Source organism: Aulonocara stuartgranti (assembly GCF_965226115.1).
Source record: "Aulonocara stuartgranti genome assembly, chromosome: 1".
NCBI lineage: Eukaryota > Metazoa > Chordata > Actinopteri > Cichliformes > Cichlidae > Aulonocara > Aulonocara stuartgranti.
In genome coordinates, this window is record NC_138939.1 from 3,524,598 (window position 1) to 3,649,915 (window position 125,318).

The window sequence follows — 125,318 nt, forward strand, 5'->3', positions numbered from 1 at the left end:
AGTCAGAGTCAGGGTTAAAGATACCTCGGTCTGATTAGCACGGAAACAGCTAAAAAAACAGAGATATGATGATGGGATTCTGTCATGATAGTCACGTGAACTTTGGCCTATAATTTTGCATTTTAGTGTCATCTTATCTTGCTCATCAAAGATTCACTACTTTGAAAAGAAAATAAAGGAATGAGAGGACTGTGCAGTGGAAACTTGTCAGCCTGTCTGAAATTTTGGCTGCAGGAATGTTTTTTTTTTTTCTAGAAGTACTTTGTAAACCTCGATGAACCATTTAGACACAGCAATGAATGAACCTGTGTTAATAAAGAACGCATGATGATTTCTAACAAAACTCGTCACTGGTATAGAACAGCTTGTCTAACTGCAGCAGGGAATAATGTTTTCATCGGGGGCTGTTGTTACCTCAGGGTCAAAGGCCGTTTCATAAACAAAAGAAGACCAAGCTTGCCCTGAAAACCAAAACAACAGCAGAGATAAGAAGACAGGTTTCTATTTTCAGCTGCACTCCAGATAATTCACCAAGATTCCCGGCAGCACATCAGATCAATCCACGGCTCACAGGGAAGATGAGTGGCAGGAGTACAGGCGGATCTCTCTGCTCATGAGGGTAAAAGAAAAACATTTAAATTGGGTTGATTGAAATCTTCAGAGTGCATTCAGAGTTACTCACTCTACTGAGATGCTTGAGTAAATAGATGAGATTTCAAACATGTCAGGAAATTCCAGGAAGGTAATGGGTAGTAGACTTCAAGGCTAGGAACCTCACTGTCACTTCGAATCTTGGTCAGCCTGGGTAGGTAGTAGCTGGAAATTTCTACATTAGAGCCGTTATGGAGGCAGCATATTTACGAATCCTAGGTTGGGTACCTGACTGGGTGCAGATTAAAAAATCCCTGAGAGATAATTGGAAACAACCTTCCCTTGTGAGCACTCCTGTGTTGGAGTACAATAATTTCTGTTTATCGGTTGTCATGGTACATCTTAACTGACTGCAAAACAAGCTGTACAAGTTTTTATCACGGACTGAGGCTAAATGTGGATAAGAGACTGTTTCATAACCAAAAAGAAGCCAAAACTTGTCCTGAAAATGCACGAGGCATATAAGATGTGAAGATAAGTTTCTATTTTCATCTGCACTGCAGATAAAAGTCCCAGGTGCATATCTGTGGACAGGTGATTGACAGGAGAACAGACAGATTTTTCTGTTACGGAAGATAAAGAAAAAACATCTGTACTTCGGTTGGTTCAGAGATTTTTCAAATCGGCTGTGACTTTTGATGCTTACATAAATAAATAAATAAATAAATAAATAAATAAATAGAGACTGAGGTTGGGAACTTCCAGTTATGTAGGAATTATTGTGTCTGTCTCTGATTACGTAAGATCTTGACCTTACTCTGCATGTGTCCTAAAATGACCTGGTGCCTTTTACTTTAAAAGTTGTTCAAAATAATTTAAACAGCTGCAGTTACCTGGTGACTCTTGGTTTGGAACCAGGTAAAGGTACTATGTTGATGATTTGGAAGACACCACTACTGGAAGTCCCAAATAAGCAGCATGTGTCAGATTTCTATAGTGGAACACCTTTGTTGTGTAAGAAATTGGGAATCCTCAGGTAGATAGTAGGTGGAGGACTTGTAGGTTAATAACTTCTAGGTTGGGTACCAGGCCGGGGACCACATGTAGGTAGTAGATTTGACATTTTTAGGTTGGGTAACAGTGGGGAACCTCTCATAGGTAGTATGTTTGAGACTTATAGATTGAGTACCAGGTTAGGGACCGGGAGATACCTAAGTTAAGCTGGAAGTTTCTTAATTGGTGTCTTGCAGGACAGAGACCACCAGGTATATTGTAAATTGAGCACATGTAGGTACCAGATTTGATTTTGATTTTACCAGTCAAGTGGAAGCCTGTTGTTTTCTGTTTATGGTTTTAGACAAATGTTATGCCAACGCTGATTATACGAATTAACGTTTTGGTCATCTGTACGCAGTATGTTATCATAAATTCTGCTACAGTGACGTCAAGCGGGGATCACTGAACCACAAGTGGGAACCAGTTAGACAGTCCTTGTAAAACCATGCATCTTTGTTAAGGCAACATTGTGAATCTGGTGCTTGCAACATTGTTTTCTAACCTCCCACCCAGCATGTGTTTTTGGAAAGGACTGCAGTTCATTGTTGTTCAGTTCACTTTTAACACAGTGGACTGTTTTATGCATGTTATGTGATTCTATGTCAGAACTGACCAAATATCAACCTAAACTTGCTGTTTTTATCTGTTGCAAGAAAGATTTCTATCAGCAGTTGGGTCAGCAAGGTCCCTGGAGACAAGCCTATTCCTGTAAAGAAACTCAAAGAGCAATGGGTTTAAAACACATCTGAACAACCTGATTATGTATCACTCAGGAATTGTGAAAACAGCTTCATGTAATTTGTTCTCCAACCACATCTGAAGGATACATTTTAAAGATTTTCAGAGCAGCCACACAAAAAAACAGCAATTGAGAGAGAGGTGGAGAATCATATTAATGTGGTTTACAGCACACATTTTCAGACTGTGTCTCAGTTCATCTTAGTTCTTCACAAGAAAAATGACTGGAATAGTTGTGGTAAGTATGAAAAAAGAGAAGTTAACTCACTGTGTGAGGTGACTGTGATTGATGTGTATATCTTTGGGAACAGTGTCAGATGCATTATGATCTGATCCACTTTTAAAAGTTCAGCAATATGATCATTTTTTAATACACAACAGAGAAAAGAGCTCTTTTTGATGACATCAGGCTTCATATAGATGTGTGTGAGACATGAGATATACAGCATATTGTCTACTAATCAGCATGTTGCCGGTTCAAACCCCAGCTGCTCCAATCTTCATGTAACCTTGGGCATAATACTGAACCCCAAGTTACCCTTGCAATCGTTGGAGTGTGAGTGTGTGCATGAATTTGTAATGCTAAAAAAGTGCTGGTATGAATGTGCTTGTAATTAGACGAATGAGGTGTAAAATAAAAAGGTTCAGTTAGAGTACAAAAGCACTACATAAGCACCAGAGCATGAAATCCTGGCAGCTGCACAACCTGGAGCAACTTAGGCCACAGAGACCTAGACCCCCCAAAGAAAAATGTGCATTCCCCAACCAGTTGGCTAAAGGTTGCTGGTTGTTGCTGGGTGTGGATGCAAATGCAGCAAAAACATCATTGTAACTGCTTTGGTTACTCACAGATTGCAGCAGTCAACTATAGTTTGCGTGGAAGATGCTATTTTAACACTTATTAACAAGCTACCAAGCGCTAGTAAAACACAAAACTTGAAGTGCAGCTAATAATAGAACAAAGGAATGTTCACCTTCAGAGTAAAAGCTGTGCTTTGCTGCTAACACATTTCAAAAAATGCCATTTTTACTTTGAAGGTTGAAACCCTTTGGTAAGTCGGTAAGCTTGCACGAAACCTGGTGTAGTTGATGAGTGTTTGCAAGTCGGCATCTTCCATACAAACTACAGGCGAGCAGAGCAAGCAGCCAAAGTTGTCACGAGGAGGTTTTTGTTGAAGCACTGTTTGTCTATTTGTGACCAGCTTCACCAAGCAACAGCCAGAAACCTCCTGCAACCATTTCCCAACCAGCTGGGGAGAGCTGATATTTTCCAGGTGGCCACCAACGACACCGCAGAGTTGTATTTCTTTGATATTAATGCATGTTTTGTTGAGGTGGATGACATGGCTTTACAGTTATGAAGTGGATGAAGGAGTTGCTGTACCTTAAAAGAAGACAGACCTACTATTTCATATGTCATAACACCACTTGTCTGAGTAACTGTACAAAATCTAATTATTTTAAACTGTCTTATAGAGATGGAGAAAGTACTCAGATTTAGTAAATGTACTTATAAATTAATCTAAAATGCTCAATTACAAGGAGTCTACTTAGGTATAACTTGCAATAAGCTGCAAAATGTTGTAGTCATTAAATTTGACTGTTTTGATCTTAAATGATTGATTCTGTATGACACAGGATTAATAGTAAAGCCTCAGTGTGTGAGTGGACACTGGGTTTGGCTTATCTGTGCACGCTCTAATTGTGTGAATGTTGCATTGTTATATTTTGTTATGAACTAGTTTCACACAAACAATAAAAGCTACTTTCCGCTGTTCCCTCGTCGCCACGCTGGGTGGCCAAACATATTTGATTTGGTAGATTTTATCTAGGATGCTTTCCCTGATGAAAACCCAAGGGACTTCCATCTCCTCGGAGGAGTGACTCAAGGATCTTTGGTTTGTTAGGCAGATGCATAAGCCATTACACTTTGGAGCCACACCAACAATAACAAGTCAATAACTAATCTGCAGCATTGTTCAGCATCAGAGATCAAAATGCTTCAGCATAAGAACATGAAACTACGTGCTGCTACAGGTGTCTAAGCAAGGCTTTGTGAATGTGATCATATCTGGACACAAACTAGGACATGCGTTGTAGCACTGAGCAGCGCATGTGAACTAATCAGGGCTCAGACTTTGGAGTGAAACTGCAGACAAAGGTGACCAGAAGTTAGCCTAATCTGCTTTCACATCAGACCAACAGAGACATCGCAGTGAAACAGAAGTGCTCTGTCAGAGACCCTCTGTCCCTGCCTCAGCCGATGCCTGATGAATTTCTAAGTGAAAAAAAGAAGACAACAGCTCCACTGAGGAATGGAGGTTTCTGTTTTCTCATGCCTGGGGGATCTTCCCCTGAAGTGCAGCATTTGGTTTTGCTTAGTGTTCCTCTTCACGTTACACATCGAACAAAAGAAAACAAACTGCTTGTTTTCACCCTTCAGTTGTTGTCAGGCAGGAGACGTGGGTTTTTTGTCACGCTGAATAAAGAGGAATGTTGTACAGTTTTTTACATGACTCGCCCAGCACTGTTTGCTACGGTTTATTCTTACATTTACTTACACTTGAAATGTGTCATAGTACTTGATACACAGCCAGTGATGATGGGTACATAGAAACAAAATATAAACACACAAAACCTGATTCTTAGGCTGGTCACACCTTCAGTCACCTGTCTGGACAAGTGGCGGATGTGTTGCTGCAGCTTTCACCTGTGCTGTGGTCATTGGTTGTGACTGATGTAGACCCAGCATGTCTCAGGCATGTTCAACAAGACGCATATTGGTAATAAATGCTGGCCAGGGAATGCTGAAGGCCTGCGCTACTCTGGCACTGTGTGCGTGGGCATTGCCCTGCTTAAACAGCTGCAGGGTGGGGTGTTTTTGCAAGAATAGCATAATTACAGGTCAGATCACCTCATTTTAGCACCTCTGTCTGAGAGGTTACATCCTGAGGCATGAGAACAATGTAAACTGAACCAGTTCTGAGCTATACAAATGAGTTCATTTATGTTCAGTGAAGAAATTACAAATCCAGTCAGAACCGAAAACCACCTGAGTATGTTTGGGTTTTCTAAGAGTTAAATGATGGACTGAGATTAAAGATTAAAAATTTATTTTATGACTTACAACCTGCATATCTGTTTTAATAAACGACACTTAATACTGAGCAATCATTTCTATTATTTTTTACATTTTAATAAAAAATGTTGTTATCCTTCTGACATACACTTCTGCCATCTGAGGTGATCTGTCCAGTACGAGGTTTTGCTTTAACCGCATTTTTCAGAACTAGAAGATGTTGCATTTAAAATGAAGTCCAATTCCAGCTTTTTTGGATTACAGTTTTATGTCAAGGACCTGGGTCTGGGGGACCCAGGGTTCATGAGCACTCTGTGGACTTGTTTATTTTGGATGGCCGTATGTGTGTATTGTGCTGCTGTCCCTTGTTTCCCTTTGTTCTGGAATGTGTGTGTCACGGCTTGCGAGGCAGGCCGTGTGGAGGTAAAGCGAGGACCCAAGTGCAGGCAGGTCGGTATAAGGAGTGAGTTTATTTAAGGTGGAGATGGCGAGGACAGGAACTAAGAAATAACTAAACTGGGAAAACCTAAATACATGAAAGTGAAACCAAAACTCACAGAGTGACATGCAAAGGAACACAGGAAGGACCACGGAGGAAACACAGGGCGAGTTGGGGAAGACATCACAGAAGAACCAGCAACCAGCAAGAGAAAACACAGGGCTTATATATTCACAGGGGCAATAAGGGAACGGGAGACAGGGGGGAAACACAGCTGGGAGAAATCAGAACTGACGAGAAAGGAAGCAAAGCAGAATACACTTACATGAGACACAGACCTTCAAAGTAAAAGAGGAAGTACACAGAGACGGCTTGGAGGGAGAACGAGAACATTTAGGAGCACATGACGGGATGAGGAAACACAGAACAGAAGAAACCGCGAAGTAACGCAGAGGAAATTAATGTATAAAGGAAAAGAAAATGGAGGATTAGGAGCGCCAGATCTTAGCGTTATTTTGATGATTCCTTTTCTAAAAAATGTATATAGCGCATTTGAGCGAAGCACCCACTGGATCCAAGGGAAGAAATCTTTGTGGAAAAAAATGAAAGGGAGAGCCCGAACGGGAGTGCCATACTTTAAACTTGTGTTTGGGGATCTTGTGGATCAGTGGAAATTGGATGGCTTAAATCTTTTACAATTAAACTCAAAACAAATATATAATAAAATCAATCTAAAAAAAATGAAGGTATGATACAATATAAGGCTGTGGAAAAAGAAGAAAATCAGAAAATAGTTAAAAACATATATGATAAAGTAATATCCGAGAACATGAGAGATACAGTGTGGCTTATCTCTGTCGGACGTCTCCCAGTAAGAGCTGTAGTTCTGTGGAGTTGCTTCGTTACTACAAAGAAATGCCCCATGGAGAATTGTGATGAAGACGAAACTCTTGATCATCTATTGATATCATGTTACAGGACGGTTGAAATAAGGAGGATAGATAAAGTAGGTTTTAATATTGAAAATAATACAAAATCAGTAAGATATGGTTTGTTTAAAGAAAAGATGAGTGAAAATAAAAGGAGATTGTTTTGGTTGGTGATGTGCATTATAAATGTACACATATGGAAAACAAGGGCTAAAGGGGTTATAGAACAAAAAATGATAAGTAGTTTCGTAGTACGTAAAAACATTGTAACTGAGCTGAGAAGAAGGAAAACGAGAGATATGAAACTAGGTAACAACTTGCCGTGGGAGCTTTTATTATTGTAAAATGTAAAACAAGATGTGAATAATTTGTGCATGGTGCTTGTATTATGTGTATTTGTAATTGTGTATTTTGATATTTAAATAAAGTAATTTTTTCAAAAAAAAAAGAAAAAGAAACACAGAACACAAGGAGTGGGAACAAAAACAATACTCACATCACAATGTCCACTTTGACACACAGAGGGAGACACAGGGGCTACACTGTAAATAAAGGCAATGCTTTTCCCCACATACCTTGACAGTTAAAAGCTGTTTTAAGCAAGCAAAGATTCAATAAAGAGGTTAACATTAACCAAGCCATACCCCTAACCCTGAATGGATTAGGGGTATGGTCAGTCTGAGCCACAGTGTAAGAGAGGACTTTAAGCATAAACATGAGAACCACAAACTGAGTGCTGAAGTGGAAAAAACTGAGTGAATCCCATTGGCCAGTAACATACTTGTCCTCAGATCCAAAGTTCAGCCACACTACTGCTGCGAACACTCAGTTAAACTGTAGGGGTCCAGTGTTTTTGCAGCAAAATTCAGTCAGTTTAATATTTCACAACAGCTTCATGGAAAGGAGAACAGCTGAAGCTCTGGAGAACAGTTTAATAGACATTAAGTAGACTTAACAGCTTCCAGCTGCTGGTCTCTGATCAGACACTTTGACGACAGCCACTGCATTTTTGAGAATCATCTCCAGTACACATATTAAAGGGACATAATTTGTGCCATAGACAACAGGATGTCCTAAGCCTGGACCTGCAGCATGTGATTAGATTCAAACAGTTGAGAGGATTTGTTTTCCATATGGGTGCAGCATGGAAAACTGTTGCAAATGAGGCTTCGTTAGACTTGAGCAAATCTCCGTTTTGTATACAGTTAGGTCCCTAAATATTTGGACAGAGAGTGACAACATTTTTCTAATTTAATTCTGTACATTACCACAATGGATTTTAAAAGTGGGCTGAGCAAAAAGATTGCATACAAATGTGGGAAACTAAACAGTTTTTTTGTTTTGTCTTGTTTTTTGGCTCATTGTCCATCTGTATTACAAAATGCCGTCCAGTCAATTTGACTGCATTTAGCTGGATTTGAGCAGACAGTGAGTCTCTGAACACCTCAGCTGACTCTGTCCTGTGCCAATAAACACTAGTGTCCTGGTGCCACTGGCAGCTATGCACGCCCAAGCCATCACACTGTCTCCGCCGTGTTTTAGAGATGATGCGGCGTGCTTGGATCATGAGCTGTTCCACGCCTTCTCCATACTTTTTTTTTGCTGTGGTTCTGGTAGAGGTTGATCTTGGTTTCATCTGTCCAAAGAATCGATATCCCTACCTCCAGGAGAGTGTTCTTCACTTGGTTGGCTGTTGTCAAGGGGTTTCTCTTCACCATGCAAATGTCATCATCATCCACCACCAGTGTTGGGGATGTTGCTGTCATTCGGTATTGCTGCGTCTATCACGCAGTGTTGGGGAATAATGGAATACATGTACCGCCGTTACGTATTTAAAATACAAAACATGAGTAACTGTATTCTGTTACAGTTACTGTTTAAAAATGTGGTATTCAGAATACAGTTACTTTGTTGAAATAAAGGGATTACATGGTGGTGTTCTCCTGTTTCATAAGGCTATGCCCTCTCCACGCCGGTGGAAACCCAAACAAAACACGCATTAAAAGCCTCTAATGCCTGTGTATCAATCTCGCGGCACATCACCTCTACTTGCATCGAGCATAATGACGTGAAGAAATATTTTTTAAAATTATTCACAAAATGATTTAATATGAAGGCAACAGGCTGAGTGTTACAGACATAGCCCTAAAGAATGTAGCCTCATGGGCAGTGTAGCCCAGCTGTAAGTAAGCTGTTAAGACTCGACTGTACACCGTGTTCATGTTTTCTTCCGAAACAATACGTTTGGTTGGAGCAGCCTTTCAACGCCTCTCTCTGTCTCTCACTAGCAAACTTGACCCAGATAACAAAGTAAAGCTAGTTTTCAGCTACGAGCCCGACACGAACCCGACGTATTAGCCAGAGGTCCCTTTACTACGGTTCGGAGCCGCGGACCTGTTTTATTTACGCGCGGAATAGTTTTCTATACGAGATCACTGCAAAAAGTGCAGCCTTACCTAATGTCCACCTACTGTTACTCATTTATATTAAGATTTAAACATCTAGTTGGTGTTGGTATGGAGAGTAACCTTCAGTAAAAGTAATAAATCACACAGCAATAGTACATTCATGTAGCTGTAAAAAGCATGACAATATATTAAGTAATCCAAAGTATTCAGAATACGTTACTTTCATTGAGTAACGTAACGGAATACGTTACAAAATACATTGTGGGGCATGTAATCTGTAATCTGTAGTGGGATACATTTTAAAAGTAACCTTCCCAACACTGTCCCCCACTGTTGTCTTCCGTGGACGGCTAGGTCTTTTTGCATTGCTGAGTTCACCTGTTTTTTCTTTTTCTTTTTCAGGATGTACCAAACTGTAGCTTTTTCCACTCGTAATAATCGTAGCAATTCCTCAAATGTCTATCCATCCATCCATTCGCTTCCGCTAATCCTTTTCAGGACCGCTGGAGCCTATCCCAGCTGTGATAGGGCGAGAGGTGGGGTACACCCTGGACAGGTCGCCAGTCTGTCGCAGGACTAACACACAGAGACAGACAACCATTCGCACTCACATTCACTCCCGCATTCACACCTATGGGCAATTTGGATTGATCAATTAACCTATCCCCACTAACTGCATGTCTTTGGACTGTGGGAGGAAGCCAGAGAGCCCGGGGAGAACCCACGCAAACACGGGGAGAACATGCAAACTCCACACAGAAAGACCCCTGCCAGATGGTGGAACTGGACTCAGGACCTTCTTGCTGTGCAGCAACAGTGCTAACCACCGTGCCACCGTGCTGCTTTTTCTCAAATGTTTTTTTTTCCGCAGCTTAAGAATAGTTTGTTTTACCTGCATGGAGAGCTCCCTTGATGGCATGTTGTCTCTTCACAGAAAAAACTTCCAAATGCAAGCACCACACCTCAAATCGGCAACTGTAAGCCTTTTTCTGCTTGATTGATAATGACATAGCGAAGGAATTGCCCACACCTGCCCCAGAAACACCCTTTGAGTCAATTGTCCAATTACTTTTGGTCCTTATAGAATGAATGTGGCACATGTTAAGGACCCTTCATCCAATTTGAATGTTGATACCCTCAAATGAAAGCTGAGAGTCTACATATTATGTCTATGTCTGTTATATAACTATAATTGGAATATGTTTCAGTAAAAAAAAAAAAAACTGTTGATTTGGTAGATTTGCTCCAAATGCATATTTGCCCCTAGCTTGGGGGGTTACTGCACCGAGCGCTCCAATTACCACTAAGATCACTGTTACCTTCACCCTCCACTCCCTCCACGTGATAGATGCAGCGATACCAAGTGACAGCAACATCAGGAAGAAGGAACACAAGAAGCTGGAGAAGTACCAAGGGCTCATAGGAGAGCTCGAGAAGATGTGGAGGGTAAAGGCAACAGTGGTCCCAGTGGTAATCGGAGTGCCGGGTGCCGTGACTTACAAGCTAGGCAAGTGGCTCCAGGATGTCCCAGGAACTACATCGGAGATCACAGGACCCTCAAGCTCCCAGGCCTCTGGTAGCTCTCGCCGGCAGGGGCGAGAGGGGATTTATATATATATATATATATATATATATATATATATATATATATATATATATATATATAAACAAAAAAATATTTGTTATATATATATATATATATATATATATATATATATATATATATATATATATATATATATATATATATATATATATATCCATTACACAAAGATTCTGAGAAGTCCCCTTTAACCTGCTCCACAATGGGAGAAATATGGGCTTGTTAGCAGTTATGAAACAACCATCATATCATTGCACAATCCTGCTCTCATTACGTCTTCTGCCATCTGAGGTTACAGCTTTCTGCTGTTTGTTCAGAGAGATTCTTGAGTTCCACGCTGCATTAAGTCTGCACCAAGCAATCAGACCTGCAGAGGAGTGAGAGCCAAGCAGCCAGCCGGAGGACACGCATCTGTTAACACTCAGCACCGTGTGTGTGCACATGTTTTACTCCTGTTGTGGAAATCTGAATGTGATCACACCTTCACATTGTGCTGAGTCACCGCTCCATGGGGGACAAGAGACACAAACTTCCCATGATGTGAATCATAGGTGTCAAACTCTGGCCCAAGGGCCAAATTTGGCCTGCAGTGTAATTACATTTGGCCCGCGAAGCCATTACTATTAGAGCTGGCCTACTGGTATTATACAGCTAATATATATCGTTTAGTATTAAGCCTTGCTTGTTCCATATTCAGTTTTTCAGCAAAATTTGTTTGAGTCAATAAGAAAAGATTGTTTCTTATATCTGGAGGAAGATTTTTTTCAATAATTATTAATGTTAGCCCGTTAGTTCCAGTTTTGAATTTTGGCCCACTGTGTATTTGAGTTTGACACCCCTGATGGAAATCATTAACATTTTTATTTCAGTCTGAGGACCATGTAATGTAGTGCAGAAAGGTGAAAAAGTATCTGTGTGTGTGTGTGTGGCCACTCAGATTCATGTGGCCTGTAAGTTTACATGTAGTTTTCTTGCTTGTTACAGTTTTTTTCAGTCGCTAACAAGCGTTTGTCCAAACAGTTGTCACATTTGCAAAACTCTAAACACAATTAGCACAGCATCGGTCTGTTGTGGCCATACCATTCACACATTTCATGTCGTGTTCACCCAATATGCAGTCAGTGAACACATTTCCACAATGCTTACATTTTCTTAACAGACAAGCTATACCTCCCAACAAAATTATGGACTGTTTTTGTAGTATCTACGAATGTTAACACACAACATCCCACAATAGCAAAAACAATATTCCAAACCTTAGATACAGTATAAAAGCCTCTGCTTCTGCAATGATATCAGTACAAAAACAATATCAATATCAAAAATATATCTCAGCTGATAATAAACAAACAACTGAATAATTGAGACACAGCTTATTTATGTTGGGTAAATTGGGCCAACCACAGCTTCTTCCATTCTGGCTTAGACTCAGTGGGGTTTATAAGGCAAGACCTTGAGGAGTGATGTTTTTGGAAACAAAAAAAAGACAAACACTGTAATGTCTGGTCGAGGAAGAGTAAGAGCAAGGGGCCCAGGGAGAAGAGCAGGCCCAAGGAGAGGGCAAGGTAGAGGTGTAAGAATGCGTGGTGGTGGCATTCCAAGGGCTGCAAGAACAGTAGTCAGTGATGAAATTCGTGCCACTATCATTGACCATGTAATCAACCATGGTCTTTCACTAAGAGAGGCTGGTGAAAGAGTGCAGCCCAATTTGAGGCGGTCAACGGTTGCCTCCATTATACGCATCTTTCAACAAACCAACAGGTAAGTATTGCATTTTACATGGATTGTTTCTATTCTCACTTGACATGTCAATATGGTCATACAGTAATGCATATGTTGAATTTTTTGTCTTTCTAAAGAATGCAACGTCTTCCACCCTCTGGGGGAAGAGGAAAGCTCCTCAGTAATGATCAGGAGCTTGCCATTGTAGAAATGGTTACTGCAAATAATGCAATAAAACTGCGTGAAATTCAAACTAGAATTGTGGCGGACCATGAGATATTTGACAATATCGATAGAATCAGCCTCACAACCATTACGCGGACATTGTCCAAACACAGAGTGCGGATGAAGCAGCTCTACACTGTTCCCTTTGAGAGGAACAGTGAGAGGGTCAAGGAGCTACGACGACAATATGTCCAGGTATAGTGTATATTCAATCCAATGTCCAGTTCTATAAGCTTTGCACTTTGCAAGTAGGTAACCTACACAATACTAGGTTACAGTACAGTATGGTATACAGTAATAACATGACTTACATAAACTTTGTTTCAGAGAGTTATGGAATTGGAGGCCAACCAGGCCCCTCATGAATTCATAGACATCGATGAGGCAGGATTCAATCTGGCCAAAAGGCGTCGACGTGGACGAAATGTAATTGGAAAAAGGGCCACAGTTGATGTGCCAGGACAGAGAGGGGCAAACATTACCATGTGTGCAGCAATTGCAAATGCAGGATTACTCCTTCACAGATGTCAGGTTGGACACTATAATACAGAGCGCTTGCTTGCCTTTCTCAATGATCTCCACCAGCGCCTGGTTCCAGAGCAGGGTCAGGAGGGTGAAAACATGAGGACCTTTGTAATTACCTGGGACAATGTGGCTTTCCATCACTCGCAAGCAATAACAACATGGTTTGAAGTCCACCCAAGACTGGTAAGTCTCTTCCTTCCACCCTATTCACCTTTCCTCAACCCCATAGAGGAGTTCTTTTCTGCATGGAGGTGGAAGGTTTATGACCATCAGCCACATGACCAGATGTCCCTCCTTGAAGCCATGGATGCTGGCTCCAGGGACATCACAGTTGACGATTGCCAAGGGTGGATCCGACATACCAGGCGGTTTTATCCCAGGTGTATCGACTTGGATAACATCAGATGTGATGTTGATGAAAACATGTGGCCTAACCCTGAAGATCGCAGAGATTAGATGCAAATTTTTTGCCTTTTTTTTAGCCCCCCTCCCCCCCCCCCCCCTTTTTTTTTTATCTTGGCTTTTTGCTGTTGTTTTTTTGTTCAGAATGCTCTTGTGTGTTTCATGGATATTTTGTTCACTGTAAGCAATACTGTAAAACTTTCTCTGTCCTATCATACTGTGTTTCTACTGTACCTCCTGTAGTAAACAGTAAAGAAACAAAAACTTGTTTGCTTTTTACTGGAATGCTTTTGAATGTGAACATTACTGTACATGTGGACATACAGTTACCAACCAAGACATTTCTGGTGTCAAAATGGTGGATTGCATGTTTCGCATGCAAATACCTGTAAAACTGAAACATAAAAGTCTATGCAGTTTTTGTAATGTCAATAATAGCCAGCATTTTGAAACCTGGTGTACTTTGATTGACTGCATGTACCTTGTGGAGTGAAAACAAGTGTTATTCTTTGACAGACTAATTTCATTTTGAGTCAGATTTATAGTGTTTTTGTACAGTTAGTGTGTGCAGAGAAAGATGTGTTCTATTTTGAAATGAAGAGTTAGTATATATTTAACAAAATGTATTTTTGAGAAGGAAATTATCCATTTGGCCAATTGTGTTTTTGTAGGTGTGAGTCTGTGTTAAGAGTTTAGAAAAAGTATCTGAAGTATGGGTAGGCGCTTGTTAGCGATTGAAAAAAACTGTAACTTCACTTCTTGAAAAATCTCATTATCAACAACAACTGCCTGTGCAGCTGTGATCTTGTATGCATTGCACATTTACTTCAGGATTCCTTAACTGAATGTGTTTCACATGCAGTTTTGGCTCCAACACATTTGAAGGCAGATAACTGTATATAAGCCAACGTGTTGCATGGTCAACATTTCTTTGAGTTTAATCACCACTTTGTCAATGCTGGATTTTCTCTATTAAAATAAGTATCTTTGTAAAGAAATAAAAGGCCATTGATTTGGTAACATGCATTAATATCTATTGCCAGCAACAGTGGGGAAGACGAAGCTGGATATTGAAGGGGTGATGCTGAATGCTGTCAGTGTGCGTGCTAGAAACCTTGGATATCAGAGAAAAGGGAATGATTTTTAATGGAAAGTGGATAGAGTGGTAGAGAGCGTAGCCGCTGGGGAGTGACAGGCTGTTGAAGTTTAGTTGAAGAAGAGAGTTGGTGATCAGTGAGATGGAGTATGGCTTCATGCTTCAGTACTACAGATGTGTTGTTTGCTTTGAGTGTGTTAATGTAAAGGACGAAGGAGCTTCACTGTGTCTTTGTGGATGTAAAGAAAGCATATGATGAGCTGCTGAGAGAGGAACGGTGGTTCTGCATTCACAATAATTGATGGTACATGACATTTGGAGAAAAGAGGAAAATCATGTCACCAAGTGTTCAGCACAACAGTCCCAACAATACTGAGTGCTGAATGTGGCAACCAACTGCTGGGAAAATTGCAGGGACAGAGGGAGGAAAGGATTCCAGTAAATATAACAAGTCTGGAGGCAGATATCCCACACTCAGTCCAGAAATCAAAACAGTAAAAGGATTCAATCATTTAAAAAAAGCCAAGCTTTTACCACAGCTCAAGGATCCAAACCAGATCTCAGAACCAAATCGACTCAAATGTGTAAGGTGGCCATCCCTCACATGAAATTAAAGGAATGTACATTTAAAAATGTACTTCCTAAGTTATATATATAAGGACACTAGGAAAAAGAGGAAAAAGACAAAGGTATCAGATAAAAAGAAAAATGCACAAAAAGGTAAAATCTGTAAGAAATAAAGAAAAATGTGACTGCTAATTTCTTCAGTTTCTTCAAACCTCCCGCAGAGCTTTACTTTACCAATAGGAACACAGCGGATCTGGTTCTGGTTCTGGAGTATTCCTTTTTAAAGATTCTTCCAGGAAACTTTGTTAACAGAGTTTGATTCAGTCGTAATACTGTCAGAAATTTATGGCCTTTTTGCTGCAAACATGAGACATGAACAGCTGAGGACAATTATGGGGTTTCTGATTTCGGAAAACAGCTGCTAAAGCTGTTAGAGGAATTAAGTAAAGAGTTTTCTTTTATCTTTTTATCCCACTGGAACACACTGCATGTTAAGCCAAACAGTATGGTGCACAACTGCTTTTGTGAAACCTGCATGGTGTAGACCTCTGGTTCCTAACACTCTGAAAAGATGACAGGACAGCAAAAAACACCTCCTTTAATCTTAGCCAGGACTGGATTATGAAGCGCAGTAGGTATCTGCCTGAGGGGCCGGGCCTGGACTCCAGTTATGCACAAAGCTTTTGTCGTCATCATTATTTTTCTGTTTTTCTCTCCAAAAGTTGTAAAGCTTATGTAACACCAGCAGAAACTGATATGAGCCAGAGAACAGGCGAATCTTGGGCATTAATATTAGCAGGGCCACAACTGGAGCTCAGCCTGAGTGAGACACTGATTGGAAATGTGCCACAAAACCAAAACTAGGAGCTAAAAGAAGTTAAAAAGCAGCAGCAGCGTTGGATAAAAAATATCTCAGACCTATGTTAGAAGTATTTTGTAATGCGTGTAATTTCAGATGAAAACATGAGGGCGAACATGTTGCTGTGCTTACTCCAGTCTGACCTCTAGCAGACAGCCTTGGGTACTAGCAGACAGGGAGGAGGTGTGGTTATGTGATGCCCTCCAGATTTTGCCCCAGAGAGTTCTGGGAAGCGGGAATCCACAGGCCCCCTGGAAGGTCCCCTCTTTGTCCCAGCATTCGTTATCACGCAGCGGAGACCTCTGCCCCAGATATTTGTCCCATCACTCTGACCAGAACAAGAAATCCACCTCCTCACAGGAGTAAACAGTAACCAATGACTGGTTGATATTCACTATTAGTTCACCAGTTGGTGGCTCATTGAACATCTGGAACTAGCAGTGTATTCTTTCACATGGTCAATTGCTAAATTACACTTCTTGGGTTTTTAGACGTTCATCTCTTTTATCAGTTTATACTTGAAATCTTTCAGTTTTGATGGAGCCACTGATTAATCAGGAATGTTGGATTACATTTCCCACCAGCTCTTTGATCCTGTAATTGTAGTCTGCAGAGTTCACCAGAGCTGGTCTGAACTGGACCGACCTCCTTCCTGAGGAAACCACAACATTGCTGTTTGTTTGAGTCCCTCAGGTCTCACATTTTCCTTCCTCCATGCTCACTGGATGTCTGAGAGCAGACAAGGTATCAGGTTTAATAAAGTCAGTAAGACTCTGCCATAATGAATCAGTATCGCACAGCACAAAAATACCCAAATGCTGTTTGGGTAGTTAAGTGTAAGGAGCAGCAGCTTTGGTGGCTTCTGCTATAGTTTCAAAAGACCCAGCAAAAATACTTTTGTTAGGAAATTGTCAGAGTAATATCATAAGGGGGAAAAAGGCAACTGAGTGATGGATCCTACCAAAAAACGTAATATCATATACAACACTGTGTGGGGCTTCCTTCTCAGAATGGTACAAACTAAGGTAACTAGAACAAAAAGAGAAGTGTGTTAGAGACCCAGTTTTACACTTAAGCACATTTATGTAGCCCGGCAAAATAGTTGCTACATAGGACACAATAGCAGGGGTTCTTGCAGCGATTTAATGGCTTAGAGATAAGATTCAAACCGGAAAGAAACACAAAATACCCAATGAAAAAATTTGCACAAAAACATATGGCAGTGGCTCTGGCTACATACAAACAAACAAAAGAACAAATTATCGCCAAGCCGAAACCACCAAATCATTGCAAAATGCCTACAAGCACTTACACTTCAAGGCAGTTTCTCTAACTTTATGGGCTCAAAATGTGGTCATAAATATTTTGTACTTGTAAATCAGGATTTGTATGTGTAAAAAAAAATTGTGTGTGCGTAAAAAAGATTTGTATGTGTAAAAGAAATTGTGTGTGCGTAAAAAAGATTTGTATGTGTAAAAGAAATTGTGCGTGCGTAAAAAAGATTTGTGTGTGGACTTAGCCAAAAAAAACCCTGCAAGTTACAAGTACGGATTTTGACCCTATTTTTCTTCCTTTCATCTGATTGGTTAATGTCATGTCAATCACAAATGTAACAATCCAATCAGAGAACAGATGGGTTTGGCTGTCGGAGGGGCGCTTTTTTGAACTGCAGGTCCTTGAAGGGTAGCAGCTAGGTCCCCTAACTTTCAGTAGTTGTTGAAAGGAAAAATGTGGTACATCAGTGGTTAGAAATACCATTATTACTTTAGGATTAGTTTAACACAACGTCAGGGCTGACCCGGGACCATTGCTGTGAGTCACAGTGCGCAGCATAAAAGTCCTTTCACATCGGACGCAGGATACGCTGCTAATGCTAACTGCTAACTAAAAGCAAAGGATCCAGAATTTGTTGCTGGCTGCTGGGCTCTGTGGGTTTTTGCAGCAGCTCTACCTGTACTAGATGCACCTGCTCCTTGTCTTTTCTATCTCTGACTTTATGTCCTCTACAAGAGTTTCTGTTTTTTTTGCTAGTTCTTCAAATGTTCAATAAAAACATGTATGCTAATTCATAACGAAGAAAGCTTTGTAATGAAGACTGTCATTTCCAAAACACTGCCCGCCCCCACCCCGCGGTCCGCAGCGCTGTTGAAAAGGCTGTGGAAGTCCCTGTATTAAACACGTAGACCTGTGACACAAAAATCACCAAACTCGGACGACCACAGACTGTTTTCCTTCGTGGTGATGAAGGAAAATGCTGGGTTGGCATGTAAAAGGGCATTTATTCCCTTCAAAGACCTGCAGTTCAAAAAAGCGCCCCTCTGACAGCCAAACCCATCTGTTCTCTGATTGGATTGTTACATTTGTGATTGACATGACATTGACCAATCAGATGAAAGGAAGAAAAATAGGGTCAAAATTCGTACTTGTAACTTGCAGGGTTTTTTTTGGCTAAGTCCACACACAAATCTTTTTTACGCACACACAATTTTTTTGTACACATACAAATCCTGATTTACAAATACAAAACCGATTTACAAGTACAAAATATTTATGACCACATTTTGAGCCCATACAACTTCACATTTAGACACACTGGAACTGCAGACTCTGCATCTTGCTACACACGTAAAGACTCGTGTTGCAGATACCGATTGCTAACAACGGCTACAACATATACACAGTCTTGTTAAAATATTGCCTTATAACTTTTTTAAATCAGAGCTGGCAAAAGTACAAAGATTCTGTACTTAAATAGAAGTAACATACTACTGTTCCAAACTACTCCAGTAAAAGTACAGGCCCTGAAATGTACTCAAAGTAAGAAAGTAAATAGTAGCTGTTTGGAGGACGTTTCTATTTTTGTGTAAAGTTAACTGAACCTTGGGCTGTGTTAACATAATGATAAAATATTATCAGTAGACAGGAATAAAAACGTTAGTCTAAGTAAAATTAAAAAAAAAATCTAATTACACTCAGCTTGAATCTACAGAAAAAGAAGGAAAATAAAAAATATTTTCCATTGTCTCCATTGTAGAGGGTAACTTTTCCTCTAAACAGGAAAACGTGTACAGTCAGGTGTTAAAGTGGATTCAGCAGGTGGGGGAACACTAAACTGGTTGTAATGGCTCAGTGTGGGGAACAGAATCAAACTCACAATCATTTCTATTGACAGCTCGAGGAGATTTTCTTAGTGTACAGGCTGTGATCAGCTGGCCTGCTGCTCTTTGTGGATGTGCACAACTGAATTCAACCAGATGTGAGCAGATGTTTGATGAGTTGTCCTGGCTGATTTCCATCCCCTACACTGACAGTGCAACGTTTATGCTGTCTGTTTTCTAGATGGTATGAAGTTGGTATGAATGTGGAATTCAGTCAGTGGATCTAAGCATCATTCACACCGTTCCTTTACTTTAAATCCAGACAGACCCAATATCTGATTTTAAAACATGCAGACTTACATGTAAACTTTAAATGAGCAGTTCCTTCCCTTTAAAGCTAAGCTCTCTTCTTCCTCTCTTGTCTTTCTCCATCTCTGAGTGAAGTTAGCTCTCTCTCTTTTCCCTTCCTGTGAAATACAGCAGCTGGACCTTTAGCTAGCAACACACTGGGAGACAAACTGCACACAGTTTGTGTGTTTGCTGATGTTTGTTGAGCTGATAGTAACGCTGCATTTGAAATTACCTGAGACTTAAAAAATAAAGTCACTCCCTTCATGTTTGCTCCTCTTCTGTAGAGCTAGCTTGATGCTGAGGTACCAGGAACTTACAGACACCTGCAGCTGTTCTGGTGTTGTTACAACCCCCCCACATAAAAACTAAAAATCACCGTCCCACTTTTAACCCCTGACTTTGTCACGTGATCTCTTTTTATGCAACATCCTCTGGCGATTAATAAACAAATTGTGTGTTTCTGTTTTTCTGTTTAGAATCAATCATTTTGAAGTTTGAAGGCTCACACTGATGAAACAATAACTGACCAAAATGTGTTAAAGCAAAAGTAACGAGCATGTTTTGAACATGTAAGAATTAGAAAGTGAGTTTGGCTTCCCTTCCTAACTGTATGTGTTATTTCTAATGTTTTTTCCAAAAGTTACCTTGTGGTTATCAGCTCATTTGGTTATGAATCAAAACCAGCCCTCCTCCTCGTGGCTCTTTCATGCTCATTAACTTGATTGTTTTACTTTGGGATAAAAATAAACCAGTGCTGTTGCTAAGAAATGCTATGCCAGATTTTCAAAATAAAAGTTATTTGCTTCTTTGACATTTTTACAGAAGCTCTGTGTGTTTTTTTAATTGTTTATTTTATTTTATTTTAGAAGTAACACATAAGCTCTGTGTTACTTTGAATCCCAGTGACACAGATTTCTCTCTTTCATGTCACACTGTTTCCCACTGGACTGAGAAATGGACAAGAGACAAAAAAACAAAGCATGCAACTCTTGGCAGTACGAACTGAAAGGTCAAAGGTCAAGAACTTCAGAAATCAGAGCTGATTCAGAAAGAACGTGTTGCACAGCCACAGTTTCAGCTGAGTGTAACCAGAACCGGCGCTGAGAACTCAGCATGAGGACACAGGCTGCTTCCAAAACACCTGCTGCTTTTCTTCTGCACTACAGTGTCCTTTTTCTACATTTAGATGTCAGGAAAAACACGCTGACGTGCTCGTCCGCACGCCTATGTTTGCCTGACTGAGCAGCTTTAAGAAGAAAACAATAAACGGGACAAGAAGACGTCAGTGAAGCAAGAGCTTCTTTATTTCTGTTCAACCTGCTACAATCATCACTCGATGATAATCCAATAATAAATAATGGTTTCGGTGGTTAATGTGTCAGCAGGGTGAACATGTCCTGTACATGTCCTCTAAATCATCTCTTTTACAGTTAATGTTTGTGAGGACAGCAGCAGGTGATGTAATGAGTTCAATAAGAGCACATGAGCTCACGCTGTCCTATATTCACCCTGAGCCAAGAGTATAGTGCCAGCACATGAAGAAAAAGAAATGACTCTGACTCTTTGTTAGAGATGAACTGAGCGACCCTCATGGACAGCTCATTAAACTGTCACATCTCATTAATACGCCGATAAGTCTTCAGTTTCAGTCAGTCCCATACTTGCGACCGTCTCAGAGTGATTTCTTTTTATAAGAACAATTAACTCCTCCTGTCTGCTTCCACACTCTCACAGGGGCCGCAGCATTTTTAGCATAACTTAGAACAAAGACTGGAAGCAGGAGGAGACTGTAGGACATCCACAAGTAGGGATACAGTCAAGAAGTCAGGGGTCATCCTTTATGCTGCAAAGAACACGCACTGATTGGAAGATGACCCAATTTTCCAACATATGTTTAACACAAAAAGCTTTTTTGAGAACTGAGACCAGTTGGACATTTCATTAATCCGAGAGAAACAAGAGAGTCATCTTCACTGGATTTTTTTCTCTCTGCTAGGAGTGAAACGTGTAACACATCCATACGTGAGTTCCCCAGTATGAGTGCAACCTAACAAACCAGCTTTTCCACAGAGGCTGAGCTCACACGGTCCTGACCTCAGGCTTCACTTTGTCTCTTTTACGCTCCATATTTTACCCCATGGCTCCTCTGCCTGGCTCTCAGCAACTCCTCCCTCTCTTTATAATATTTATAGATGTGCTGATTATTTAACACAGTTTGCTGCCAGTGCTGACACAGTATTTACTTCTGTTCCCCTAGATACTGTATGTGCTGCTTGCAAACCCACCTGTGCAGCAATCAAACTGGAGGTCAGACACTGCACAGGTCACCTCGTGGCAGACTCTCAACGCCTCTAATCATTTCCCTCTTCTTGCCTTTTTCAGCTTACTGTCTGTGACAGATGTGTTTCTGCTTCATTTCTCTTTCAGTAAAGACATCAGGAGCATATGCTGATTAGCACATATGCTCATAGACATCATGATGTTAGTCAGTGGTTAGTAGACTTCTGTTGAGAGTGTTTTCACAATCACCATCTTACTAGTTTGTAACTGGATATGCTGACACTGCATGCTCACATGGTAGTTGGTAGTAGGGAAGGCCCATCTGGTATAACACCCTGCTTTATTGTCCATTTGGACTCTAACAGGGATCGTAAGTTGCAAAATAAACACCATGTTTTATTAAGGCTTAGAAGTTGCAATTAAGCCTGCAGAGCAGGAGAAGTTGATAGATAAACAAACGTGTCTCTCCAGACTTCATTCTGCAGGTTTAAGGCTTTTCTGCATTGGCTTTACTTTTCAGATCCCAGAAGCAGTGTTGGGAAGGTTACTTTTAAAATGTATTCCACTACAGATTACATGCCCCAAAATGTAGTTTGTAGCGTATTCCGTTAAGTTACTCAATGAAAGTAACGTATTCTGAATACTTTGGATTACCTAATATATTATCATGCTGTTTACAACTACATGAATGTACTATTGCTGTGTGATTTATTACTATTACTGGAGGTAAAGGGACCTCTGGCTAATACGTCGGGTTCATGTCAGGCTCATAGCCGAAAACTAGCTTTACTTTGTTGTCTGGGTCAACTTTGCTAACGAGAGACAGAGAGAGGCGTTGAAAGGCTGCTCCAACGGAACTTATTGTTTCGGAAGAAAACACGAACACGGTGTACAGTCGAGTCTTAACAGCTTACTTACAGCTGGGCTCGTCAGGCTCTCTTCTTGGCTGCAGTGGTTATTATTATATTTACATGCTTCCAGCTCCCGTTTCTGCTCGATGACAGCTCGTACTTTTTCACTCTCCTCGCGCTCACAGACACATAACGTGTATGGCAGTCCATTCTCCCTGCAACACGGACTACACTGAACATGATGCTACATTCTTTAGAGCCTGTAGCATTCTGCCTATTAGCTTAGCACAACAACAACAAAAAAGCGCTCTCTCACCCAGGAAACACACAGTCGCAGAGAGAGCTTTACCCTGTAACCAACCCTGTAACAGAACATAGCTGTCAAACAAAACCCAAACAGTCCTGACCCGCAACAATATGAAACAGGAAAATACTGCCGTGTAATCCCTTTATTTCAACAAAGTAACTGTATTATAAATACCACCTTTTTAAATGGTAACTGTAACGGAATACAGTTACTCATATTTTGTATTTTAAATACGTAACGGCGGTACATGTATTCCGTTACTCCCCAACACTGCCCAGAAGGGATTTAAATTCATCATGAATGTGCTTAAAGGACACCAAATTTCCTCCCCTTTTTAAGAGAAAAGGATTCAGAGTCAATTTCTCTAAATTCCAGAAATTTCTTATAAACCCTTTGCTGGTCAAAGAAAAGTTGGCCTGCTCCTCGAGTCAGAAAATTGCTGATGTAGGTTCATCCACAGCTGGAGCTCAAACAGGCCAAGAGAGGATGTAAGTCTGTGTTTTAGGAGGGGCATATTATTAGAAGGGGGGATAATAATAAATTGCTCTGTGGGGATTTGCGTTCCTTTCTTTGCACAGTGAGAATTAAACTCTGTGACTTTGCAACGCAGCCAGTTGGTATCCCACAGAGCTTTGAACAATGGGAGTTATTTCCATCACTTGGCTCAGGGCTGCTGCTGCTTCTGCTGGAGGTGGTGGGCGTGGGGGGTGCAGCAGGATCGTCCGACCACATATTTTAATCAAGAGGAACATTTGAGGTCGTCTCCCCCTCCGCGCTGATGGAAACGAGCTGGATTTCCTCCACTGCTATTCTGCCAGAGTAAACGCTTACATACACGGCGGCCAAGCTGCGTGGAAACACCGACTGTTGCTCCCAGCATCTACTGCGTTTGCTCTGTCCAGTAAACTGCTGCTTCATCTCAGTGGAAACAAGCAGCTGCCAGCAGCTCAACCCACTGACCTAGCTAATTCTGGACCAGATCCACTGCAAAACATCTGAGGACACGAACCGGACTGGAACTTCCTACAAACCGAATAACGAACACCATTTAACCCTAAACTTGACCTATTTTGTTTCCCCCCTATTTTCTGTCATATACATGCTGTTACAGTGGTACTCATACTAAACATGGCCAGAGTTTCAAATCATGAGGTTAACATGCATGCAAGTAATTCCTTTAAGGATGTAAGTGATCCTTGTGATGCCAGTGAGAGTGAAGATTATGGAGATGGTAATCTTGGGCACACAGCTCTCCCTCTTATTGGCACCTTATACATAAATAAAGAGTTATCTTATCTTATCTTATCTTATCTTATCTTGACTTAAACCTCAAACGTTATTTTATAGCCACAAGCAGAAAGTCTAAGACTCATCTCAGTGAATACAACATCTAAAGAGGATGCCACACCCATGTTTTGGTTACTAGAAGAAGTTTCTTCCTCTAAACAGTAAAAGAAACTAAAGGTCGAAAAGAAACAAAAAAGTGGAAGAAGCCTGAGCCAGCCAGGCATCGGGCCGTAGGACCCAGAACTTCCCTCTCCAAACAAATGAGGTAACTGAAGCAACAAATAAAGCAGCAGAAAACAGGCTACATCCATCTGAGGAGTAAAGAAAATGAATCCCCACAACGAAGCAGGGATCTGAGGATGCAGCTTGGTCAGTTTTCCCAGCATGCTTTGAACATGGGCGGGGGGGTCGTTGATCACTCCACCTGGCACACCTGAGAAAAAGAGACGAGGTGAGAATAAAGCAGAAAAGAAGAAGCAAAGAGGAAGCAAACACCTTACATTATATGTGTCATTTCATTGAGATGCTCGCCAAACCATCTCCCAAGAGCTGATTGGTTCGATGGCCACTTCTTGCGCAACATACAGTGGAGCTGTTCCCACATCTTAGTAGGGAGATCCAGTAACCATGGTAACCTAATTACCCGTGACCTCATTACATATAGAATACCAACTGCCTGCTGCAAAGTTGGGAGCTGTGATTTGTCTCATTGTCCTGTTGTAAGAGGAAACTGGTTCCAATAAAGTGAACTCAGATTAAGCGTATGGTGTTCCAAGACAAACAGCCTCTTGCATTCAAGGTCCCTTCATCCGGTGCAAACCTCCCACTTTACTACAACAAAAGTAACCCAACACTATCAAATTACAAGCTTTTTAAAATCAAATTCTGGCTTCAGGGCTCCTGCAGCATCTTTTCATTTGTTGAGTCTCACAAACGTACTTATTTATTTATTTTTTAACTCAGAGCCTTCAAACTTAAAGTTGTCCTTTGCTCATGCTCAGTGCGCTTTTCTTTCCAGCTCTGCTAAAAAGGTCAGCTCCAGATTTATCCAAGGGCATCTTGGTCTATGGTTTTGTCATGTTTGACAACACCAGAACAGCTGTGTTGTTTAAAGACTGCATGAAAATCATCTGCAGGTTTGTGCTGGATAAACAGGTTAGTTTGGTGTACTGTGATGGATTTAAAGTAAAGAACTGTGTGTGACTGGTGCACAGTGGCTGTAGTTTCATGCTCAGATGAAGTGTAGCAGAGATTCATATGAATTTTAGCTGATGATGCTTAGATCCACTGACTGAATTCCACATTCATACCAACTTCATACCATCTAGAAAACAGACAGCATAAACGTTGCACTGTCAGTGTAGGGGATGGAAATCAGCCAGGACAACTCATCAAACATCTGCTCACATCTGGTTGAATTCAGTTGTGCACATCCACAAAGAGCAGCAGGCCAGCTGATCACAGCCTGTACACTAAGAAAATCTCCTCGAGCTGTCAATAGAAATGATTGTGAGTTTGATTCTGTTCCCCACACTGAGCCATTACAACCAGTTTAGTGTTCCCCCACCTGCTGAATCCACTTTAACACCTGACTGTACACGTTTTCCTGTTTAGAGGAAAAGTTACCCTCTACAATGGAGACAATGGAAAATATTTTTTATTTTCCTTCTTTTTCTGTAGATTCAAGCTGAGTGTAATTAGATTTTTTTTTAAATTTTACTTAGACTAACGTTTTTATTCCTGTCTACTGATAATATTTTATCATTATGTTAACACAGCCCAAGGTTCAGTTAACTTTGCACAAAAATAGAAACATCCTCCAAACAGCTACTATTTACTTTCTTACTTTGAGTACATTTCAGGGCCTGTACTTTTACTGGAGTAGTTTGGAACAGTAGTATTGGTAGTATTTGTATTCCTACAGTTCTGTATGACAGGGGTAGGCAACTCCAGGCCTCGAGTGCCAGTGTCCTGGAGGTTTTAGATGTGTCCATGATCCAACACAGCTGATTTAAAGGGTTAAATGACTCCTCAGCATTTCTTGAAGTTCTCCAGAGGCCTGGTAATGAACTAATCATTTGATTCAAGTGTGTTAACCCAGGGTGCGATCTAAAACCTGCAGGACACTGGCACTCAAGGCCTGGAGTTGCCTACCCCTGCTGTATGAAGTCACAGAACAGAGCCTGTGATTGTGGATGGTTGTCAGTCTCTCTGTGTTGGCCTGTGACAGACTGGTAACCAGGCTGGGGTGTATTTTGGTTCCCACCCTTCCCAACTAACCTGAAAACCTCCCTGACCCACTCTAACATGGTCTCAGTTGCAGACTTACCTGCCCTAATTTAGAGGGCGCTTACCTGAGTGAAATCTTGGCGCTGGAATGAATTGAACTTGAGCATAACCAGTTGTTGCTCCTACCTGAAACATTCATTAAAGCTCATTAAACAGTTTCTTCCAATATTATATTATTATTCTGATTGAATTGTCATTTGCTTTAGTTGTAACAAACCTTAAGAATAATTAAAACAGTTGAGGTGAAGGTGTATATACATTTCACAGCAAGAGAAATGTGGCTGTGAAAGGTGCTTTTAGATCAAGTCTAGCAGCTCAGCATAATGCCCATCACTGGGTATTTTTTGGCTACTTTGAAATATTATCTAAATTTGCTGTAATTTCAGTGATCATAAAAACAGAAAAGTTGCTGACTTTGCCCCAAGATATGATTATAAAAGCTTTTATTCACTTGACATCATGCTTCTACCCCAGCTTTGCTGTTACACAATCCTCTCATCGATTTCATTTCCTTTCAGTGCCATGCCTTTCTTTTATAATTTCTCTACTGCTACCACCGTCTGCCCTGCACTCATCCATCATTCTCCATCACTGCAAACTATACCACAATACTGCAAACTACCCAGTTTAACCTGTACTGTCTGTTCAGTATAAACTTTAAATAACATAGAATTATCATAATTAGTTTGTTTTCAAAGACGTTTCTCACTCTGAAATAACCAGATAACTTCAGCAACACATCATCTGCAGAGCCACTCACTGATTTAAAAAGTCTAACATGAGTGAGGACTTCACATATGAGCTTTAAATGTCCAGTTCATCACAAAATATTGTGTCATATTCCTCTCCTGTCCTCTCAGCCATACGCCTCCTTCCAACTCTGAGAGGAAAGTTATCAGAGATTAAGGATTTGATTCTTCCTGTTAAATACAGCCGCTTTACATTCAGCCATCGGACAGGCTGTGATCCAGACTGCATAGAAGCAATTAGCCTTATATTATATGAGCTGTTCCAAATGTTGCAGTTAAATTTATCTGTGACTTGAAAAAACTTAACTCAGTTTCAACTTGTTCATCTACAGTAGAGTAAGTGAGATGCCAAAGTATTGTGACCACAACTTTATTGACATCTGCACAGAGGAACACATGACCTTTAACATGCCACCTGAGCTGCGAGCCTCCCGGACTTTGGGCTTGTTTTAAAAACCTTTTTGCAAGTTTTAACAACAGCGTAATATCAAAAGCTCAACTTGTGCTGAACATTTCTGCAGTGCGGCAAAAGTTTTATTTCCTTTTGGTCATAAAAAGTATAACCTAGTTTAACGCCATTGTAAGAGTGTAACATCAGTAAAACAATGATGTTAAAATAAGATAAGATCAGATATCTTGAAGGATCGTGCATTCTTCACGTTCGCTTGTGTGCATAAAGGTAGTTTCCTCTCTGGAAACTCAGTGCTGGCCACCTTCCATCAGACCTTGAATCTGTTATGTAACCTGCAGACGAGTCAAAGAGCCCCGTCATATGGCACCGCTGCAGGCCCCTGTGGGACCCACATTTGTCAGTGAGGTGCATGTTTGTCGTTTTCTGCTCACTGTGGGAGTCAGAACCAGAATAAGCAGGTTTTGTAGGAGATCCTAAAGTTTCCATGTGGAGCTTTTCCTACAGCATCCGACAGCGGCACAGCTCAGGGGTCGGCTGGACCGAAGCTACATAAACAGTTAACTAATATCAGGAGAAACTTTTCCTGCATCTTTTATCACATGTTTCAACAGAAATATGAAGCATCTGCACTTTGGATCCCAATTTCTTGATTTTCTTCTCACAACATGACGATGAATGAATCTTTTGACCTTTCAGGATGTTGGTTGAGGAACTTATTAATTTGTTAAATAAAAAGGATCTAGGGTGGCCCAGTAGATCATGATATGAGATTTTCTGGGGGGGGCAAAATTTCCCAGTCTTCCCTGCGTATCCTTGCCTTTCCCTCCTCATTGTTTCAGTTTATACATCCTCAGTTCTCTTCTCACCTCCTCTCCTCATGTTTTCATCACTCCCACCAGAGAAACGAGTGGAGGAGGCATATAGAGGACTCCAGGAGAGAGGAGTTGAGGCAACCCCCACATTTAACAAAATGATACATCCTTGCTTTGGACATGCCAACAAAACAACTACAGCCAGCCTATTTCATATCTAATGTCAGGATCAGCTGCACGCATGCTGCATAAAGAACACCCTTCTCCTTTGGAACTTGGAGAAATTTTGCAGAGTTCTCTGGAAAGAAAGTCAAATGAGAAAATTGGATGGAAAAAGCCACATTCCAGATGTACCCACTCACGTTGGCTACTGTAAACAATATGCCAGCAAATGAAATATTACCAGAGTCCACAAGAGCCATGAAAAAACAGTGTAGGAGGCTGAAGGTACGTAAGGCAGCTTTAATCTGATTAACTGTACTTTTTCATGTGCATTGTTCCAGTATAGTATCTGGGTTAGGTCATGTCTACAGGATGCCAGATATCACGGCTGAGCTCCTCGGGGTTACTTCATTCATAAAGTTACATGAACCAGTAAGAATTTCATTTTGTGAAAAAACAACAGGTCAAATGATAGATAGATAGATAGATAGATAGATAGATAGATAGATAGATAGATAGATAGATAGATAGATAGATAGATAGATAGATAGATAGATAGATAGATAGATAGATAGATAGATAGATAGATAGATAGATAGATAGATAGATAGATAGATAGATAGATAGATAGATAGACTTCATATAACCGTAAAAGTCTTTACTTCTTCCTACTCCCTTTTGAGGATTACATTTGAATTACTCATATAGAGATAATAAATACATTGGGTAATTTTTAAATGTCCATTTATGTCAGTTGTATTGTATTCTTTTGAATATTCACAGTAAACTTGTATATGTGCATGTCACAAGCTGTTCAACAAACTTCACGCTTTTTTCTTTCTGCTCAAAGAGTGAAGAATGCAAAAGAAAAGGACAGAATTTGCATAAAACAGCTACATTCCAGATGTGTCTGTTCAAGTCGACTATTGTAAATGTGCTACGCTCCATGCCAACAAGTGAAATATTACCAGAGTTCACAAGAGCCATGAAAAAACTGTGTAGGAGGTTGAAGGCAGCTTCAATTGGATTAGCTGTACTTTTTTTGTACTTTTGTATGTAGTGAATCCGTGTTGTAATCTTTTTTAAATTAATTGCTTTGATCTTAAAGTAACAATTTAGTGTTGCATCAAAAATATAAATGTGAATGTATGAGATTAAAGACCTTACATCTTTCTTTTTATATGCTGTACATGCTGTATTTGCACATAAAAATACAGCATTAAAATATATAAACACTTTTTAGCTTGCAATACTTCTCAGCATTTATCTGATCATCTTATAATGAGAAACTTTTCAAAAAACGACCAAAAACTGAGACTGATTTAGTTTATACTAAAAAAAAACAGCACCCTTTTACCAACCACTGACAAAACTGAGGTTACAGCAAAGGGTTTTTGAGACGAATGAAAAAATAAACAAAACTAAGTGAAACATCAAATATAACACGGGTGGTAAAATGACAAAAATAAAGTATTAATAATTAATAATTGATAATCATATTAAAAATCGAAAACTTTAACGAGATAACAGTGGATAATAATAATAATGCTAATAATAATGCTAATAATAACGAAAATTGTAAACGCCTGAAGAGAATGGTTCTAGTTCACATATACAAATATCAACATAAATAAATACATAGCGGCGTTCTGTTGGTCGTGGATGTGCCGCCCTCTGCTGGATCCACGTCACTAACACAACTATCAGTTCCCGGAGCTCGGTTTTTACATTCATATAGTAGGCGGGGTCAGCTCCAGTTACCAATAGGTGTGGACCTACGGCGTTACCAGGGAAACGGTTTACGAGGCTGGAAGACGCTAGGAGACTGTGGAAGGCAGCAGCAGATAGGCTAACGGGTATCATGCTAGCAGGCTAATGGGATCCACAGCGATCTTAAATTTTTAAAACAGTCGTTCACCTTAAATATTAAACGTTACGCTCTGCGGTTGATTTGCGGTTACCCTCCCCCCTCCGTCTGCCGGAGTGAGAGCAAGCATGGCAGCAGCGGTGTCCCGCTAGTCGCGTCTCGTTAGCAGCTTAGCACGCTATCTGGCGAGCTAATCAGAATTGTATACCAATCACAGTTTCTCCCTGAGCACCGGTCTCGGCGAGGCCGCTCGACAGTGGATGAGCTCGGGTCCAGGGATAAAACGAGGACTGCGGCTGCCGACCAGGATGGATGTGAGTTAACAGCTGGAGTACTGGGACGGTGTGGCCCAGATCTGTGGATCTCTGGTTTACCCAAGAGCAGCCCCCTTCCCCTGGGACAAGGGGGACGGCAAAGCTTCACGCCGCTGCTCAGGCCCGGGCTCCGGGATGAGATGAGGCTCGGGTACCGGTTAACCAGGTGGGCTGCCCTCTCGTAGAGCAGGAGGTCCGGTGGTGAGATGAAGCCAAAAAAAATTGTCGATAAATTATGTGATGCTGTTGTGAGGACTTCATTTTTTTTTTTTTTGCACCATTCACTCGGTTACTTAATGAATGAACTGCTCCTCAGCTGCAGCATGTAGAAGGCAGTGTTGTCTGGTTCCAGCTGCTCAGCAGGAACGTTTGAAAAAAAAAATCATGCATGTAGAATCAAACACATAAACAATTTCCCCCTGATTACACTTTGATAAATTCAGGTATAAGCCAGTAAAATAACAGTCTGTGAAACCATCATTACTCAGATGATGGATTAGTTGAACAGAGACAGGAAAAACAGGAGCTGGAAAACTTACAGCTGAGGTGATTGGATTACGAAAATTATCTGCATCTTTTCTGATATTCAATTAAAGACCTCTGCTGTTTAATAATCTGTTTACTATCTCAGCCTGCTTGGACAAATCCAAGCTGTATGCAGACTTTTGTCAAAGACAAACTGATAAAGAAATTAACCAGCAGATGAACTGATCATGACAATAATCAGAAAATGGACCCTGGATAAAAAAAACAACTCATAACTCAAATACCGGTAAAAAATGTAACTTATTTGATGATATGAATAATTTAGGGAAAGGGTATAATTGTTTTATTAAGACTTCAGAGACTCCACCTCACCCCAGATGTTCAGATTACAGAAAGGTGGAAGCTGAGGGTTTGTGGAAAACTGATTGTGGCTAATTGGGCTGATGGTCTCAGATCACTGCTGTTTGCAGCTGTGTGTTGTACAGTGGGACACACGGTTGTGATGCTGCAGAGCTGTTGTTGGTCTGTGTGTTGTTGTTTGAATCAGAGCCTCTGTTCTCTCTCTCTGTTTCCTTTGCAGCTCAAACTCATTGATCATGAAGCGGCTCTTTATGCAGCTTCAGCCTGCGGTTACTCTCTCGCTCATGTGATGGAGACCACGCTCTGTGCCTGACAACAAACGGCAGCTCTTTGATGCTGGATGCGCGTTCGGGATGGACGTGTGCTGTAGGAACCCGAACCGGACGGCGCCGGTCGGTGAGGACGGCCCACGGCGAGCTGACGTGCTGCTCTGCTCTCGGACCAACGGTTGGAGCTGGCCTCCGCACCCCTTCCAGCTGCTCGCCTGGCTGCTCTACATCTACTTTGCCGTCACCGGGTTCGGCATATTCGTCCCCCTGCTGCCTGCACATTGGATCCCTGCGGGCTACATCGTATCCTTCCACTGCGTGGACAGACCACCACCGCACCACTGGTAGCGAGGTGTACAGATAAACACATGTGAACTTTCTACACCAGTAGCATTTTTTTCTATGGAAAAAAAAGGGAGGTTTTCCTCAAAATATAGTAAAACGTCTTTCCTTAAAATATAGTGTTAGTTTAGTCAAAGAATAGAGCAAATTGTCTTTCAAAAGCTGACGATGCTTTTCCTCAAATTATTACAGCTTTTATCTAAATATTTCGCGTTTTTGTCTTCTAAAAATTCCAGTTTTTATTATTTTAACTGGATCGTAATTCAGGTGAGTTCTCAAATTTGTGTCCCAGATACTTTGGTTGTACAGTCGACAATCTATAATTTATTCATTCTGTCTGCTGGTTTATTTAGCACAGCCAGTGTAAAGTCTGGCAGTGTTAGGGAGCTGTTTTTGGTAGTGTCTGATGCCTATGAAAATATGAAAAATGACCCCTATTCAAAATGTAATTTCCATATTGTCTGATAGCATTGAGTTTTTGTTACTGAGGGGACAGACAGTGATTTCAGGTCTTTTCTTTAGGTGAGGTGTTACAGTGTTGCTCCGGCGTATCTGTGTTTGATTCCTGATCTCTGTGTCAGTGTACGGGCATCATGTTTGTGTGTCACCTGTTTGTCCACGTCATGGCCGTGTCCATCGATCCAGCCGACTACAATGTCAGAGCGAAGAGCGTCCGAGGCCCGGTCCCCGTGTTCGACCGCTCCAAACACGCGCACGTCATCGAGAACTGCCACTGCTACCTGTGCCAGGTCGAAGTGTGAGTAACAAACAGAGGCTTTTCAACGCATGTATGCTGCATCATGTTATCGTTCCCGAAACTGCCGGATACCTTCATCCCAATGATAAAAACTCTCAAGTGCTCTCTAAGCTTGTATTTTAACATTTAGCTGTTTTATGGTCATTGTTGAGTTTTGTTGATGAGTCAGCAGCAGCGGTGATAAATCTGAAAGCTCACAGCCTCTTCAGATGGGATGCTGTCGGGTTAGTTTGATGCACTAATCTCAGGGTGAGTCTCAGCGTGCTGTGGAATATTCTTTTTAAAAATAGGGATGTGTACAGATCATCTTTAAATTTTGTAATTACACTTGCTGTTGAGCAATTTACCTTTTAGAGCAATACACATTATTTTCTTCTTGTTTATTGAAATGTAAAACAAGTGATTTTCACTTTTTATATAAAATGTGTTGTTTGTATGATTCTAATGTATTAATTATAGTGATTATATTGTTTCTGAAGTGGACGCTAGGGTTTGGTAAGGATATAGCTTCCAAATTCTGTCATGTTTTTTTAAGGGAATTTGCAAAAATTATATTCATGATATAAATTATATTTATGAGGATACAGACAAAAAAAATTAAATGATCTGTAATCGCTTGCAGGCAGTTGCATTTTTTATGCTGGCAAAATGAAAAATATTTTTCAGTGAGTTACTGTGACCACCTAATGCAATGGGTGAATCTATTGCTACAAGGTGCAGCAGCAGCATTATAGTGCAGTAGTTTTAAAAGAGATGGTCGCTGAGTCATTTGTTTACTTTTGGGTCACACGTCACCAGCTATTGGCTGGTTCAATTTGGAGGTATATCTCTGGTGAAACATATTTGCCACAGTTGTCCATCTCCAGCAGGAGCAGTTTTCTTGCTTATTTTTCTAGTAGTACTGTGCTTTGTTGGAGGTTGAGGTGAGCACTGAATTGTAAGTGGATGCTGACACGTGGCTTTCGCTCTCAGAGATCCCTGGGCTCATCTCGTTGTGCACTAGGAAAAATAAACACATGATCTTGCTATGATATCATGATATGACACTTTTATCTAACTTCAAAATTTAAACCGATGTTATTAGGGGTGATTCAGTATGGCACACCCTATTGGACCCAGACAGCTGCAGACGGATACTCATTTGTGTTGTAAGTCTTCCAAGAGATGCAGGCACAGTTGTTGCATTTTAGCCTAAAAGGCCTTTATACCCCTTCGTGTGCAGCAATATGGCCCAGGCAGCTATTTCAGTTGATGCCTTGGTGTTGGCTGATACCTTTAGATGAAATCAGGTTTTGTCTAAGGTCTCCAAAAAAACAAAACAAACAAAAGGAACCCCATCTGTTTTATATTTTTTGTCATTAACCCTGAATGATCTGGTTAATCAAAACTACCACACTGTGGATTGCTGCCAGCAGATGGTGCTAACACTGGTTGAAACTCTTTCTGATCAAGTTTCCCCATTGGCTGTTAGTAGCTGAGATTTTGTAGCTCAAATTGTCCTTTTGCTTCCTATCAAGCTAACATTGCAAATAGGTCACGGAGGTATGTTTACTTGAGCTGCTGTTGGAGTTTTTATTGGCATGTCCCTGCTGGGTGTCTCTCACAGGAGGACAGTCTCTGCAGGTTGCACAAACACACACATGCAGACACAAACTGCTTGTCAGCTGTTAGCAGCTTTGGTGTTGTTGGTAGCAACATGAACATGAACTGAAGTTTGCTTCATCTTCTGAGCTGCTTGTCACATGGTCTGGATTTGCACTGTCCAATCAGACTCCGGTGTTTTTAAGTATTTTTTTAAGCATGTTTGTTTATCAGGGGTCTCTCTGCATGCACAGAAAAGATTTGTTCCATAACTAAAGTGAAGGTGTCATGGATTTATTTAATTTACAGCCACATACTTTGCATTTATTTATTAATGCCACAAAGTGTTACTGATCTGAAGTCGAGGTCACAAAGCTTCAGCTGAAAGAACTGAAAATGTGTCATGTTAAATTTAATTTTAAACCCATGATGGTTCCTTCCCTCCAGTCCACCGCTCCTTGTAACCTTTTTAAAGCATGCTCTGCAGTCATGAACCCTTTGAGATGTTACCTAACATATTGCAAGTGTCCATCTCCGTTAGATCAGAGCTCATATGGTCTTTAACCTGCCAGGCTGCTTGCATAAAGTCAGTGTGATGTTCAGGACATTTTATGTCCTGAACATCACAAAAATCGATTTTCCGATGAAAATCGATTTTAGCTTAAATAAAGCGATATCGATTCATTAAAATCCTGAATCTATTTTTAAAAATGTAGGTTAAACCTCACAAAACTATTTCAGCAACCACCAAACAGCTAAAACAGTAAATGAGAGCAGGTAAACGGATTCTGCAAAAAGACGTAAACACAAAGCGTGGACCTGATGCATCAGAATCAGTGAGCTGTGGGCTTTCTCACCAGACGGCACGTACGCGGTCGGACACATCGTCGGGGCTGAAAACTGTCACCTCACACATTCTGATGCGTCAGGTCCGCATGTCGTGTTTACTGTTTTTTTTGCGCTAGATTCTGATGCTGCAGGTTTCATCTCTCTCCAACCAAAACTGACTGAACCAGCAGCAAAAGAAGATCCAAACTAAGCTTCACATTACGCTTCAGATAAGCATCGTCATGAATTCTGTCTTACTTTTGCGGTTTTGCTTCCACCACAATAAATTCACACTTCCTGCACAGCTCTTTCTCTCTCTCTCAGTGTACTTTAAGAACAGTTTCCCATCTAAAAATCACAATTTTCTGCATTATTCGCTTGCTTATTACCCACCAGTTTACCATTGTGCACAGCGCTGTCGGCTGCTGTTTTTTTTTTTTAAAAAGACCTCTGAAAGAAAAACTCATTTCTGCTGTTCAATTCCGAAGAAATGTAAACTTTTCAAAATGTTCTACTGCAGAATATTTTTAAGGTTATCTGCTATAAAAAGCCAGGCCAGGAAAATCTCCTTCATGTTTTTTGTTTTATCCTCAGTTACTTTGACACAAAGACATCTGCTGTGATGCTCACACCTCTGATGAAGTCTCAGAAGTGTCAGTACTGATAAATAATCAGAATTATAATATTTCTGACTGTTTGAGGCAAAATTTCCCTGATTTGAATCGAAATCGTGGATCAAATCGAACCTTGTCAATCAGAATCGAATCGATTCTAGAAATTGATACCGGGCCCTATTGTGCACACTTAAATCTAACAATATTTCTTAGAATTTGAATCTACACAAAGACTCTGAAAGGGTCTTTGTGTAGATTCACTGTAAAAACATTTGATTTTTTTTCAGACTGTTGATCTAAAGAAACAGTTCAGGCAGTCTGGTGACTCTCCAGACTCTGCGTGTTTAGATGTAAGAAATGCCGAGAGGAATTAGCTGTTTCACAGTATGCTCACACAAATGAGGTGCACATGTTTCGGTTTAGCGTGAGCTGATTGTCATCTTTGATATGAATCAGAACTGACCTTCAGAGAAACAACAGTTTGGGACTTGCTTCCAGTTGTCTGTACATCTGCACTGCAGACAAGAGCTCTTCACCACTGAATTCTGCTGATTTTAAGTCTCCATTTAAATATTTTACTGGCTTCATTAATTGCAGTGTTGCATAGTCCTCAGCAGCTGAATGCAGCTCAGTTCCTGAGTAAATAATAGAGCTGCTCATTGAAGCCAGGAGGTGATGAGCTGAGCTGAACTGCAGTGACAACCTCTGAGGAAAAAAAAATATGGGTCAGTGGGCTGGTCTCAGTAGGCCTCAGAGAACTGGGTCACAGGGGCTCTTACAGACCGTAAACCCCCTCTCAAACCTGGATCTGATCTGACATTGCTTTGCGCAGCACTCCCATTTCAGAATAAACATTGGGACCGGATATGAATACCCACAATCCTCTGGATCTGCTGCAGAGAAGGAGCTACACATTGACTCAGAATCTGAAAACTAATTTTAAAGGTGGTTTATTATGCTTGTTGTGCTGCTCCATGAGTAGCTTTGCATGACTCCCAGTTAAAAATGATGTTATTTATCTTTGCAGTTCATCCCCTGTCTGAAACGAGCTTTTTGAGCTTTTTTTTTCGAGCTCTTTTCAGTTTTCTATTTTTCTTCTGATTGGTTGCCCCTCAGAAGTTTGTGCAGCTGGTGGGCGGGGCTTCTCACACAAGTAGAAAAAAGACTTTTATCTCATGTGCACTGACCTCATTATTCCTCAGTTTTATTTGCATATACGGCCTATTTACAACGCCAGGATGTGAACTCTGGGATTGGCTGTTTAAATAACAGTTATGTACCATTTTGTGTATTAAGAACCTGAATTGTGTTGGAAGTAAAAGTTCTCATTCACACATTAAACATCCACACACATTAAAACAAACTTGACTGGTACTGTTTTACCAAAGCAGTAAAGTCATCAAACGTGAATGTGTTTCAGTTAGATTTGTATCACAATGCGTGCTGTACATTCTGTATAGTAGTGCTAGTACTAGGCTGCACTTCGTTGTAAACACAGATATATGTATGTGGTTGTTTCAGGGGACCGAAGTCGAAACATTGTAGCGCCTGTAACAAGTGTGTGGCGAACTTCGACCATCACTGCCGGTGGCTCAACAACTGTGTGGGCAGCAGGAACTATAAGTGAGTACTGGTTAATTTTCTGTGGAGTCAAACAATGAAGGATGCTGTCACCTGACACTGGTTCACTCCCAGTAAGACAGCTGTCTCTGACAGGGAAGTGAGGCTGATATACAGCTCTGTGCAAAGCACTGAATCTCCTTTAAGAAAAGGAGATTCTGTTGCACCTGTACGTGCACATCTGAGTCTTTCCAACATTAAAAGTCTTTAAAACAGGAAAGTCACGACCGCAACACAGACAAACTAACAGAACGAGGCAGCTGCCATATGATGGGAGTGATGAATCAGAGGAGGATGCGTCGTGTCTGATGTGACTCAGTGAGGAGTCGGTGTCTGTCATTGTTTTTCTGTGCTTCTGCCTGTAATGATGAAAGTGTCATTAACTGAAAACCGAGTTAGAAGCATTTCCAAAAGTCTCTTCTAAAATACTGGAGCAACATAGACATGGGCTGCAAAGATAGCAAATGTTATGTATTTTAAATATTTTAATCAATGTTTTTGAAATATATATTTTGTACATTCATGCCCATTAGGCGTGTGTGCTGAGCAGTGCTGTGTGTCCTGCAGGTTGTTCCTCCACAGTGTGATCTCAGCTCTTTTGGGAGTTTGTCTCATTCTTGTTGTTGCCTCCTACGTCTTCATCGAGTTCTTTCTGGACCCCACTAAACTCCGCACCGACAAACACTTTCTGGGTAAGATTTGACCTCTGACCTTGTAAAAAAGCTGTGAGTCTATAGTGTTTATTAAAAATTTTAAAAGAAATCTCAGTTAGGGTGTTCAGAAATCAAGAAGTGGAAGCTGAGGATCACAATGGGAAAGAAAGGTGATTAAAGTGACTGAATGCAGTATGGTTGTTTGTGTCAGGTGGGCTGGTCTGAGTAGTTTGTTTCCTACACAAACCATCTGTGGGTTTACAGAGATGGGTTGAGAAAGAGAGAAGAGAAGAGAAAGTATTCAGTGAGCAGCAGCTCTCAAGGGGAAAATACCAGAGGTGAGAGGAGAATGGCCTGGCTGCTTTAAGCGGATAGGAGGGTCACAGTAACGCAGAAAATCACTTGTGACAACCAAGGTATGCAAAAGAACATGTCTGAATGCACAACATGGGCTACAGCAGCAGAATGCCACACTGGGTGCCACTGTTCAAGAGAGAACAGGAAACTGAGGCTCCTGCAGGCTGAACAGAATTAGACCAGAGAAGATTGGAAAACTTTTGCCTGGTCTGATGAGTCTCAGATGGTAGCATCAGAATGTGGAGTGAAAAGCACGGCGTCATCCTGCCTCATATCAACGTTTCGGGAAGTTGGTGGTATTATGGTGTGGGGGATATTATCTTGGCACACTTTGGGCCCCTTAGTACCAGCTCAGGATCAGTTAAACCCCACAGCCTACCTGAGTGTTGTTGCTGACCATGCCCATTCCTTTGTCAAGAAGCACAGGTGAGGGATACTCTGAATTTAGCAGCTTCACAGTGAATGGAGTAACCTGCAAACTGAACTGAACTGTGTGCAGTCTCAGCTGCAGGATGAGAAAGCATGCCCCCTCCTCTCAGTGTTATCTGCAGGCGGAGAGTCCACATCCACAGCAGAGGGAGGAAGATCAGGAGAGTGAGATGACTGATGTCTTTGTCCTTCAGTCTCGTGTTTTCATGTGAGGAAGATTATTTAGTTTGTCGACAGCTTATAGTTGTTTCAGTGAGTTTAGGGTGATTTTTGCTGTTCAAAAGGTCACTGTTGTCTCTCTATAAATGACTTTTTATTATGTTTCATCGTGAACCTGAAATTTTGTTAAACTAAAAAAGGAGGAATATTAGAAAGATCATTCTGACGCCCCCAGCCAGCTCACAGATACAACGACAACAACTTTTAAAGCTAAACAAACTCAAAGTTATACCTGATGTGCTTGGATTTTCCTGATATATTGGGGTTTGGTTATTCAGCCATTAAATGAAGAAATGCTGTTTTCACAGTTGGCTCTTCTTGTGTCCCGCAGTGAGGAATGAGACAGGTGTGTGGTTCGTCTTCCTGCCCGTCGCGCCTCTCCGGTCAGCTGCACCGGTGATTCCCGTCCTGGCTGCCATCACAATCGCTCTGGGTCTTCTGTCCTGCGTGTTGCTCTGCCACTTGCTTTGTTTCCACATCTACCTGAGTAAGAAATAACACACCTGCCTGTCTGTCCACGTGTCAAATCTTTGACAAGAGGAAGCTTTTCTTTATTTTCTGCCCAGCAGTTAATGTTGTAATGTCTGATGTTCATAATAAATATTTTCAAAATTCAAAACGTATGTAAAAATGATCCCAGTGAAGCTCAGCCTCAGACATATTCTATAACATACCGATTTTAGTACATCACAGATTTAAGTTTCTGTGGTGATCTGCTGCAGGTACAGCATGCTTATGAAATGCAGGCAGTGCAGTTCACAGGCAACACGTCACGTTAGTCTGTAGAATGGCTTCTGTATTTATGACAGTGGGGCAAAAAAAAGGTCCCTTCAAAACAGCATTTTCTTTCAAAGTAACTAATAGGTTTTCCTGTTTCAGAATCCATTTGTTGTCTTTAGGTTTTATAAAGAGATAACAATCCACAAAACTGTGAGTTTGCATCAGTTTTACTACTATTTTTATTTTGTAAACAATCAGATATTTATGTGAGCATTTTATAAAGGTTTTGAGGGGTAGCACTGGGGGGCCATCAGCATTTGTATTGCTTTAATAATTCCTTTTCTTCAGATTAGACCTGATGTGCTGCTCAGTGGGAATTGAGCATAAAATCCACAGTCTGCCTTCTTTGTAAAGATTTATTGCAGAGTTCATTTATTTAAAAGCAATATGAGGCTTCAGCAGTCTGAGTCAGACACATCACTCGTCTGCAGCTCGATAAAACCAAGAGAGAAAATTCAGTTAAAAAAAATTCTCTTTAATAACTTCACTCACATTCAGGTGATGCTGCCAGCATATCATACGTTTGGATATTTATTTGTTTATTTAGCAGCATGAAGGAGCTATAAAGAGCTTTTCCTTCCTCGTGCTGTCTACGCTCTCACAGAGGTTATTAAATCTTTGTTTCTGACCTCATGGTAATGCTGCAAGACCCCGTCAGTGTTTCAGAACAAATCCTGTGGGTGTGTGTTTTGTGTTATGTGTGTGTTTTTAACTGGTCCTCTGAGGACATTTAGTCCACTTCCTCTTTCTCTTCACAAAGACGGACCTTTAAAGGCCATGTCGGGGTTCAAGGGTCTGGGGAAATGTATGTTTACGTATGTGTGTTTCAGTGTGGAACAGGCTCAGTACGTACGAGTACATAGTGAGGCAGCGCCACCGTGTGGACAACAGAGACTTGAGGAAACCGGGATCTGTGAAAGAGACGGCAGCTCCTTCAGTCCTCAAGGTGACTGACTGGCAGGCGAATAAGCTCTGTTAATAAAGGGAGAAAGAGTCTGGTTTGGGTGGGGTTGAGTTCAGGCTCTGAGTCTTTGTCCTCTGCTGTCCCCTCATCAGGATGTGAACTACTCAGGGACTCTGGGTTACACCAACCCTCAGCTGGACGTGCAGGAACCTACTGCTGTGGCCGTGCGAGGAGAGGCAGAGTAAGTCTCTCAGCTCCTCCTGTTCTGGTTCAGATGGCCGGGTCCTACTTAAAGCCGGCGCGTGTGATTGGCTGAGATGAACTGACCGGGTCCCGACACGTCTCAGTAAACAGCTGGCAACAGTTATTTCACCACACGAGGAGGCCGGACCTCGTCGCCATGGACACGGTTTTCTTTGCAGAAAACAAAGTGCAACATGAAATTCTTTGGCTTCAACTTTCAGGAAGCAAACAAAGTGTGGATTGTGTGTGTGTGTGAGCTAAAGGGAGGAGGCTTTTTGTGTGTGTGCGTGTGTGTGTGACAGAAAGGCTTGATAAATAATCCCACTCACTTTAACACTTGCTCTGAATCCTGTCTATCTGAGACGTAGGAAACCTTTTTTATAGTGGAGCAGGAACAGTCAGAGAACAACGTGGAGGGCACAAAATAAAACACTGACAAACAGGGAAACTAGTTTAGATACTTAATCACACGTAGAATCTGTCGTTGTCCAGTTAAATTGTTCTAGTTCCAGTGTGTCGGGTCATTACAGAAGCACAGCGTTAGTGTGATCTGTGAGCGACCGACAGGTAGATTATTTACCTGCACTGACAGGGTTCATTGGTCGACGGTGAGACGCTGGAGTGCTGACCCTGAGCCACATGCCTCTCCACAACAGCTGTAATAACCTTTTTCTTTTTTCTGAGCACGTGTCTTCTTTACCTGAGGTTTCTCCCAGTGAAGGAGACAAGTGTGCTACTTTTTATTGACATTATTACCTCTTTTACACCAACACGGTGCCAATGCAGATCTAGCTCCGTGTTATTGGTTCCAACTTTGTGCTCCACAGCTTTGTTGTACCAAGCTGGTGTCAGCTTTTTAACATCAGCACCAGGCCTTTATTTATTTATTTGGTGGAAATCTGAGGAACTGGCTCTAGATCGGGCACCAGCACTGTGCTGGTGGAGAAGGAGGTCTCTGTATTAAGGGGTGATCTCTAGTGTTCACAGAACTTTGTGTATGTGTTTCTATTCTATAGTCATTAAAGGTAAAGTGAAATATTTAAGCCCTTTTGCTGTTGATGATTATGGCTTATAGCTCATCAAATCCAGTGTCTCAAATTATTAGAATATTTCCTACGATTTGCACAGTATCCAGGTACTTTTTTTTTAGATGCACTAGTACAGCCTGTAGTACGCAATCAGATAATCATGCATTGTGTGTGTGTTTGTGTGTACCAGGTTCCTTGCCAATGGTAGAGTGAGGACTATGTCCAGTCCTGTCATGGAGGAAGAAGCTCCGCCCACTGTCTCTTCAGAGATGAAAGCCATAGCGGCACACACACATCGACACACACAGGTAAAAGCCCACAAACCACACACCCGATAACAGGTTCAGTGTGATGTTGCACAGACTGTGGAGGTCTGACGGATCAGGAGAAACTTTGGATAAATTTGTGTATATTTGAAGCGAATATGAGAAAACAGCAGTGAGGGAGACCGCACTTAAAAACCTGCTTTGTATTTTTATTCTTCTGCAGAAGAAAAAGAAGAAGAAGGTACGTAAAGTCCCAGCAGAGGTGACCAGAGAGCGCTGCCCAGCCACAGCCCCGCCTCCCGGTATGGCCTCACCTGTCTGTACATATGAAGGCACTTTTGAACACACCGTGTTCTCTAACCTGAACCTAAAGGCTGTCAAAGTTCCGCTGCTCTGTAGCAAGCGTCTGCTCTGCTTTCCACTTAAACGACCTCCTCTTTGAAATTTACTGGTGTTAACCTTGCGGTCCTGTGGTGCGTTCACACACAGAAGTGAAAGTCTGACAGCAGAAGCTGCGATGTTAGAAAACGGGCTGACACAAATGTCATGACACAAAGCCTTGGGCAAATAAAGGTGCTTCATTTGACCTTACAGCAGAGGGCAGTTTCAGTCAGTTCAGTTAGCATAGCACACGATTAATCAGCAAAAATAAATATTTTCCTAATGTTGTTTTTGGAAACTAAAATAAGAGAAAATTGTTTACAATTACAGATCCGAAATCTTACATTAAAGAACAAATCCATTCACAGAATTTGTTTGGAGAGGTCAAACTTATTGGCACCAGCTGATTAAACAAAGTGAAAACAAGTGAAGGCTTAAAAAAAAGAATAGAAAAGAAAGTTACTGAAAAGCTGTTGGGATGAAAGAGCTAAACTAATCAAAAGACAGAGTTTGCAACATTTTGAGTTTGGTCATATCCAGGCTGCTTAATTTAATTAGATTTTCCTCTGAAACTGTTCAAAAACAGGAACACTCAAAGCTTCTGTCCGTCTGCCCGTCCCGTGTTCACACAGCAGATCCTGTCACCTTAAGTCAGGGAGGAAGAGCAGCTCGACAACGTAAAAAAGCAAAACAAACTGTTAGATTTGAGGTGGGAGCACTGATTGACCTAAACCTGAACCCTTCCACCTGTTTTGTTTCTCCCTTACTTCCACATGTGCAGCTGTGCACACTGATGTTTCAGCTGCACATGTGACCTGCCTCGGGTCACTGAGTGCAGACAGTCTTCAGGTAGCTCCCGTCTAAACTTTGAACTCCTTTAACAAAACATGTACCTGTTCTCAGGATCCCAGCTGTCATTTATTAATTTTAGAGTCACACCAACAAAGGTTTTACTCTTCTCATAGATGTTCACAAGCATCTTGTTCAGACCTGTAGTGATGTTGGAGCAAGTCCAAACGTGGTGTAGATTTGTGGTGCTGCTGTTTTGGTTATTTCACTTCTCACATTTGCTGGAAAAACCTGGAAAAATTGGGGGGGGGAATAGATAACCATAAACAGATGCTATCTGTAGGACAGCTAAAATGTTGCTCGCTGTATTAAATCAGAATAACAGACAGAAGTACCCTATGTTTGTTTTCTCTCCTTATTTTGGATGATGAATCATTGTAGCTGCTTCCCAAACATGCATTCATTCCAAGAGCAGCAAGACTCCTAATGACTCGTAATAGGGTGATCATTTTAATTTAATGTATTAAAGAGAATGGTTGGGTGGGATGAATGGGCACATATGCTAAAAATATAGCTCGATTGGCAAGCTATTGGTGGCAATTCTGACCATCGTTAATAGCCGAGATCTTCTTCCATTCACACAGCCTTAACCTCGAGGGTCCCCAACTCTCCAATCAGGAAAACATTCAGGTGTTTTCCTTCAGGTTAGAATCAGAGTCTCAAGTGGCATTCAGTCAGGACATGCAATGACTCTGAGCTGTGGGATTTGAGCGACTGATATCAGGTAGCGTGGGAATGTGTATTTTTCTGTTCCTGGATCACAGAGCTGCTCCTGCACAGAATAAAGCCTTTACAAATATGAAACAATTGCATTGATGTCTGGCAGAAAGCCTGAAACTCCACTCCACACTGTATATAAATGCCACTTGTTTTGCACATATTCAACTCTGTATATTTTATATATTTTATTATTATTATTATTATTATTATTATTATTTTATTTTATTTTTTTACTATTTAATTTGTAAAAATGTGTATACACACACACACACACACACACACACACACACACACACACACACACACACACACACACACGTAGGAAAATATTTAGTATACACATCCAGAAATGCATACACTATTATATATTGTACATATATTTATTAGTTTCAGGTTGGCCATTCTTGTATTTTGCTCGTTTGTGTTGTTGTGTTTGCACATCTCTGTTGCTTGTGGGGCTCGCACACAAGAATTTCACTCGCATGTGCTGTGCCAGTGTGCCTGCACATGTGATGTGACAATAAAAAGTGATTTGATTTGATTTGATTTGAAATATGTCCTTAAATGTTCTAAAAAAAATGATGACATTAATAATTTCCTCTTTCTTTCCTAAGAAAGTAAATTGTTTCTGACTCTGTCTCTTTCTCTCTAGCAGAGCCCAGCAATGTGTCCACTGTGTCCTTGGGTCAGCGGCTTCCTTTCCCAGCATTCCCCCTGAGGGCCACGCTGCTCCCCCTGGCCCCCACTTCAGGCCCCGTCCAGGCTGCCGCCCCTCCCGCCGAGTACCACTCAGATTCTGCTGAGTCTCTGGAGGAGATCCCGGTGGCGTTGGCCAAACTGGGCTCTTCGGCCTCTGCTGCTACAGCAGACGCGTCTTCACACAGGCCTGTCCCGGCATTCCCTCTGCCCTCACCACAGCCCAGGACTAAAAGGAAGGGCGCCTCCTCCCGCGCTAAGAACGCGGCGGAGCTGAGGTTCGAGATGGCCACCACGCACCCTCCCTCAGTGTTCGTTAGCCGGGCCAGCGGAGAGGCCACTGAGCCCCTAGAGGAAGTCCTCAGCCTGGGCAGGAGGAAGACTGGACTGAGGCCCAGACCCGGGTCCAGACCAGCGTCCCGGGCATCGCTGGGCTCAGGCGCTCCCTCTTGGATGGAGCAGTAATAAAGCAGACTGCTACTCTTTATCTTTTTACAATCACTTACTGGCACAACTATTTTACTTTTATTCTGAAGGGTTTATATTGCTCTATTTATTGATTTACTTTAATTTTGAAAGCCAAAGCCTGACTTCCTGTTTAGGTCTCGGTAAATGAAGTGTTTGTGGATGTTTGTGTGTCTGTTCCTGTGGAGACTTTATGGACACCTCCCAATTGTTTTTCACTGTTTCCTGTCAATCGGTCCTCTGCTACTTAACCTGGTCTCCATGGTAACTGTGGGCCACAGAGACACCAGGTGCTTAAGAGTTTAAATTTGAACCCCAAAAAGGCCAATAATGAGTCAATGAAGTCATCAGTAACTAATCCGATAAGTACCACTAAGCTAGAAAATGAAGCTCAAAGCTTCAGCAATTACATCTTATCTTATTTATCTTATGTGAAATCTGTAATTTGGATTTTCTGACACTCGTCATTTTTCAGCCAATCACAAATGCTTTAAACGTCTGCCGGGTGTAGCTTACACCCGCTGCTACACTGCAAACTGCGACACCAGGTTGAATCCTATTAAAGGAGCACTTCAGCATTTAGTTCATTCCAGATATCGAAGATCTGAATTGGTGATCTTTAGTTTTCTTAACTGGAAGCTAACAGGCTGTTGCTGCGTAGGTAGTGTGCAGCGTGGGCGTGGGATCAGAGAAAATGTCACCACGTAGCTCTTTCAGCCGTCACGTGTGAATGAAGCAGCATAAAGACATGAAAGCTTAGAACGGCTCTTTCTTAACAGGAATTAAGTTTTTCAGTAAATGTTGAACCGCTCCTTTAAATGTTTCATTTTTTCAGACTCCTCCTGAAGTCTGTGTGCAGCTGGACATGCTGAGGATGCTTCACCTGTCAGCTGATTTAACAATAAAGAATGAAAGCTGGTGCATTTGTTACACGTTTATATCCAGATGCTGGTCCGGAGATTTAATTCTTCTTCGTTTGCTGCACTTTCAGCTGTGCCTGCTTGTTCATTCCTGAAGAGTCATGACAGCAACTGGGTTTTCAGATCAGAGCCACAGTAATTAGTTGATTAAGAAGCCTAAAATCAATCAATTCATAAAAATCTTCTGTAGCCTTATCAACACACATGACTACGATAAAGCATTAAGCTACAAATTTTGGTTTTGTATATGTAAATGAGTAATCCATCCACATAAAAAGAAGAAATTAAATGCAAATGAAGATTTAAGCTTGTATCCTGCTAGTGAAGCACTCAGAGTATAGAAACATGTATATAAAAGATGGGCACACACCATGACGTCACTCTGTTCTGTGAACCTTTTTCTCACTGTTTTAAGCTTTGATTTTTGTGATTGCTGTCTTTTTTATTTGGAGTCACAAGTGACCAAAATTGTTAAATAAATTTGAAATAACATGTAATTTCAAACTTACTGCTGTGTTTCCATCCTTTCTCTTAGCTACTAATCCAGTTCAGGGTTGTGGGCATGCTGGAGCCTGTGCCAGCAGCTATGGGGTAAGAAGCAGGGGTAGAGCCTAGATTGGTCTTATCAAAGGTGTTTTATTAGAAATAAGTTAATGTAAATCATTCCCTTTATTTGCAATAAAAGGTCACAAGAAATGACTAAAGAAACAGCCCAGGGAAGTAGTGCAGAGGAAGACGGAGAAAGCGATGGTGTGAAAACATCAAGAAGTGAACATGGAAAACTTTTCCAGATAGTGGATTGGTATCCTGCTCGTGTGCTCAGTGCTTCTATAACTCCACGGGGAATTAAGGGATCAAGACATGACAGGATGGGAATTTAAATGACCTCGTGTAGCCCAGTTGCAGATCCTTCACAACCTTCCAGGCAACTCTGGCCCACAATTTGGAAATCATTAATTTAGGCAAAAGAAATGCTGCTTTTCTTTCTCATACAGTTTGTGGATTAAATATTTTCTGGGTTTGGACTGTCGGTTGTACAAAAAAGCCCATTTATAATGAATCAGAGCTCTGGGGAGCTGTGCTGAACATTTGTGCCGTTTTCTGATGTTTAATAGTTGGAATGATTCATTGTTAGGAAAGTAATTGTAAGTTGCACTGTTTTGTTTTTCACTCTAATGGTCCCATTATGAGTCCCGAGGGTCAGCCTTCATGCTGCAGCTGTTTGTGTTTCCAAAATCAGAGCTGCTCAGCAAGAGGCAAAAGAGCTGAAGGTCACAGGAACACACACACACACAGTGGTTACACACACCACAGGGATGATTTAGACGTTAACTTAATGAATCATATTTATCACCACGTATCTGCCAAAGCTTTTATTTTGACAGGCTGATAATGTGTGCGTGTGTGTTGTTGCATGTCATCATCCCTTCACGATGTGAGGAGGAGTTGCCTGGGCAACCGGTCAAGACAACATCATAACAACGTCAATCAAAGAGGAGTGGCAATGAGAAGTATGTGACACACACACACACACACACACACTCATTGCTGGGTGTTCCTGTGGTGACACCCGAGAGCGGTCACTGAACACACACACACTGATGTTTGTGAGTCTCTGTCAGCAGCCGCATTAACACGCTGCCGCCTCAAACGTCAAATATTGTCATGTTTTTGCAGTCAGCTGTCCTCCAGTTATTCCTCCACCTGCTCCCTTTAGGAGCTGCAACACTACCAGAAAAAACAGCAGCTTTTTTTACAGTACGCGTGGAAATCAAAGAATGACACGACTCTGCCCGTGAAAAGCAAAAACCTTATCTGATTTTAGTTTGCCTGATCTCCCTCTAAGGTCATCCTCTCACACATCTCTGGACAGCTTCCAGCATCTGTAGTATTTTTAGATGCTTCCCTGGAAGTCCTGAGTGAAAGTGGTCAGCAGAGGTCTTCCATGGAGTGATCAAAAAATAGCAGATGTGCTGAAAGTGGTCCAGAGATGGAGCTTAAAAATGGAGATCAGGACATTTGAGTCAAAGTTAGAGACCTTTGATTGTAGCTTGTATGCTTAAGTAAATAGATAAATAAACAGATGTGATTATAGGTGTATAATTGCATATGTTTGTTATATTCATATCAGTGTGTACAAGTAAGGCGAATATTGATATTATTCATTAGAAAGGAAGGATAAGATCTATCTATCTATCTATCTATCTATCCATCCATCCATCCATCCATCCATCCTCTGTTTTTTCATTTGAATATGTGAACAATATTCGATGCCCTCTGACTGAAAAAAATCCAAAATATTGCATTCATGAAGGAAGTCTGGTGACTTTTTTATATTTTTATATATTAATGCTGCCATGACTAAACATGCAGACAAACGAAGAGTGAATATGAACACTCCAGCATGGAGGATGCCAGAGTGCGGCTATGGCTATTTCCTGGAAGCTTTGTTCTGGCCAAAGTCTGACGTCCTCTCCAGTCATATGGCTGTGTCCTCGCAGGTTGTCCTGGAGACCCTGATCAACATGATGTAACCGAACACCAACAGCTGCTTCCTGCCGACACACCCGCTGCCATGAGCTCACTTCCTGCCGCTCAAAGACACACACTCACAGTCTCTGACCTATTGTTCTTTGCGGACTCAAAAAGTAAACAGCGTGTTTATCCTCCTAAACAGGATGAAGAAGACATCACAGCTGAGCTCACTCAGCCCATCAAAGTGGAAAACCAAAATTATTCTGACAGTGACCCGAAAACCAAATAAAGAGCGAGATGATGAAATCATTTAAATTTTCATCAGTGTCCTCAGTATCTGTCAAACAAACACATGATTGTTAAATAAACTCTTGTGGAAGAAGAATCATGCGGTAAATTAATGAGGCAGCAGATAATCTCATCTGTTCTTCTGGAGCTGATTGATCTGCTTTCAATACGAATCATCTTCAGATCAGTCAATGAGGTTATCAGATGTTATAAGAGGCAGCAGCAAAGCAGACGAGACATACTGCAGCTCATATTTCTAAAGAGAGAAACTGATGGAACAGCTTCAGCTTTAGGCTTTGTGTTGAATATCTTTTTATAGGTGATAATTACTGTTATTTCTGTTATATCAACCGTTCTGCTTCCATCAACAGAAAGTGAGCAGAGTCCATTAGCTTCTCTCTGAGCAGCCAATGCTAAAAGTATGTGAGCCGAACAGAGAGCAGGTCAGTGTTGAGTGCAGCAGTGCACCTGTTATACTCTGACAGTTTCCCCACGCTGTGAGAGACAAACTGGGAAGCTGTGTGTGAAAAAACAGGGCAGCAGCATCTGTCCTGTGTGAGGGAACGTTCTCATTTCCACGCTGATGAAAACCACAATGATTTCATTTTATCGTGCTTTTATTAAAGCTGGATCGTGGTTTGGATATTTATCCGTAAAGAACAGAAACTCACTTAATCACGCTGTTAAATGGTCTAGCAGGCCGCTCGGTGAGCCACAGCAGAGCCCCGTGCACCAGTTACTCTGACTGGCTGCTTTGATTTAACCCTTTGTCAGTTTAACCGTCCTTCTTCTGGACGTCGTTCAGATAAACAAACAGCAGTTTTCTTCTCCTACGTACTGTGTGCATACCAAAGTTAACATAGTTAGGCATTTTCTAATTAGGTTTTATTTATTCAGTTTTGTCTCAGTTACTGGGCTTGTTTCACTTTAGTTTTTATTGCTTGAGAATGCTTTGCTTTTATTTTTATTAGTTTCAGTGTTAGTTTTAGTCTTTTATTGTATGGAGACATGTGGCACAGGCAGTATTTAGGAAAATCAGCACAGTGTGACATTAAAAACACTGAACTTTTTGAAGCAGTTGACTCTCACTCTTGTAGACATCCAAAGTCTCATTAAACATTAGGGCTGCCACAAACGATTATTTTGATAGTCGACTAGTCACCGATTATTTTTGGTCGACTAATCAGATCATCATCCATTGGACGTAAAACCTACGGCTTATTGCACCAGCAGCATCTGCATTTTTGTAATTGGGAATGATCCGCAGATCACACTTGAGTAGCTTAATAACCTCCAAAATGAGGTCAGGTCCAAGGGCTGGACTGAAAATGAACAAAAAAGCAGCCAATTTCCAAAGAAAAACTGAAAGACCTTCAAAAAGCCTGGAGAACTATTGCTCAAGACCACTTTAATAATTACAATTAAGTCTCCTTGGAAACAAAATATTAAAAAATAAAGAGTGACTCACTAATTTTGCACATGACCGTACATGCATCTTTTATATACAGTCTGTGAATGAGAGCCTCAGAAATGTAGTTTCTGTGGTATTCACAGATATTTACAGCGTTTAGGACGGTAGCCTCCTGAAACTGTTGTGGTTGTTGGTTGTTTCGTATCATTCACTCTCGTTTATTTGATCTGATGGCAACAAAGGGGACGGCCCTGCATTTTTCTTTCTGTCATCCTGGCCCTTCATGCAGCACTTCCTTTCTGAGACAAGCTGTTTGAGCTTCTGCCTCACTAAGGCCTTTCTTCTTCTTCTCTCAGCTTCCCTTTAGAGGTTGCCGCAGCAGATCACCTGCTTCTATGTCATGCTATCCCAGGATCCTCCTCTGTCACACCAACCCTCTGCATGTCCTCCTTCACTACAACCATGAACCGTCTCTGTGATCATCTTCTTTGTCTTCCTGCCTGGCAGCTCCCTCTTCAACATGCCTTCACTCTCTTCTGATTGTTCCACTTCAGGAAGCCTGATGGAGGGTTTCCTGAAGCTGGTGGTGCCTCAAGCAGAGCGCCATGTGACTAAAACTAAATAGCTAAGAATTCAGGGTGCCTTTGTTTCAGCTTCTTTTAAAATGCTGCCTGCCAAATCGCTGTCAGCCACTTTGTTTACATTTTCAGCGATCGGTCTTGAGATGTCTAACTTGGAAATTTCCAGTTCAATTTGGTTTCCACTGAACAAGAAAGATGCTGAGATTAAAGTGCTCCCGATGAAAGCGTCTCAGCTGTTCTTTGTCTTTGTCGGCCTGTTGCACCGATCAACCTGCAGTTTCATTTTGTTCTGTTATTAAGGTGACGACTGTCTGCAGCGTTATATAAGGAGAGAAATGTTTATGTGAATATGGTGCTGAGAAGAGAGACGCATTTCAACCGTTTCAAGCAGAATAAAGAGCTTTGTGTTTTCGGTATGAATGTCAAAAATGCAAATTTGCACATTTCCTTTTCCCCTGCTGAAAAGAGAAAAATATAAACCATAAAAACTTCTGGTGTCTGAGAGGTTCCTTTCTTTAAAATCAAACAAATACGATTAAAGCGCATTTTTCTGTTTTTAACAAGTTGAGCAGGACATGAAATGCACTGGAGTACCTGCAGATGTTTGCAGCAGCGTGTAGGCCTGCTGATCCCGTCTTACTGGATTCTACATGACAAACATCAAAACACTGTTGCCATGACAACAGAAACACAAACAATGATTTAATCTGTCATTGCATGTCCAGCAGGAAGTTTCAGTAAAGTTCAGTTTCCTGCCACAAGAAGAACTGTTTGTGCTGCATCTATATTTCTAAAAACGTTCTGCAGGTTTTTTCTCTGCAGACGGAGAAGGGGAAATAAAACATCACGTTTGTGCTGCACCGTGACCTTTTGACCTCTGCATTAACTTCAGCTTCTGGTTTAGTTTGAGTCATATCCTTGTATTTTTTGTTTTTGAAAGTTCTCATTGACAAGTTCAGCTTCACGTTTTAGTCTTATCTTCTGTACAAAAGCAATAATCAGTGAATTCTGTTCTGAATAACATAAACAAAACAGTTAAAACCAGGTGTGTCAGTCTGGCCTATCAGGAGATGCAAGTTGGCCCACTGGATGAAAATTGAAGACAAGTTACTATTATTTTTTCAATAAAATAAATAAAATAATAATTCAATAAAATGCACTGTTATGTTATTTCACAGTGAAGTAAAATAATGTTTCATACTGTCCTGTTTCAAAACACAATATATGTGATGGTTTTGTGCCTTCAAAGAGTTGCTGTAGTTTCAAATGTTTGTGTAAAAAACATGGAAAAGTCACACTTATTTTCTCAAGAGATGTCACTCAGCTCATATTCTGTTTTATAAATATGCATAAGGTAATGCAAAAGTTTTCCTGGTCCAGACGTGCCTGAGATCAAATCAGGGTTTACGGTGCACCGTGGAATAAAATGAGTTAAAATAGTTTCACCCTTCTGCTTCTGCAGCTTCTGCTCTGAAACACATTATGAGTCTGCACATGTGTAGCACCAGCTGATCCCAGCGCAGCGAAATCGGTCCGTGTTTGTGTTTCGCTCATTTATCAGTGTGTGAATGAGTTTGCAGTTGTGCTTACACAGAAGATGTCAGCCGAGAGCGTGTGCAGACATTCTTGCACACTCAGCTGTAAAAATGTGATCGTATGCAGACCAGACTGCCTCCAGGGCCTGAGACTTCTCAATGGATGCAGGCCTCGGTGCATTCTGGGAGTGTTTACACCTGTAGTAATGCCATGAGTTTATGACATTTCACCAAGCTATGATTTTATCACGCCGTCTGCCTGTGGCTTTTTAGGACTCTGCACTCAGTGAGAAGCGAAGTACAGCTTCAGTAGAATCAGTAAAATCATCGTCAGCAACAATAACGTGAAGCAGTATGTTTTTTATGATTTTATCAGTCTCATAGTTGTGGAGGAGTTTTGGCCCACTCTTGTTTACTGCATTGGCTCAGATCATTGAGGTTTGTGGACATTTGTTTTTGCCCAGCTCTTTGAAGGTCCCACCGCAGCGTTTCAGTCAGACTCAGGTCTGGACTTTGACTGGATCACTGCAGCAGCTTGATTCTTTTCTTTTTCAGCTACTCTGTACGAGATTTGCTGCTGTGCTTTGGCTTAATCACCTGCTGCATGACTCAGTTTGAGTCAAGCTTTAGCCATCAGACAAATGCATTCACGGGCGAGCGACTGAAAGGCCGTACCACAGTGACTGCAAATTATCGAGGTCCTGTGGCTCAAAACAAGCCCAGTTCATCAGCCCTCCATCACCCTGATTGACAGTTGGCATGAGGTGTTTGTGCTGATGCGCTGTGTTTGGTTTTCCCACACATTGTCTGTCTGAGGTGACACTGATCCAGAAGGCTTTTGTTCAGATGCATCTTTGCATGCAGCCGTGCTGCAATCTTCTTTTAGAGAGAAGAGCCTTTCTCCTGGCAACCCCCTGAAAACAAGCCATACTTGTTCAGTCCTTTTCTAATTGCCCATTTCATGAACTTTAACATTTAATATGCTAACCGAAGCCTGGAGAGTCTGAGACAGAGCTCTTGGTTTTTTGCAATTTCTCTGAGCATTGCATGAGCTCAGGGCGAATTTCTGGGACATGGCAAGAAGATTACACGTGTTTACACACATGTAAGTCGTCCAGAACAGCAAACTGATGAAACTCCTGCTTCTATATAGGTGCTTACACTTGTTGGTGATCAGTTAATCATGTGCACTTGATCAGCAGCACCTGGCTTCCTATGGTAGAAGGAAGGGTGCACTTGCTTTTTCACATGACCGCATGTCTCCTTTTTACCTTAGAAATTCTCCAAAGCACTCTGTGTTTGCCTCTCTGTCACTGGCAGCAGTGATGCTGCCTTTCAGCCACTCGCCCGTCATTACGTGCAGCTTTGACACAGAGAGGAAGGGGCCAGACTGCAAAGAGTATTTACTCAGAAATCTGTCATCATAACTTCATTAAATCTTATTTTCAGCCAGTGTATTGAGCAGCTGCTAAAACCTGCCAAAGGCTCAACAGAGTGTTTTTCTTGTTTTATGTTTACACTTTATCCAGCCTTTAATTTCAATTAAAGCATAAAAATCTGCATGCAGCATTGTTATATGATCATTATGACCTCTGACCTTTGACCTGCAGCTGTGGGAAACTGCAGGAGCCTGCATAAGCGCCCTGCCGTAGACCAACCCTCCCTCTCTCTCCCCCTCTTTCTCTGTTTTATTGCCCTCCCCTGATGTTGGACAGGATGTCGCCAAGGCGACGGGGTAAACAGATGATAACAAGCCCTTAGCTCTTCAGAACTCATTTGAATGCTGCCACCGCTGCTGAGGGCCAGAAGAGGGAGAGCAGAGGCAGACGGAGGGGACTGAAGACAGACAGGTAGGAAACTGCAGGAGACACATGCAATTAAAAAAAGAGAGAAATCGTGGAATTTAAGAAAAAAGTTTTAGAGAATAAGACTCAAAGATTGGGTGTGGTGCAGATGTCAGAAGTGCAAAGCAAAGAAGAAGAATGGAAAAATTAAGAAGAACAAAAAAGTAGAAGTTGATGTGTTTAATATAAACAGAAGGACAGTTTTCAGATAAATTTTTAAAATCTTCACGCAGTCAGTGCTGGAACAACTTTTTAGTTTTATTCCAGAAACTTTTTCTGCACTGATTGAAGATCAGAGTCGGTTTAATTTCAGACATGCACAGAGAGCAGAATGTTTGGAGTCTGCACAGCTGGAAGCTTCAGTGATTCATCTGCTGTGTCTTCAATAATGCTGCCACTTATCAACTTAAAATGTCTGAAAGAAATAGCCATGAAGCGTTCTCGCCAAACAAATATTCAGATCTCACAAAAAACAGCAAACAGCAGGATCCTTCACACCAGACAAGATGTTTGATTACAATTTGCTAAAAATTGCTGGCTTAAAAAGTACAAAATTAGAAAAGCGATGTGTGCATGGGATCTGCTACTGAACACAAACTTGCAGGGATTTAAAGTGCAGCCACATGCTGTCATGTTTTATGAATTTTAAAAGTGTGGACAGTCGGTAATCTGTTTATTTGTCTTTGCATAGTGACACACACACACACATGCACACACACTGACTGGCACGCCCATACACTTTACACAGTCTGTGTGGCCCCATGACTAAAACGCACTCAAACTGAAGGAGAGCTGCTGCTAGAAACAGAGCGTGTGAGCCTAGCTGAGCTTTGTTTTTAACACTGAGACAGGACTGAAGTTCCTACTATTGATTAACAATCAAGTTTTCAATATCTGTCTGTGCGTCTCAAAGCAAAAACATAAAGGAGCAGTGAAGTGTCAGAACCCAGCCTTTTTTCCTGGGTTTCACCCAGGTGCAGCTTTTCCTACCTGCCTGCTGATAATTGTGCATAGAATATTTGTTTTTTCAGGAAACCCAGGAATTACAAGTGCAAGTGATAGGCAGATGCTTTAGGCAGTAAGCTACAGTCAGGATGCTTTTGTAACAGGCTGTTGGTCACTATGGGCAGAATAAAGACGGCGAGATGTGGGCAGCCCAGTCTATCGATGGTTAAGGAAAAAAAAAAGTAATTTTCACACATAAATATTGGACAATTTCACAAGAATTAGTTCAGGAGAGTGTCTGAAGTTCCCCTTTCTCACATGGAGCACCCAACAAGTGCTAGCATGAAGCTAACAACGTTCTCACTACAAGAAGTCCTTTTGCAAATCTTACGTCACGCTGACTCTTTACCACTGTTCCACTGTTTAATGTCCCATATAACTGCGTTGAATGTTTGTGTCGGGTGGTATCGTAAAAAGTTCCCAGCTGCAGTGCATGTTTTACATTAGCGCTGCAAATTTTGATCTGAATTTATGTTTTTGTGTTTTTCATTATTTCTGTCAACGATAATGCTCAAGAAACACAATGAGGATGAGAAAAAAACTGCTACGCTTCAAACTGTTAGTCTACCTTTGCACAGGGAGGTTTCGCTTGCTGTTTCTGCCAGATGTGATGTCACAACTGCTGGCGTACCATTTTTTTGGTGCCATTTCGGCTTGTTGTGCACCACCCAGATTTTAACTTTAACCTTACTGTTTCATCTTTGTTTTATTCCTCCAAGTAAGCAGGGAATTTTTCTGAGCAACGATACGTGTTTCTTAGGAAAAGACTACAGTGAGTTAAGTTCAAGTACGCTGACGTTAACGTTTATGTAAGCAGTGACCTTGGTTTTAACCTCGGGACTGCAGCGATCTCCCATGTCACCTTCCTCTTATTTCTAGAATTTCTAGAATCGCATGTACCATGATACATCCGATTAATATTTGGTTATAGTCTCCTTTGTCTCTAACGCTCCTGCATTTCTCCTCAACCTCTGTGCTCCTGTTTTAACAGTTATTCATAGATTTGAATGTTTTAACATGTGATCGTTAAATGTCAGTCTCTGTTGGGATTAGTTGGCTTGGGAATGGTTTGTATCAGAGTGAATCATTCTACCACAATAACAGCTCAAACTTGACTGAACTCAGAACAGTCTTAACTTGTTGATGAGACCAGATTAAATCCTGCTTTGATCTGTCTTCAGTTTTAACTGCCGTGATTGTGGGATTTGGGTTCAGAGATGACCGACTTTCAGTCTTGCACCTGAACACATCTGATAGATGTTAGACAGTACCTGCCTTGCTGTGAGCTAATCCAGAGTCTGACTCCTTGCAATTAAACTATCGGTTGATTTTTAAATGTGTGATTTTGTGCGATATTTTCTGTTTTCTAAAGAAGCGATACAAATCGCTGCTCATCACAAGAGGTCAGTCCTTGAAGATTGTTACAAGAGCCAATTGAATGCAGAGATGCTTCTTATGTTGAGACGTCTAAAAAGAGACTGCAGCGGAGTTGCACTGATCACTCTTCCTAAAAACAAAAAGCAGGTTTAATGAATCAGCTTCCAAATAGAAGAGATTGCTTCACATTAAAACTGCAGCTGCCTCCACTGCCTGGAATCTGACACCTACACACCAGTTTTAATGCACAGATGCACTTACACCTTTCACACACTGTGTGTGCGTGCGTGTGTGTGTGTGTGTCTGTGTGTGTGTGTGTGTGTGTGTGTGTGTGTGTGTGTGTGTGTGTGTGTGTAAGCAGGGCTCATATTAACTATCTGTACTATAACTTCAGCCGCTATGGCCTGCAGCAGCTCTGATTCAGAGTTGTGCAAGTGGAATTTTCACCAGAAGCAGCATGACAAGGAGACACAAGTGTATTTGGACAGAGATGCAGCCAGTTCTGTTTCCATGAAACCCACTGTTTGGGATTGCATCAATGTGTGTGTGTGTGTGTGTGTGTGTGTAGTCGCACAAGCCTGAGAAACCACAGTGAGGTCACGTCTCACACCCTACACACACACACACACACACACACATATTCTGTGGGCACATGCACACTTCTGCTGGAGCTGCAAAATGATCAAAATGATCTTCATGTCCAAAACACCTACACACAGAAGCAACAACTTCTAGCTGCTACTGGCACAGCAGAAGGTTTCCCAAAGGGAAAACTAAGCATTGTTTCCAAGAACCATTCAGAAAGAGGAGCTTTGCACAGAGAGGAGGAAATATCCACTCTGCTGGTTTATTTTACAAAGTGCTGTGCACGACATATTGACCTTCAGGAAATAACAGGATAGAATCTGTAATAAAGCTGTGCCAGAAACTGCAGTTCCTCTAATGGCCACCGGAGGGTGACTTCAAAAGCGAATCAATCTCCACAGACGCTCATACATGAAAAAACATAATGGCAGCCTGATCTGGGTGTGGTTGCTCTGACTCCGCCGACACAGTCACCTGTTCTCTTGGCCCATCTGAACCACTAAACTGGATCTGTCAACCACAACTGTGATGTTGGTAACTGTTGAAGCATTTTAATTAGAATTATCTGACAGTGTGTGTGGCTCCAGGTGACTACAGGTGAATAAACTAAATGAACAGCTGTAATACATATGGCTTTGATTTATAAACTCAAAATGCTCTCATAAATCCTGTAGGGGGAGGAGATTACCTTCACACACGATCTCCAGTGTTGTCCTCTGCTTAATTTTATTGTAGATTATCTTTTCATCATGGCGGAGAGTGCAGACATGGAGCAGCTCCTCACAGCTTTCAGGAAGTTTGCAGTCCATGGAGACACAAAGGCAACAGGCAAGGATCTAACCGGGAAGAACTGGGCCAAACTGTGCAAAGACTGCAAGATCACTGACGGCAAGAACGTCACCGGCACTGACGTGGACATCGTCTTCTCCAAAGTCAAGTGAGTGTTCACATCAGCGCCAGTGTCAAAAGACTGCATAAAATGCAGTTCCTCTAATGTCCACTTGAGGCATGCTCCAAAAGTGAGAGTCCCATTTTATAATCCCCAGCCTCACAGTAGAAATGAACTGGTTAACTGTCATCATTAAAATGTGCAGCCTGGAACAGATAGCAAATTTTTCCCAGCTTTATAACCAAGTTTGTGACCATCGGCTGATGAACTAGCGTCTCATCTTAACATGGCCAAATCTACGGAAGAGGATTAGGGCCACTGGGGAAAAAATAATAATTCTGACTTTAGTCTCAGAATTCTGACTTTTTTCTCAGAATTCTGAGAAAAAAGTCAGAATTCTGATTTTTTTCTTCCAGTGGCCCTAATCCTCTTCCGCCCTAATCCTCTTCCGTACAAATCTCTCTCCAGAAACTCAAAAGGATTACAGAGGTGACTTTACACAACACCCTGCTGGTGACATGTGCCTTTTGAGTACTGGAGATATTTTACTGTGGTATTTGAAGACCTGCTGGTCCACACTGAATTTGAGGAAAATTGAGTACCATTATGCTGATGAAACAGCAGTGCTCCACTGTCAAGGTAGCTGTCACATTTTTATTGCATATGCACATTTAATGTGGATGATGGGGAGCTCAGTGTTTGGTGCAAACCTTGAAGGGCTTTGTGCTCGGACACGCTACAGATCATGGCTAATCTGGAAACGCCCTTTTAGAAGCGCCGTTCAAGCCTTGCTTGTAATGTGGGACAACAGTGCGTGCAGGGAGTGAATGTGTCCTGCTCTTTAACAAAGGTGGGGCGATTATTCGAACTTATATTTGTAAAACCACCTCCCTTAAAGTCTTTTGTTGCCATATTGTATGGAAACACGTGCATAAATCTTACCTCTGAAAGACTTTTTGCTCCGTATTTAGTTTTTAAGTCAGTGTCTCCTCCACACGCCCTAATAAAACTGCAGCACTTTAGTCTATATTCGAACACAAATGTAGCACATAATTACTTCAGGCAGAGCGCTGAAGTCATACTCCGAAAACTGATGAGCGTCATCCATCACATGGGTGTAACATGGATGGGACTGGCGGATAAAGACAGTCGTGGAACTACATTATAAAACTTAGTAACAATAGTACATCATTGTTTTGGGGGACAAAATGTTAAGCACTGGATGAAATGATTGATGTCAAGTATTTCTTTAGAAACAATAACATACACCGGGGGACCAAGAAAATAATGGAAATGTTTAGGGACCTGTTTTGAACTATGCCAAAGATTTAGACCTGCAATAAGAAGACTTTTTGCTGTGTTCCTGGGATGGACGTTTTTGAGGAATTGCAGTGCGGTGTATCGAAGGGGCAGCTGTTGTTTGTTTTCTGTAGTTTTGTTGCTCTACTTTTAGTTACTTGAGTTCTTGTTGAATTCCCAGTCACCACAATTACTCTGACAGTTGTGCCTGTGTTCAGCTTCCCAAACTTTTCTCGATGAAACAAAATATCTGTTTAATAATTTAAAAACAGCTAAAAGACATTTTCCAACCAAGAGAATTAATAGTACAGTTTAGACTCTGAACTCTTCCATGTCTGTGTTCCTTTTGTGTATTTCTGTACAGACAGAAGACGTCTCGGGTCATCAACTACGAGGAGTTTCAGAAAGCTCTGGAAGAGCTAGCTCCAAAGAGGTTCAAAGGTCAAAGCAAAGAGGAGGCACTGCAGTCTATCCACAAGCTGGTGGAAGGCCGAGAGCCTACCAACGTTGGTGTGACGGTGAGACAAGATGCTTGTGTGCCTGTTGTTTTAAAGCTCTAAATCCCACAATAAAGATGCTCAACAGTAAAACAGGAAATTGTGATTCTATGCTATGTATATTTTGTGAAATGCATCATTTTTCTTTTTGTGCATATGTGTAAAAACAAAAGCAATGAGTCTCCAAAAGAAAAGACTTAAAGGTAAGTGATAATGTAGTTATATGGATTAAACCACACTGTCATACTAAGCCACACCCATACTTATATATAATAGTCCCCTCCATGAATCGCCACCTTACCGTGGTGGGGGGGTTTGTGTGCCCAAGTGATCCCAGGAGCTATGTTGTCCGGGGCAGTTTGCCCCTGGTAGGGTCTCCCAAGGCAAACTGGTCCTGGGTGAGGGGCCAGACTAAGTGCGATTCAAAACGTCTATGATTGGATTCATTAAGGACTGAGGACCAGGGATACCAGGACTCCACCCTGGAGCTACACCTGGGGTAGGGCCTCATTTGAGAGGGCAGTAGATAACACAGTGTATTTAAAGTAATGATAAAAAACATCAAGGGGCGAGTGAAGTCGGAAGTTTTATGCAGATGATGCATAAAACTGCATCATCTGCATAGAAACGAATTTTTCTGATCAGTTTAGTCGATTTCCCAGCTCCACACTCTGAGCTACAGTTTGGACAGAAGAGTGTCTGTCTGTGAAAAACAGCAGCATAATCATGAAAACATGATTAGACGAGTATGATTATGTGCTGCTCATATTTTATATTTAGCTCAGCGTTTAATCACCTCAGGCTCATCTTCTCAGTTTTCAGCTGTAGAAAAACAAGTCCTGAGCTGCTCCACAAACAAGCGTCTTACTCTGCTCTAATATTTCAGAGCCATGGCTCAATCACAGCTGGTTCATCCATCAGATCACAACTGCACACATCAAAGAGCTCTTATTTTATAATGATGAGGTCCTCAGAGCCTGAGCCAGCAAGAGAGGCAGTCTGGATCCTCTCCAGATCATTAAACGCTCTTCAGTCATCAGAGCAGATACAGTCAACACTAACCTGACTGAAATGCATGCATTACAGATGACAATCCATGAGTAAAAAACACGATCAAGTTACAAGCTTTTGTGTTCATGAAGGAATCAGCGTTATATTATCTATCATATGTCTGTTATCGATTCAAAGTTTTAAAGTTTTCATGGATTAAAGCAGAACTTCATAGTAAGAAGTTCTTGGTGGCTATCTGTGGAGTTACAAATGACACTGCATGTCATTTAAACTTTACCTATCAGCAGTACAATATGGGACTGTTGGTGAAATCCATTGTTTTCCTGAGGTGAAAAAGAACTGTTTCATATCCAGATCTACCCATTCACTCACTATTGGTTCTCACACTGATTTGATAACTACACGACTGTAAAAGGCTAAGGAGCAGGCACCTCTTGCTACTTGCTAATCAAGTGGGAATGGTGCTAAATACATGTGACTTTAAAAACTATCAGATGCTTTATTTAAATGTCCATATTCTTTAAACTTTGGTTTCTACTACCCTTCCTGTTTGCCTTGTTTTGCCTGCTCTGACATTGGGCCTTTTTTTCATTCGCTTAGTTTCCAGTTACTCTATCTTATCCTCATTTCAGCTACCTGAAGAAAACTAATGAAGAAAGCAGACATATTATTCTTGTTGTGGTTTTGCAGTGGAGTCTTCATTTGATGCCCTGGGGCAGAGAGGATTGCATAATGAAGGTGCAGTTTACAGGGACTCAGTGCAGTTAAATGCAGAGGGCTCCGTGTTATCTAAAATGCTGTGCAATGATCAGAATCATAGCCTAAAGCAAACAACAATTTTAATTCCACTTTAAACTAAACGTGAATCAGTAAGAGTTGCTTTCTAAGTGGCGTTTGCGTGTTGCACCCATGGTCGTACAGAAAACATAGAAGTTATGAAAAATAGTTGTAGCCACTGTGATATCACTTGTTGACTTCATGATTTTGCATTTTGAAGATTTTTGGAATCACACGTTATCATCAGTGAGTTAAAAAGCAGACGAATAAAACACAACAAGCCAGAATATTTATTGTGTCATCTATTAAAATGCTCTAAAAGGCTCCAACGCCCAAACACACGATCAATAAATAATGTTTAGTGACCTGAAGTAGTGGATGGTTTATGTTAGAGGCTGTAAACATGCTTTGTAATGTTGGATATGTTAACATGGAACTCTAGAAGGGCCAACCTCATTGTGGCCTCAAGTGGTCATTAGAGGAACAGCAGTTTGTGACGCTTCTGCATTGTCTTCATTTTTCCCCTCTTGTTAAAAAAACAGAGACGCGTCCTGAAGCAGGGAAGATATTTTTTCTTTTACTGACTTTAATCTAATTTTTCTACTTCCATCAGAAAGTGGCAAAGACAGCAGCGGTGGACCGTCTGACCGACACGTCCCGTTACACTGGATCACACAAGGAGCGCTTTGATGACAGCGGCAAGGGCAAAGGTCGCGAGGGTCGTGAGGAGATTGTGGAGAACACGGGCTACGTGGGAGCGTACAAGAATGCCGGGACGTATGACACGAAGGTGAAAGCTGAGAAATGAGTGAGCCGGAGGCCGCGCCCCCTGCTGGGAGCTGACTGGAAGCACAGCTCCCCAACAGCACTTAGTCTGGACCAAACCTTGAACTTTGACCCTTCTATGTCTGTGTGGATGCCTGTGTGTTTGCACTGGACAGAGCTTTTGTTCATTCTGATTTGCAGATAAAGATGTGGATCTGACAGAGGTGAGGTATTGGCCTCATATCAACTCATCAGCGCCCCCCTTAGGCTGAAATATTCATCACACATCTGGACTTCTTGTTCATTCTCGGTGCCCTCATTCAGAGCAAGGAGGTGGGTGATGTAATCAGTACCTGCTCTGCTCAGTGATGGTAATCCAGTCTGCAGCATGTGACTCAGTGTTCAGCTCAGTAATAATGAGTTGTTTCTCTGACCTGGCTTCTCCTATTGTGCTTTCAACCCTGTCCAGAGCCTCATTCATGTGATTCAGATTCTTTCATTCTCCCTATGAAGGCACCGGTGCTGCTGCTAATCTGATTATCTCTATAGTTTTTATTTGGTTACACAGAAGCAGACTTAAAAACAGGAAACAGCTTCTGCATTTTCTGGAAGTCATTTTAAATCTAATGATACACGTTTAAGTTTGTTGACTAAATTCCATCTCTGAGGATAACTGCACACACTTTGCTTCCCTTTGAGTCAGTAGCGCCCCCATGGGGAGGCTTTTGTATTTGTCCAGCTGAATGTCCACTTCTCTTACGAGTCCACTCATGATACTATGCTATCACAATAAGTCACCTGTGATAATGATGGTATCACGATACAGCAACTCGTGATATTTGACACAATGTGCAACAATCAACGATGCAGAGAAAAATGTATTTATTCTCTGCTTTCATCTTTAATAACACAATAACACAATAATTCGCTGTCCACACTGTTCTGGTTCACTGCAGTTTAGGGAACGTCCCTGCTCCCTCTTCCATTTCCATGAGGAGTCATGAAATGCTGATTCCAGGAATCCATTTAGCACACCTGCATGTTTGAATAAAAATCTCAGTATGTGCAGCTGGTGTACCAATAGCATCACAGGAGGAAGCAATAAAATATCAGGACTGAAGAAGCTTCTTGGATGAGAAGTGAGACGTCTTCACAAAACTTAAAGGAGTCCAATCGCTTTATTCCCAACCTCCTTAGACTCTCTATATCGCATTATTGAGACTTCACTCCTCTGCTGTTAGCCTGAATAACTATAGTGACGGCTTCATTGCTCACCTCCTTCTATGAGGTTCATGTGTCTGAATGGGGCTGTAATTTGTGTGTAAAGTCGTTTAGCAAATTAAATTCTCACTGCCCATTACAAAAAAAGGTGTTGACTTATGAATACTTATAGTATATATATATATATAGTATATTCAATCTCCTGCAAAAAAGAAAGTCAAACAAACCAAAAAGCTCAATCATCTCTGGATCCACATCAGATTAAGATCAAACTGTTTCTGCAGCGCTGAGGCTTCTGAAGCCATGTTTGCATTTTTTTAAATCTTTTTTTTGTTATATATAAGTTTTCAGCCTGATTTTTCTTCTGCGAAACAAATATTTTGCATCTTCCCCAAGAGCTTTACATGTTAATTATTGTTGTTGATGCAGTGTAAGTAACTTTAGTGAACAAATAAAAGCTTTAAAATGGTTTTCTTGTTTCTTGTTTTTTTTGTCCCAAAAGGCATTTGCAGGTCAGTTTTATTTAAAGTAATGAGAGAAGACAGTCAGGGGGATGAGGAATAAAGATTTTTGCTGCAAGAGTTCAGCTTTTGCATTCTTTTATTTACATTTTACAAGCCGTCCAAACTTGTTTGGGAACAGGTTTTGAAAATCCTAAGGCTTCCTTGTCTGCATGATGCTGGGGCTAGAATACAAATACATTTCACGTATTTGTAGTTTATAATATACAAATAAGCCCTTCAGGTTTCAAATCAAATCAAATCACTTTTATTGTCACATCACATGTGCAGGTACATTGGTACAGCACATGTGAGTGAAATTCTTGTGTGCGAGCTTCACAAGCAACAGAGTTGTGCAAAATACAATAATGTAAACAAGCAAAATACAAGAATGGCTACATCTGAAACTAATAAATATATGTACAATATATAATAGTATATGCATTTCTGGATGTGTATACTAAATATTTTTCTACGTGTGTGTGTGTGTGTGTGTGTGTGTGTGTGTGTGTGTGTGTGTGTGTGTGTGTGTGTGTGTGTGTGTGCACATATTTTACAAATTAAATAGAGTAAACAATAAATAAAATAAAATATACAGAGTGAGACATGTGCAAAACAGTGGCGTTACTGTACAGTATGGAGTGCATAATGTTGAAGTTCCAGTAGTGAAGCTGAGGTGTCTATGACGTGTTCAGCAGTCTGATGGCCTGGTGGAAAAAGCTGTCTCTCAGTCTGCTGGTTCGGGACCGGATGCTGCAGAACCTCCTTCCTGATGGAAGCAGTCTGAACAGTTTATGGCTGGGGTGACTGGAGTCCTTGATGATCCTCCCCGCTTTCCTCAGGCTCACTTCCTGTAGATGTCCTGGAGGGAGGGAAGCTCACCTCCAATTATCCGTTCAGAACACCGCACTACTCGCTGGAGAGCTTTGCAGTTGTAGGCGGTGCTGTTGCCATACCAGGTGGTGATGCATCCAGTGAGGATGCTCTCAATGGCACAGTGATAGAAGGTCCTGAGGATGCGGGGGCTCATGCCGAATCTTTTCAGTCTCCTGAGAAAGAAGAGGCGCTGCTGCGCCTTCTTCACTGTTTTGTTTGTGTGTACTGACCACGTAAGATCCTCAGCCAGATGTACACCAAGGAACCGGAAGCTGCTCACTTTCTCCACAGCAGCGCCGTTGATGGTGATGGGGGTGTGTACTTCTCTGCACCTCCGGAAGTCCACTATCAACTCCTTTGTCTTTGCGACGTTGAGGGTGAGATGGTTGTCTTGACACCAGTGGGTCAGGGCGCTGACCTCCTCCCTGTAAGCTGTCTCATCACCGTTGGTGATAAGACCCACCACTGTAGTGTCGTCCGCAAACTTCACAATGATGTTGGAGCTGTTAGTGGCTGTGCAGTCGTAGGTGTAGAGTGAGTACAGGAGAGGGCTCAGTACACACCCCTGTGGAGCACCAGTGTTCAGTGTGACGGGGGATGAGGTGATGCTGCCCAGTCTGACCACCTGGCGTCTGTCAGACAGGAAGCTAAGGATCCAGCTGCAGAGGGAGCTGCTCAGTCCTAGATCCTGCAGTTTCCTGTCCAGCTTCGAGGGAACGATGGTATTGAATGCTGAGCTGTAATCTACAAACAGCATCCTCACATACGTGTCTCTCTTCTCCAGGTGTGACAGGGCAGTATGTAGTGTCAGGGCTATGGCATCATCAGTGGACCTGTTGTGGCGGTATGCGAACTGTAGAGGGTCCAGTGAGTCGGGTAGTGCAGAGCAGATGAAGTCCCTGAGCAGCTTCTCGAAGCATTTGCTTACGATGGGGGTCAGGGCTACAGGTCGCCAGTCGTTCAATGAGGAGATGGTGGAGGATTTGGGTACAGGGACGATGGTGGCCATTTTGAAGCAGGCTGGGACTACAGACAGAGAGAGGGAAAGGTTGAAGATGTGCGTGAACACTCCAGCCAGCTGAGCCGCGCATGACTTGAGGACGAGGCCGGGAATCCCGTCCGGACCAGTAGCTTTGCGTGCGTTCACCTTCCTGAAGCACCTCCGCACATCCTCCTCAGACACAGTGTGCGCACTGACGTCATCCGCGGTGCGCACACTGTCCGGTCTCATGGTGTTCGCTGTGTCGAATCTAGCGTAGAATACGTTTAGATCCTCACACAGAGAGGCCGTGGTCTGCGGTGTTTCTGGACAATCTGACCATATTTGTAAAAGACAGAGGACCTTTTCAATCAGATGACAACCAAAGATCCAGATTGACAATTTATTTAGAATAAAAGCCTAAAAACATTAAATGACAAATAATAAAATCACACAGAGCAAACTAGCTGTCACGGAGTATTTTGTGTCCATAGCTGAACCTCCATGGATACGCCATGCACTGTGTATCTGAAGCATAATACCAGCAAAATCACTTCTAATGACGCCTCTGATAGAAGATGCTAATATATATGATAAGAGAGAAACACCCTCATCAATAATCCGGTGTGAGAGTGTAACATTAATCCTGAATCTCTGTAATATAAATCATGTAAAACCTTTTACTGAATCAGGTTTTATTTATGTGTGTGTTGCTGGATTATAGCCCAGAGCGACTCCAGGTTATGGTCAAGCATTCAATAACATTTTTTTCAAATTAAATTCAGTCGTCAAATAAAAAGTGATTTGAATGATAGACTGTGTATGCAAGGTGGAAGCAGCTTTAGTTATGAAAAGTAAAGCCTTAAATTTTCTTATTAATGATCAGCTGGAGGAAAATCCTCAAAAGAAGTCTGATTGCATAGAAGTGTATGAAAAAATGACAGAACTTTTTACTTGACTTATGACCTCAATAAACATTTTCCTCAGACATTTGTGATCTCAGTCACCAGTTTTGGGTCTTACTGAACAAAACGTTAAAGTTCACTTTGTAAATTATTTTTCCAGTTAGAGTGAAATAGATGATAAAGCAGGGGATGGTTTAAGGCGTGGCTACTTTGGTCCCTTTGCTTTTTGCACGCTTCATCCATGACATTTAGTTGCAAAACACCAAGATGGTTTTGCCAAAGTGACTCATAATCATAATCAAGATTCAGTGCAGAGTCACTGATGTCATACCACTTGGGACAAAATGCAGATCCTTGTTTTTCCCTTCCACTGAAATTCAACATCGCTTCACACGGGATGAATCGCACCCCAAACTCCATGCCGATGTTTCCGTAACAAAGATTCAGCAAAGACTATTTTTTATTCTGCTGCCACTGTCATGGTCCTGGGTCGGTGACCCAGTGTTTTTGGTTTTGTGCTTTTACTTTTGATAGTTTTGTATTATGACTGTTGTTTTGGGTTTCCTAGGGTTTAGTTGTGTTTCCTCTGTTTGGTGTCTTCCCTGCTTGTGTATCTCCTTAGTGTATTAGGTCTCTGTGTTTAGTCCGCGTCTCTGAGTCTGTGTCATTACGCGTATGTGTTTCCTGTTTTACTCTGAAGGGCTCTGTCTTATGTCAGTGTGTTCTGTTTACGTTCCCCCTGCCTCGTCAGCTGTGATGTCTTCCAGGTGTGTTCCCCTCCTGTTTCCCATCCCTTGATTCCTGGTGTGTGTATTTATAGTGTGTGTTACCTCGTCCTCGTTCGTCTGCTTCTCGCCGTCCGGTTTCCTGTGCCTCCCTGCATCTTCGTTTCTGGTTGGTTTTGTTAGTTTTGCCCAGTTTAGGTTTTCGTAGTTCCATACTCACCTTTGCCATTTCTGTTTGTATCTACTTCTGTTTAATAAACTCACTTGCACTAGAGCTGCCGCATTTTGGTCCTAAATAACTCCCACACGGCTTGCCCCGGCAACCCGTGACAGCCACTCTATTTTATAGAAGTTTTATTAAATATGTTTTAATGTTTTATTTTTAGTCCTAATTTGTTAAGCACTTGTTGACTGTGTGAAGGAAGAACACCCTTAAAACAGGAAGAGACCTTCTGCAGAACGATGCTTGCGCGAACTGCCGCAAATGGTTGGGGCGTGAGAGGACAGAGAAGAAAAACAGCGTATAGGCAAATAGTATGGGAGAAAGCAGCACTTAAGGCACATGGAGGAGAAGTTCTCAGTGCATCAGGGGAAGTCCTCCTGCAGCCTGAGCCTTTTGCAGGGTCACCTGATCCTGCTTTATGCTGCAGAAAAATGATTAATTGGAGCAACTGATATGTTCTTGTCATGAATAAATTTGTCATGTTCAAGTCAACCTGCAGATGGAGCCTTTACCTCTCATTAATGCTATCAATGCAAACAGCAGTGGGGAATCTGACCCAACTCACTCTCATTTAAAATTTCACAGCAGTGAAAGTGCTGAGGTGGAGCTGCACATCCAAATATGTTGGAGTGGTACTTCAGTTTTATGAAAGAATAAAAGACAGAACTTTATCCTGTCTGCACTGAGTTAGGCAAGGTTTAAAGTAGATTTACCTCCAATCATCATTTATTAAATCTGCATCCCTCGTAGAGCACCACCCTTGGCCGTCTGTAGCATCCACTAATCCTGATTACACATGGAGAGACAGGATGGGGTCTCCACCCACCACACCCCACCCAGAGATGAACGCATCACAGACTGAGGACGGGATTGCGACGACCACAAGAGGACACGGGAGACAGAGAAGAGACAGAGGACACGCGTACAGAAGGGGAGATGGGACGATGAAGGTGGAGGAAAGCTAAACTTTACCAACATGGACAGCAGAGGGAGGAGAGGAACTGATGGGTCTTTCAAACGCTCATCCATAAAACGCAGCGCATCCTCTGCATCACAGAAGGTAGGATGGAAAACTCACCTGGGAAGGTGGCAATATTTACTGCGGTGGCCAGGATGAGATCGTTACTTACAGCATCAAATGGTCAAAAAGTACCTGAAATGTTACCTATAGTTCCTCTTTTTGAACTGTTAAAGAAGCTCATCCATAACTGCAATTAAAGCAGGTGGTTAAACAAGCATTAAGAGAAAAAGCTCTTTAGTAGTCACTGCAGGTAACATCAGCTGTACACATGCACAGCCTTCTATAGGATGCATGCATGCTGCAAGACTTCTGTTCTGTCACTGGACCCACCTGGCCACTATTTGGCTCCACCCCTGCACCTCAGACTTACCTTAACTCTCAGAACTTGAATATCCTGCAATCATTCCCCTTGAGATTGTTTAGCATAATGCTGCCTCTTACAGATGTTTTGAGTGTAAGTTAAAATTAGCTGGTGGGTGTGAACCAGAGTGAGCTCTTGGAGAAACGTTTCCTGGTCTCTCAGTTAAGATGTTAAGATGAACTCTGTGAAGCCTGTTTGATTTTTTTCTGGACTTTTTTTGGTGTCAGTGTTTTTCAGCAAACGTTCTGAAACTCATTTGCAGTTCTGAAAACACTCACTGAATATCTGAAGGCCTCCTCGTGCTGGTTTGGTCCTTGTTTGTGGTTTGCGGTTTTCTCTCACTGGTGCCATTGTGCTGTTTTAATCATTTTTCTTTCAGTCTTGCATTTTCTTATATATCTTTGTTCTGATCATCATCACCACCACCGCCTCCATCTGACTCTGAGGTTTTGTTCTGAGAAATGTTTGAAAAACTCCACAGAAAATTATCTGCAGACACTGAATCCACAGGGAGACAGCCAATCAACAACAGCATGAACACAGAAATCACTCTTTGCACTCTTTTATGACCGAGGGTTGTAACAGTGCAAGGCCCCCCCCCCCCGGGTCAGAACAGGAAGCTGGGTTTGGAGGTCAGTTAGAGGACAGTTAAACTGGTTTAAATAAAGTGCTACTGCAACTTCACATTTAGTAGAATTAAAAAAACAAAAAGACAAATATCTGAACAAAACAAAGAAATCAGATTTTTGTTTTTAGGTTCAGGGAGGAAGCAGCAGCACCTTCTCTCAGACCATGTGACCTACTCATGCCCTTCTCCCCTCCTCTTCCTCCTCAGATCATGTGGCCCGCTCACTTCACGGTTCATTGGCTTCATGTGATTTTGCTCAATGAACACAATCATCTGTTTATTTTCCCTGGAAAACATGTGACTGTGAAATCAGACACATTAAAGTGCGAACAGCAAAGGGTCTAATTAATAAAACAGAGACGCCAACGTCGCACAGATGAGTAACACGCTCGTCTTAACACTCGAACCAGATCCTTTCTGTCAGACGCAAGCTTCACCTGTATCTCCTCAGTTAATCAGTTTCCCGTTAATTTGATGAATGAAAAAAATGGGAAAAAACGTTGCATATTGTGAAAAGTTTTTAGAAGTTATGAAGAAAAGGAACAAATTAAATTGACTGAATGTCATCGAGGGTTATACTTGTTTATAAAAACTAAGACAGGCACTTTTCCTATAGGAAGAAAAGGATTGCACAAAGCCTTTTGTAAGATAAAGTGCCAGAAAGAACATTCATTCATAGAACAACATAATTAAATTAGAAAAAAATCCTAGAATATCCTTCTCCCAAACTGGAGCAAAGAATTTTTGATATTGATATTTATCACAGATTATACTCATATATAAAATGAGTTTGATAAAATTAATAAAATGGATTCATAATTGTATGAAAACTTTCAAAAGGCATCATCATAGTAAACCTGCATGGGACCCAATTCAGTAAATCAAATTAGTGGTAACCAGTTAAACATTTCAGCTAAAACCACCTTTATAAGCATCCAGCTCAGACTTAATAATGCCAATTTTGAGCCTTAATGCAACTGAAATACGAAGTAGGTATTATATAAAGAGAACCCAAAACTGTTTCACATCGCAGGCTGTAAACATTATTTTTTAAATTTCTGCTGTAAAGTTGGACATTTTAAAAAAACGGAAGCCCGTGGCGATCGTGGGAACTGCAGGTTTTTTTGGGGTTTTTTTGTATTTTTGGCACAAATGCTTGATTTTTCTTTTCTTTTCTTTTTAAATTCTTCCAGCATTTTTTCATTGAGGTTTTTATTTTAGCTTTTTGATGCTACTTTTTGAGATCTTACAGAAATATTTTTGTTGCTGTTTGTGTGTCTGTCAGAAAGATTGTGTAACAACTGCCCCGATGAACCTCAGTTAAGTGTTGATGCAAGTCCAAAAGAACTTTACACATTTACTTCTGGCACAGGTTTATCAGTTTCCTAAATATTGCTTTCACCGTTGAACGAATTATCATCAGTATATATTTTTAATATGTTTTCATACAATATTTATAGAAATAAATTGAAATAGGCTCCAGTTCACATGGAAACACACATGCAAACTAGAGACCACCAGGGATTGTTGTACAACCCCAACTGGTGTTGGTACTACATATGTGACATGCACTAAATCTGTTCAAAAACAAAGAATAAGTGTTTGATTTTTGCTGATTCCTCCCCATCAATGCATTGTGCTGCTGTTGTGCCGACTGAAGAGATTTGCTGTTTATTCCTACCTTGTTATTCTCTGATTGGTTCAGAGCTGCGGTCCACTTCCTGTCTCTGAATGAAATAAAATAGAGCATAATACAACAGCTCATTATGCAAACAAGTAGTTCCTCTGAACAGCATTAATCTCATTTAAACCCCTGATAATCCAAATCTCCAGGCCTCTCTCACACACCCTGTGCATTGTTGCTGAGTCCTTCCTTTTTTCTGTTTTCGTTGAGAAAACACTCCTTGATTTTATTTTATTCACTTTAAAAGTACTTTAGCAGAATATTATTGCACAGAAGAACGGAACAAATACTCCACTAAATTTTCAAGTATAAGTACTGCAATAAAATCCCTGTGAAGAGGTCCATCAGTATTATTTACAGTATCAGAAGTAAAAGTACATGTTCTGATCGATTAAACTGTCATATGAACTGAATGTGTGTTCGGTCTGTTGTGCAGGCAAACTTTGTTTTCACGAGTGTTTCCCAGAATCCAGATGCAGTTATATCAGCGGTGCTTTTCGTGCCATGATAAAATGTTAGAAAGTCTGGTTGGTCCACAGGTGAGGCCGTCCTGAATTAAAGTGGGCTCTGCATTTCTAAACTCCTGTGTGGAGGTGACCGTAGTGAAGAAAAGAGCACAGAATTCCTCTCTGAGATGCGGTGGAAAAGCAACCAAATGTAAAAACTGGAGTAAAGAAGCAAAACGATTCAAACCAAAGAAGATGGACTCAGTTTCCATGAAGACAAACCGAAATCTTGAGGGGGAGCAGGTTCAACAGGTTTCAGTTTAAAGCTGAGCACATGGAGGATCAGGGTTTGGGAGGTTTTGGGCGGTTATGTTTTTGGGGGATTTTTAAAAGCAGATTTATTGAGTCTGGTCCCAGCAGCTCATGAAAATGCTCTTGTGTTGAAGCTTGATGGGTCATGAGACTCCCAGAAGGATTACCTCGGCCTGGAGTCATGAGACCAGGTCGAACAAAGAGCCCTGCTGCCTCACATGCTTGTCACATGAACTTGCTCAGCTGCATAAAGTCAACTCCTTTCTTATCTGCTGAGCTGCACCCAGACCCAGTCCTCACAGGGTCCTCGCGGAGCTGGAAGCCAGTGGGAGCTCACAGAGCTGCTGGGTCTGCAGTTCACTTCAGGTTTAGCACTGAGTGAGATGTTTGGACGTTGGAGTAGATGTGCAGGCTGCTGCTGGTGTCCACACAGACTTCTGACTCTTCTTCGCCCGATCTGAACATGAAGCATCTGAGAGGTTTGTTGGTTTCTGAAAGATTCTGTAAGAATGATATTCATAGTGGATAGAAATAGAGCGAATGTACAACAAATCTATTTTATCTGTTCAAAGATTAATTTTAAAAAATGTCTAAAAAGTACTTTTTTAGGTTTATCCCTGTCAATGTGTTTACGACCTCGACACACTGAAAAAACTGAAGAGAAACGAATAAGAAGCAAGATTTTGTCCACCATAAAATTTGGCTATTCTTGAGATTGACATCCTTCATTGCCACTAGATAATTTCGAGCTGCTTTCTGGGTTTGAAAAAACAAAATCAGACAGTTGTCACGAATCAGTTGCAGTCCATCGTTAGTGGTGCTGGCTTCAGTCATTGTGCAAAGGTACTGTTTATAAGGTTGGGGAAACCTGCAGTCAGCTGACACTTGGATAAGTAAGGAAACGTTTCTCCCACTGAATCATTACGTCCAAATGAACAGAACTTTTTGGGATTGGTTCCGTTCCTGGGTTTTTATTCTGCAGGCTAAAACAACTGCAGAATCCTAGCTAGAGGCAATGGCTCACCCACTTTCATTTAACCATTTCTCCCTCTAGCTGTTGTCACACAGGAAACTCTGGACAATTTGGGGAGAATCCTGATGGGAACAAAGTCAACTTTTCCCACATGGAGCTCTCTGAAAAGCATTTTTACTACTGGAAACACTCAGTTTGCTGCAGGTGTGGGCACTGCCTGGCTCAAGCATACATAAAGCAGCATACATTAGAAAGTTATTTTCTAATTTCTAATGTTGGCCTTACTGGATATCAGACGGATTTGTACTGAGGGCTACATTTGAATTCTCACACACATCCTGATGTGAAAATCATGCCCTTTAATTGTGACTTCTTCACATCTGAAGTATTTTCTCTGACACGTCTTTGTTTCGTTTAAAGTTAAACCCAGAACAGTAACTTTGGTTTCCTTCTCTACAGAACGTTTGCTGCCTGATGAATCACTGAATTTACCTGATTCTCTTCCTCTTCTTCCTCAGCTGTCAGGAGGATGGGGAGGGAAAGATAATGATGATGATGATGGTGGAGGGTTATCGCTCACGTGAAATAGACAATGACGCTGAGGCTCATGTGCCGTTCGGACGTTAATCCTCCATCATCCAGAGTGCAGGAATTTTACAAAGTGCAGACACACAATAACAACCAGTCATTGGTGCTGTTTGGATTTAAACACACAGGAAATAGAGCTTTAAAGGGGAGTTCCGTGTGTTTTTCTGTGCAGCTCCAGGATTAGGACGGAGGGTAAGAGGATTGGGTGCATAAAGAAATGGAAAGCTCCACTCTCCCAGAAATTAGCCAGATATATTCAGACATGAGCAGTTTGGTGTTTCATTTGAGTCATTCTGCAGCTGAACACAGGAACAAGAATGAACCACAGAGAGCACCGACACGCTCAGCTGACTTCCTGTTTATAGTTTTCTATATTAGTGACTGAATAAAGTTTTTGTTTTTATTATAAAAACTTACTCTGATCCACGACTAAGTTTATCTTGTAATCTTGCTGATGTGAGACATATTTAATCCATAATATCCACCTTAGGATACACCACCAAATAGTTAGTTATTTATTTATTATTAACAGCAGGAAAAGTGGAATAAATCATTTTCTATGATCAAACTGACAAAACAATGATTCTGTCTCTTTGCCTTTTGTTACCTTCTTTGTGCAGATGATGTGAATTTATCAGTAGAGTTGGAAAAATATAGTCCTTAAATTAAAAACATCACTGTGTTGGATGAGTGAAGTTTAATTTGATAAATTAATAATTAAAGTTCCTTTGAAGATGAAAGGAAGCAGGTGTTTCTTGGACATTCGGTTTCATGTTTTTCTTGATGACAGTTAACCTGTTACTTTGTTACTGTGAAGAAGGAGAAGCAGAGTCATCCTCATGTTTCTTCGTAATCACATATTTTCAGATCCAGAGAGCTTGGATCGACAGAACCTTCCAGAAGAGGGAATGTATCCAGATCATTCCCAGCAAAGACGCCAGCAGGTAACGACACAATCGAGTGCAGAACCTCAGAGAGAGAATTTTCTCTTCTTTTTAATTTCTCTCACCGGACAGAATGATTATGAACGAGGAGACGAGCTGCGTTCAGTCACTTTCAAGTGATCTTTATCAGCTGGTCCTCCTCATGCAGCTATAATTACAGCTTCCTCTGGGGTTTGTTGTGTTATTTCTTTTCTTTTAAATTTTTTAACCCTCATTTTCATTTTTGGAGTTTGATATTTCAGTTAGCTCTTCGTATTTGTTGTGTTTTGGTCTATTGTTCCAGCCTCTGTTTTCTTGCCTTTGTGTTTAGTTTATTTCCTTTTTCCTTTGTTTCTTTTGTATCTTTGAGCTAATCCTTAATGATTGTCCTTATTGTCTTCACCTGTGTCCCTTTTCCCCAAGCTGTCTCCACTTCCCTGATGAACTCATCTGTATAAACAGACCAGTCTTTCACCTTAGGCTACGTTCACACTGCAGGTCTTAATGCTCAATTCCGATTTTTTGATCAAATCCGATTTTTTTGTCTGCTCGTTCACACTACAAATAAAATGCGACAGCAAACGCGCTCTAGTGTGAACGCTCAAAGCGGCCCGCATGCGCAAAAGAAGCTGTCACACACAACGAGCTCTGTTTAGACCCAGAGCAACAGTATGTTTGACTGATGGCCTTAATATGCAGACTTCGGACTTCGTTTCCCAATTTTTGCTTTAAGTTATTTTGTTATTTACATAATAATGTAAATAACCTAATAATGATCCTTATTGCTGTTTAAGAGAGGAGCGGTGCTTCAAATGATAGCTGCAGATTTCTGTCAGAATCTGCAGATTACAGTACAAATAAAATGTTCACATTGTCTTCCCAACAGTTTCACTAACATCTACACTGGATGGCCAGGAAGCGTTCGCGATGTCTTCTCGGGCGCTGATAATTGGCTTCAGTCTTGTGTCGGTGACGTAAAAGGCGGATTTAATGCGACTTGACCGTTCAAACAGCAGTCGCTTTCTAAAACATCGGATATGTATCGGATTCAGTACCACATACGAAAGTGACCCAGATCGGATTTGAAAATATCGGATTTGCGCCGTTCACACTGTCATAGCATGATCGGATATGGGTCGCATAGGGTCAAAAAAATCGGATTTGATGCGCTTTCGCCTGCAGTGTGAACGTAGCCTTATTAGCCTCTGTGTGTTCTTGGCTCTGAGCTTGTGCTCGTTGGTGTTCGGGTTTTTGAGTGTAATGTAAATTAAGGCTGGTTTTCTGGAATCGCTCCCGTCTGCCTGAGTGTTGTAATTGAGGCCATGAGTGCGGCTTTCTAACTTGTTTTTGTTACAAGCAACTCAAGTTCCAGAGGAGCCAAAAAGCTTTCCAGTGACTGGAGTCTTTCTGTCTTTATTAGCTGCTTCTCTTCTACACTGATCGCTTCATTCAGTGTAATGTGACTGGTCACTCGCTGTTGATTATGTGCTTTAGTCATATGACCTCATGTCTGTTAAATGACAAACGAGACGAGCTTGATGGTAAAAACGAGTTGACCACCGGTTTATAATGTGAGTTCTGCTGCTATGAAGAATTCTTGGAGAACCTGTACTATTAGTGTTTAACTTCAGGTTCAGAAATTTTATTTGCGGTAATGTTGCACAAAACATTCAGTTCCTGCAATTTAATGAAAGCCCGTCTGCAGAGTTGATATCCTATAAAAGCAAAAATGGTTAAAGTGGAAATGATAGTTTCTCATCTCGTCATATTATAGTAGAAACGACAGTTCCCCCTCTGCTCAGTGCAACAGTTACCTTACACAGTGAGGCGGTAAATGAACATCAGTGCCTGTAACCTGTTTGTACTGCTGTTTTTGTTCAGGTGCAGCTGTGGTCAGCTGGTGGCACAGCACACCGCCATCCCTCTGGGGGCCAAAGAGGACGGGGCCCCACTGGTCCAGCTGGAAGTCCAATCTACGGAGAGATGGAGTGCCCTCAAACACACCCAGGTCTCCCCCACTGATGCCTACGGGGTGCTGGAGTTTCAGGGAGGAGGACATGTCAACAAGGCCATGGTAGTGTGCCTGAGGAGTGACACGCCAGCTTCACTGCTTCTGTAGCATTCTAGCACTGACACCTCTTCCTCCTCCTGCAGTACATCAGGGTCTCCTTTGACTCCAAACCAGATTCCCTGCTCCACCTGATGGTGAAGGACTGGCAGCTGGAGCTTCCCACACTACTCATCTCTGTTCATGGAGGCCTCCAGAACTTTGACCTGCCTCCCAAGCTGAAGCAGGTCTTTGGTAAAGGGCTGATCAAAGCTGCTGTCACCACTGGAGCCTGGATCTTCACTGGAGGAGTCAGTACAGGTACAGCCTTCATTCTTTATGCAAAGATGACTTGATGCCATTGCTGTTCTTTGACATCAAAAAGAGTCATTTTGTATATCATGACTTTTCTTTTTTCTTTTTTTTTTTTTTTTCCCCAGGAGTCATCCGCCATGTTGGCGATGCTCTGAAAGACCATTCTTCAAAGTCCAGAGGGAAAGTTTGTGCTATCGGGATTGCACCATGGGGGATTGTGGAGAACAAAGAAGACCTGATTGGGAGAGATGTAAGACAAACCAGACGGAGTCTAAGCCGACAGTGTTTGCAGATATTTATGTAGTAAAACACCTGGCAGCAGAATGTGCTGTTCCTCACTTGGGTGAAACATGGGGTTTCATGTTTTAGGTGACCCGGCCTTATCAGACAATGTCCAACCCGCTCAGCAAGCTGTCAGTCCTGAACAGCAGCCACTCCCACTTCATCCTTGCTGATAACGGGACGTGTGGAAAGTACGGCGCTGAGGTTCGCCTCCGCCGGCAGCTGGAGAAGCATATCTCTCTGCAGAAAATCAACACACGTGAGTCAAACATGTGACCTACCCAAAATGCACAATTGCTTTTAGTGTCAGTCTGAAGCTTATCAGTCCATCAATCTGTGTGACCTGTGGGTTTCCCTTTGTCATCCTATGCCTGGAGCTGTCTGTAAGGCAGGGACAGCAAAGGGGAGCTCAGCTGTCACCTCTCACTTCATGAGGCCACCATAAATGACCAGAAAATCAAGACTTTTTTTTTTTTTTTTCTATCAAACCTTAACTGTATCGAGTCAGGTAAGTCTAAGTGAGGCGGCTGTTTCACACTACTTGTGGCAGAAATGTTGTCTTTAACAAACCATTTTTAGTTTGAGCACAATGCATGGCTAGAAAGCAGTTCCAGAGTGAAAGGGGTGCTGGGTTTGGGTACGTGGTCCTGCATAAAGGTGGAAGACCATGCATGAGAGCAGTTTTCTGGTGGGTGGCTCAGCAATGCTAAAGCTGCACAGCACTCTGTGTGAATGAGTGACTCTTCAGAAAAGGAAAACCAAATTGGTGCAAGTGAAGCTAATCACTGAATGCTAAAGGTCATTATTTTGAATTGCAGATGCTGATAGAAGTTGGCCTTAGAACTTATTTTTGTGTATGGTGGTTTCAGGTCTTGGTCAGGGGGTCCCAGTGGTCTGTCTAATCGTAGAAGGTGGTCCAAATGTTATCTCAATCACACTGGAGAGCTTGAAGGAGGAGCCCCCTGTCCCAGTGGTGGTCTGTGATGGCAGTGGTCGAGCTTCAGACATCCTTTCGTTTGCTCACAGATACTGCGAGGAAGATGGGTGAGCTGAACGAACGTAAAAGCCAGGCTTAACTAGACGATCACACCTGGTGGCAGTTATGGTATTGATACAATCACTGAGGATTGTCATCGACAGATTGAAGTTAAATAGCCAGACTACAATGTCATGTAGAAAATCACATTTGCTTCTAAAATGCACAATTACTAATAATTCAATTTATCAGATCATGTGAGGCGCTCATAGTTTTCCAGTTTTAATATGGAATATCTTTATCGTTATACCCCTCTGCGTTCCTCAGTTTAATGTTAATGTGGCTACCTGGATGTTTCTCTTGCGCAGGTTGGTTAGTGAGAGTGTCAAAGACCAGCTGCTGGTCACCATCCAGAAGACCTTCAACTACAGCCGCAGCCAGGCACAGCAGATCTTCCTCATGGTGATGGAGTGCATGAAGAAGAGAGCTCTGGTAGGTTGGCTGGGGGCAAATTGAAATTAAGGTGTGTGGGGTTTTTTTTTTTTTTTTTTTTTTTTTTTTTTTTTTTGGGGGGGGGGGGTTCATAACTGCATTTGTCTGTCACATATGTCCTCATCAGTTCATTAATAAACCTGATCTCCATCCCCAACCCATCTCGTCTCAGTCATTTATCATAAGCCAGCCCTACTGCCTTCATACACTGTGTTACTGTTGGGGACGAAATAATCCCTGCCTGGATCGGAGTGGTTCAGGAGTGCATGAATATGCTGCAGACTTACTAAAGACAACAACCGAATGTCAAACTGTGATTTGAGTTCACAATGAAACGCATTAATTTTTCTCAAAATTAAACTGTCTGCGCCAGATTTTGGTTTTTATTTTTCCTTCGTCTTGGCTATGCACCATTTTTCTTTTGTACTGTGTAGGGCAGGGTGTCCTGTAACAGTCCAACCCTGCAAAAGAATTAAAGCCATGTAGAGGCCTGATGACCGAACGCAACCAGGGGGAGCTACCTTACATGCCAGGGTGCACAAGTGTTGGTGCCAATTTGAGAACAATGGCTTAAGTCTCTGAACCAGCACTGAGCAAACACTTGATTGTAATGACAAAAGCTCAGGTGTGTGTGTGTGTGGGTGGGTGGAACTTAAACAATTTAAACATTGTTTAAGTTCTTTTAAACCTCACATGTGTAACTGTGGTAAGTTAACCTACACTACTGGTTGGGCACCGTTTCTGCAGATTACAGATTCATGTTATACAAACCTGTTCACTGTGACATTTGCACAATGAAGGGTTTCCCTTTGAACTGACACTGCAGCACTTAGTGGAGATTGTTCTGTGACCCTCCACCATTTATTTAATCCCACAATCCTCTGCTTCTTCCAGAGAACAGCTGCAACAGCAGGCTGCCCATAAATGTAAAAATCTGAACATCAATTCACTTAAACTGATCTGCTGTCAGATTAAAATTGCTTTGCTGCAGGTTCACATGTTCGTCTGCAGACATGACCTGAAGTCAGAAACATGAGGAAAATAAAGCTCGTGTAAATCACACACGTGAAAATGCCTGTTCAGATTTTGACTTCCAGTGATGATATCATTATCCATTAATCTCTTCCAGAGAAGAACCTGCCTTTTGAATGTAAATCAATTAGTAAATAAGCACAAAGACCAAATCAACAGAATACAGATGGGATGGGGGGGAAACCAGCAGTGCAACGCATCTGAAAACCTGCCGCACATGTCCAAACAACAGATTCTCACTCCAGATTCATCCTTTACTGACACTTACTGAGGGTCCTTCATATTTTACCACACTGGGAAGCCTTCAATGTCATTTTCAGTGACACTCAATGGTCTAGCTGAGATCGCCAGATAAGGGGGTTTAAAAACCAAACGGTTTCCTCATGAGTAGGCTGGATTGATGCTGCTGGAATATATTAGAGGACGTCATCAGATGACCTTTCATTTAAGGTCTTTTTAAATAAAATAAAAAATAGATGCACAATCGGTGTTGATTAAGAGTTGAATGTGATACAGCCTGCATCTAAAAATAAATACAAATAACATTATTGGCAAATGTCACAAGACATTTGTGTTCAGGTTGCTGCATTGGACACCACCTCTGCAGGAGAGCTGCTCAGACCCTGGTCTGCTGCATAAATCAAGACCAACGTCTGTTAGATCTGGAATTCTGACAGTTTCATCACATTTACATCTAATGTCTGCATCCAACTTTTATATCTGATCAAAGGAAATAGATCCTTGGAGGCTCAGAGATAACAGGTACAGATTTACCAGATTACGTATGCCTTATTCCATCTCAATCACATTTTTACGACCTGCTTTATCGTCTCCAATTTGCATAAAAATGTTATTGTAGATAGTTTGAAGATAAATGATGATTCCTGTGAAATTTTAGCTTCATATATTTTTAATCCTTTAAAGATCTTTTTGAATCCTTTAAATGATCAGCTGATCCACTTTTCATGAACATCTCAAAAAGGCTAAAAATGTCACTGTGTGAATGAATGAGTACTATGAAAACATTAAGGTCTCTTGTCTAATATTTGATGCTAAATAAAATGCAAAATAAAGCATGCACAATTCTTTCTGACATTAAATTAATTTATGTTGACTCAAAGAAAGAATCTTGAAAAATATTAGATAAATGAAGCTAAATTGTCACAGTAATCAGTCTATATGTGTCCAAGCTTTGCACCATAAGATTTATAAGTAAGTTGGAGCCAGCAAAGCAGAAGATGCACATTGATTTGAGACGGATGACCTATAATGGGACCGGTTCTCTGCCCTGAGCTTTGCCTCTCAGGCTCTGGGTGTCTGTTGCGGTTTGTGTCGCTCACTGTGCTGTTTCTTTGTTGATTGTGTAGATTACAGTGTTCAGGATGGGCTCAGAGGGACAGCAGGACATTGAGATGTCCATCCTCACAGCTCTGCTCAAAGGTTGGTGTGTGAAAGGGTTTTAAGAAGGAAACGCACAACAATGTTAATGCTGTTGTGTTAGGTAACATTTTAGACAGGCGACTGCCTAAGAGAAATGTTGGCCTGTGTTTCAGTTCAGGATCATTTCTCTGATAGGTCTGAGTACATCAAAGCAAATTATGCTTTTCTCCACTTAAATTGGGACATTTGGTGTAATGAGTGTCATGAAAGCCACATGTTGCTGGCAATACAGATAATTTCTTCAAGCATATGGAGTCGCAGTGATTTCACATGGTTTAATTGGTCAATGTAACAGCAACACATTCATATTTCTAATATTTATTCCAAAAACATGTCTGTGTAGGGACGGAACTGAGGGTGAGATCTTTTTTCCTGGTTTCAGGTACAAATGCATCTGCGTCTGATCAGCTGAGCTTGGCTCTGGCCTGGAACAGAGTGGACATTGCTCGCAGTCAGATCTTTGTGTATGGACTCCACTGGCCTGTGAGTTCACAGATACAACAGCTTCAGTCACTCCGTAAACTTTGTTTTTCTTTCAAGAGAAACTTTTTTCTTTGACATCAGCGTTCTGTCATCCATTTGTCTGCTTCCTCAGCCTAGGTGTCTTTTACTTATGTGTTTGTGGATTATTGATTCCCCACTTGCGTTTGCTTTCTGTTTCAGCCTGTGCGAACTTCACCTTCTGACCGTCCAAAGAGCCCGGTAGCCCAGCGACCATCAGCAGGAGGGGCTAAAGGGAAACCCCGGGGGAAGAAGGGAAAAGGAGGAAAAAGCAAACCTGAACCTCCTGAAGAGACGGACCCTCGGAAACTGGAGCTGCTCAACTGGGTAGGAGACTGGACTAAAAGTGATGTTATCATCTTGAATAGCCGCCACCAGCATCCGCTCAGTGACTGACACATCGAGGCAAATCTGTGATCCAGAAGCAGGTGGCAGGGGATGATTGTCATGATGGTGTTTTTGTGTGGGACAGGTGAACTCACTGGAACAGGCCATGCTGGACGCTCTGGTGTTGGACAGGGTCGACTTCGTTAAACTTCTGATTGAGAACGGCGTCAACATCCACCACTTCCTCACCATCCCCCGTCTGGAGGAGCTGTACAACACGGTGAGAGGAGGACCTACTCCATGACACCTCCCGTGTGCAGAGTCATAGTTGATTTACAACGAAAAAAGTGCTCTTTGCAAGAATTATATGATAAATAAAAATTAAAAATGACCTTGAATGAAATCAGCATAAAAATCCATCAGCAGCAGAAAGAAATAACCCATTTTAAACCCAGTACAAAGCATCATTTTATGACGGGGTAATGAAACTGGGTAACCGATTTATGGTGGTGTTAAACTGGGTGTGATTATCCTGAATCAAGATGTTAGACGTAGCAGGGTGAGAGCCCTGATTATTTGGTGCTCACAGCAGGCTGGTAACACACACATAAACCTCAGGTTCATTCAAAATACAATAAAGAGTTATTTTATCTTATCTTCAATGGGGGCTGGAAGAGCATTGAACTGAGCTGCAGTGGAGCTTGAGCACACCCTGCTGGTAATACATGTTATGTCACCTTTCAAATGTTTTTCCCAGTCTGCCTGTTTGTTATTGATGCAGTAATGAGGGCTGGTTTGTTGAATATGAGAGTAAGATTAAACTGCACTGTTTGAATCAGCAGAAACCTTAAAAAAAGTTTTGGTTTTATATGATGCATTGAAAAATCTTAATTCTCTCAGGGACACTGCTCATATACATCAGGCAGAAAATGCTCCAATTTCTTGGTACTTCACCATTTGTTACTCTTCCCTTGTAATATAATACCTTCATGCTTGTTTGATCTCAATAAAATTTGGACATCTGTTAACAAAACAAAAGCTCTGCTCTAACCACTTTACTCTCGCTGACACGTTTCTCTGCAGCTTAATGTCCTTCTTCTGTTATATCACTGCTGCTGTCTCTAATCTAGCTCTGATCCACAGACATAAAAGCTCTTAAAACAATGGTTTAACCACATTATTGTCAGATTACAAAACAGCTCTCTGCTGCTGTCTGCGTGCATCCCGCTCATCACGTCCTCTGGTCTCTAAGTGAATCTGTTAATTTGTATAAATTGTATTAAGCAGAGAAGCCACCACTGTTTTTATTCGCATCACCTTGTTTTGTGGTTGGTTTCTGCAGAAACTGGGACCAGCCAACACTCTGCACTTTTTGGTCCGAGATGTCAAAAAGGTGAGTACCGTGCTCTGGATTCACCGAGTTCATGAAATATTTAAACTGCAGTATATGCTTTGAGCTCAGGCTGCTTGTCCCCAGAAGGTACCAGGGCAGAACCGCAGCTGCACATCATAGAAAATATGTTCACGACCTTTAAAAACGAGGTATAAGTGTCCTGTTCACTGAAGGAAATCGGCTCTTCTACACTGCATCTGCAGAAAGAAAACTAGCAAATCAAAGAAAATATGAGGAATGACTGAACAAAAGATGCATAATCCAATGACATGTGTTTCAGGGGAATCTTCCTCCAGATTACCAGATCACACTGATCGATATTGGACTGGTCCTGGAGTTCCTGATGGGTGGAGCGTACCGCTGCAAGTACACAAGGAAGAGTTTCAGGACTCTGTATAACAACCTGTATGGCCTCAAAAGAGTGAGTAAAGTTGGTGGAGCTGCGATAGAAATGACCTTGCATCTGCTGTAGCATCAATACACTAATATTTACTCACATTTTCATCTTGTGTCTTACAGCCCAAAGCGCTGAAGCTTCTTGGCATGGAGGTATGTACATGTAGATCTGAAAACTAAAGGTGATCTGCTCTGAGAGGAAGACTTGCTGACCTGCTTGGTTTCTGCAGGATGATGAACCCCGTCCAAAGGGGAAAGGAAAGAAGAACAAGAAAAAGGAGGAGGAAGTAGACATTGATGTAGATGACCCTGAAGTCAGCAGGTTCCAATACCCCTTCCATGAACTGATGGTGTGGGCGGTGTTGATGAAGCGCCAAAAGATGGCATTGTTCCTGTGGCAGCGAGGGGAGGAGGCCATGGCAAAGGCTCTAGTAGCCTGCAAGCTCTACAAGGCCATGGCTCACGAGTCTTCCCAAAGCGAGCTGGTGGATGACATCTACCAGGACCTGGAGAACAACTCCAAGTGAGTCCCACACACAATCCTGGACATCGTGTCCAGCTTCTGTTTATACTCTTAAGGCCCTTGTTATCTTTTAAACCTTCTCAGTTGTGTTTGTTAAAGCCACATGCTGGTTTTCCAGCTTTAAAGTATCCACTGTGAGGCAGCCTAAGGAGGGTGTTGGCCTTTTTCTTTGTAGGGACTTTGGTCAGCTGGCCTATGAGCTGTTGGATCAATCCTACAAACACGATGAGCAGGTGGCCATGAAGCTCCTGACCTACGAGCTAAAAAACTGGAGCAACTCCACCTGCCTGAAGCTGGCTGTAGCTGCCAAACACAGAGACTTCATTGCCCACACCTGCAGCCAGATGCTGCTGACCGACATGTGGATGGGCTGTCTGAGGATGGGCAAAAGCAACAGCCTCAAGGTACCAGCAGAATACAGCAGCAAGGTTTTCTCAGGAAAAGGGTAGAATAAAGAAACTGGATAGACAGAAAAGGTTAAGAGTTTGTTTGCTTTTCAGAACTTCACAAGTTAAAATATAATTTTTAAATTAAATGGGCCCAAGGATAGAACCCTGAGGGATCCCAGCAGTAGAGGCATCTATATGTTAACATAATTCTGTTAAGCTTGACCTTTGTCCCCTCCTCACCCTGTCTCCAGGTCATTTTAGGGATTATTTTCCCTCCTGCCATCATGCTCCTGGACTTTCGTCTTGGGGATGAAGCTCCTCATCATTCATCCAAAGGAAGCAATGATGGAAAAACTAAAGATGACAAGAAGTCAAACAAGGTATAAAACTCTCGTGTCGTTAACATCGGCATAAAATCAGGCTGTTTGAGTAACTAAGACTTTGTTTCAGGATGCAGCATCTAATGTTGACGCTACTTCAAAGAAAGGAGATGAAGAAGAAAATGAGAGTGACAAGAAGCACGGGAAGAGGGTTCCTATCGGGAGGAAAATCTATGAGTTCTACAATGCCCCATTCACCAAGTTCTGGTTCAACACGGCAAGTGCACATTTCAATATTTAAAATGAGAAATATATAAAAGGGCATTTCAGATAATAAAAATAAGTATCTGGTAGATATAAAAAGACTGAACATTTATGAATATTTTCCCTGAAACTTCGTGTTTGACAGAACTGCAACAGACAATGTTTTTTTTGTTTTTTTTTAATTTATGTTTTATTAGTTTTCTTATTTATACAACATGTACAACAAATTCAACTTAATCACCGTGGGGGGGAAAGCAAGGCAAAACAAAACAACAACAAAAGAGACAAACGGACCAAAACAAAACCAAACAAACGAAACAAACCAAGAAATACAATGACATTATACAAAATCGGGCCTCCCATTTTGTACATATTTCAACCAATATTTGTCAAATGAGTCCACCTGCCACTTTCGCCTAAAAGTTATTCTTTCCATAACAAAAATATTATATATCACATCAATCCATTCATCTATAGTAGGAGTGTCCTCTTTAAGCCAAAGGCGAGTTATGGCCTTTTTGGAAGCTACCGACAGCACACTGAACAAATATTTATCCGGTTTGCATAGATTAAGACTCTCTAGGTTACCTAGGTACAATAATGCAAAATGAAATTGTATTTTCTTTTGGAAGATTGTTTCCATGACCTTATGTATTTCCTTCCAAAATGGAACCACATGGGGACATTCCCAAAAAATGCGGAAATGATTTGCTGTTGCATGTCCACAATGCTTCCAGCATGTTGTATTCTGAGAATAATTGGATTTTCGAGCTGGGGTAATAAAATAACGAATTACATTCTTCCAACTGAATTCCCTCCATGAGGGGGAGCTTGTTACTGACCACTGCTGTCTACAGATCCCATCCCATTCCTCTCCTGTTAGGGATAGGTTGCTCTCTGTTTCCCATCTTGCTTTAACATATCTTGTATCATCACCCCGTAGATTGATCAGTGAACAATATAATTTGGAAAAAATTTTGTAATAGGATCCATCTCTATATACATTCTCGAATATATATATATAATCTCTTCATTCCCAGTTGATAACTGAGGATTTTTTAACTTTTTATTCAGGAAGTCCCTCAGTTGCAAATATCTAAAAAAAATCTTGATTTTGCAACCCAAACTTTTTCTTAAGGTCCTGGAAACTCATCACTTTTCCATTTTTCAACAACGTACTGTATGTGGTGAGACCTTTATTTGCCCATGTTTTGAATGTTGAGTCGATCTTACTAGGCAAAAATTATGGGTCATATGCAGACCACTTAAGGAATCCAGCCCTCTGGTTTAATTGATACTTTTTAAGTACTCTTTCCCATATCTTTAATGAACTTACTATCCAAGGGTTGCCCGGGTCTCCCAGGAGTCGTAACTCTGAAGGACAATGTTATGTGCTTAAATAAATTGGCACATCAAGACTCAGAGGTCTAAGAGTCTGAAACGTTCCCAATTCTAGCTGTCCATCATAAATCCAGAAGCTGAATTTTTACTTTTAGATTCTATGATCCTTGTGTTTTTTGTCCATGCCAGATCTCATACCTGGTGTATCTGATGTTGTATAACTACATAATCCTGGTGAAGATGGAGCGGTGGCCGTCTTTGCAAGAGTGGATCGTCGTCTCTTACATCGTCACTCTGGGCCTGGAGAAATTCAGACAGGTGAACGTCAAACACACCTGGCTGTTTAACCCCCGCCTGCTTCTGTGACACTCACTCAGCAGCAGATTTCAGTCCCTAACTACACAAGAACTGGCCCAGGTGGTTAAATCGATCCACATCAGGTTCTCTTCCAGTCTGTGAAGGTGTGCAAGAACAACATTATCTCTGCTGCTCCAAGTTGCAATTTATACTGGTATGCCAGTACTGTGTTATATAACACAGACACTGCTCTTGTCTGACAAGTATATTTTTTACATTTTCAGACTGAGTGTGAGCTTGTTATGAACTCTGGATTCTGCTCTGAAGGTCATTAAAATTTTGAAGGCAAAGCAAAGTTTGTGCCTGAAAAACAAACAAACAAAACAGCCATTAACAGTTAGCATGAGCTCAGTAGGTGTGAGGACAAAATGAAATCTGATCGGGGTGCAGGGTGAGATCTGAACAGCTAATAACAGAAAAAGAAAGTTTTATTTTTGCCTAATTAGAATTTTACACTTTACTGAAGAAACTACATGAAAAAATGTAACCAAATGCAACTGAAATTATGCTCAATGGCGGAACCTAAAGGTTTAATCCTCTGAGCTGACAGGTTGAAAGGTGATCTCATATTAAAGGGTCTCTTCTTGAATTACACTTTTAACACAACATTTGATCCTTAATTGTTTTGTTCCATTAGAAATGCATTAGACTGAATTACATTAGCAATATTGATACTTTAGGAAACTTTTCAAATCATTACAGTTCAAGCGGGTTGTACAGTAACGTGTTTACAGTCTCTGAAAAATGAACTTCTGACCTTTTCTTCTGACCTGGATGAAAACACTTGCTTGGTCAGATCCTGATGTCCGAGCCTGGGAAGCTGAAGCAGAAGATCAACGTGTGGTTGGAGGACTACTGGAACATCACAGACCTGGTGGCTATCTCGGTCTTCATCTTTGGGTTCCTGCTGCGGCTGGAGCCTGAGCCCTACATGGGATATGGCCGCGTCATCTATTGCGTCGACATCATCTTCTGGTACATCCGAGTTCTTGACATCTTCGGAGTAAACAAATACCTGGGGCCCTATGTCATGATGATCGGCAAAATGGTAGGACCCCTGGTGTGGGTTTCTTCTTATGTTTTCATTCAGGAAACCGCACTTACAGTCAGGCCAACGCAATGTTACACAACCTTTTGTAAAGGCACCAGGAAATCATAGTCTTACATTTAAAAGGACTGTGATGTACTGGTACCTCACAGTACACAGCTACATGTACACTGTATTATCAGATTTATGTGGGGTACCAGCAGTGCACACAGGTTATTGTTTATACGTGTGGTATAATATTGATATCGTCACAGAGTCCACATTGATTGGGTTAAATGTCTCGTGTTCCCACATGTCTCCAGATGATCGACATGTTGTACTTCGTGGTTATCATGCTGGTGGTGCTGATGAGTTTTGGTGTAGCTCGGCAGGCCATCCTCCACCCAGATGAGGAGCCGACGTGGCGTTTGGCCCGCAACATCTTCTACATGCCCTACTGGATGATCTACGGAGAGGTGTTTGCCGACTCCATAGACCGTAAGACTAGAATCCATAGTAAGACAGCTGTTAGTCCCCTGTCCTCATGCTGTCCTTACCCCGTCCTCCCTCCATGCTGTAAACTATCAGTTAGTCCACACACCCTGCTGTCCTCTCCCTCCAAAAACAATTGATCTCTGTATTTACTTTCACTGTACTTATGCTTTTTATTAATCATTTGGATACTACAAACGAATTTTATTTTTTCCCCTGCAGTTGATTTGTTGTGTTCATTGTGACTGTGATTGTCATCCTCTCCTTTGTTAGACATTATCTCCTTCAGTGGTTCCAACATGAAGTCTTCTTCACTTTTTGAGGATTTTCAGCTGATTATTTTTCTTCCTTCTTTCCTTCCGCTGCTCCTGGACAGTTTACGCGATGGAAATCAACCGTAAGCATCTAAAAGCACTAACCCACTCAAACCAAACAGTCAATGTGCTCATCTGTGCATTTGAGGTCATACAAGGCTAATCTCATAGTGTTGTGAAATCTCAGTTGTATTATCTACTGACCATCATTTGTTGAATTTATGCTTTTAAACTCACTGATTTTCTTTTAACTCCCTTCGGTTCAGTCTCATTGAACCAGAAGAGGCTGAAATGAGTTTAGCAGCTGAAATAACTAAGCTACCCTCACAAAAATGTGTCATTTCATAAGTGCTGTCTATGAAACAAGGAGGTTCTGAGGGTGGGTGTTACAGACCCTATTTAAAATTTCTTTGGTAACACTCATAAAAACTCAGTTGCTCATAAATGCTGTTGCCTGATGTTGTCTTTTGCATTGTTATAGTTTACTCTTTATGTCAGATTTAATGAGTGCTGCAAGTCTATGCGTGTGTGTGTGTGTGTGTGTGTGTATTTGGGTTTCAGCTCCTTGTGGAGAAAACTTATATGATGAAGATGGGAAGAAGCTTCCTCCCTGCATCCCTGGAGCCTGGCTCACGCCCGCCATCATGGCTTGTTACCTGCTGGTAGCCAACATCCTTCTGGTCAACCTGCTCATTGCCGTCTTCAAGTCAGTACACCGAGCAGTCGTTGCAGACACGAGCTGTAACATATGTTCCGTCGTGGCTTAAAAGTCACAACATAAAGAGGAAACAACATTTAATTTTAAATCCGTTAGTAACCCGAGCTACACATGACAGCCCAGAGAGCACAAAGACAAAAACTGGCATCCCCCAAAGCCAGCCTCAGGCATGCCTTTATCCACACCTTGTAAGGTGTAGACAACTGTCAATTAAGCTTTGACACTTGCACTGCAGACAAGGAAATTAGGGGTTGCAGACGCTGACTCAGACAAAACCCACTTTAAAAACACTTGTCATATTTTTCAAGTTAAATGCAGTGAAGAAGAGTTGAGTTTAGTTTCAGTGTCGAAAAAGGGGAAATGGTGGAAACAGAAAAATATGTGGACAAAATACTGAGAATGATCCGTATGTGTCCTAAAAACCATTTGGCTGCTGATTATGGCAGTGTTTACTTTGCCGTACGTACATACTTAGTATGTGACGTGAGGTTCATTATCAAGTGGTGACTGCCCAAGTACACAGCTGTTCATGTCCACAAGCATGTATAATCCCGGCCTTATACTCACTCATTTGCTCGGAGCTGGAGGATGAACACACTGTTTGTGCCCTTATAGTTCAAACTCTGTAACATTAGTGTCGCGACAGACTGTAGAGCATGCTGACATCCAAAAGAAGCCTCATGTTCACCCCATTGATGACAAATTTTTCATCACTCAGACCCAAGCAGACTTTTGCACACTTCCAATTTAACAAAGCTTTTAAATGAACTTTGACCTTTTAGCTTCTCTGCTCGGATACAAAGGGCTGTGTGATCAATAGAAACAAAGTATCCATCTGGCAGCAGGAACACGAGTTGATGTTATTGGTGCTATACTGTGTCTATATCAAGACCTTGAGAGGAAATCATTTTGTTGGAAAATTTTCTATCCAAGGAAACATCTGAGGACAAACTGCTTAGATCTGCAGTGTGTCCCCTCAATTGCTCTACAGAGGTACAGTAGAGATGCACTGAAAACAATAGCCCGGGCTGGGAATGTCACTTCCTGTGTAGATGTCACCATAATCTATTAACTGGTGGGAAGGAAAAATACCTAGAAACCATTTTCTAGTTAGCTCACGGTTCCAGTTGATAACTTCACCTTGAACTTTGAAAACCTGATTATATAATGATAAAGTGATAATTAACTCATTCACTGCCAGCCATTGGCAGTGAATGAGTTAAACCCATTGACTCATACACTGCAATTGACGGCTATAGACGTCAATGGCAGTGAATGAGTTAAGAGATTTTCTCCACTTGCTCCACAGCAACACCTTTTTTGAGGTGAAGTCCATCTCTAACCAGGTGTGGAAGTTCCAGCGATATCAGCTGATCATGACCTTCCATGACCGCCCCATCTTGCCCCCGCCGCTAATCGTCTTCCCCCACATCTACATTGTACTGAAGAGGCTGTGCTGCCACTGCAGACGGAGAGCAGAGGGTGGAGAGTACGACGACCGCGAAAGACGACTGCGTAAGACAGAGACCGCCATAATCAGAACCTGAACTTAAACTCTGGATCCTGTTCAGTTTTTTTCAGTATCTGATATCTAAAAATTTAATATGTTTAAGCACATCACTAACAGAAGCTAAAGTAGGTTAAAGGCTCAGTATGAATACAGCATAATCCTGGTATTTCTCGAGCTATCAGAACCACCTCTACCAGTCTGAGGCACACATTGCAGTCACGTGTGTTTGTGTGCCGAGTTTAAAATGCTGTGTTCCCTCAGAGCTGGTGCTGAATGCAGATGAGCTGAAGAGTCTGCATGAGTTTGAGGAACAGTGTGTGGAGGAATACTTCAGAGAGAAGGACGATGAGAAGCAGTCGTCTAACAACGAGCGAATAAGAGTCACGTCTGAAAGGTTCGTGTTCATCTCAGCGTGCAATCTGTGGAGGACCAAAACTGCCAGAATCAAAAATACATACGTTAAGAACTGAATAAAACTTAAAATGCTGTTAAATGTGAAAAAAAACAAACAAAAATGTAATGATTTACCCGGCAACTGAAACTTAAGTGAGACAGCATAACTTACAACTTGTTGCCATCACAGCCCTGAGTACTCATGTCGTGTGTTCAGGGTGGAGAACATGTTCATGCGTCTGGAGGAGGTAAATGAAAGGGAACACTCGATGAAGGCATCCCTGCAGACGGTCGACCTCCGCCTGGCTCAGCTGGAGGAGTTCTCTAACCGAATGATGAACGCTCTGGAGAAGCTGGCGGGCGTCGACCGAGCTGAGCTCGTCCGCACGCACTCCAGAGGATCGTCCGTGTGTGAGCCGGGCACTCTGCTGCGCCAAGGCAGCATCAACAGCGCTGACGGGTACAGTCTGTACAGATACCAGCTGGAGCACGACGACAGGACGTCGGTTTTCGGAGACATGGAGGGAAACGACAAGAGGGTCCAGCAGAGTCCAGAGAGGCAAGGTGGGAACAGCGAGGGAAGAACCAAAACAGGTAGGACAGGAGATGAGTCTTTATTGGACGCATTATATCAGAAGAATGAAGGTAAACAGTTATCCTCTGTTTGAACTTCTCTTTTTAGGTGAATTGAAAGAGTTCTGCTCAGCTCTGGAGGTACAAGGACTTAAGGACACTCAGTCTCTTTCAAACGTGGACATTCTGATCTCTCCCTGTGACCCAGACATCAAATCCCCCAAGATCTGCTCCATTTCACCTCAACGTGACTCGGCTGACACTAACAAAGATAAACCCATAGAGAAGGGCCGACTGGAGGCGGCTGTGTCCTTCCCTCTGGAGAGGTCAAAGGTCACACAGTATTTATCCTCTCCAACCCTCAGCAGCTCTCCATCCTCCAATAAGAAGTATGTCAGCAACATCATCTATAGCCCCGGCCAGCAGGACCAGAATTGGGCCACTGAATTGACCAGCAAGGAATCCAAAGAGGAACTAGATGAGACCAAGCTGCAAAGCCATGAACAGGAGGGTCAGAATAATAATGCAGAGGAGGAGGAGGAGCTGCTGGTAGGGGAGGACCAGATGTATCCAACGCTGCGCTCCAAGAGTCTCAATGCCAACCCAAGAAAGATGAGGAAGAAGAAGAAGGAGGACGAGGAAACACCACGTACAGCCAGCAGCGTCAAAGATCTGGTTTCAGCGTTCAGTGGGGGGCCATGAGGACACGGGGAAGGACCAGGTCCAAGAACTCTTCAGACGACTGTTTATCCTGAAGGACTGAACCCTGCTCTGAACTCACGGGAGATGAATAAAGCAAGCATGATGCTTCAGTATTCCTGAACCAATAATAACTCTGAAATAACTGCTAAACCTGAAGCTGCAGCCCCCCCTCCTGCCCAACACAAAGCTCCTGCATTTGGTTTGTTAAATTCCAGAAGAAAAAGTAAATGTAACCAGTTGCAACAAACATAGTATCCTTAACCTAACTGATCGTTTTCTCTGTCACGATCTTGACAGACAGCAGCACAAGAAAGGAAAACTGAAGAGATCGCATGCTCATTGGCTACGGGCTTGTGACCCGTCGTTAGCCAATGAACATTCCCTGAATAACACTACTTTTTTTACTCCTGTGTTGATCATATTTTATAAACTACAACAATTTCCTTGAAATGAATTCAGTTTTATTCACAACAACATATATCACAAAGGCAACTCATACTTTAAGGGAAACACATTACAGTCTTACCTCAGTGAGAAGCTCAATGATGAGACGATCAGGTGCTTTCCTTTGTGTCTGCATTAAAAACATATTTGTCTTTAAACTCAGCAGCACAGCGAAATCTTCTACTTTATTAGTTTATAGCAACTGTGCAGGACTGAAGCCAAAACACAACGAAACCTGACTGATTTTTTGTTTCATACAGAAGCCACGTGTGTTCTTTCTTGCTATGCACTAAAGTGCTTCATTAAATCTGCAGTAAAATAAATATAAAACTGTCTAGAATAATAAGATTAATTAACATAAAATCTTGCTGTAGACTTGAAATTTTCACTGTTTATCGTTTGCCTTCATTATCATAAGAATCTTACCTGTTTTGTAACATTGTTTAATTTAATCCCTGACCACCTCTCACTGAGTAATGAACAATTTAAGAAAATGTTTTAGTTTGAACTTTGTGTCAAAGCATTTCTTCTATCCCAGTACGGCTCTGGACTGGAGACTGCTTCATGTTTCATGGTCACCACAGGCACTGCTGAGAGAGTGGAATGAACAGCTTTATATGGCAATTTTATCACCCTTACAAATGCTGAACATTCTTAACTTTTTTCTTCCTGTTGTCACCCACGTGACATATGCATTATGTCCTGTGGGTGGCACAGTGGTGCAGTGCTTAGCCCTGTCACCTTACAGGAAGAAGAGTTCTGGTTTGAACATCAGATCTCTGTGCCTGCACAGATTTCCTCCAGCATATTATACATATATGCATTTCAATAAGGCGAGATCACTTGTAAGAATTTGATTTATTGAGAAGGAGAAATTAATGTATCTGGTGATTTGACTCCTATGACCCATCATGGCATGAAGGAATCGCAGCAGTGATAGGATTTAGGACATGAGCCCCTGGAGTCTGGATGCTGACGGAGGTGAAGATGAGGACTGAGGTCTGACTGATTGAGGCGACTGTCTGGTGGAGATGGGAAGGAGGGTGGGTTCCACGAGTGTAAAAAGGAGAATGTGATAATAAAGGACGTATTCACACAGCGTTACACACTCAGTGTTTGTTTTTAAATTTCGATCGCTTTCTGCAGGAGCTTTCAAGCTGCCCTCCTTCAGCTTCACACCACGCGCAGTTCTCTCTTCAGTTCCTAGCGACATACGCAAGTGGGGAGACATGATCAGATGATTGGGGTCAGGTTTGTGAGTCAGCCTCACCTGACACCACACCCTAAACGCACATCTCCACCCCTCCCCTGCAGATGGAGAGCACAGATTTAAACTACGTGAATTGGAGGCAGAGTGGCTCAAAGAAGGTGGGCAAGAAGACGATGATTTGACTAGATTAATGATGACGGTACTGAGGCTGACAGCATGAGAAAGAGGTAGTGATGTAAAGAACAGAACTAACACCCAGGAAAGTAGTCAGATGATTGATTACAGATCTTCCTTACTGAACTTACAGAAATGCTTTATATTAGGTTAACTGGTGATTCCACATTGGCTGGCAGGTATAGAAAGCGTATTGAATAAAGCACTATATGAATATGTCGTTATGTTTGGTCATACGTGTAGTCTAATGCAGCGGTCTCCAACCTTTTTGGCGCCACGGACCGGTTTATGCCCGACAATATTTTCACGGACCGGCCTTTAAGGTGTCGCGGATAAATACAACAAAATAAAACTAGTACCGGTACCGAAAAAAAGAAGATTTATTCATAACACACATGAAAAGACCCAGGAAAACCGAGTTAACGATAAAAACGGTAACAAACTAATGCTGAAAACCGATAAAACCCTGAAAACCAGACATTTCACACCTGAGCCTCAACTCTCGCGGCCCGGTACCAAACGACTCACGGACCGGTACCGGTCCGAGGCCCGGGGGTTACTATACACAGTATAGTATAATAGAATACAGCGATATACTTGACATCACCATGTTTAACCAAACAGTACGAGAGTACAGAATATTACAATTGCTTCCCTTTGTTATGCTTTTACGTTTTAATAAAGATGGTAGTTTTATTCACTTTTATTTGCCGGGTTTTCATTTGATGCCATATATATGTTTCTTCTTTTCTTCTTCGCTCTGCACATATACTGGCACTAAATGTCGGACAATGCCCTTCACATAGACATGAGAGTCCAACGCTTGTTGAAGTCAGTTCATACTTTATTTACACACAAAGAAACTGTGGTCAAACACCTGTGATTACACACACTATAAATATTACACAGATCATCAAATACAGACCTTGCTCACTGCCTAGTTAAGTCAAATCATTGGTAGTACGTTGCTAATGTGGAGTAATTGTCCATAAACATGTGTTATTGTCTTTCATGCACACACATTCATCACATCCAAATGGTCATTTCTGTTCTCTGTCCCCTAAAAGAAAGGAAACACAAAGTTTGACTGTGGACCAAAGCTGAACGAGCTTCATTAATTATTAATACATTTTTAATGAATCAGACCTAATTTCATAACGTGAGACACAAACAAACTCCAGATGTTATAAATGTCATTTGAATCGGGATAAATATTCAGATTTCATGTTTTCAAAGGTTCGAAAAGGTTGCCAATGAATAAAAAACACTGAATTATAAAAAACTGAAATTATAATCTGAACCAGCACAATTATTATAAATAGATAAATAATTTTACACCATTAAAACTGAAATACAGATTTAAAGGTTTTTTTTAAGTAATTAATTAATTTTTGTAAAAACAAATTGCAGAATTATTTATTATATTTTAAATATAATTACATTTTTTAACTGATCTGGTTACTTTAAACTCGCATGTCTTTCTTTTAGACTCTCGGTCAGTCCAAACAAAATGAATAAAAATATGAAAAATGTAAACGTTTATGTATATTTCGTTTGTATACCGTATGATATGATGACAGTTTACATTTTCAAACTGAAAGATTTCAGGTTGCGTTAATGGTCTGAAAAAATTCTTCTTATTTAAAAAAAAAGCAACAACAAAAAAAAAAACATAAAAGTATGAAAGTTTCAAAATTTTCGATAAAAAAACCAACACATCACAAAATGTTTTTTTAATATTAAGTTTAAAGCTTAAAAACAATATCTGAAATATCTTTACACAAAACTTAAAGCAGTCCAGCAGGCTCTGCAAGTTTCTGATGAGTCTCTTGTTTTCTTGTGAATAAATCCTCCAATCACGTGCCGTCTTATTTTCATGTGACCTGCCTGCAGCAGATCCACTCAGAAAAAGCTTTCCCTCATTTACTGCTAGATAAGCACCCTGAGCGTCATTTATCTTGGCCCTTCATATGTTGGTGGTGGAGTGTGTGGTGGAGAAGTTTTCCATGCGAAAACGAACCACGTTTTCTGTGGGAGGCGGCGGGTACAGGAAGTAGCAGGTAAAGACCTTGCGACAAGCTTTGCGGAAGTTCTCAGACAGGAAGGCGTACAGGATGGGGTTAACACAGGAGTTTCCATAGGACAGGCAGTGGGACACGAGGCGGAAGACATAGGTCGCCTGGGTCAGGGGGAAAGTGCCGAACTCCGCCCACATGACGATGATGTGGTGGGGCATCCAGCAGATAGTGAAGACAGTGACGACCAGGAGGACCGTCTGAGCCGTCTGCAGGGAGAGATAACATATGTGTGAATCTACAGGATGTAGTCGTACAGTATATCAGCACGCCCCTGTATACTCCGGCAGTAATCTCCTAAACGTCTAAATACTTCACCAGTGCTCCACCATCACCATCACTCAGCCAGTGACTTCTCCAACACTCCACATAGTCCACAAACACTCCCTAATCACTTTACAAATACTCTCCGAGCTCCCCACACATACTAAACCAAAACTCCATAAACAATGTGAATTCACTTTCCAAACACTTAGAAATATGCCCGACAAATATTGACCAAACACTCCTCAAAGATTCCTCAAATCTCCATTAATATTCCTCAATATTATCCTCTAAAGTCCACCACCGCCACCACTCAAAGTAATCCTGTTATTCTTTCCTTATTTTCTGTATATACTTTTTCAGTGGCGGATGTTCATATTAAACATGGAAAAATATTTGAATGATGAGGCCAAAATATGTACAACTAATCTCCGCGAGCCAGGAGGTAAATGGACTTATATAGCATTGTTCTACTCTGAGCCAATAACAAGCCACTTCACCCATTTACACAAATATTCAGGCAGCACTTTCTTATTATCACACACTCCAATGGATCCATCAGCGGTAATTTGGAGTTTGGCATTTTTCCCAATGATGCTTCAACTTGAGGACTGGAGGAGTCAGCCATCGTCAACCCGCCACTTGCAGCTCAGGCTTCAGACTGCTCTGCACACTCACTTTCAGACAGGTTTTTCTTCTATTGGATCTGCATGATGTCCTAGAGGGAGAATATTGTTAAAATGCCATCTCGGGCACATGCCTCTGACTGTGACCACGGCAGGCTGACTCACCTGTGGTTCAAAACCCTTTGTGAGGTGCAGCCAATCAGAGGAATTTTGACTTAAAGTGAATGATAAACTGCAAGAGCAGGGCAGCATAATTGCAGAATAAAATAACAAAAGCAAATCTATCAGAGTCCATGAATAAATGAATGAATGTGCTAGAAATTAGAATAATTGGTCCCCTTTTAAATGCTCATTAACTACAGTATGTTACCATTATATCTGTGAATCACTAGAATCACATTATTTTCCATATTTTTGTCTTTATTTTAATACAGAGCTTTTCTCTCTTAGTTTATTCTTTTCAGTTCTCAGAAATCTTATTTTTGGTGCGATTATTGCAAAGCAAACAATAACCACTCCAACTGCACCTCCCTGAGCCTGTTTTTTCCTGTTAAAATTCAATTCAGTTCAATTTTATTTACACAGCACCAAATCACAACAACAGTCGCCTCAAGGCGCTTTATATTGTAAGGTAGACCCTACAATAATACATACAGAGAAAAAAACCCAACAATCATATGACCCCCTATGAGCAAGCACTTTGGCGACAGTGGGAGGAAAAAACTCCCTTTTAACAGGAAGAAACCTCCGGCAGAACCAGGCTCAGGGAGGGGCGGGGCCATCTGCTGCAACCGGTTGGGGTGAGAGAAGGAAGACAGGATGAAAGACGTGCTGTGAAAGGGAGTTTTTCCTTCCAACTGTCACCAAGAACTTGTCTGATTGTTGGCGGTTTCTCTGTATTATCGTAGGATCTCTACGTTACAATATAAAACAGAAATTTAGGCTCCATATGACCATAACCAGCGAAAAAGTAACCCAAGATAGATCAAATATCCCTCTGCATCATCATGAGCGCATTACACTCAAACTCACCTGTCACCACTCATCCTGCTGGCTCCCCAGCTTATATTCCAGTGGTCCACGATCACTCTTTGTCAGACTGTTTTTGTGTGTTTGTCACAGTTATCTGCCTAGAGTTTTTTTCGGTACTTTTTTAGACCGCTAAGTCATCGTCAGCCCTTCTCTTATCATCCCAGTCTGTTTTGGGACTTTGAGTTTCCTCCGCTGTGATAGTTTATTTAAAATATCTTTTTGAAACATACCAAAGACCTAAATATTGTTTCATGAACTATTTCTTAATCTGTACTTTACCCGTAAGATGGTAATGGCTATTTATTTTACCTTTCATGTTTTATGTTATCTCTTGTTACTGTAGTCACTTGGAAACTAATGGAGATCAGAGTTTGTCCTTTTTTGAGAAGCAAGATTCAAACCGCGTGATGTTTCCAAGGGTCACAGGGTTAAGTGTGAATTAACTGTGTAAGGTCCACATTACAAAACCGTAAGCTATCGCAAGTCTTGGCAATCACTGGACAGTAAATGCATCTTCTAGCGACCAAAAAATCCTAAACAAAAGTTTGTTTCTTTGTTTTTTTTAAATAAAAATCTCCAAACTTGGGGCAAGGAGATGATAACTATTAATTATTAACTGTCAGAAGGCAGGTCTGGACTTCAAAGACTCGGCCAATAATGCAGACACCGATCCTGCTCCACTTCACCTGCACTCGGTAAACACATCACTTAACAGTGTGTCGCTGTTTTACTGCTGAAATACTTCACAGCAGAAACTGAACATAGGCCTGATTATAGATGGAGCTTTAACAAGCTGTTCTCAAAGAATATCTGCATTTCTTGTAAATCTTTGGCAATGAAGAACTGACTTTAAAAAAATGAAAGTAATAACAGAGAAAGTAATAACCCATCCCCAGACACTACATCCTGAAATATATATGAGTTCAGTGTTTGTCTTAACAGCTTCAAACCTATTTTTTTGTTGTCATATTTTTACCGTGACTCATCTCCAAAGTCAGCACATCACATTTCCGCCCACAACCCTGGAACCGCACATTTATCCATACTCAGTTCATGTCAATATTTAATCTAATTAAAAAGCCTCTTCTCCCACACAGGCAGCTGCCATTTCACACTTCAACTCGGCAACAAAAGCTTCTCAGCTCTCATTTATTAAGCTTTCGCTCTCCCAAAAGTCCTCACTGCTTTGTCCCAGTTATGTCTGATTTTTTTTAAAATGTGTTCACACTCACTTAGTATCCCGTCTGCAAAGATTCTTTCATTATGCTCTCATGAAAATGTTCACTTCACTTGATTTCTACAAGTGTCCTGACTGTTCACAGTTTCCATGCTCTTTTCCATAAAAGGGTTGTTTTGTTCTTGTTTGCTCTCACAAAGTCTAATCCTGTTACAGACAGCACTTCATTCATCCTCCAAACTAAAGCACACCACTAATGTTTACATGGCTACACTTTCAGAAAATGTTGCAAATTTCAAGTTGCAAAAAAACAAACATTCGTTAAAGTGTCATCTTCTCTCCAGAAAAACTCCCACATGTCCTAAAATATTCTCACGTTGTAATCTCTGTCTGAGAGACCCAAAAATATTTGTTATGCTTGTTTTTAACGTCTGTCATACTGTATATATACTATTACATTTGAAGATGATCATAACAAACATGGCCAAAGTACTCCCTGAGAGCCAGAAGCTCAGGCTTCAGACTGCTTTGTTTCCACTCCCACCTGCTGTCAATGAGGGCGGATATCTCTAATATGATCATCTCAGGCACACAGCTGTTCCTTTTTTTTTGTTTGAAAGAAGCACCAGTTAAAGGGAGCTAAAGCATCTTTTTTCAGACAGAAGATGACCTGAAAGCCTGAATTAAGGCCCAGTGTAACATTCAAGGATTACTTTGAACTGTAAATCAAGCAAAGCTGATGTAGCCAAGACTAAAACTGTGGAGCCTTTGCGACTTTTGTGGGTTTAAGACTAGTCTGATGCAAAAGCAGGTGAGTGTGTTAGCTGATGGACAATGATAAAATACGCAGGGCTTTATAATATATCCAAACAGAGCGGCCGACAGGTGATAGATGACAGTCTGTCCACTTCAGACGTACAAACAGACTCTGAGCACTGAAAGCAATCCAGCTACGCTCACTTTTACATTTTCCACAACTGAGTCTCACAAAAATAAAATTTCTCTCAGGTGAAGGACGGTGCTCGGCTGAATCCTGGGTTTCAAACATCTTCAAACATCAACTAATTTTATATTTGAGCATTACAAGATGTATTCACTCGTATATTTAACTTCTCCTCCATCACCATCAGGAGGCATCTGAGCCCAACAAACCAAGCAGAGTCCTGATTTGAATATCACTGAATCAAAGCCAGCGCTAAACCTGAAAATCTCTTGAAGACATGGAGACAGAGTAACTCCATAGAGGCTGCGAGACCCTTACAAGAAGTAGGAGACAGCTGATGAAGGTGTACTGTGGGGATCTGTTGTTGATTTAAAAGTTCACACAGCGAACACTGATTCGATTTAGTTTTTTCTCTCTTTACTGCACAAAGATCAATAAAACTATTCATCCTCAGGACTGTGGGCAGATGAAACTGACCAGCGACCGAGACGTCTGCGTTTCATTGTATGAGACTGAAGATAACAGCTGACTGCGTGTCTGACAGCGAGGCTGGAAATGGAAAAAAGCATGTCCTCCGAGATGATCTCAGTTCCAAAGTAATCATGCCGGGTCTTCTTGTTTTTTGAACTCTTGTGTTGAAATCATTGTTTTTTGCAGCTAAATCTGCGTCGTAAAATTTTATTGCAGTCTTACGTGAAGAGATGAGACTCAGCACTCAACCCGAACATCTGCTGAAACATTATACTGTTTATATGGAAACAATCTCTCTGTTTTCAGCTGCATTAAAGATTCCACGACCTTTCTAAAAGGTTGTACAGAGCCACATGTCCACTGCATGCTCAGCGTCTGAATATGGACACACTGGATTCTATTTTAAAGAGTTGTTGGACTAATGTGTTTTTCTTTATAACAGTAACCCTGGCAAGTTAAGAGCAACAGACTCACTAATGCCACCGACAGACAAAACTGCACTAAACAGTGCCCAGATGGAAAATCTCAGCTGATTGCTTAATATGGAGTTGAGGACTTTTCCAAGAAATATTTTGAAAAGGTTGTTTGGTGTGCTAACCACTGCAGCATGCTTGCCTCACAGCAAGAAGGCCCTGAGTTCACCATCAGGTCAGGATCTTTCTGTGTGGAGGTTGCATGTTTTCCCCGTGTTTGCGGGAGGTCTCTCTGGTACTCTGGCTTCCTCCCACAGTCCAAAGAAATGCAGTTAGTGGGGTTCACATCTAAATTGCCCATAGGTGTGAATGTGAATGCACAGACTGGTGACCTGTCCAGTGTGTACCCAAAGACAGCTGGGATAGGCTCCAGCGCCCCCGCGACCCTGAATCGGACAAGCGGAAGAGGATGGACGGATGGATTCTGTTCCACAGGTCCTCTTATTTCATAAGTTGATGCAAATATTTGTAAATTCAAACAAACTAATGTAGTCCGGATGGAAAGCACTGAAAGGTGCCAAGTTTCCAGCCCCTTATTTAATTTCAAACATAATAAATTCACAGGTGTTGTTTAGTCATACGATGCGTTGTTATATTTTATTACATGGTTTTATTGTCTTTCTTGTTTGTGTGAATTCATATGATGTTTCTGCTCTCACACTTTAATCAAGTGTGTTATCTAACCATGTCACACCAGCATAAAACCTTGCACAAATATTGTAACAGGAAAGAACTGATGAAACATTTCTTGGTTTATTTATGCCTATTTTGGGTGTTTTGCATATTTCTGACCACATATTGTATATATATATATGTGTGTGTGTGTGTGTGTGTGTGTGTGTGTGTGTGTGTGTGTGTGCAGTGTTAGGGAGTAACGGAATACATGTACCGGCGTTACGTATTTAAAATACAAAATATGAGTAACTGTATTCTGTTACACTTACCATTTAAAAAGGTGGTAATCAGAATACAGTTACTTTGTTGAAATAAATTTAATACACGGCGGCCATCTCCGGTTTAATGTGTTAGCTTAAGCCCTCTCTATGCCTTCTCCAATTGTGGTTTAGCTCAGTTAGATGAGCATACGGTCATATATCACATGCCTGAGAGTAGCAAGCCCGGGTTCGAGTATGACCCATGGCCCTTTTTTTTAAATGGGTCAGTTACACAATGGACCCAGAGCCAGCAGTGCACGGGCAGACCCGCAGCCCGCACAGCCGGTCCAGCTGCTGGGCCAGATGCTTGCGGAGATCATGGCGATGCATAAAGATGCAGAGAGCAGAGATTGACAAACTTCAGTACCCAGCCAAGAGCCAGACCCAGGCATTGGAGAGGATGGATGGGGCAACTGTGCACCCCCTCTCTAAGGGGTGCCTAAAAAGTAGTACTGAAAGCTATCTATATCTGAGGCCTTAGAAGCTTCTATCCCTCTGGTATACCATAGAGATAGAATCTAGGACAATAAACCAGATGTTCTCCACTGAACCATCCAAGGTAGGGGAACAGTATGAGAACAGCCCCACTACAGCTGGAGACAGAGCAATACTTTAAGAGCATCTGGGATGAGGACGCAACCCAACGTGAACGAGAAATCAATTCACTGATACACACCACAAGGAGGTACAGCAATCACATCAGAATGTCATTCGGACTACAGATGTGTAGTCAGATGGTAACAGAGAGAAGGAAGGTAGCCAGAACTGAGGGGATTGCACTACCAGAAATTTACACTACACAGCAAATTCAAAAGTGTTAAATGTTTTGGTGTTAATAGTCTTCTTGCAAAAGTAGAGTTAATTTTACTCTAAGCAGAGTCACATTCTTTTAATGTAACTCTGAGGTGTAAAATGATAGTAGTTAAAATCGAGTGTTAAAAATTAGTGTTTCTCTGTCAAATCTGGAGGTGTTACAATGGAAACATTAACTCTTGACCTCTTAACTCTGAACTCCTAGAGGGGCTATGACACCAACAGAGTAAATTCACAGACTCCGCCCCCAGCACGGCTCCAATCGAAGCTGAAGTGAAGCCGTTTCAGAACATTTTGCTCTACATATTTGAGTTGTTTGCCATGCTTGGTAAGTCACTTTTTCCAAAGATTGTTTCAATTATTATTATTAACTTTTACTTCTGTGGCTCTTTGGAGTTGAGACAAAGCTGTGTGAAAGGCATTAGCCATGTTGCTCGGTGATAGCATAATATTCTGTTTTAGCTAGCTGAAAGGTATAGTTTGCGGGCAAATACCACAGCCTTGAAAAAAAGCTTGCATGTGAATTTTCAGTCAAACTTTTGGTCAAATACACCTAAAACAATGTCTAGAATGTGAAATGTTGGTGTAATGGTGCTGCTTGAAGCCTGAAAACGATCGCCCATAAAAAAGCGAGCAAACAGCAGTAGCAGACGTCCTGACTGGATTCTACGTTAGCATAGATCCCTCCAGAGTTTTGTGCACACGGTTTAGGTAAAAATGAAAAAGGTTGAGGTTTTACATTTAGTTCAGTATTACCTGGTGCCTGTGTCTTTGTCTTTTGGGAAAATACTTTACACAAGTAATGGCTCAAAGAGGATTCCTTTTTTTTTTTACTGTGCTGCAATTGTTTACTGGATTATTTGTGCCATTAATTAGTGTCAACTAATTTTTATTCAATCTCCACACAGGATATGCTTGTGAAGATGGAATATGGGGGAGAGCAGAAGTGCGCTGAAGTTCCACAAAGTGATGAATGAAGGACATGCATATTGTATTGAAGAAATAAGTGATGAGATGCTGTTATTTGCATTTACCATGTCAGACCTTTTGATAAACAAAATTCTAATGAAAGTGAGAACATGTATACTGTTACATCTTTCAGAAAATGTTTTGAAATTGTGGTGCACAGTTCAGAATAAATGTTTTTCAAAAACCATTGCATCTTTTTAGTAAATGTTTATTTCCAAAAGAAATTTCTAGAAGTTCAGAACAGTAAAATTCCCGCTTTTTAGAATGAATTAGAAGATAACTCTTACGTAGTTAAACTAAAATACTCTTTGAGAGTTAATATATAAACTCTTAACACCAAGTGTTAAATTATCAACTCCAGACAGATTTGGTGTTTAACACTAAATCAGAGTTAACGTACCAACTCTCCAAAAAGAGTTAAATTAACACTCTCTGGTGTGGACCCATATAGACACTTTAATAGTGTTGAAATCAAATCCGACAGTGTTAATTTGGACATGCTGGATTTGCTGTGTACAGACATCGAGGGCAGCTGCAAGTGCCTGGGAATAGGAAAATGAAGACCATGAAGAGGCCACAAGGAAAGTCACACCCACCAAAATCCTGCAGAGAATAATGCAACTTCTGAGGAGTGAGCTGTAGAGGAAGAACACGACCCAGGCAATCAACACCTACGCCAGGGGTGGGCAACTCCAGGCCTTGAGGGCCGGTGTCCTTGCAGGTTTTATATGTGTCCTTGAACCAACACACCTGATTTAAATGGCTAAATTAGCTCCTCAACATGTCCTGAAGTTCTCCAGAGGCCTGGTATCGAACTAATCATGTGATTCAGGTGTGCTGACCCAAGGTGAGATCTAAAACCTGCAGGACACCGGCCCTCGAGGCCTGGAATTGCCCACCCCTGACCTACGCCCTGCAGGTGATCCTTGGGTTGTTGAGAATGACCAAGGCAAGATCCTGTGGGACTTCCAGATACAGAGGGACAAACTGGTGAGGGCTAACCAGTTGGACATAGTGGTGGACAAGCAGAGGAAGACAGGATAACAACATCAGGAAGAAGGAACGTGAAAAGTTCAAGAAGTACCAAGGTCTGAGAAAGGAGCTTGAGAGATGTGGAGGGTGATGGCAAAAAATGGTCTGATCTGAGCACTCGGGGCAGTGACCCTCAAACTAGGCTGTTGACTCCAGCAGATCCCAGAAACGTCATCCAAGGAATCTGTCCAGAAGAGCGCAGTCCTGGGAACGATACAGCCCAGGACCCTCAAGGCCCGAGTCCTCTGGTTGACTTGGGTCTGGTGGATCCGAGCTTGAAGGATAAAGACCGTCCACAGGGCGAGCTGGGATATATTTATATATACAGCAGTATGTCCTCACAAAGAACTCAGCTGGCTGGTGTTTCCGTGACACTGAAACATCAATCTGACGTGAGCGCTTACATAATTGTTATCAGTGTTATGGTGTCTCTTGTTTCCACAGAGGATGGAACTGGTGTGAATGAAGGCCCAACATTTCTCTCCTCTTCAGACTTTGTGGGAATCTCCTCTATTCTTAGTCCTGTTGTCTAAATATTTACCCAGTAGCGTTTATTCCTGCTCCACTGACCCGAGAAGCAGCAGATACTTTGTTGTAAATTGCCTGTAGCTAATGTCTCTCTGATCTGTTGGTACGGGAGATCTGCACACTGTCGCCTGCCAGCTAGGACCAAGTAACTCAATCTTTGAGGCTTGTCGCCCACACCTGTCATGTTGAACTTCTACTGCTCCACAGCTGTCACACTCTGGGCAAACTATGACCTACATGATGGGGCAGGTGAGCTAACACAACTGAGCTGCTGGCTGAACAGGTTTGACTGTGATGGTGATGTTTAATCATATTATATTGATTTTTTCTTGTTCCCTCAGTGGCTTTAAACCTGAGGTTCCATATTATGCAGACCAAAGCATACATTTTAAATAGAATAACAAAAATCAACTTCATTAGTTTCAAATACCTCTCCACCCTTATCATGGTGTGATGGGGGTGTCCTTGCTCAATTAATCCCAAGATCAGTATTGCTGGTGACAAATGCCCCTGGCAGGGTCTCTGAAAGCAAAGTGTCGGCAATCTGAAAAAGGAGACATATCCCCCTCATAGAGCCATGCCTGGTAAAGACGCTAACTGGCCCGCCCCCAGCAAAGAGAAAAGACATTCAGAGTTCCTCAGCGTGACAGAAAACTGATGTTCAAGTACAGATGTAATCAGTTTGATATTCTAATACAAGGGAAAGAAGTCCAATTTCAAAAATACATCTCTTTTTTTCTATAAAGAAATGCTGATTTGATTTGGGCTTAAATTCTAAGAAATAAATGTGTAAAATTACAGAAACAGTTCTATTAGCACATTACGCAGACCGTCCCGTAATCCACAATCAGACATTTTTTAACTGGCAGAATCTGTATTTTGTTTTGCTTTTTGTTAATGTGAAAATTATCCGTTTTTATGGTACATAGTGAAAAAACACAAATTTTCTGATATTTTATTGTTTATCTATTACTTATTTATTTTGCCGTAGTATGAAATGCCATGGGGGAGGTCCACCAGACCTAAAAGAAACAGGTGCTGTCTTACACCAGACTCTTTGCTCTAACAACTCAGATGCTGTTTCAATTAAGGATTACAACTTATTGTAGAGAAGATAAAAAGCTAGAGAACCCATGCAAACACGGCGGCAACATGCTCCAGAAGAGATGCTCGAGATGGGCAATGTTTCCCCACATTTCAAATGAATGCGGTTCCTTTTTACCACTAAACATTCTAGTTTGTGAATCACTTCTATATGCTAAGCACCAGAGTTATAAGCGTATGCATTTCTAAAAAACAAAATATATGCAAAAACAAAAAAATATTTGCTGATAAAACAAGATGGCTGCATGTGCATTCAGGTAGGCACCACTTTTTTCTTATTTGTTTTTTTAAAACTACCCTCTCCACGTCATCCCTGTTACAGCTTCTTTATCTCCCGAACTGAGCTGTGTTTCCTGTAAGAAAAACAGATCAACGTTCAAGCTCTGCTAATGCTCCTTTTCTTATCTCTCCTTTAAACGTAACTGTTCTCTCCATGTGGCTCACAGAGAAAGAAGACAGAGAGGACAGCACCAAGAAGAAAAGACCACCTTCAGTGCCAGCTGCTATTGTTTTAGAGGAGCTCATAAGTTTCTTTTTCAGGCAAAACCTTTTAAGATGAGCCAGTTCTTCATAATGAACCTGTTTCCTTTTTTTTTTTAATTAAAGAACCTGTTTATATTCTGGGAGAAAAAAAAAACATAGCCTGGCAGCCAAAAGTTTCATATAAAATAACTCATTTCTTACAGTTAATACAGCTGCCAATCATCCTGTTACAGGGAATCCTCCTCAGCATCTCTTCATCGTAACAGTAACAGTGTTCAAACAGCCCGCTGGTGCTCGTTTTCAGTTTTGACTCTCTCTTTTTCCTGTATGGTTTGATAATACTGTGCACTGGCTTGCTGCTGTACCAGTACCAGACCCATAGTCCCTACCAGTTTGGATGAAAGTTTACTTACAGGAAACAGCAAGCTGTCTTTCCAACAACTCATTAAAAATAAAAGCTGGAACACCTGCAGCCTTTTTAATTCACGAGCCATGTGTAATGCATTTACAACTGAGTGATTCTTCCACAGAAGGTAATCGTATGCTTGGTCTCCCTGCATGCAGCGCAGCACAGAAGGAAGAGGAGACCCTTACTTTTTTTTTGGAGCGCTCAGACTTCTTGGACATGTTCTTCATTTTTTTATGGAGATGAAATAAAATCTGGAGAGAAAAAGTAGAGCAGACAGATTAATTTTGAAGGAAATACTTCTTAATGATTTATCAAAAACGGATCAACTGGTCTGTAAACAGCAAATGCATCAACTTGGTCAACTTGTACTCATATCAGCAGCTGAAGGTTAAAGTTACACAGTTAGATGCCAGCTGGAGGAAGTCACAGGCCACACCAGAGGACTTTTATTGTGACAGTCGGCTGTTACATAAACACAAACTGACTCTGTGCTACTTCAGCTTGACACTTTTATCTGATAAGTGACTTTAACCGTGAAAAAAATCCAAATAAATGAACCTGGAATTTATTGTGAATTTATTTATTAATTAGTTCCCTGGTAACCGAATTACAGCCACTTTCAGGAAGCAACAGAAATGTTCATTTTAAATCTGTTTAATCTAATCAATGTGTAGTTCAAGTCAACAATCTGTAGGTATTAAAAGCACTTCGCCAATAAAATAAATACATTTTTCACATTCCAGTGGCAAGCTGGGATTGGTTCCAGCCCCCCTGTGAACCTGAAGGGGATAAGCTGATGGAAGGACGGACTTGTACTCATTTAATACTTATTATTTTGTAAGTTTTGTTTGTTTATTAAATAAGTGAGAGCAAATGGTTAACCCATCAGAACTGAATTTATATGTAAAATTAATATTTTTGTATTATTTGTTTATTAAACAGTGCAAACGTGTTCAGAGATTTTTCTTTGGCTGGATTCCAGACTTTTATTAGCAGAAAATGTGATTAATTGCGTTTTAAAGCAATTAATGAATGAATCAGAAAATATTTTACACATAAACTGATAATAACTGCTACAGGTATCGCTGAACGGTTATTTATGACTGACTTATAACAGATCAGCTTTGACGCTCACAGATCTCTGACAGTCTGATCATAAATTTAAATGCAGAGGATGGATATTAAACCGGTTATCAGGGGTCTAGGATGCTGATGTTTTTACTGCCTGGTTTAAAGAAAATGAACCATATTTGATGTTAAGTTTCATTTAAATAAAACAGTTGGGGAAACGAATATTTAACCTCTGGGAAATGTCTCGATAATCATTACGATGAAGCAAAAGCTTCTTACCTGCGTCTGGTGCGTTTATTCTGAAACTTCAGCTGGGTATTTTGTATGATGTTATCATAGTTTGGTCATATCGGTTTATCACATGTGACCCACATTAAGCTGACCTATTGAATTGGTTTTATTCTGAAGCGCCACACCGGTGCTGGTGAGTGCGCGCCTCACGCGCGTTTTTACGCACAGCTTTTATGATCTGCAGGACTTTGTGCACGGCCTTTGGACCTTCTGCTCTGTTCTTAATGCCTGTTTTACTGCAGCTGGGAGTCAAACATTACCCCGTTAAATGCCTCCTATTTTGAACTGACCTTAGTGTAACAGCAGCTGATGAGGAGCAGCGGTAGCAGGTACCCCAACACCAGGAGGATCACTTTGTAGGCGTTTTTGGAGGCTCCGGCCCAGTCCTCCCAGCAGAAAGTTCCGTTGTAGTAGCTAATGAGGCCCTGGTGCTTGGCCACCGGCACCGAGCACACCAGAGACATCGTCCAGATGACGCACAGCCCTGCCAGTGCGTTCCTTGGGCTCCGGACGCTCAGAGATTTGTTGGAGCGCACCACGGCAATGTAGCGGTCCACGGACATGGCCACGAGCGTGAAGATGCTCACAAGCATGTTGACGGTGAAGATGTAGTGTACAAACGTACAGAGGAAGGCCCCGAACACCCACTCCGGCAGAGTGTAAATGGTGGCTTGGAAGGGCACGCAGAAGAGCAGGAAGCCGAGGTCCGCCACGCTCAGGTTCAGGATGAAGATGTTGGTCGGGCTAAGCGAGCGCCTCCCAACTCCTCCTCCACTTCCACCGCCGCCTCCCCCACCTGCGCTGTACCCCACCTTCCCTATCACTACTAGCACTAAAATGTTCCCCACCACCCCCAACACGAAAATGATCCCGAACACCACCGGCACAATCACCGACTCCGGTGTGTGTCCGTCGTCCTCTGACCGATTGAACTCGGGGAGGTCAGGCACGGAGCAGGAGTCGTTTACCGGGAGCGCCATAGTGGGGCAGCTGGAGGGTTAGAGGTGCAGAGAGGGACAGGCTGACAGAAAGACCAGCTCCATGATCCCGATCAAACACCTCCAGCAGCGGAGTCAGCTCTGAGACTCTGAGGACTCCTGGAAACACTGCAAGTTTAGGGAAACGTTGAAGGCTGTTTCCTGTCCGGGGACTTCAAAGTAAAGCCATGTTATTCAAAAGGTAGTCCTCTATTTCTTACTTTTATTCGTGCTAATAAAGAACCTAGATGTTCAGCAGTGAACAAAGCATCTTCATTTCATCTTGAGAAAGAACAAAACAAAACGTCACTGAGAACCAGAGCACATAAAACAGTATTAGAGTGAAGGCACAAAAAGCAGGTGAAATTTTACATCTTAAAGATGTCAACAGATTCCTTTAAAAGCTCAGGAGATATTTAGTTAATTGAAATTATTTATAAAACAAAAAGTTCACTTTTTAGGGAGTAATGCAAATAAAAAAATAAAAAAGCTCCAATGCAGTGTGTGTGCAAACATTTTATGAAACTCAAACAACACTTTTTAAAACAAAAACTATGGACCTGTTATTATTTACATCAGATGCATATTTTTAAAGATTTGTGTCCCAGAGATAATGTCACTTTTTAACATGTTGTGATATAGAGACTAAAGTGCATGGCATTTGTTGTTGTCACTGTATATTCTTGTATAATAGGTTTCTGGTCACTTTATATAGTTAAACGCTATGAGTGTGGAGTGTAAGAGTTCGACCTTTTGCAAAAATGAGCAGGAATGAAGCTGAACTACTAAGAGTTGGTTTGATATTTTGTGCTTTTTCCTCATTATTTTTTGTCCATTTTTGTATCAACTCATGTTTATACAATATAGATTCTGTTTATGTTCTTTGATAGGTTTAAAGTGCTTTTTTATTTATTCGTATCTGTTTTTCTCTCCTAATAACTAACAGAATATCAGTGACCTGGGTTTCGTGATGTTTCTCCTCCTCAAAACTTTCTGTGTCGCTCCCAGCTGTCTTGACCAACGAGGCTTTTATTTTGTTGAGCAATTTGTTTGCCATTTCCCGTTCAGAAGTTTCGAGGCGTGTCTCAAGTTCGATTGATTTCGATGGCACTTCGTACACGCTGAGCCTTTACTGTCTGCTATGAGTCACCACAGCGTTTCATTCACGTCAATATTTAGTTTAAAAAACGAAGTTTCTGTGAGTCTAAAATCGGACTATATCTGATCACTTTTAAACTTTTAAACTCGGTTACACTAAAATCCTCTCGTGCTGATAAGTCTAACTGTGGATCATTGCACGCACAGATTATGTTTTATCTGGTGAGATAACATTATCACACATTACATCACACATTTTCTACGAGTGCTTCTCAACCTGCAGTCTTTACTGAACCAAGAAGCCTGAGAAAAAGTACTGTTCTGCTTCAGAGCAACACACCTGTGCTCAGGATGCTGTGGAGAACTAAGTAGGAGCCGTGGCCTGTTAATAATCCATATTTTAAACCAACCACTTTATTAAGAACACATACGCAGTCTAATGAAACCCAAAACAACAGCACAGATTCCAGTTTTGTTCTTTTATGCTCATTAAAGTTGCAGTAGGAGGTGGTTCACTGCATATTGAAAAGTGTTCCTAATATTTTTTCCTAGTATAATAAACGTGTAACCCAGGTTAAAACCTGTTGATGAATCAACATATCACTTCCTCTCGCATTGCCTCATTACTTTTGGACCTGTTTGGTTTCTGCTACCTGGTGCTCTGAATGGGTCAGTTACCATTTTATATTTACCAGCCTCGCTAGTGCTGTTTATGTTAAATGAACACAGATATTGTTGTGTAATTAAGGTTTTTTTTATGCTTTCATACTTATACTTTTATACAGCTTATAAGATTATATTTGGACAAAACTTTACTTAATTTAATGTTGTGCAACATCAGTCAGTCACTGTTACTTGAGCTGGTCAAGCATGAGGAAAGTCATGTAGTTTAAAAAAAATTTTTTTTACAGAAAATGTAAAATAATTAAACAAAAAAAGTCAGATTTTTGGTTTTGGTGGAGCTTTTAAAGGAGATAAACAAAACAAAACTTACGTTGTAGTGCTAACATATAACTGAGTAATAAACTAACTGCTCAGATAAACTCACCTAACATCCAAGAGAAGAATGGGAGCTTGAATACGTGTTGATCAGATAAACTTGAGCACGTATTGGTGACACGCACTAATACATGACCTGATTACAAAAAACGAAATAAAATAACTTACTTTTCAATTATTACTTTCACTTAATGGTTATCAAACCCAAAATATCTAAATAACTAAGTCAAATGATATGAACAACATATTTAAAGTAACTAGTTTCATCATCTCTTCCACCCATGATATCGCAAAAATTGGTACAATCCATTCATAACTTCATGTATTTAACAGCCAGTACCGATCTGCTCCTTTCACTCCCTCGGCAGCTGTACCCCCCAGTGCAAAGAAAACAAGAGAAAGAAGTTAAGACAAAATAAGAAAGTAGGTTAACAGACCAGGACCTTTAATTAAAAGTGTGCACTCTAAATATAACTAAGTGTTTTCATAGGTTACGAATTATGGTTAAGGATAGGCCTGCCCAGTAAAGTCACTGTGAGCTTCAGCTGAATTCTGTGCTTCAACTATAACTTACATTAATTCATACAATTTCATAATGAAAACCTTCGACACACATACCCCAGATTAGTTCTTGCAGTGCAAGCTTAGATTAATTATTCGGTTCAGAGTAGTTTAGCATATCTTTGGCTATCGCAGTGAGCAGCATGACTCAGGAGGACATGTGGACCTGTGCAGGTCCCACTTTGGGAAGTACCCCTCATGTTTCTTTGACACTAAAAAGAGCTCATTCATAATTTGTTCAGCTAGTTTTAAAGAATAATGCTACTAAAATTGCTAATACAAATATTCTGCAGTCATAATCAACTGTTCTAATGTGTGGTGAAAATGTTTCTCCTGTTTGTTGTGACTTTGCAGCAACAGATAAATAAACTTGAATCTGTAACATGAAATCAAAAATCACGTGTCATTTGTGTGCAGTGGAAAATTGGTTTTATTTAAATGAGCCTATCACTTATGAACTGGGCTTTAAAATTCAGCAAATCCCACTTCCTGGAGTCACTGTTCCACTAATTAAAACTGAAAATGTGGAAGCTTTGAGAAGTTGCTGCAGAGCTGTAATGCTTTCCTGATAAAGTTGACGCATGTCACAGGTGACAGACCGGGGAGAGGCAGCGCTAGCATAACAGATTAATTTAAGCAGCAGCTCACCCAGCTGAGCCTGAAAGCGCCACCATGATTAATATTATTATTGTTCATGTAATTAAAAAGGACCAGTGTGTACACACACACACACACACACACACACACACACACACACACACACACACACACACACACACACACACACACTTCTTCTTTTTTTTGTATTTCCAACAAACCTGCAACCTTCAGGCAGGACCTGTTAAACATCACATCATCAGTGCAGCTCATTCAGAGTCAGGGCCATGCACTCCATCCTGCTGCTGGAAACAGAATTTTATTCATCTGTCAGAGATACATACAATTATAGGAAACATTTGTAGGAAATGGAATAACTTTAATAACAATCAAATTGTGTATTTTCGACCCAGTTAAAAAACGTATTGTCAGTAGTAATGAGTGAGCTGAAGGCCGAGAAGGCCACAGACAGACTGACAGTCACTGGGAGTCTGAGATGGGCAGATGCACTGATGCTTTTTCCACTTGATAACTATATTTTTCTCTTCGTGCAGCTGATAGCACTCTCATGAAGAGTAAATGTGATTAAAACCTGACGTAATCAACAAAGCAGAAGGTGATCAGACAACATGTTTACCAATGACAGGGTTCATTTCCTGTCTGATTTATGGCATCAGACATTTAATAACATGACTGTGAGTGAGAGGTGGTAGTGGTGTGTTTGTCTGTGTTTGTCTGTGCATTTGTGTGCACATTTATCTGCTTGTTCTTGACGTATCTTACTCTTGTTTCTCCCTTGTTACGTCAAACCTTTCTAGGATTCCTGTTTTTATTGCCTTCTGGGAATTCTAGTTTTTAGTTAATAAAAAGCTTACGTATTATTGTTCAACCAGCCTGCTGGGTCCTCTCTGCAGCTTATTATGACACTAGTGTCCTTACTTTTGAATACCCCCAAAGGAAGAAGAAGAAGAAAAAGATGCAATAACTCAGAAATTAGTTCAACTAAGCAGCCAGCTGTGAGCTCAGCTCCCTCAAAGATAACTCACACCACTGTGCAACAAACAAACCACATATGAAGAAAGTAAACATATCATAAATGCACTGATATCTTGGAGTAAGCAAAATAATTAGATGCAAACATATGAACATATTATGTGAATGAAAAAAATATTTACCCTTGTCCTGATATCTTAGAGCTTTTGATTTTTGTAGGTTAAAAGATCTCAAAAAGAAACATCATTCCTTGATCTAAAGAAGCTCGAGAACAACTGAGAAAGAAAGTCAGTGACATCTATCAGCCTGGAAAGGGTTACGAAGCCATTTCTAAGGCTGTGAGACTCCAGTGAGCCATGGTGAAGACCCCAAAGGTTGATTCTGTTCATCTGGACGCAGCGTTTTCAGTGGCAGAAACGTTTCGTCACTCATCCAAGTGACTTCTTTGTTCTCAGCTGACCGCAGCTTTCCCCAGCCTTATAAACAGGACATTTGCACAACATCGGAAACCAGCCCACCGAATGAACAACGGGCTGTGAGGTCAGTTCCTGGATCATGTCAAGGAACTGACCTCACAGCCCGTTGTTCATTCTGAACAATCTGATCATCAAAAAGTGTTGAAAACTTGTAACAGTGATGAACTTATTCCCGAGTAGCTAGCCTCCCAAAATTACACCAAGAGCAAATCAACGACTCATTCAGGAGGTCACAAAACTCAGAACCGCATCTAAAATACTGCAGCCCTCACTTGCCTCAGTTAAGGTCAGAGGTCATGATTCAACAATAAGAAAGAGCCTGGTAAAAAAAAAGAACACTGTTCACAAAAAAGAACACAAAGGTTTGTCTCACATTTGCCAAAAAACATCTTAAAAATCTCCAAGTTTGGAAAATATTTGGACTGATGTGACAAAAGCTGAACCTTTTGAGTTCAAATCACACATAAAAACACATCCAGCATTTCATAAACATACCCATAATACCACCAGTCAAACTTGGTGGTGGTAGCATGATGGTCTGGTACTGCTTTGCTGCTTTAGGACCTGGACACTTGCTCCAGCTGATGGAATCATGAATTCTGTTCTCTCTCCTCAAAACGTCAGAGAAGGTCTGGCTCAAGTGCACTTGGGTTTTTCATCGGACCCAAAACACACCAGCACGTCCACCTGTGATTTTGGAGAGGCCTAGTCAAAGTCTGACTCCGAACCATTTTAGATGCTTTGGCCTTAAATAGGCCGTTCATACTTGAAATCCCTCCAGTGTGGCTGGATTTAAACAATTTACAAGGAAGAGTGGGCCAAAATTCCTCACCAGCAATGTGTAAGACTCAGTGCCAGTTATCACACATGTCTGGTTGCAGTTTTTGTTGCCAACCACTTATTAGGTATAAGGGGGCAGTGACTTTCGCACAGGGCCAGCTAGGTTTGGTAAAAAAAATCCTTAATAAATGAAATAGATTTCTTCAAACCTACATTTTGTATTTACTCAGGTTATCTTTGATTAACGTTAGAATTTGTTTGATCTGAAGCATGCAAGTATGACAAATATGTAAAACACTAATAAATCAAGAAGGAGGAAAATTCTTGTTCAAGCCGCTGTACAACAACTGAAAGGATAGGATTTCAAAAGAAACATAATGTGATTAACCACATTTTTGCATGCATTAAGAATTAATTAATTCAAAAGAACAAATGATGGGGCCTGGAGAGACGCTGCTCCTGCAGAGCCTGCTGCCTGTGAGACAGGAAGAAAGAATTTTAAAATCTCTTTAGATACCACTGACTGTTCAGGAGCTGTTGTTGATTGGACTTTCTGAAATATAAAACAGAGCCATGCTGGTGGCTGCAGCATCAGATGAATATTAATAATATGCTGCATTTGCAAATTAAATTTGACAGATTAGGCGTCTTTTCAGGCATTGCCATTCGTCAGTGGAGACAAAAACACAGCAGCAGTCTCCTCCTTTGAAGGGGCAGCGCGAAGTAGAGCAACAGCATTTAAATGGCAGCAGGAACCAGTACCAGCCTCGGCACTGGTTCAGTCTCTGAATGCTGCATGTTCCAGGACTCCAACAAACACAATGTGTCCAAGCTTTGACTGTTTTTACTAGAATGAGGGGTACATAAAAGTAAAATCCAGCGCTTCTGTTAGTCTTTACCGTTTAAAACATGAAATCTTTTTTTTGTTTTGTTTGTTCTTTTGCTGTTCTGTTACCACACTCTGCTTTTCTGATGCTGTAAAACTTTCAGAGCTTTCATTGCTGAATTAAAACATGAAATTCTTTTTTTTTTCTGAGTGCAGGAACACCGCTGATTTGGGCCATTTCCCCTGCCAGCTTTCATTATCTTCACTCTGATGTTGTTCTCACGTCACGAAGTCAATCAGAGGAGCCGCAGCAGCTTCACGCCTGCAGCAGCAAACTGGGGAAAACACAAATCACAGGTCTTATAATGCTGAAATCAAAATGAATCATATAGGTAATGTGCTGTAGGCCCCTGCTTACAGTCAGCATCAAGAGCTGGAGACCAGTTACCATGGAAACAGAGGCTGAGTCCCTGATGACCTGCGGTCTGAACTGAATCATCTGTTTATTTGACTCCGGTTAAAACAAGCCAACAACAAATCTACAGATTGACTCTGACATTTTATTTTCATCTCTGCACAAAGAAGAGCTTAAACAAGCCCCCCCAGCCCCCGGCCACCATTTGTTATCCACTTCAAATATAATCATTATTGATCAGGCAGGATTCTCAGAAGCAGTCCGGCCATGTGTATTTCCTGGAAACATTTAATAAAGATATAGTGTGCAACATTTGAGCGTGATGTTACCTTTGGTTTTTAAGCTCTGCTCACTTTGGAGTACCTTTTCAGCTGTGAATGAGTAAATCAATAAATAATAATAACTTTCCTAATAAAACAGGCAGTGGATGCTTTCATTTTCAGGACCATCGACAGCCGAAAGCCAACACCCTGTTGCTTCACACCCCTTCAGAGAGGACTCAGAATATGAGCGATTTCTACTAGACTAGGGCTTAAAGACAGACTTTTCCATCGTTAAGAGCTCCACATATGTCAGGAGGTCAGCATGTGACTACAGTTTAACTGAAGATGGGCATACACAAAGCAGCTACACTCTTTAAATCTCTTCTACTACCTAATCAATTTTAATTTAAAAGCAGCAGCGAATAAGCAATTCTGTTTACATTATCCATGCTTCCCTTCAGCAGTATAATTAGAAGGCGCAGTTCCCTGTGGTGCTCCTGTGCTGCTGATCACGTCTGACACTGTGGTCAGCAGCACAGGAGCACCACAGGGAACTGTGCTGTCCCCTCTTCTCTTCACCCTGTACACCTCTGACTTCTGCTACAACTCTGAATTATGCCACATTCAGAAGTTTGCAGATGACACGGCCATCATGGGGTGTATCTGGGATGATCAGGAAGAGGAGTACAGAAGTCTGGTGAGGAACTTTGTCGCATGGAGTCACACAAACCACCTGCAACTCAACACCTCAAAGACCAAGGAACTGGTTGTGGACTTCGGGAGGTCCAGAGAAGGTCCACTGCCGGTTCAGATAGAGGGGGAGGAGGTGGAGGTGGTCAACAAGTACAAGTACCTCGGGCTGTGGGTGGACAATAAACTGGACTGGTCATGCAACACAGAGCACCTGTATAAAAAAGCCCAAAGCCGACTGTACTTCCTCAGGAGGCTGAGGTCTTTTAACATCTGCAGGAAGCTCCTGAGGATGTTTTACCAGTCGGTGGTTGCTGGAGTACTTTTCTATGCTGTGGTGTGCTGGGGGAGCAGCACAGCAAAGAGGGACTCATCCAGGCTGGAGAAACTGATCAGGAGGGCTAGCTCTGTGGTCGGCATGAAGCTGGACACTCTGGTGACAGTGGCAGAGAAAAGGACATTAAAGAAACTGATGGACATTATGGACAATGCCAGACATCCTCTGCACACGGCCATAAACAACCAGAAGAGTCTGTTCAGTGACAGGTTGCTTCTCCCAAAGACAAGAACTAACAGACTTAAAAACTCCTTTGTCCCACACGCCATCAGACTGTTTAACTCCTCCCTGGAGGGGAGAGGGAGGGGAAACAGGAGGACAAAGGAGGGGGGAACAACTAAGCTGTAGTGCCTCTGCACCTCACTGTGCAATACCTTTTGTGCAATACTTTTGTAAATAGTCAACAGTGCAATAGACTCAATACTTGAAATGTGCAATTCACTTGTATTTTTATTTTTTATTCCTATTTATTCTATTTATCCCCTTCGTATATTTTATTTATATTTGTCTCTGTATTTATATATATGTGTGTGTGTGTGTGTATATATATATATATATATATATATATATATATATATATAATATTCTGTAACTCTGTAACTTCTGTCGGTGCTGTGCTTTTTTGGAAATCGAATTTCCCAGAGGAACCCACCCGAGGGATTAATAAAGTTCTATCTAATCTAATCTAATCTAATCTAATTTTCATTGCTATGCAGATGATACCCAGATTTATTATTCCATGACTCGACACATAAATTAGCTAAACTGCAGGAATGTCTTAAAGACCTAAAGACCTGGATGACCTCTGATTGTTGAGGTTATTGTACTCGGCTCTAAAAATCATAGAAACGTGCTGAAATCCCAGAAAGTTAAATCTTCATCTTCATTTGTGTCTCGACTGAAGAAGCCACTGGGAAGGGTGACAAAGCCACTACCACTGAAAATGCAAGGCCCAAATGAACAAAATCAACTTTCTGGGATACTCTGGATTAGGGGTGGGTTTTAATAATCGATTCATCGATTAAAATCGATTCGGGCTTGGATAACGTGATATCGATTCATTAAAATCCTGAATCGATTTTTTAATATAAATGTATTTTGCCTGAAATTCCAGAATCTCAGGTGAAACGTCACAAAATTTCGACAACCACCAAACATTTAAAACAGTAAATGAGAGCAGGAACACGGATTCTGCACAAAGACGTAAACACAAAGCGCCGACCCGCCGATCAGAATCAGTGAGATGTCGCCTTTCTCACCGACGGCACGGACACGGTCGGGGCTGAAAGCCGACAGCTCGCCGATTCTGATGTTTCGGCGGGTCCGCGCTTTGTGTTCACGCCGTTTTTAGTTTTATCTCTCTCCAAACAATATTGACTGAACCAGCAGCAAAAGAAGATCCAAACTACGCTTCACATAAACATCGTCATGGATTCCCTCTTACGTTTGCTGTTTTGCTTCCACCACACTTCATGCACAGCTCTCTCTCTCTTTTTTTTCCTTTTACTTACTTCCAAAAAGAAAACCTAATTTCTGCCGTTCAACAGGCTTCTGAACAAATTTAAACTTTTTAAAATTATGCAAAATGCAAAATGCCGTGTCTCTAATAAAACCGTTGTAACTTCCGAGGTAATGTTCATATGCTGATTAATGGTTTTCTTTCGTTTTTGATGTACTGTGGAATATTTTTATAAAATCCCAGGCCAGGAAAATCAGCTTCATGTTTTTCTGTGTTTTATCTTCAGCTACTTTGACACAAAGGCCTCTGCTGTGATGCTCACAGCTTTGATAAAGTCTCGAAAGTGTCAGCTTCCTTTTTATAGATACAAAAATATGTAAATGTAATGATCTGAATTATAATATTTCTGACTGAGGCAAAATTTCCCAGATTCAAATCCAATTGAATCGAATCGAATTAAATCGAATCGTGGATCGAATCGATTCAGGACCTTGTGAATTGGAATCGAATCGATTCTAGAAATCAGTGACGATACCCAGCCCTACTCTGGATGGTATTGCCGTGGTCTCCCATGACACTAGTTACTAGTGCAGGCATTTATTACTTCTAGGCTGGACTACTGTAGTTCATTATCATCAGCCCTAAAACTCCCTGAAAAGACTCCAGTTAATCTGAAACACTTAAGCAAGAGTTCTGACAGGGACTAGAAAGAGAGAGCAGATTCCACCCATACTGGTTTCTCTTCACTGGCTCTCAGAATCAAATTTAAAATCCTTCTCATAAAAAAAAACAAAAAAACATCTCAAATAATCAGGCCCCATCTTATCTTAATGACCTTGTAGTACCATATCACCCTATTAGAGCACTTCGCTCTCGCTCTGCAGGCCTACTTGATGTTCCTAGAGTATTTAAAAGTAGAATGGGAGGCAGAGCCTTCAGTTTTCAGGCCCCTCTTCTGTGGAACCAGCTTCCAGTTTGGATTCAGGAGACAGACACTATCTCTACTTTCAAGATTAGGCTTCAAACTTTCCTTTTTGATAATAGTTAGGGCTGGACCAGGTGACCCTGAATAGTTATGGTGCAATTGGCTTTGGCTACTGGGGGATTCCCATGATGTTTCTTCTTCACTCACTATGTGTTTATTCACTACTTTGAATTTAATTAGTTATTATTAATCTCTGGCTCTCTTCCACAGCGTGTCTTTGTCCTGTTTCCCTTCTTTCACACCCAACCGGTCGCAGCAGATGGCCCCGCCCCTCCCCGTGCCTGGTTTTGCAGGAGATTTCTTCCTGTTAAAAGGGAGTTTTTCCTTCCCACTGTCGCCAAGTGTTTGCTCATAGGGTATCACCTGATTGTTGGGTTTTTCTCTGTATTTTAAAAAAATATAAAGTGCCTTGAGGTGACTGTAGCTGTGATTTGGTGCTATCTATATAGTTTAATTGAATCAAATTATACTATACAGTGCCTTATTCAAAGTTGAAAAACATTTAGACTGCTCTATCCATCCATTTTTCTTATACTCATTCAATTCAGGGTGGTTACAGAGGGCCTGGAGCCTGTCCCAGATGGTTTGGAGGAAGAAAATCAGAGTACACCCTGGACAGGGAGTGACATTCATGTTTTGCATTCATATTAAAGCCAATTTGAAATGACCAACTCATCTAACGATGCAAGTAGGCACAAGGCGAACGTGCCGACTCTACCCAAAAATGCTCCAACACATTCAAACCCCACACCTGTGGTTCACTTTGGTTCTAACAGAGAACAGAATAAATCTTTTAACTGTCTGCAGTAAAGTTTGGTGCCACTTTGTGTTTACTGACAAGAGTCATCGTGTCAGATCACCAGTGAGCCCAAAATTCAATTTTCTATGAACAAGACAAAGTGCTGAGTCGGTGCTTTGAACTCTCCTCATTTGCTTTTACTTCCGACGAACTGCCGATGTCATTTTTCAGCTCACTGAGCCGCCTTCTCTCAAATTAATTTCTACAAATTTCCAGAAACAACGGAAATTCTAGCTAGAATAAATGAGATTACTGAAAGAGTAATGTGGGTGTTGACAAGCAGCTGCTGACAAACTCAGAGTGTGAAGTATCACGACGGTTTTAGTTTAGCACAGAAAAAAGCTAAAGCTTACGGTTATGGTCTTACATTTATTTATCCCCCATTTCTGACCTTTAAAACTGCTGTTAACTGTTACTTGCGCTGCTTCTTTTGAGCTCAGTACACCCGTTCACCCTAAGAGAGGCACATCTCTTCTGAGTCACACTTGACAATTCTAACAATTTTAAGCCATTGTAGGAGTCTCATTATCATGTCTCATGCAGATTTTTAAAGAATGTGTTATTTATTAGAGGTTTTTTTTCATTCTCTTCCATTTGGGGAAAGAGTTGGCAGCAAAAGGTTGGCTGTCACTTCTCTGGTTTCTTTGCAGCCACTGAATAAAAGCCAGTCTTTAGGAAAGTGCCCTGTAAGTGGTGCTGGCTTTTGTACAATAGAATGTCTTAATATTTGGAACAAGGTGCAAAAATGCTGTGCCACAGAGGGGGTGTGTCACCATTAAATTGACCTTAATGTAACCCCTATTTCAATTTTAGAAGTTCAATAAAACTTAGTGTTTTGAACCACGCTGTAAAAGTCTCTATTCCTCCTGTAGACAAGTGAATCTATGAGAGACTGACGGCAGGCAGCTTCAAGTAGGCCCTGGAGGAACTGCAGTTACTAACATTTCTGACTTGGCTTAATTTCTCAGATCCAGAGGTTGCTGCTCAGTTTTTCCTGCAGGAGTTTAAAGGCAGGGATCCTCCAAACAGAGATTAGATAAACCAGCCCCAAGGTTTTTTTTGTCTGGCTTTCCTGAATCTATATCGTCTGTTTTTCTCAGTCAAGAAAGCCCTGAGTTTGAACCGAGGGCACACAAGATGAGAAACTGGCAAAATAAGATCTGAAGTAGCAAAACATGAAACCTACACTAAAGGAGATTTAACATGAGATACGCAGCCTAACAAAGATAACAAGACACAAAACTAAAAGACCCAAAGCAGAAAAATAATAGAAAATAAACATTACCTGAAACTCAGCACATTATCCAATAAGAAAACTCTTAACTGAGAACCCAGGAGTCATAAGCTCTAAAAAAAAAAGGAATCAGGACATAAATGCCCTTAAAACGCTATTCTGACTGACATGAAATCACCTCAAAGGCCTTAAAGAGGATAAATGGGACTTAAATTAGAGGACAACCAGACTAATCATTAACTTTTGACTTTGTTTTGTTAAAGTTTTAATTAATCTTGAAGTTCCTGAATTTGCTGCATGTGAACTTCTTAGAAAACGTTTCAGGAGATTTAATCAGACTCTCTCTCTCTCTCTCTCTCTGTGTGTGTGTGTGTGTGTGTGTGTGTGTGTGTGTGTGTGTGTGTGTGTGTGTGTCTCTGTCTGTGTGTGTGTGTGTGTGTGTGTGTGTGTGTGTGTCTCTGTCTGTGTGTGTGTGTGTGTGTGTGTGTGTGTCTCTCTGTCTGTGTATGTGTGTGTGTGTGTGTGTGTGTGTGTGTCTCTGTCTGTGTGTGTGTGTGTGTGTGTGTGTGTGTGTGTCTCTGTCTGTGTGTGTGTGTGTGTGTGTGTGTGTGTCTCTCTGTCTGTGTATGTGTGTGTGTGTGTGTGTGTGTGTGTGTGTGTGTGTGTCTCTGTCTGTGTGTGTGTGTGTGTGTGTGTGTGTGTCTCTCTGTCTGTGTGTGTGTGTGTGTGTCTCTGTCTGTGTGTGTGTGTGTGTGTGTGTGTGTGTGTCTCTCTGTCTGTGTGTGTGTGTGTGTGTGTGTGTGTGTGTCTCTATGTCTCTGTGTGTGTGTGTGTGTGTGTGTGTGTGTCTCTTTCTTTGCTTTCATTAATTATTTTAATTAATTATACATTATAAATTATAAATTATTGTTTTTATACATTTATAAAAACAATAATTGGTTATGGGACAGGTTTTATTTGAAAAAGAAAAGATTTTAACTGCAGTGACATTTTTTCTGGAGCAACAACAAAAGGAAAAAATGTTAATGTTCATCATTTATTACAAATTCATTAAGAAAGTTTAAAAGACTCACACGCAGCGCGCAGGATCCAACGTGGCTGAAGTCTTTGTTGACTCCGTGTTGCCCCCTGGTGTCAGAGAAGTCTTACTGCAGTTATCGTGGTGGATTTCAGGAGAAGTGATACAGCAGTCCTCGGCAAAAGTACAAAAAGTACAAAAAGCTGAGAAAAATGTTTGTCATAGAGCCTTTGAGATTAGATGAACCAATGAGTGATCTTCCTCCACCTGCCTCACTCTGACCAATCATTAACCTGGTGCATGGAAACAAGGTTTCCCAATCTTCAGGTGCTGACAATCGAGCGTTTCACAGCAACACTTTCAGGACCAGCAGAGGCTGGATCTGGATCCTGATATTCTGAGGTGAAGCACTTTAATAGCCCAGGCAGAATTAAAAAAAGAGATCCAAATAAACACTGTGGTCCAGATAAACAGAACTGAATCAAGTGAATTTTAAACCAAAGCCAGTCAGTTGAGATACTGTATGAAAGTGATTCACATTTTTGTGTTAGAAAAACTTGAAACAACAGAAACTTTTGGCAGTTAAAATGTTCATATTTTTAATGCTAATTTTAAATGTGTTACTTTTCTTGGTTCACATCTTATTAATAATCTCACAAAAGCAACATGTCAGA

General features: G+C 41.3%; 5 protein-coding genes across 12 annotated transcripts; 4 read left to right on the forward strand and 1 right to left on the reverse strand.

Annotated features, from left to right (window-relative positions):
- Positions 1-11,752: 11,752 nt before the first annotated feature.
- Positions 11,753-13,771, forward strand: LOC309686912 (uncharacterized protein; the record flags this gene model as incomplete). Its single annotated transcript, XM_082501582.1, has 3 exons — positions 11,753-12,604; positions 12,703-12,985; positions 13,118-13,771. Exons 1-3 carry the CDS (start codon positions 12,342-12,344, stop codon positions 13,769-13,771), a joined length of 1,200 nt encoding a protein of 399 aa, XP_082357708.1. The 5' UTR covers positions 11,753-12,341.
- A 16,550-nt stretch (positions 13,772-30,321) lies between these two features.
- zdhhc1 (zDHHC palmitoyltransferase 1) lies at positions 30,322-47,243 on the forward strand. Of its 4 annotated transcripts, none has more exons than XM_082534957.1 (11): positions 30,322-31,184; positions 32,085-32,436; positions 33,057-33,232; positions 37,777-37,878; positions 38,443-38,567; positions 39,865-40,020; positions 41,144-41,274; positions 41,370-41,458; positions 42,679-42,796; positions 42,978-43,056; positions 45,357-47,243. In XM_082534957.1, the coding sequence occupies exons 2-11, from the start codon at positions 32,218-32,220 to the stop codon at positions 45,863-45,865; spliced, it is 1,704 nt and encodes a 567-aa protein (XP_082391083.1). In that variant the 5' UTR covers positions 30,322-31,184; positions 32,085-32,217; the 3' UTR covers positions 45,866-47,243. The 4 variants fall into 4 exon arrangements, with proteins under 4 accessions (XP_082391083.1, XP_082391084.1, XP_082391085.1 ...); XM_082534958.1 differs by having other exon boundaries at positions 30,323-31,184; positions 45,360-47,243; XM_082534959.1 differs by having other exon boundaries at positions 30,327-31,184; positions 41,144-41,259.
- Positions 47,244-54,825: 7,582 nt separating this feature from the next.
- Positions 54,826-64,814, forward strand: tppp3 (tubulin polymerization-promoting protein family member 3). The gene is made up of 4 exons (XM_082519817.1): positions 54,826-54,925; positions 58,622-58,823; positions 60,439-60,592; positions 62,973-64,814. The coding sequence occupies exons 2-4, from the start codon at positions 58,636-58,638 to the stop codon at positions 63,165-63,167; spliced, it is 537 nt and encodes a 178-aa protein (XP_082375943.1). The 5' UTR covers positions 54,826-54,925; positions 58,622-58,635; the 3' UTR covers positions 63,168-64,814.
- A 3,273-nt stretch (positions 64,815-68,087) lies between these two features.
- LOC309706824 (transient receptor potential cation channel subfamily M member 1-like) lies at positions 68,088-95,161 on the forward strand. 4 transcript variants are annotated; one of them, XM_082533723.1, is made up of 29 exons: positions 68,088-68,499; positions 69,304-69,613; positions 75,434-75,510; positions 77,371-77,563; positions 77,644-77,857; positions 77,977-78,101; positions 78,221-78,392; positions 79,003-79,177; positions 79,478-79,601; positions 82,001-82,073; positions 82,456-82,556; positions 82,737-82,901; positions 83,047-83,181; positions 84,244-84,294; positions 84,575-84,715; positions 84,814-84,843; positions 84,921-85,213; positions 85,389-85,617; positions 85,854-85,982; positions 86,053-86,199; positions 87,717-87,845; positions 88,681-88,932; positions 89,235-89,409; positions 89,780-89,800; positions 90,279-90,423; positions 91,745-91,950; positions 92,207-92,339; positions 92,556-92,932; positions 93,021-95,161. In XM_082533723.1, the coding sequence occupies exons 2-29, from the start codon at positions 69,530-69,532 to the stop codon at positions 93,611-93,613; spliced, it is 4,689 nt and encodes a 1,562-aa protein (XP_082389849.1). In that variant the 5' UTR covers positions 68,088-68,499; positions 69,304-69,529; the 3' UTR covers positions 93,614-95,161. The 4 variants fall into 4 exon arrangements, with proteins under 4 accessions (XP_082389849.1, XP_082389851.1, XP_082389852.1 ...); XM_082533724.1 differs by lacking the exons at positions 68,088-68,499; positions 69,304-69,613; positions 75,434-75,510 and adding exons at positions 75,532-75,969; positions 76,692-77,060; XM_082533725.1 differs by lacking the exons at positions 91,745-91,950; positions 92,207-92,339; positions 92,556-92,932; positions 93,021-95,161 and having other exon boundaries at positions 68,090-68,499; positions 89,677-89,800; positions 90,279-90,414.
- A 1,103-nt stretch (positions 95,162-96,264) lies between these two features.
- Positions 96,265-114,634, reverse strand: galr1b (galanin receptor 1b). 2 transcript variants are annotated; one of them, XM_082538949.1, is made up of 6 exons: positions 114,591-114,634; positions 113,261-113,347; positions 111,336-111,396; positions 110,428-111,243; positions 108,961-109,026; positions 96,265-97,725 (listed from the first exon to the last, which is right to left on the reverse strand). In XM_082538949.1, the coding sequence occupies exons 4-6, from the start codon at positions 111,115-111,117 to the stop codon at positions 97,408-97,410; spliced, it is 1,074 nt and encodes a 357-aa protein (XP_082395075.1). In that variant the 5' UTR covers positions 111,118-111,243; positions 111,336-111,396; positions 113,261-113,347; positions 114,591-114,634; the 3' UTR covers positions 96,265-97,407. The 2 variants fall into 2 exon arrangements, with proteins under 2 accessions (XP_082395075.1, XP_082395076.1); XM_082538950.1 differs by lacking the exons at positions 96,265-97,725; positions 111,336-111,396; positions 113,261-113,347; positions 114,591-114,634 and adding an exon at positions 106,112-107,301 and having other exon boundaries at positions 110,428-111,288.
- Between the last annotated feature and the right edge of the window lie 10,684 nt (positions 114,635-125,318).

What these genes read in the sequence shown, in the direction of transcription:
- zdhhc1 (XM_082534957.1), top strand. Translation starts at nt 32,218, where the DNA reads ATGGACGTGTGCTGTAGGAACCCGAACCGGACGGCGCCGGTCGGTGAG. An exon ending in CACCGACAAACACTTTCTGG is followed by an intron (nt 38,568 to 39,864) that starts GTAAGATTTGAC and finishes TGTGTCCCGCAG; the next exon opens with TGAGGAATGAGACAGGTGTG. An exon ending in TCAAGGTGACTGACTGGCAG is followed by an intron (nt 41,275 to 41,369) that starts GCGAATAAGCTC and finishes TCCCCTCATCAG; the next exon opens with GATGTGAACTACTCAGGGAC.
- tppp3 (XM_082519817.1), top strand. Translation starts at nt 58,636, where the DNA reads ATGGCGGAGAGTGCAGACATGGAGCAGCTCCTCACAGCTTTCAGGAAG. An exon ending in ATCGTCTTCTCCAAAGTCAA is followed by an intron (nt 58,824 to 60,438) that starts GTGAGTGTTCAC and finishes ATTTCTGTACAG; the next exon opens with ACAGAAGACGTCTCGGGTCA. An exon ending in CTACCAACGTTGGTGTGACG is followed by an intron (nt 60,593 to 62,972) that starts GTGAGACAAGAT and finishes TACTTCCATCAG; the next exon opens with AAAGTGGCAAAGACAGCAGC.
- LOC309706824 (XM_082533723.1), top strand. Translation starts at nt 69,530, where the DNA reads ATGGACAGCAGAGGGAGGAGAGGAACTGATGGGTCTTTCAAACGCTCA. An exon ending in CATCCTCTGCATCACAGAAG is followed by an intron (nt 69,614 to 75,433) that starts GTAGGATGGAAA and finishes ACATATTTTCAG; the next exon opens with ATCCAGAGAGCTTGGATCGA. An exon ending in CTGCTCATTGCCGTCTTCAA is followed by an intron (nt 90,424 to 91,744) that starts GTCAGTACACCG and finishes CTTGCTCCACAG; the next exon opens with CAACACCTTTTTTGAGGTGA.
- galr1b (XM_082538949.1), bottom strand. Translation starts at nt 111,117, where the DNA reads ATGGCGCTCCCGGTAAACGACTCCTGCTCCGTGCCTGACCTCCCCGAG. An exon ending in TCAGCTGCTGTTACACTAAG is followed by an intron (nt 109,027 to 110,427) that starts GTCAGTTCAAAA and finishes TTTTCTCTCCAG; the next exon opens with ATTTTATTTCATCTCCATAA. An exon ending in CTGAGCGCTCCAAAAAAAAA is followed by an intron (nt 97,726 to 108,960) that starts GTAAGGGTCTCC and finishes CTCTCCCTGCAG; the next exon opens with ACGGCTCAGACGGTCCTCCT.